This window comes from Phoenix dactylifera, unplaced genomic scaffold (assembly GCF_009389715.1).
Source record: "Phoenix dactylifera cultivar Barhee BC4 unplaced genomic scaffold, palm_55x_up_171113_PBpolish2nd_filt_p 001019F, whole genome shotgun sequence".
NCBI lineage: Eukaryota > Viridiplantae > Streptophyta > Magnoliopsida > Arecales > Arecaceae > Phoenix > Phoenix dactylifera.
This window is the reverse complement of record NW_024068372.1, coordinates 207-144,385: the sequence shown is the minus strand read 5'-3', so window position 1 is coordinate 144,385 and position 144,179 is coordinate 207. Positions and strand designations below refer to the sequence as shown.

The following is a 144,179-nucleotide window of genomic DNA, read 5'->3' as shown; positions in this document are numbered from 1 at the left end:
ATCACTCCTTGTGTTTTTTTGCTGCCTTTTAGTCCTTGTCGAAGCTGGCCAAATTTTTTAAGTCTAGTTGAATTAATCTTGACCTCTTTTCCTCTACGTTTTGACTTCTTGGAGGATTTGAAGTATCCTTTTCCTATTGATGGCCCTGCACTTGCTTTATGCTTCCTCTCTACTAGGTTTTGAAGTTGTTTCCTTGGTTTGCAATACTAGCTAAGTTTGTTGGATTCTTTAAGTTATTTGCTTTTAGCTTGTAAAAATGATTACTTGTGCATCTACAAGTCTAACCCAACTCTTGAGGGCCTGTTTCTTTTTCTGTCTATAAATGCCCTATGGGTTCTTATTACCAACATATTTCACGGGATCCATATCTTCATACTGTTGTCTAAGTGCTTTATCATCCAATGTATGATTTAATTAGGTAAAAACCGTAAAATCTTTGATTTATGTCTTGTTATTGTATAATGCATTTTGCAAGTCTAGTGTTTGGCTCTTTTTTGTGTCTTGTTACTTTTTTCCCCTCAAGGTTCAACCAGCCTTGGCTTTCAAGCTTCCAATCTCAGCCCTTGTTTTTGATGATGCCCCACTTTGGATTTTTCTTTGCTAAACTAGTTTCTACATATAATCAGAGCATGTAGTCTCTGTGCAAACCAGGAGGGTTGATGGATGGCTTGACAAACTGAGTTTACCAGAGAATAATCTGGCCTCACCCTGTGATTACCTCCAAGGATCTAGGATGCTTAATTATGGATTTTCTGTTACAATGCATCTTTTTGCATTATGAGAAAGGGCAATTTTTTTTTTTTAAATGAGCAATGACAGGATATATTCACAGATGATATGTTTCTGCGATCTTACGTGTTCTATTTATTATTCAAAGAACAACATGTTGCGTGATTTCTTGGTCTTCGAAGTTACTTGCACAGTTCCAAGAATATTTGTGTTCTTGGTTGTTGCTCTATAATTTACTTTTTCCTCCACAGAGCCAGGTTATTATGAAGATGGAAACTTCGGTATCAGATTAGAGAATGTTCTTATAGTTAAAGAAGCCCACACAAAGTTTAATTTCGGTGAAAAGGGCTACTTAGCATTTGAGCACATAACGTGGGTAAGTTGCCGTATCATTTTCTTTTCTTTTTTAGTATTATAAACTAATTGATTGCTTTCCTGCATTCGAATATTTCTGTTATATTCATTCTGGTCTCTAATTCAATTAATGCTTGGTTCTTTGTCATTTTAATTGGGAAAACTAATAATTAGAGAAAACATGAAAGTTAATCATGTTTTTGCACTGGTGAACTGAAACAGGTTTGGAACCCACCATTTTACCATAAAGAAAAAAAGTAAAAAAAGAAAATGCCATTATTCAGCATTTCCTTTTTTCTTTTTCTTGAGAAACCTCTGGCCTTTTGGTTCTCCAAGATATCTTTGATCTTCATTTCTGAAACTGCTACAAAGACCGAGCTATTTTTATATCAGAGTCCATTATTAATCATTGTACATAGCACCTATTTGTCTTCCATTACTCTTTTCTTCTATAGCTGAATATCTTCTAAAGGTTAAGTGTGTAGATGTTTTCCATGTTTTATGCATCCATAGCATATGCATTTTTAAAAAAATTGTCGTCATGTGACTGGTTATTTTGATGCAGACTTGCACAATAATGTGGCATTCCATCCTCTGCTAAATCTCTGTAAATCAGTCAGAAATCAAAGGATTTTAAGATCCAGTTTTCTTTTTTGTTTAAACTTTGAATTACTCCCTCTAATATAAGCAACCAAGACTCAAATTTAAAAATCTTGATTGCATCCTCAAAATCTCATGTCATGTGATTGGCCATTTTAGCAAGATGCTGCATGATGGTCTTTTAAGCATTCTCTACCCCATCCTCCACTAACATTCTATACGTAATCAGAAATATAAGGATTTTAAGATGCGATTCTGATTTTTGTTGAAGTTTCTGCCTTTCTTACTTGTTGACCAAGAATGGTTTGGTGTTTGGATCACATCTTAATTTTCTTTTCCTCATGAAGAGTTCAGAAAGCTTTTGCTACTCAGCGCTTTTTGTTGAATCTTTGGATGATCTTTTAGTTGTTCTGCTATAAATTGTCGCCAACATCCTACCCTTTATGCAGGCACCGTACCAGAAAAAACTGATGGATTTGACCTTGCTGACGCCAGAAGAGATTGAATGGATAAATGCTTACCATGCTGACTGCAGAAAAGCTTTGGCACCATATCTCAGTGAGCAGGAGATGGAATGGCTGAAGAAGGCTACTGAACCCATCCACGTAAGCGCGTGAACTACTGCTCGAGGCTTTCATCTGCTTACTTCTCCATGTGTGCCCAATCCCGTCAAATTATCTGGAGGAATTCTCCTCAAATAGCTCTGAACTGTTGTCTTTAGACAATATATGCTGTAAACTATCTGCAGCCTTGCTTGCATAGATGGATTCGTATGACATATTATATCCATCGGTGGAAATCTGACACACACTTTGGAGTTACTCTTCTCTTATAATCATTGAAAGAAGGGTTGGGGGGGATTATCCCTTCTTCGAAAAGGGTGTTAAGAACAAAGGAATTCTCTTGCATCAATTTTTTGCAACAATAAATATTGATATGAATATCTTAATATCCATTCTTCCGAACTGATATTTCTGAAGGTTGTGCTACTTATCCTTCTCCCAAGTGGCATTTTGGAGACTCACCTTCCATTTGTTAGCAATCCGAGAAGGTGACTTGTAGAAGATCATCCTTGCTCAATAGCTTTCAGCAATCCATCGTTGAGCTCCCTGACCTTCTTCCTTATCCCCGTCCCTTCATCTCCTTCCATCAGCAACCTCACCAGTCTCGCAATTTCCTCCCTGACAGAATTCTTTTCTGGGACAACCTAGACTGTCACTTTAAGCTCCTACAGCAGTGAAGAATTCATCCTCTGATCTGCGAGGGCCATGCAATCGTTGGCACTCCATGAGCAGTATTGAGTTCCGCCAGTGTGTTACAAGCCCTCTGATTTACCTGTGTGCTACAGTACTAGTATTTTTATTTGCAGCGCCCGCGATAAGAGAACCACAGCAAAGGAGCCTCTGCTTGCTCTGCTCTAGGCCCCAGAGTCAGCTCCATTGTTTGCTTGTGGGAGGTATCCTGCTGCTGCTGCTGCTGCTGCACGTCACGAATAGGACTGATGTTGGGGCTTGCAAGGCCATCCTTGTCATGCTCTGTGGCTGCCTCCTGGGGACTGTTCCATTGATTTGATAAGTGGTCCGGTCCAATCAGATAGACCAGCGGGGTCGGAATTTGGCGAACATATTCCCATGCTCTTAGAAGGCTGTGACCCAGGTTCGCGGTTTCGGTAATATCTATATCAGTATCTTGCTGATAAAACATTGGTAAAGATTGGTTGAGGGTATCGAGACCAGTACCTCTCTACTGAGTATGGATTTGATTCTGGTACGGCCTCTCTATTGAGTATAGATTTGATTCTAGTATGGTACAGCATATCTAGTACTAAGAAGGACACGCCGATGTGGTGTCTATCATTGGTTCTAGGCTGCTGCAAGTGTTCACAAGGTTTCCGTAAGCCATGGGGTATTGGCTTGCATTGGGGCAGATCAGCAATCAGGACCGGTGTGCGTCCGGGGACTTGGAGGGTTCTTTGAAAGACGGTCAGGCGCAGGCAAGCGCATCGAGAGGGCAAGCAGTGCAGCAGATGATGATGACATGTAGAGGTACTTGGGTATTCAGATGATGCATCTGCAATATCAAATGTCCTTGTGCAAAAGTGGTCAGCAACGTGGAAATATTGGCTGCTTCAGTGAAGCACTTCTGAGACTCTCGGATGGCAATGGGACTAGTTAGCGTGGACTGTGGCATTGGTAGGGACTGAACTAGGAACATCGACGGGCAGGATTTCTACAATTTGGAAGTGGCTGGAGGCAGTGGTAGTGGATTGGAAAGAACATTTGCAGAGGCTTCGATCATGGTGAAGAAAGATGGTGACATGGAAACCATGGATTGTGACAAGGCAATTGTGCTCGAGAAGGCAGCGACATGGCTGATGCCGGGGCTTGGGAGCATTGCAATGTAGGGAATTGGATTCTCCATTATCTTGCAGCTTGGATTTGGTGGCTGGGAGGTGAGATGGAGAGGTGTGGCAATGGATTCAAGGAGGCTTAGCATGAGACAACGGCTATAAGCCTATAACCGCAAACCGTCCCATTGGTTTGGCAGGGTGGGGGTGGGTGGAGTTGATACCCAAAAAGAAAGCGCTATGAAAGCTATTCCTAAGTGATGTTTGAGTTGCACAAGTACAATCAAGTGCTTTGTCTTGATCTCGAGCGCATGAAAATTTAATCTGGAGGGCAAGATATTGTCAATCATGCAGCTCGCGTGGTTTTATTACTGTTGCAAATCAATATATGATGAAAGATAAGGCTGAAACTTTGACAGGTCATGTTGAAGGCGAACCCTGACCCAGCTCTACCTCTATATCTCTCAACTCTGATTCAACCCAACCGAGTACCAAACCTGCTCTATTTTAAGCAAAATCCCGGTTAAGTGAGGTTAGTCATGCCGGACTGGATACATTTTATCTTCCTTAATTGTGGGATTTTCACTTGTAATCATAATATGGTCCGGTTATAACGATCTCTTACCCTTCAAGAAATTTCTTAATATGAATACTAGGGGTGCTATTGCATTGGGTCAGGTCAAAATTTACTAAACTCATAATCATACCTATTAAGATCCGAAGTCTAACTTTTGTTTCAATAGGTTTGATTTTGATTTGATTCTATATCTAAGTTATTTATCATCGAGTTCGGGTTGGCTCTGAGTAGAGGTCAAGCCAGGTTTTGGCAGGGTATGGAGTTTGTTGGGATGGCCCTCAACTGAATTTAATTTAATCATGTCGGCTCAAACATAGATTATTATGATTGGAGGACTGGAACTCTCTTCTAGTTTAAACCGCACATTTTTTTCTTTTTTTTTTCATCCAAAAAAAAAGCTTAAACAGCTCTTTAGAAAAAAACAAAACAGAAGAAAAAACTCTTAGTCGGCACTCGGTTGGTCGTTACTAACACCACCTTACCGTAAGCTCCGGGTGGTCCCATTTCAAATGTGGAATGTAGCCGTTACGCTCGCACCAATTACCCTGTGTGAGTCCTCCACAAAGCACTAACTTGTATCATCTATCTCTTCCTCCTTTCCCCACTCCTATTGTCCGCCAATCACGGCCATCTGATAGATCAACCGTCTATTCATAGCCCATGCATCAAGGGTCCATTCATCAGACGGTGCAGATTTGTCAGCCGGCGTAGCCTATACAAATTCACTCATATGTACTAGACTCGCATGTAATCATTGTATCGATGGTGCTTCGTAACGATTTGGAACTTCGAAGCCAAGCTACGTTCCTAACCGTTCACCGGCACGCAAATGCGACGGCTAGCCTACCACCTTAAAATGACACTTTCACCCCTACTGCGCTTTATAATTACTCCAGCGGCTATGTCACGGTAACTATATTTGGTGGATAACCAGAGACTACAATACCTTTCAGATAGTACATATGGACGGTGTTCAGAATAATACTTTAAAAAGGTTCACCGGACACATTACAAGGTTTCTTTTTTACAATTATGTCAGATTGTCGCCTTTGATTTTATTAGCTGCATTTATATTAGGGTAGGATGAGTAGAAAAAAAAAACAAAAAACAAAAAACAAAAAACAAAACAAACAAACAGCAGCAGCCTTCCATGCTATTCAAGCAAATCCTGGTGGTTTCGGGGTCGTGTCCAGATTTCTCACCGTTTAAAATTAGGGACTCGAGGGGAACCGACAAGTCAGCATTTCCACCGGGAATAACCGGTCGCCGGAAAGACGTCGGTTGCCCCCGTTTAGGCCTCGGAAGCCCGTCCTCCTTTTTCCAATCCTCTCTCTCTTCTCTGCTCTCCTCGTCCTCTGCTTCGTCTCTGTTGTTCTTTGAAACCGTAGCGACCTTCTAGGGTTTTGCAAAAAGATTCCCTTTTTGCCCAAAATATCTTCTTTCCAAGAAGAAATCCGTGGTTTTGGAGAGTTTTTCGAGGTACATTTGAAGCCATTTGGCTGAAATCTTCTTCTTCTCTGAGATCAAATCGGCTCTGTTTCTGATTCTGGAGCAATGGACGTGAAGTCTGGGACGAAGCACAGTTCTGAGCTCCAGGAAGTTGGTAGAAAGGCGAGTGTTTCGAGCTCGCGGCCTTCCGGCAGGAAGAAGGAGTTTGCGAAGATTATGCGGAGGCCCGTTCCTCGGGTGTCGGAGTCTAGTGATGTCTCCGAAGATGGCTCGTGCTCTTCGGATTCTTCTTGCGGCCGCCGGACTTTGGTGAAAGGTGGCGGTTCGCAGGGCAGGAAGAAGAATACTGGAGTGAGGTCAGTGAAGGTCGTTCCTGAGGGCATTGATGCTGCTGCCGTGGTGTTGATGTTTCCCGTGTCGAAGCTGGCGGTGGGGAAGAGGAGGTGTGCTTGGATCACACCGAACTCCGGTGAGTTGCTAATTTTATGTCATTTTAGTAAAGAACGTGCTTATGTGTATAAATCTTCAATGTTTAATCTGCTTCTCGATTTGTGCATGCGTGCGTTGTAGCCTGTAGGACATTTGTTTTATATTTAATTTCTTTGATTATCTATGGTTTTCTTTGGATTATTACAACGTATATTTGTTTTCTTCTCTATTATGTCTTGTTAAAACAGAGTGGCTCCTGAAAAGATTTAACTATGAGTTCTGGGATTTGGTTGCATTTAACAGCTATGGAACTGAACTTCTTTATTGTCTGTCTGTATGTGTTCATGCAAAGTCTTACCATGGGATGAAATCTCTAGGTAGCAGATGGATGAGTGAAAAACAATATATTTTTTTATTTTTATTTCTTTCTTCTGAACAGTGAACCATGAGGCACACAGTCCAGATTGAATTTCTTTAGGATCTCAATTCATAACCATATTGCATGTTTATGAGACTTAGATGAGATACAAATATACATCCTCTCAATCCTTCAGTGCGAACTGACTCTTTTCAAAGATTTCGAACAGACTGAACACTAAGTCCAAGAAACTTTTGAAGTTCACTGTTGCTTCCTTTAGAAGTGAGGATACTTTCGGTGTTGAACTTATTTCTGAACCATACTGGCCTTCTTCCTTGCTCCTGGCCCTTGTGCGAATCTGAACTGCTAGCGACATGAAACTTTAACATTTCCGCATTGGCTGCCATTCAGGTTCCTTGTCCTATTCATGCTCTTAGGTTTTAAGGATGTAGAAAACTGTGAGAAATATTCAGTTCTTTTTTTCCTGGATGGGTTATTTTTCTTGTTGGATTTTGGAGTGTTGAGCTTCCGGATGTTGCGCAAGATGTAAAATTGTATGGCACTATGAAAGTGAGTGTCCTGCTTATGCTAACTTAGGGTCAGCGCTTGGCGTAAAATTGCATTGTTCTGTTAGCACACTGTATTAAACTAATGATTCTTTCCAGTTTCCACTTTCAACAATTCCAAGTGCCAAACAAAATTGATCCAAATTTCCTGGACACTTATAGCAAAGTATTACAACTTAACCTTCTATTTGTCCAGTACAAATTTAGCATAATACAGGATGCCTAATTACTTTATATTGAATGGTAGTATCCCTGGGGCTTTCAGAGGTCAAAACATCAACTGTTTGGATATGTTGGTGCTTGGGACCATGGTATGTACCTACCGATTCAGCCCGCACCGGACCGGTTCGGTATAATCGTGGAAAATGGTTCCCACCCCTTAGGGGAGCCGGAACCGAGCGGTTCCAGCTTCGTACCGGTGCGAACTGGACCGATACATCCTTATACCGGTGCGAACCAAATAGTTTGCTTTTTTTTTTAAAGGCCGCGCGATGTGGTCTTTTTGACCACAGCGCACGACGCTTTTTGAAGTTGGCCGACAGTGCATGCGCTGTCCTATCAAATGCCGAATTCGTTCGGCTATAAAAACCGAGTGGCAGTCCAGGCATCCAGTAGAGAAAGGGAAGACATATCGAATAGGGATCCAGCAAAGGCGGCATAAAAAAAAATTAAGAAGGTGAGAGAGCGTTGTTCTCCTTCTAAAAAAATCTAGCAAAAGTTAATTAAGGTATGGTTTATTTCTTTTATCTTTTTTATTTAATATTTTTTTTAAGGTGCTTAGAAAAAATAAGTCAAATATTGCAAAATAAGAGGAGATCATATTCAATTTTTCGATTTGGGCTTGATTTTTTATATGTTGCAGATATGTGCATGGTGACATAAGTTTTTTATCGAAATATATATAATTTATATTTCCATTAAAAATAAAAAGTTTAAAAATTAATTTTTAATAAAATAATAAAAAATGAAAAAATAGTCGTACATTCTACATAATTCAGAAGTCATTTTGGAGGCAGAAATCTTCTTTTTCTAAATTTACAATAATTAAAAAATTAAAAATAAATTTAGTTTATAAAAAAAAATTATCATCAGTCAGGAAGGGCGTCATCAGAGGACGTGGTCGGATTGGATCTATTCTGGATAGTTTTGGTACTCAAAAAAAGTCATTCAGAGAGATTCCACAAGGAGCGTCAATTCATGATGTAGATCCGCATACCTTTTCCAGCAAAGATTCAAAGCAACAGAGGGTAGACTCAATATTGAAGAAGGATAAGAAGAAGGATATGTGGCGAGCTATTGGATTCCTGGTTCCACTTCAGCCACATTCCGATTCTGGTTCCACTTCAGCCATATTACACGGAATGTGGCAGATAATATATACTATAGATTTGCCATTTCCGTCATACAGGCTGCGGGACCTGGTGTAGATCCTCCAGGCCTGAAGAACATCTGCAGTGAGCTTCTTGACAATGATAAGGAGGAGCTAAAGAAATGGATTGTCTTCTACAAGAGCAAGTGGCCTATATATGGACTTACTATGATATATGATGGTTGGACCGATCCGACAAGGCGGAGTAGACAATCGAGAGATACTCAGACAAGAACGCTACGGTACCCAGTCGACTCGATCAAGAGGGCGTGGTAGCTAGGTAGAGAGGGGCATGAAGGGTAAGAAGGCACCTGCCCAGCAAATGAAAAAAGAAAAACAAAGGGCTCCAATGAAAAGTGTCGAGAAGGAGATCTGGAGCAGCAACGATGAAGGTTCTGGTGGTGATGGATCTGCTAGGCATGGAGGGAAGTGGAGGACAGTATGGTACTACTTATGAGACACAGCTGGAGGCTAGTCTTCAATACACTAGTGAATCCCAGTTTTTACGCATGCTATACAGGATAGGGATCACGGTAGGCCATCTGATAGAGCCCGCGAGGATACCATTGCATATAGAAGACGAGCTCTTCGAGGTCATTCAGGAGGACAGGATGCAGCTGTAGATAACCTCATGCAGGATGTGGAGTAGGATCCATAGATGTATCAAGTTTCAAGTCGTATATTGGATCCTATTATCCGCAGTCTCAGACAGCCTATGATCCATACGGATACAGATATAGATATGGTGCGTCGAAGGCATCTTCCGGTGGTTACTACCCTACGTAGCCCGGAGCATCACACGGGTCGAATTTTGCTGCCGCCATATTCAGATGGACCCCTATACAGTCAGAAGACACCTCTCAGACCTAGAGCGTGAGCAAAAGATCCAACAATTTTTATAACCCGACGCGCGTTCCTTCTTGTTGGCTTGATCTGCCTCCTTCTAACTATACTTATGATCCGGATATCTACGAGGGTCATCACCACTCGATCTGATTTTAGATATTTAAGAGTGTTTTAAACGTATGTAACTGATTGTATCTTAATTTGAAGATATTTTATGTTCTTTATTTTATGATTTGTATCATTTGGAAGTAATAAGATACATCATTTAGTTTAGACCTTAAACCTAAACATAGAAACATCAAAACCGAACCACCCGAACCGGTTCGATACTAGTTTGATACCGCCCAAACCGGTATCGAACCGGTTTGGGTCTCCACCGGTACGTCGACCGGTACCGGTTCGGCGTACGGTACCGGTTTGGCGTACCTTGCTTGGTACTCATGCCAAGTGACTAGCTCCTTGAGGTAGCACTTATTGGACTATTATACTTTTCATCCTCTTAAAGTAGCTTAGGGCTCGTTTGGTTCGCAGGAAAATGAGGGGGGAAAGTGTGGTCAACGGGAAAGTAATAAAATGCCTCTTGTTTGGTTGGAGTTTTCAAAGGAGAGAGATGGGAAAGTTGTATTCCCATGGGAATATGATTCCCACATTTCATGGGAAAGTCTTTCCCATGAGAAACATGGGAAAGTTACTTTCCCATGAGGTGGGAATCACTCCTTTTTTATTTTTTCCCAAAAAGACCCTTCAGCAGCATTAAAGAAGCATTAAAGAGGCATTAAAGACCTAATTTTTATTAAGGGCATAATAGGAATTATACGTAACTTTCCTAGGAAAGTGGATGGTCAACCAAACATAAGCACTTTGGAAATTAGTCACTTTCCCATGGTTAACCAAACATGTCAAAAGTACTTTCCTAGGTATCCTCTTCCTAGGAATCTGATTCCCAGGAATCATATTCCTAGGAGGGAAAATACTTCCCGCGAACCAAACGAGCCCTTAGTTATTGAAGTTAGGTGTTTCTTCATAGCTTCATGATTTTGTCATAGAAATAGGTACAAGTGATTCATGAAGTAAGCTTCCAAGTTGCTCAATTGAATGATACTAGCAATGGCCAAATTATGAGTGCTCTCATGGCGGACCTCATAAAATCATACTTTAGGACTACAAAGAGATTTTGGCTCATTAAGCTATAAGATATAGAAATGGAGTTTGATTAAGACAAAATTAAGCTAGGTAGAGCTGAGCTCTCTTCTTTAATGCAAATGAACATGTGTTCCCTTACTCATGCACTTCTCTACCCACAACTGTCTTGGATAGCTAAAAGCTGTGGTATGGATGGATCTCTAGGAGTCCATGATGTGGTAGCATGTGCAAATAGTGTCTTGGATATAATTAATTCAGCAAGCGTTTTCATACTTCATTCATGAACAATGCATTATAATTAACTCAGAATAAGATGCAACCATATAAAATGTCTCAAACCCTTATGCCTAATCTTGCATATGTTGGGGTCTTCCAGCCTGCTTGTTGAACTTGTTATAGCCTAGATGACTCGAGTTCATAAGAAAAAGCTTAATTAGCTATTCCATGCATGGCCAATGAAGTCTTGCACCGCAAATGTGAGATGCTTATCTGCTCACGATTTCATGACATAGAGGACTCTGATCAGTCATGCTGACTTGGTCTTAGTTAATTCTTAATTAGGTCCAAATTAAACTTGAATATCACCTATTTGCACTACATTCCAAAGTTTAAACCATGGTCAAACACTAGCTAGCCTCGCCCAAGACACTGTTTTCTCCATGGTGTCTACTACATGGCCACAGGTTCTGTTCTAAGGTGCACATTCTGGTGCACTTTGGAAAGTCACCTTGTTGTAGCTTTCGGTATAAACCCACCATCTTTAGATGATTTTGACAGATTAACTTAAAAAATGATATGATATTACATATTTAAGAGCAAGGAGATGTGATGTGTGTAGCAACCATAAAACAAGGACCTTCAAGAGGACAAGGGAAAATAGGAAGATGGAAGGGAAAGTAGAGAAAATAAAGAATGCCTTGGAAAAGGTTATTAAGATTTGCTGTCATAGCATCTATTGTGGAAAGAGAGAAGAAACACCATGTTAAGCTTAAACTTGAGAGAAGTATAATTGAGAAAAAATGTTGGGTCATAGGAAGGATATTGACAAAGTTCTTCATAGCAAGGATAACTGGAGCAGATGCCTTGCACTAGTCAATAAGGTCAACAGTTTGAACACTAACTTCAATAATGAACATCTTTCAATTGACAATTACTCAAATTTTCAACTCTTTTACATGAGAGCAATAAAGTTGCCATTATAATGAACATTATTATATGATACATATTTACTATATAAGGAAGGTATTGTTACACCCAATGGCGAAAATCATAGCTCAATTACACCAAAGTAGGCGGCACAACATTTTTCCTTGGTGAAAATGCAGTAAATGCTGCTCATTATTCTAAGGTTTGATGTTCACTCCTTTACAAGTTTGTAGAAAGATGATGTCCATACTAATGGTTTAAGGATTTGTTGGCCTTAATGTCATGTGCTGACATTAATTTGTTGGCGTTAATGTCATGTGTTGACATTAATTCATTGGCCTTAATGTCATGTGTTGACAAGGAGCTTATGAGTGCATACATTTAGTAAGGCTCATTGTTAACTAACTAGTTGACCCAAAAGCTTAAGCTGTTAGGGAATGAATCAACAATATATCTCAAGCTTAACAACCCGTCTCCCTCACATAAAATCTGGATTACACATGGATACTCAAACAGAGGCAAGATGATACCAAGGTTAATTGAATTAATAACTAGCATGGAGGAGATGAAATGACTCTAGCATACTTGAGCTCTAATACCATACTAACTAGCCAATTGACCCTAAAAGCATCAGCTTAACATATTAATTTTGAACAAATGCTAGACTAAATCATCTTGGAACATATACAATGAACTGATGAAGCATCCTTTATCCTCATATATATACTATAATCCAATGATTTCTACAGCAAGCATATGATAAAACAAAAATAGGTAAACCCCTCAATGACCTGCCTTCTGATCCTAATTTTGTTATCCCAAAAATTGTGTTAGATTATCCTGATTGGAATAGAACTAAGCTTTCAACAATTTTAATAACTCTCTTTTGTGCACTTGATGTGCTAATCCTTGACTTATGCTTTTTCTGGATCAATAGTGCAACTAGACAAAGTTATGTCCTAAACTCGACTTAATAGTGGTACTATATTAAAGTGGTAATGAAAATTGTAGCTTGTCTCTAGCATTCTTTTTTCAAGGAACTCTTTAAGGCCTAGAAATTTACCAAAGCACCCAAATTCATACTGTTATCATCTTATCTCAACGATTGAAGTTACGATATCATATATATATAAGACTTTCTCCAGTCAGAAAATAAGGAGATGGAATGAAAGTTGATAGGGTTTAAAGAGATATGTATGCTAGTGGTAAGAAGGATTCCATCAATGAATTGGTGGATCACACCTTTGGAGATAGGGACATGGACATGCTTGATTATTTTGCAAGCAGACCAAGTGTTGAAAGAGTGCAGAGTGGACACAATAGTAAATGTAAGTCCAATGCGAGGACCCTTTCATTGATGATGCATTTTGCTGTCAACAAATGGTGGTCAAGAAGACCATTTTTTCCTTAACTATTTTGGAGAATGAGGAGGACAAAAACTTGTTGGGTAATCTTCTCCTGAGAGTATAGCGCTTGACAAGGGGAATAGGGAGAGGGACTAGGTTCATGGACAAGGAAAAAGGACCAGGTCACGTTGTATATGGAGAAAGAGAGTGAGAGAGCTGTATGATAAAGAAGTTGTGGTACAATGCTGAAGTGAACAATTGGAGAGAGGCTCAAAAGAGGGCAACTAAATGTGAGAGGATGGTTGGTAGGGTTGCACATGGGTCAGGTTAGTTCAGGTGAAGGCTTACCTGAAACCAACCCAATCATCAGCTCAATTTATGGAACTGAAATTGAACCAATCAATGTTGGAACCAACCCCTCAAAATTGTATTGCTTATGGTTTGTTCTTGAGTTATCACCCTTTTTTAAAAGTAAATTATTGATTTATTCGAGAACAATAAAATATCTTGAGCCTCAACAAGTATAAAAATGAAGCTATCATAGAAGATGTTTCATAAAAATAAAAAAATAAAATCTAACAACAATAACCTAATACTTTATTAAAGAAATAGTAAATATAAAGTTATAAGCTTTGTCTAATACTAATTACAACCTAATAAAGTCAAATTTGGTGTCCATTTATATAAATCACAAAATTATTTTATATAAATCACAAAGTTGATAGAGAGAAAAAAGAAAAGGGGGAGAGAATTATAGATGGTACCAAGATTATTCAAATGTTAAAGACAAGTATAAGAAAATGTTAACCAAATCTATCCATTCAAAATAGAAAGTAAAGACTAAGGATAATGAAGGGAGATCTCTAATTTCACAAGCCCCAATCCAACAAATAGTATGTATATGTGTATGCATTAGGTCGAGGTGTTTCCGAGTTACCCAAACTCTTAATCTAGAACAGACCAAATCCAATTGGATTTTGAAAAATAGGAACTTGAACCAACCCAATTCTATCTAAAACCTGAGCCAAGGTTTGCCCAGTCAGTATCGTACCGTACTGGGTATACTATACCATACCAGTACTACCGCATTATGTGTACCATACCGTAGGGGTACTAAACCGGTATGCTGTCTTGTACCGTACCGCAACTAACACTGTAATAGAATGGTACCGATACGAGATCTGGTACCAACGACAAGCCTTGACCCGAACAAAACCAACCCAACAAGATTGGTTCAGTGCGGTTTGGTTCTCAGGTTGAGCCAAGCCCATGTGTCTTGTAATAGTTGGAATTGTAAAATTTCTACATTGAGGAACCAAAGAAGGATATTTGTTGTAGTATGGAAATTATTCGGAAAGAGGTACTGAGGTAGGTATAGTTTTATAGCTTTTCTCTTCAGCTTAAATGGTATATTGATTAATAAGATATAATTAATATTTTTCAAAAAAATAAGTAGTTCAATTAGAAAGAGAAAATGATGAAAAAGAATGAACACTAATCTCACTTAGTAAAGTTTGTCCTCTAGAAAAATACCATTATTTAGAAAGGGGTAATTGTCATGTTGTCTCCATCCCAACTATAGACCTAGCGAAACAAAAATCCACTGCAAACTCCATAATTTGGATCTCATTATGGTTTTTGATTTGGAGATCAATTCAAGGAGTTGAGGAGGTGGATAGGACTAGATCCATGAGTAAAACTTGGCAAGGATTTGTTGTTCATGAATTTCAAGAAGTGGAAGAATTTATGGAATTATTGGGTATGAAGTTATTAAATTTCAATGAATATGTTATTGTGGGTAGAGGTCAAAGGAGATTTTTGCTAGCTTGAAGGAGGGGGGAGGAAGATAAAAAAAAGAGGGAGAGGAGAGAGTGCCCTCATTGTTGCTGTTGGTGGTGGAGGGGTCGTCAGGTGGTGGCAGGGAATTGAGTAGTTAGCTCTCCTTAACATGGCTTGCCGTACTGATTGGTACTGATGCATACCGATCATACCTGTTGTAATAGTACCGAACTGGTACATAGTACGGGAGGTGTACTGAGTATCGGTATGCTGAACTAATCTCAGTACCAAGCAGATCGATACAGTGACAGGATGGTACTGGTATGGGGTTCAATATCGAGATGGCAAACATTGCTTCTCGATCCTTGTCAAATAAGGCGAAAGCAAGGGGAATCATAGAGCTAAAAGTGAGAGTCTAACCAAATGGGTTTCCAATTCCCTTCTTCCTTTATGACAACAGCATGTTATCCATTGTTAGATCTCTATTTAACTTTCATGTTTATCATAATTTTAATATTATAGAGCATATAAATATGTTTCGTATTTGAGATGGGTCGTTATTAGTTTGGATTGACCCTCACCTAAAGCTATCTGCTTATTACTTCGGCAAGCATATTACTTCATTATTCAGATATGAAATTGGAAGTTTTTACCGAGTTTGGCTCATCAAATCCATTGACAATCCTAATCCTACCAAACTTTTTTATTGGTTTAGTTTGGTGCTGGCGTCTGATTCCACCTAAGTTTTTTTTCCCCTTGATGCTTTTTACTCCTGTCAAATTAGCTTGTGCATGTTATTCATTCTTTTTGAATGTTAGTGTTTTATAATGGTGGTCCATTGCAATCTTGAAAGAATACAAGATTGAGTCCAGGATTCAGAAAGTCATATCATATGAGTATGGTACAAGATCAAATGAACTACTAATCAGTTTGAAGTGTTTATTGGTCAGAAATTGGGAAATACTGTTATTTCTCAAGAAAGGAGATAATCGGTGTATTTGTTGGAAAGAGATAAGAACTCTCAAGGTTGTTTACATATTCTTATTTTGAGTCTGTATTTAGTGTTCGTTTTGTCTAAATGAGTAGATATCTGCTTATTTAAGTTATCATGTGACTTTTTGGGGTTCTCGTGTGACATTTTAGTTGGTCATACAAATCTTGTGATTTCTGGTTTATTCATGAGACTAGGATTGTTTTTTAGCAGAAAATTTCTAGAAGATCTGGTTTTTTTCGCAGAAAATTGCTAATATTGTTCAATTAGGATTAAGTTTAGGTTCGCTTTGAAGTCTTGGAATAAATATTAGTGGTCTTCATTTCCTTTTTTTTTCTTCTCAATCTATTATGTATAGCTAGAAAATGATGTTGTTTTCTGCCTCCTATTGATGACAACACTGTGAAATAGCTGACTTTCTACAACCAATGGTGATGGTGACGCCTGCTGTCATGCTTTTGTTGGAATTGTTGCTATCATTGCTTCTTTGGGTTGTCAAACCTCCCCAGGAAAGGTATATTCTGTATATTGTATCATAACCTTAGAAAACCTCTTGACCTCCATTAGTAACCTGAAGACCATATGAGCATGGATCTAAACATTAACCCAGAGGTGCTATGTTAACAAGTTACTTACTTGTCATCTCATCTTTCATGCTCAGTTCTCCTTTTGTTTATGAATGGCCCTTATCCCCCTTACTGAGCCTTTCTATACGTATTTGCTTTTCCTTTGCACTTTGACCTTACTGCCTCCTAAGACAAATTGACTGTAAATACTTGGTTCAACAAATCTTGTGGCATATTATAGAGTATGTGGCATTATTGAACTGTATGTTTAGTGGACTTAGTTCTTTTAGAGGACATCTTCTTTTATTTGTAATTTAGGGCTAGTTGCTCTACCACTAATGGGATTTAGCTACTATATTTTCCATGAAGAGTGTGTATTTATCATGATGCTCTTAGCTACACACAATTGTAATTTGGCCATGATTTTGTTCTCGGATTTTTGGCAGAATGGGCCCTCCTTCTACCACATTAATCTGGCTCATGAGTAATCAAATGAGATTTGTATTACTGAATTTCAGAAGTCTCATCTGCAGAAATACTGGTTAATGGTGCTGTCACCTTTTGTGTGGGTTCAAGTTGTTATATGCTGGCTCCTTTAAGTTGGGCTTCTCTTTCTTTTTATCTCTTGCTAATATTGGTGATACTTCTACCTTCTTCTAGAGCTTAGATTCTTCTTTGAGTGTTAATCAATTGAAGCAGATTTTCCCAAAGCATCTCCATCATGCCTATCCTTTGGTCCTTTACCACCCTTACCTTGGCTACTACATTTGTCATGTTTCCTATCTGGATGCACCTTCATTTGTTAAAGATTTCTTAATTCAAGTGCAAGCATGCAACTAATCATGACTGAAGATGTCTTCATCTTAGTGCTTCTTGTACCATGATCAAGTTTATGTTAGATTTTTGTGGATGGTGTGATATGTATGCTCAATTGAATAACATGAAGTTAGCTCGTCTGTCATTAAGCTTCGTCTAAAAAAGCCTAAAGTTAGTGCAAGGCTACTTGATTGACTTGCTGCCATTGGCCCACTGGGGAGCATGATTTTTTTGCCCACTGGGAGCATGGTTTTCTTGATTTCTCCTGGTTAAACTTTGTTACTGTCAACGTGGTGAATTAGATTTTTGTTGATTTCCACAATGCTCACCATGTTTGGACATCTCAGATATCACTACATCAAGATATGATCGACATGGCTCTCTTCTTAACCTCTTATTCTCTGCAGCTTCTGACACTGTATTGATTGGGACAGTGATGAGAACTGCTAATCACTATTGGTGGTATTTTTGTTGACTTGCATATTTGTTATAGCATAGGATTGCACCTACACCGACACTTGTTTTTAAATTGTTTTGACATTAACATATTCTCACTGACCCATTAAAGAATATCAACTCAATATAAATTGGAGTATTATCCATGTCTTTAAGCTTGTATAGATTTACAGCCTTTATTAATAGTCATCATTTTCCAGAGGATTTCATCCACTCTGAAAGTTGCCAACTTCTTTCTATACAAAGTCCCACATACGGTCAGATTATTCTCCTCAGCAATATTTTTGCTCATCGGCTAACTCTCTTGTTACCACCATGACAATCACATGAGGTATTATGAGCCTTGAGCCTTTCCTGGAATCATGTGTCAGGCCTTGTATGTGGATTTCCATATTCATTTTCCTTTGTCCTTTTTTCTGTTGCTAAAATTTCTCTTTAAGAATTATGGCCATTCTAATGTCTTCAGAAGATAACAGTACTTAATTTATCCAACCTTTTACGGATGATCTGATGGGTCAGATATTGCAACAAAAAAGGAACAACTGAACAAGCGTTGGAAAAGCCATAAGATTCATTAAGCGGTTGATTTGGGGCAGTACATGAAATTGAAATGATATAGATCCAAACCCATAATTTAAAAAAAAAAAGAAAAAAATGTGGCATGTACAGCTAATAATAGATTGGATGAAAGAAGTTGGTTTCCTGCTAAATTCCAATCCTGCATGGAGAGACATATCTTTGTAATACTATTCTCGACTTCCCCTGTCTCAGACTTAAATCTCCAAAAAAAATTGCTATATTGATATAACCACTATAGAGAAGCACAAATAGAGGTGAAACCAAATTACGGTGTTCCAATGAATAAGTATAAATAAGGGAGGAATGAAGTATAAAAACAAGAGATGAAGAATGAGAGTTTGAGCTCTTATTGCTTTGGGAGGTTTGACTGCCTACGCAAGCATCTGATAAATCATGCCATAGCTAGTTACATAAATCTTTGCATGGTAAGAAATGAACAGATACATGTTAAGATCTTGGATGATCTTCAATAATCTAAAGGCATTTATAGGGGAACAATGAATTATACCCAGGGGAATTGCTTTCAAGTTGTCACATTTAAAATGTTATACAAATACTGAAGACAACTGAAAGCCATACTCCATTATGGTTTTAACGACTTCTGAAGGAATCGAAGCATTGTATATTACTACTACAAGTGTTACATAAATGGTGAAAGATTACTGGTCTGCATATCAGTTGAAATTGATATCTCATGGACAACTCAATTTACATGTATTTCTTGGCTTGTATTTCTTTCCAGAACCAGTTTATGTTTCTTTCCATGATGAAGAATGGGGAGTCCCCATTCATGATGACAGAAAGCTGTTTGAGCTGCTTGTGTTGTCTGAAGCATTAGCTGAATTCAGCTGGCCAGCTATTCTGAGCAAGCGAGACTTGTTAAGGTTTGCCATATTATCTTGGTTTCATTTAGGACAAATGGAGCTTCCGTCTTTTCTGTGCTTGACACTTCAATTATCATTCCTTTTGTCAGGAAGTTGTTCAACGATTTTGACCCATGTTCTGTCGCTCAATTCGCTGAAAAAAAGATTCCTTCACTCAAATCAAGTGGCAGCACTTTGTTATCAGAACAGAAGATGCGGGCAGTTGTAGAGAATGCAAGGCAAATGCTTAAGGTAATTTATCATCTCAATACTCAATCTGCAGCTCCTTGTTTTAGAAATTTAACTGTCCACTGTCCACTGTCCACAATATTTAGCTAGTTTCAGAAGTCCTGGGGTCATCTTTATTGGAGTATCATTTGAAATAGACATCATGTTTACAAATTATTATACAATATTTATTATCTCCTTCTCAATAGTTACTAGTGAATGTTCAATCAAAACAACGAGTGGATCATTTATAACTTCCCCACCTTTATTTTCATCCAAAATGATTTCAAAATGCTTCATTTCTGGAAAGGCCTTTCCCTTTAAGGCGTCAACAAAGGCTGAGATCCAGCTCACATGGGGGATGTGTGATTTTAGGGGGCAGAAGTCCTATCTATACACCTATTTGGAGGGATGCATTTTGTCATCATCCTTTTGAGAGACATGGATTCTTATCATCTTCACTTTTCAAATAGGCCAAAGCAATTGTGTTTATTTTCTACCTTCATTGCTGCAAAGTGAGTAAGCTGCAAGAACAAACAAGTGCGATTCCAGACCTAATCATATTCTGTACAGAAATAAATGAGAAGGAAAAGTTTACTAAGACGATTTCAAGTAGATCAGGCTAGTGTGAAAACTTTTGGCTTGGCACACATCTTCTGACATTGCTGGAATGTCTCAAAATAGGTCCAAGTATCATACATTATGTAACGTCTTTGCTTTGAGCTTAGATTTCTTCTCTGCAAATGAAGCACCCTGCTGTTAAGTTTTTAACCTTAAAAGGAAGAAAATGCTGGATGCCTGAAGTTGATTTAGTTGTCTGATCTGAACTCTTTGGTGCTTATGTAGCTGCTGCTAGATTGCATTGAGTAACTAATTTGGCCTAGTATGCATTTGTTGGAAGATGCAGTCCGCTGCATAAGACATTATATGACGGACCATTACATTACTTACTACACAGTATGATGCTATAAAGGGGATGCTGCATTTGCTATTACTATGGTATGAACACTAAAACGGAGATAAAGATTTGCAGTCCAATTGACTGGACTGCTTTGATGATGTAAATTCAAAATAATGTTGTCGGGCTGCACATTATGTGATTGGCATCAGTTTGTAGACGTCTTTACTGAAGGTTCATGAAGATCGAAGATCATGAATTTATAATTAAGCTACACCATAGTCGGTATATATACTGAAAAAGATGAACAAAATTTGAAAGCGTGGAGTTGTTTTCACCCCTCTAATCAACTCTTCATCCACAGGTGATTGAGGTATTCGGTTCTTTTAACAACTATTGCTGGAGTTTTGTGAACCACAAGCCGATCATAAATGGATTCCGCTACGCCCGTCAAGTGCCTGTCAAGACTCCCAAAGCCGAAGCCATGAGCAAGGACCTGATGCAAAGGGGCTTCCGCTGTGTTGGACCAACTGTGATCTATTCTTTTATGCAAGCAGCAGGCATAGTTAATGACCATCTTTCTAGCTGCTTCAGATTTGAAGAATGCATCGGTTCATGCTCTAAAGAATCCAGGACGAACACTGAATCGATGACATTGGGAAAAGGCTTGACCAAGAAATGCTCATTACAGGATTAAGCGAGCATTTATCAAGCAGACTGCACTTAACAAGTTCAGTTCAGCAGGTATCTGTTTTTGGCTGTATCATCTCAGCTGTTTTTGTATCACTAAGGTGTTAACAAACACTTCACTCTAAGCTAACAAACTTCCAGAATTTGTAATACAAGCTAATCTGATTAAATCCAAACCTTCTGTTTTCTGAATATATCCTTCTGTGTCATCATAGATCCTTATCAGATCCGCCATCCTTTTCATGGATTATCATGATTATCTTGGACCACAAGAAGGTGATAATATCTATTTTCTTATCACTTCATATTAATATCATGATGGATATCATTTTACACTGATTTATAAAGTTTTCTCCATTTTCAATATTTTGGTGTCATGTTTTCGTTATCATTGCACCATTTGCAAAGCTGGCCACATGTGGATCCCTGTGATTGTTTACTTGGGCATGGTAGATTTTCTTTGGGGTGCCCCTTCATTCATTTGTTCCTACAAAGATGCTGACCATGGCATCCATGGCACTTTTAGTTGATGTGGCCCTTTCAAGTGGGTCCATCTATAATTTTGGGGAAGTGGGGGGTTTCTGCTGCGTTCGGTAGACGAGCGCATCATACAGTGAAGGGTCAGCAAACTACAGCACGCCTACCACACACACCTCACATGGAGAGGGGCCCTTGAAATTTTTCTGGTGCCCTTTTGACCCAACAAGGCATCCTCCACAAACCTCATCACCTTTGAATGAGAACCAAACCCAACCCTTAATCATTTAATGGAATTTGAGGTCTGCCCCAGCAACTATTTCAACCTTGTCACCAAAATCTAACAAAAACACTACTTCTCTGACTAATCTCCACAATTCAAAAATATATTGCATACTGTCTTAATCACAAGAAAACACAACATACAATGTCCTGTCAGAAGGCCTTCTTGTTAAGATAAGGTTGGCAGCTCTGACATATATATCTTGGTAGAAATTGGAAGATTTTCCTGGACCTTTTACCCACAGGGTGAAGCAAGTCATGCCATCTTCCATCTAAAAGCTTCACTTCACATTAGTTCCTCCCAAGGACAGGCACAGAAATCTACTCATTTTAGTGGAAAATTAGGTTATGCAGAGCCAGACACCTACTCACATAAAAGCCATGGCCACTCCCACTGGTAGCTACAAAGAGCCTACTAATATTAACATTGGAATGCACTCATGTAATCACCCAAGGATGACATAAACCTTCATGATCTTAGAGTGCTGATGAGACACACACCTCAAACGTCTAGGTTAGCAGACAGAAAATTTTCATGTTCTCAAAATCACTCGAGGTATTTACAGCCTTTGGAAACTAGAGGTTCGCATGAACTTCTTCCACCTGCAATCGCTGTGCCTGAAGCAAATGTCCACAACATCCCACATGGATTGTACTGATAAGAAAGAAGAAAGAACGATCTAATTACCCATGGGTTTTTAGCATTTACAGCGACAGCAGCAACACCATCAACTACAGCCATGAAATTTACTCATCAGCTATTGCCACCAAAACCAGTAGCTCATAAAACAATTTGAGCTTAGAAGTAATGAAAGAACAAATCTTTCTGCGTTCATGACCATGTTACTGGAAGCCAACAAAAGAAAAAAATGAGGCAAGAAAACCACCGGGAAAAAAAAACACTCAGAAGAGAACCAAACACCAGCAGCCCAGCAGATACAGCTTTTGATGCAGCAACATGAACTGGAATATGCAATGTTCGCAGCAGCTAAGTCTCAAGCTCTTTCACTTGGATCCACTGCTTCCCACTCCTAATGTGAGCTCAAGATCCTCCACCCCAACCTCGTGAATTCTCTCCCCCACCCAAGGCTTCACCCTCCCGTTCCCGAATTCAAACTCCACACCACCTCGTCCCCTATCAGACATTCCTCCTCCTCCAGGGCCCACTACGGTCTCTGGCATTTGGGCGACCGGGTTAACAAGGTTGAAGGTCGGCGATGCCGGGGCTGTCATTTGGAAGCTGACCCACCGTCCAGAATCAACAGTGGAAGCATCAGACTCGTCGCACTCCGGTATGGTGGCAGGGTGCCCATGGTGGCGACCCCGTGTGGGGCTAGCAGGGGCAGAAGCAGCAAACAAAGGATGGCGGAATGCAGCATAGTCCCAGTCCGGTTTCCTGATTTTCGGAGGGCGGGAGGCAGTCGGCGAGGAGAGCGGCGGGGTAACAGGGGCGCTGTTGGAGATACGAAGAGGCGGGAGGGTGGAGAGGTTCCGGAGGAAGGGAAGGAGATAGGAGGGGTTGACACCAGGGTTGGAATTCTCGATACGGGTGGGGCTCGGGAAGGAGGACGATGATGGGCTGGCATGGTAGGAAGGGACAGGGCTAGGGAAGGAGGAGGAGGGTGGGCTCAGATGATGGGATGAGGAGCAGGGGCTTATGTTTGTCGACTGACCCCCGGCAGCCGCCTCCGGAGGCGATGGCAGTGGTTTGCATCCCTGTCAAATTAGACAGAGTTCAGCAGCTAAATAGATGCAACAAGAGAAAGCCCACATAGAGTGAAGGGAGAAGTGCAATTCCAGCAAGTGAAGTGATTACTGTTCAGTCTGTTGCTTTTCTGATGGCAAGGTTGTCCATCAACTTAGGTGAACAAAGGGTTTTCTCTTTTCTTTGTGAGCCACAGCCCACAGGAGAGAGGGGGAGAGAGAGAGAGGATTTTGTTTTCCTTATGTGATATAACAAATGCAATCAGAACAGCAACGGCCTAAAATAAATTCAGACATGCTTTGCTTTTTTGCCTCATAACTCTTTGATTTGTTTGGATATTTGGGTAACATAGTTTGTCTTGAGGGTGTTACACTTTAGATGGGGATACTTTCCTGTTTTCCTGTTACCCTTTTTCTTCTTTTAAAAGAAGAAATAGGATGGAGAAAGAACAGAAGCCAACATAAAATCAAGTATTCTTCATGAATGAGAACAAAAGGAAAGGAACAAAGTGAAGAAAGTTTGCCAGGAAAGGCACAGATCTCCACAATCCAATCAAAAGAAAAGCATCATCATCTTGGGTGAGATGAGAAAATGCACACACAGAAGACTGGCCCTAAAAAGCAGCAGTCAAAAGAGAAAAGAGAAGCCAAAATTCAGTTTTTTTTTTCTTTTTAAAGTCCAAGATCAGAACTTTCAGAAAGAAAACAAAACAAATACTAATAAAAAATTACTAAGGGATTCCAAATTTCTTCAACAAAATCCACATCAAATCTGGTAGAATACTCCATCAAAGACCTCAAAACAAAGCAATCGAAGCAAAGGAAGAAGACTTATCTAAAAGAAACCTACAAACTGTTTTATGTTCTCAAAGGAAAAAAGAAGAATCTAGCTTAAAAAAAAAAGGAGAATAAAGGCTATCAACCAAAGATCTCAAAAAAATAAGACCAACTACAGCAGTTCAACTGGTTCACATCACTGCTAAAAGATCTAAATAAAAACATATCCCTTTTAAAAGAAAATAAACAAAATCAGCCCAAAAAATGAATTTTAAATGAGGTATACTACCAATAAAAGCATCAAGAAAACATCCTTCTTCCCATTCTCAACACAAATAAACAAAAAAATCTAAATTAAGATCCTTTTTTTTTTAAAAAAAAAAAAGAGAGGAAGCTTTAAGAACTTATTAAACATCATCAGAATCCATGTTCGTATATTTGATGCAGGTTGACCTCCTTGCTTCTCTCATGGTACAACCCTCTTCGAATTAGTTCGAGTCGCAAACTCCTAATAAAATCTTTTATTTTCATAATAAACTCCTTATCAGATTAGAGAGATAGAAAGAAATAAGGATGGGAGAAGAATAATAAAATCCATTAATAAAGTGAGATCTATTTGGCATCAAAACCAAAACTTTACTGCGATCCACTAAGCACCAAGTGCTGTAACAGCCATCTCCAATCTCTTCGAATCGCAACAAACATGAAAGTCAAGGAGGGAAATAAAGGAAAATTAGAGGAAAGGATGAGATCTAACATCTAAGAGATAGAGATAGAGATAGATAGATAGATAGAGAGAGAGAGAGAGAGAGAGAGAGAGAGAGAGAGAGAGAGCTAAAATTAAACTAAAGGTGGGATCTTTTTAGTAGCATACCTTTCGGTAGGTGGTGCCGTCGTCCTCCACGACCCAGCCGGCCTCGGAGCAGAGGGCCTTGAGGACCTCGTTGTTGTCGCAGTGCTTGGGGAGTTTGTAGTTCCCGAGCGTCCGCAGTCCCGAGAATATCTTCGCCGCGATCGCCCGCCGCCGCCGCTCCCTCCTCTTGTTGTTCTCCCTCTCCCTCCACGTCGGCAACCTCCCCCCTCCCGACGTCATCCCTCCCTCCCTCTCTCTCTCTGTTTTTCCTCTGTTTTCTTACTCCTTTGGCTTTGTTTTCGGATGGATGAGATAGAGATGGAGGTGCAGAGGAAGAGAAGAAAAGAGAGAAGCTTGGTCCGCCAGTTTTCTACCCTCTTGGCCCCGCTTTTGCTTCCTTTCCTCTCTCTCTGTTTTTATTTTTTTTTTTCTTTTGGGCAGAGGAGTCTGAGATAGCTCACGAGGAGAGTACGTTTTCTTTATTGCAAGTAGATTGGATAGATTCTCTTGTGACAGGAGACACCCTCTTTTCTGTTCTCTCTCACTCTCTCCTTTTGAGGAGGGAGGGTGTTGGGCGCCCAGCGTGGGCCTCGTTAATAGAGAGAGAAAGTTGGTGCGAGCGAGAATGACATGTATATCCTCAATGTTCTACTGCTAACGTTAGCTTTGAAAAAAATAGTGGATTCCTCCGTCATTTTCCGAGTGCAAACAGGAACGCAGAAAGCAACAGAGGGTTTTCTTCTTCTTTTTTTTTTTTTTATATCTCTATCTATGGGGTGGGAGGAGAGTCTTCGAGCCTGTGGTTTGACTGTACGTTACGGGAGGGGAGGAGGAAGAGAACAAACAGAGGAGGTTGGGATGCTTACACTTGATGTCGGGTGGTCTTCTTCCTCGCTCATGGCATATGGTCCCATGCATGGTGTTACCTGCATTTCATCGAGTGCCCTCCTCTGTGTGTGGGGTTCGGCTGGATTGAGGGATTGCGTCTGGTTTGTAGCAAAGTTGGATTAGACCCAAAATATTTTGATTTGATTACAAATAATGCTACCTTGGATATAATCTCTTGCCACCAAAAAAACAAAAAAAGAGTTGTTCCATTGATGTAAGCTTTTCATTGCTCTAAGGATCTGATTTGTGTTCCTAGTGAAATTCTGAATTATTAAATTAATTTTAGTTTGATTGTTGTATTAATCCAAGCGATTCGACATGAAGAGCACTTGGATATGATAGCAATGCTAAAATTGCTAAACTTTTGAGTCTAATGATTTAATGCAGAGAATTGGTGATCTATTGGACCATCATTTGCTATAGAAAATTGTTATTTACATCTCTATTGTTGAATCGATATTATTTGATTGTAATAATTATTATAGTGAGTAGTACTGCTATTGAGTTCCTCTTTAAACATAATTGTTTATGTTTGTTAATATTATGCTTTGATTTCTTAAGTTATAATATATATATATATATAGGATACTTTATGTTTTTGTTTGTGGTAATGTGAGTTAAATCATGTCTGTCACTATTCCACTTGGATTGAGTAGCATATGAGTGGTTAAAAACTTTCAAGTTTGCCCATTGATTGAATGGTAGATTGCATTTTGATGATACTTTTACGAAACCAAGTGCCCATTTTTACATACCTTGTTATTTATTCTACCATATTATACATAAATTAGAATCTCGATGCAAGTTCTAGCTTCAATATTTGTATCTTTCTGTCTATTATATTAAATTGTTGAAATTTTGTAAATGTTCTTGTTGGAAAAGTAAAGAATTTACATAGTAAATTATGTCATCAACATGGTATATAAATATATAAAAACCATGACCACCCTAAGTCTCAAGGCAGGACTAAAATCAGAGGGAAAATTATATTAGATAGCTAAAAAGTAGATATGTAAGGATTTTCTTCTTTAACTTTGTAAGTAAGGGTAACCTACATTAGGGGATCTGTTTATCTTATTTGTTATACACCATATGTCAAGAACATGTGCTTAATTCTTCATTTGGATTTCATATTGAGAATAGTAACTATTTAAAATCTACAGTTTTAAATATTTTGTTTTGATATCTTGTCAAGATATGTTGAATGATACATATACTGATAAGAAATTGGAAATAGCGAACCAAGTCTCATATTTAAAAAGTAGATTCTTGATGTTAAAGTCCTATCTAAAAATTCAGGTTTTTAGATAAATGGGCCCAAGTGTATATAAGTATCATCAAGATTCTTAACCTATCCCAATGTGGAACTATTATTTCTCAATACTGTCTCTCACATGTAGAGCTTGAGGAACGAAATCAGGAATGAAAGGCAATATGTCGACTAGTAAGTAGGAGTGTGAAGGTTTCAGTAGACACGAAAAATCAATGGGCTCCGATACCATGTTAAGGATCAATGGGCTCTAATAGCCCCATATCGGATAAGTTAACGACTATCGTGGTGCTTATATACTTTTGGGACTATCTAAAAAGCTCGGAATTTTAGATAAGATCTTAACTTAGTATCAGAGCATTTTTGCCTACTAAAATCTTCACATTCCCACTTACTAATCTATGTGTTTCTCTTCATTGTGGATTTTGTCCCTCGGTCTCTACACATGAGAGGAGGTATTAAGTAATAATAGTCCTACATCAAATGTGAGGCCCAATAGTCCCACATCGGAAAAACTCGTTTCAGAGCCTGAGCATATGAGGCGGATATCTCCAAATTCTGCAGACGCGTTTTGGAAGAAAAACAAAACTGGAGAGGGGTGAAAGACGCTTGCGTGAAGCCACAGAACCGGACAATATCTGGCAGGAGAGCCCCATGTTTTCCCCCTTATGTGGCCCCCACGTGGGCACTGGGTGCCTCACGTGCCCTGCGGAGACAGGGGCGTGACATTTAGTATCAGAGCCGAGGACGGCTTTTGTCCGATAGTGGGAAGGTGTGAGGCCCAATGGTCCCACGTTGGAAAGACTCGTTCCAGAGCCTGGGCGTATGAGGCGGGTGTTTCCAAATCCTGCAAACGCGTTTTGGGAGAAAAACAAAATCAGGAAAGGATCAAGAATGTTTGCGTGAAGCCCCGGAACCGCAGGGGAGCTCCGTGTTTCCCCCCTCATGTGGCCCCCACATGGGCACTGGGTGCCTCATATGCCCCACGGAGGCGGGGGCGTGACATCAAATAGATTATTGACTCTTGGGGTGCTTATATGCTCTTGGACTCATCGAGCTAAATATTCGGATTTTTAAATAGAATCTTAACTCTTGAAATATTTACTGATATGATATATTTTTATGCCATTTTATAAAGCTCGTTATATGTAGTTGTCATTTATCAAGTGCATCTAAGAACTAATGACTCTTATAAACAATGAAAAATAAGTAATTGTGGTGGGGGCAATAGTAATAAATATCAAATTTTGTCAAGATGAATAATTTGATGTATTTCACTTTTGTTTTCAAAATTTTAAAAAGTTAAGACACCCTAAATCCCATAACTAACCAAATCATTTTCCAAAGTTCAAGAAATCAACTAGGATTTTATTTTCAAAAAGTCATAAAACACTAAAAATTGCACCTTCATATTTGTAGCACTACATATTTCAATACACCATCTAAGATGAAAGTGGATCCAACCAAATGTTAAAACAAATAAAAAAATTACTTAATGATCTAAAAAAATTAAATATTAATGAAGTGGAAGATGTAGATAATTTCTTTGTATATCGAAGCTGACACTTATCTCTTGAAGACTTTATTTAACTTGTGTTTAGAGTTGTGTATGGTATCTTAAAATAACTGTATTGTAGCATCATTTGGTGCAAGTACAATTATCTCAAGCATAAGATGCAGTGCTAGAAACTCCAAATAAATTTATTTTCATTAGAAAAGGAAGGACAATAATTTTTGAAGATAATTTTTGAGACCAGTGGTAGATTTGAAGTTGTAGTCCTTGATATTGGTGGTTGTCACAGTTACTTAAAGATCAGGTTTTGTTGTTACAAAAAATATATAAGATATTTTTTAGTTATATATATTATTTACTTGATCCAGCATCTCTTTTCAATTGATTGCAAAAAAAAGCCACATGTATCTTCATGTATCTTATTATAGAGTTACATGAAATGCAGAAAAAGAAAAACAATGCAAGCGGACTTTGGAAGCTTATATTCTCTCTGGTCATTGAAATATGTGATGAAGTCCAAGGATTGTCAACTAGTTAAGCTAAAGTAAGCTAATTGATACCATGATCAACCTCAATTTGTTTTATGATTATATAGAGCATGAACCAACACACTTGTTTGTGAGCCAAACATAAGTTGGCAGCTTGTGAGGCTCCTTAATCCCACATCGGCTAGAGAGTCCTTTGAGCCTGGGCTTATGAGGCGGATGTCCCAAATCTTGTAGACGCATTCTAGAAAAAAGCAAAATCTAGAAGGAGTTTAACTCGGTGCGTGCACGCGCGCGTGTAGACTCCAAAACTGAACAATATCTAGCAGAAGAGCCCCGTGTTCTCCCCTCATGTGGCGCTACGTGGTGGCGCGCTCGATGGCCACATATCCTGTGCAAGCGGGTCATGACATTTGGTATCAGAGCCGAGGACGACTCTAATCTGATTGTGGGTGGAATGTGAGGCTCCTTAATCCCACATCGGCTAGAGTTCTTTGAGTTTGGGTATATGAGGTGGATATCTTTAAATTCTGTAGACGTGTTTTGGTGTTCTTCTCTTATATGGCGCCATGTAGCGGCACGCTCGATGGCCACATATCTTGTGCAGGTAAGTCATGACACAGCTTGTTTAAACCATTGAGAGAGGAGAGATCACTAAGTATTTTTTAGCTACTGTGATTAACCTTAAATTTATACTTTCAATACATTATTTTTTAGGTAAACAATGTTAGATTTTTTTTTTTAGCACTACGATGATGTGGAAGTCTAGCCAAATATATGAAACAATCAAAGTTGATTATATTAAGAAGTTGCACAATATATAATTTTCTACCTCATGAAATATATATTTTAATATAGTTATAAAAATATATTTATTACTTGTTTATTTAGAATTCATCTTTTTAATTGAGCCAAACATGACACTACCTTTCTCGCATACGGTGGGCACACAAGCCTTAATTCTATAAGGATTAAAGATTTTTAAGAGATCACTAAAAGGACTACTTATCAGACGACCAGGATGGATTCAACTTTTTGGACCGCCAATAGCGAGAAGCTCATAATTGCTGTGGACCGCAAAATCGTCGTGGTCCGCAGCCGTCGATATCAGAAGAGATCTCCGTCGCCACAGCGGCGCGGCCGGGCGCTACGCACGTGCGAGGCGGGACCCACTCCGGCCACGCGTCGGCTCCGCGCCGGCGGGACCACAGACATCACACGTGCCGATGAGCACTCGAGTTGGAGGAAAGTAACGGAACTCGGAGGGCTCCCGTTATGCCGACATTGGCCTTCAGCAAAGAACAGAATGACTTCCATGTCCTCCGCAAAACTGCCCTCAAGATATTTATATGATCGCTTACATGAGTTCTTAGTATTTTTGTTTGTAGACCACAATCCTTATTAAAATGGTAATTTAATAATCCCAAATATTAATTTGGTAATTTAATAACCAACCAACATCCCATGTATCTACAACTTACACTAATCTCTTCCATCACCGTAAAAATATCGTTCTATTTATGCTCTCTGTATATTTTTTTGGGTTTTCTCTGCCTTTTAAAAAAGAAAAAAAATAATCTCCTCATCTGCAAGTGATAGATGATTGATAGAACTTATTGCTATCCATCCAATTTAAGCATTCATAGCTTAAATAGAGGGCTATAATTTAAGCACAAACTAAAAAACTTTCGGCCATTAAAGATGATTGATAGAACTTATTGCTACCCATCCTATTTAAGCATTCATGGCTTAAATAGAGGGCTATAATTTAAGCATAAACTAAAAAACTTTCGGCCATTAAATCTAGGGTTTATATTTTATAGCGACCGCATTGCATTATGTTAAGAAAATTAATTTATACTATAACTACTAATGGCATATCGGGAGTTGGAATGGGATCGAGAGCCAATATAAATCCAATCATTTATATGTGAACATACATGATTATATAAAATTTATCGTGAATAAAAATTTTTGACCCATGGCTTCGATCGACGATAAACTATATTAATTGTGATATAAAGTGTTTGATTACCGTGGCAACATCTTGTAGCACGTTACACTCAATTAGTTGTGACATCGCTGGTGAATTAATTAATTAAATTAAACTATACGAGAATAAATATATTTATGAGAGTCGGCAAAATTTTATAGAAATGTTCATGCATGCATATCGGGAGGTGGCTCCGATATGGCCACCTTGTCTCGCCACAAATCTGAAGCCGCTCGATCATAATCGGACAGCTAGGATCTTACCGACAGAGGGCCGGCGGATGCGGGAGGTAGCACACGTGTGGGTCCACCGAAGCCGAGAGCGACGTGAGCGAGATGCCTCGCCATCATGCACATGGGAACGCGTGTCGGGAAGCGAGCGGATTCATTTGGGGAGGCGTGCTTTGTTCAGGCTTCGCAGCGACCTAAATATAAGTCGTTGAAGCAGTTGCCGAGTCGTTTGTTTGACACCAGCAAAAGCGATGGATTGTTTTCTTAATGGTTTAAGAAATGTTTGGTTACTATATGGTGATGATGATGATGATGATGATGATGATGGAACTTTGGAGGATTATACATTAAATTATTAATGAGAGGATAACAACGAAATCCACCGTCTGGTTTGGGAGAGGCAAAATGCATGGTATAGTCTGATGAGTAACCATGGATAGAATATGGAGATGTCATGATGTGGATTGGTCTACTAGCAAATCTAGATATGCTTCTGTTTTGGATCTTTTGGTTTTGGAAGTGCCAAAATAGTAGCAACCAAGTTGTAACCACTTTTTTTTTTATCAATGATTGGATTTGTGGGGGAAAAATATAAACCTGATCCATAGTCATCAGAAGCAAGTGTAGGTACCAAAGCAAATTATAAGTATAGGAAAGTGAATTTTTTTAATAAGAAGGGAGATTATCTCTCTGAAACAACTATGTAATTGGAGTGATATATGTGGATTTTAATTACTCGGCAGGTTGCATCCAACAGTATAATTTAAAATATGCTCGACCATATTGAATCTGCATGACTTTATCCCATGATTTGGTATTGATATCTCTCTGGTTTGAGGAGGTATATTGTCTTTTTATATGCTAAGGTGACAACCTAAAACACAAGCAACTTGAGACTCATATATTTTTTTCTAAAAAAAAAAATACTTAGATATGTTTTCAACTTAGGGCCACTTTATTTAGTACCTCTCAAGTTTAAATAGTTTCAAAATAGTCATTGAAGTTAGTTAAATGGTTTAATATGATTTTGACATTCATTTTTGCTTATTTGGGCTCACTAGATTCCATTATTTAATGGCCATATAAAACTTTTAGGACTGAAATACCTTTATTTCGGTGGCACTTTCTAATGGTGTTATAGATAAAGATGGTGAAATCAAAGCCAGTGTGGTCCTTGATCTTTATGTAGAACATAACCATAGGGATAGAGCAAAAAAAGCAGAGAATGACAACAATGAAAGCGAGCATTTTAGAGGATGTTGAAATTGAAGGCAGCAGTAGAGCAGTGAAGGTGACAGTAGATAAGAGGAGCTTGGTGATGGGGAAAATGAGGGGGTGGGGGGAGAGACAATGAGGCGAAGGTCGATGGAGAGGAGATGAGACGGTGGCAGAGTTTAAATAGGAGGAGAATGAGGTGTTGGAAGAGGAGGATGTAGGTGGGAGTAGGTGGGGCTCGAAACCAAGTTAGATGAAAAGGATGAATGATGTCCTTGGCAGAGTTTAGATTAGAAGGGAAGGAGGTGGTGAGAGTTTTTGGAGCTCGGGTGGGACCGAGTTAGATAGAGAGGAGACATGGAGAGGAGAAATGAGGACGACGACAAGATTTAGAGAGATGGATGAGATGGTGGTGGGAGTGAGGTGGAATAAGAGAAAAGAGAAGAGATGATATTGTTTAATAAATGCACATTTCAATGAGGATAAAATTGTCATTTATGATGGTATTTTAACGATATTGGATGCTAGATGAGACTCGGGATCATTTTGAATCACTTAACTAACTTCCAAAACTATTTTGAAACTTTTAAACATACGCTAAGTTAAACTAGTGCTAAGTTAAGGGAGTATCCAAGTAATTTTTTTTTCAAGTAAAACCACCTGACATATAGTTGACAGTTGATGCTTAATAGAAGTACAAGCTTCCACAAATACTTAAGAAATTTTATGGTGTATGATGCATGTTCAACTTTAATTACATGCAACTTTTTTTTTTGAGAATAAAGTTAGTTGTTAAGCAGTAGAGAGGGACCACTCAACTTCATGAAGTGTCAAGCAGAAAATGGACTTTTTTGCCTTTTCTTTCAAAAAAATATATCTTTTTTAGTGCATTGCAAGCTGGTTGTAAAGAACTCTATTTGTATACTATTTTGTGAGAAGATGTCCAACACAAAAAAAAAAAAAAATGTATAGAATGACAAGAAGAAAATAATAGTAAAAAAATAGAAGAAAAAATAAATTTATTCAAAAAATAAAAGCTGAAGAGTTTGACTTTTCTTACAAAAATGCTTTGTTGAAGAGGCTCCACATACAAAAAAATTCTTTCCACCTCTTCATGTAATTATTTCCCTTATGTATAACCAAACTCTATCTCCCACTACAAATACTATCCCACTTCAACTAGAAAACAAACTCAAATATATTAAGCTCAAGGCTCAACCTAACTAAAATAAGCAAATACTAAAAGAGAACGAGAAATAGAATCCTGCCATAAATAGGACAGGCAATAGATTCTCAACACTCTCCCTCGTTACGAAGTTTATGTCGATAACATTGGACTTGTCGATAATAACGTTTGTCATTATCATTGTAGTAACAGCAATATGTAACAATCTATCGAAACGTACAATTGAATAGCAAAACTCCTTTATTTGCTCGAACAATAATTCCTTCATTAGCTTATACTCTTCGATGCATATCTTAAAGTCGATGATATCCTGCAACACTTTTTCTTAGTATTGCCTCTATAGTCACTATACCACTATTTCATAGAACATCTAGCTTATCCAACAAACATCAAGTTGCAACTGTTGCTCACTATAGTACGAGTCTTTGCTTGTACACAAGTAAAATCAAGAGCAAAACTTTGGCTATTGAATAGCTTCATGTAACTGCATATCGTTTGCTCTTAAATAAGAAATCAAATTGTCATGCATAAAGTCTTCTAACTGTTCAAACTTTAGAGTAGCTCCAAAACTAACTGATGCGTAATGTTTGTAAGAAGAGCTAAACTCTTCGGCTTTTTTTTTTTGAATAAATTTAAATCATATCCTCGCTAAAGAGGCTCCATGTATAAAAGAATTTTCTCCACCGCTTTACGTAATTCTCTCCCCTATTTATAAAACCAAACTCTCTCCCACTACATGATAAAGCACCACCATCTTTCATTAGATGATGAAAAATATCACTACCTCACTTCAACTAAAAAATAAACTCCAATATATATTTAACTTAAGACTCAAGCTAACTAAAATGGGCCATTACTGAAAACAAACTATCCCAACTAGAATTGAAATAGGAAATTAGGATAAACTAGGAAAAGAATCCTAGTATAAATAGGACAAGCAATAGAATCCCAAGAGAGGGGGGGTTGAAATTTTGTTTTAATTACATTTGGCTTACTGGGGCAAACTATCATCAATGAAATATGACAAAAGTAATTCCTGAATATTGAACTCTACTCACTATTAAGGTATGTTATGGATATGTACCAGATATTTGGCAAAGTAAAAATATGTGCTTTTCTTCAGTTTTGAGACCAACAAATTTAGCATATGCATGTCTCCAACCAAGCATCATATGCATGCATGCAGTCCTTTGCAATTTAGGAAGCCCATCTCCTTTCACTCCTTTATGAAAGAAACTCTAGATGCTGATTATCCAAATCCTTGTGTATTTGGATAGGAGAAAAATGCAAACAATCATAACTTTAATATCTAAAATGTAATCCTTATTATTCTTAGAAATTGAGAATCCCAATTTTTTTTAAAAAAAAATCTCCAGATATGTTGCAATTCATCACAATCATGGATCACTTACAAAATGCAACTACTTTTACGAATCTTTTGAGACAAGAATCCTGAATAAAGTTACAAAAATTTGATCAATGCTTGCGGTCTAGATAAAATGCCTGAATTAATTAGCTTTGATCTGTGACTTACATCTTAGCTTACTTGCAAATGGCGGGTCTCATGGATTGTTTTTTGAAACAAAAACAATGGCATTTCCATATAGCAATGCTGAGGGTGTTACATATTATATAAAGTAGATGGATGGTTGCCCTCAACTTGATGTCCCATCTTGGAGGAATCAATTTTTGGATGTTCTTATAAGGAGGGCTATTTGGTGCAAATGAAAACTAAGATGTTCACTGTGGATTAGCTAATTAGGTTGCAACATCGGTCTTGTTTTTAAAGTTTTACTTACATATGAATTTAGAATAGGAGAATGTTGAAGAGTGTAAAATAGATGGTATGTCTTGTGTAAAAAAATTCATTGTGCTTATTCATATTAAGGCGTTTCTGCTCTTAAAGTTTCCACTAATGCCATGTCAAGTGTAATATGGAATTAGAGAGAGATATCAACTCAAAATTAAGAGAACAAAAACCTAGAATATATAATATGGCTCATATTTTTCCAATGCTTGATGACACAGCCCACAGGGGTCTGCAAACAAACTAATTTACGTATATGGAGCGAATAAAATATTAACAAAGTAGGTTCCTTAATTTTTGTCCTATAAATGAGGGGGACTCGTATTTTCTTGGGTAAATAACTCGACATGGAATGGTTGCATGTAGAATCTTGTAAATCGGTGGAAAATTGATACACTAGCCTTGTCGCAGCTACAATTGCTAAACAATTAAGCTGCTATCAAGCTAGCTCATGTTTGTGTCCTATTTGGCTTATCCAATTTGTGAACAAGTTGAACTACCATTAGATTTGGTTGGTTTGAGCCAGGCTAGATTAAATTCAAAATACAATTATAGAAATAAATTAAATATATTATTTATTTATTTTATTTTTTTATAAAAAAAGGTTATAAAGATCGAAATTCATTCAACTCTTAAGAATAATTACATCCACTAGGTAATGCCAAACTAAAAACTCGAGGCATTGAAAGCTTTCGGAGTAAGAATATGAGCACTGTGATTTTCAAATCAAGGTATATGTTTCACCTTGTCAAGATTTTTGAAGAAGGCTTTTGCAATATGAAATGATATGAAAGATGCACCAAGGATGAGCAAGATCCATTTACTAACAAAAGCCTTGCGAATTATATTTGCATCATGCTCCAAATTATTAGCATTTGAGATACTAGTTTTTTCTAATGCTAATAATCCTTTTGTGAGAGCATATGCTTCTACTTCTTTTCTTTTTTCGGTACAAATATGCTTCTACTTCTTTAGATGGACATAATAACAAAAGAATGGACATGCTAAGATTTCATTTGACATTACTTTCATTTTTTCCATTTTTGAAAAAAATAAAAAATTTTATTTCGATTTTTTAGTAATTTGTAAAAAGTATAAATATGTTTCATGTAGTCAATTATTTTTTAAAATAAATTTATTGATGGTGATGGATATGAAAATAGTTGCAGCAAAGGTAATGGAGATGGTGATGTTGTTGGTAGTAGGAGATGGTTATTTATTTAATCAAGACTTCTGTCAGCATGTAAAAGTGTGCTAGCTTTCCAACCAATAGTCTTTATTGAATTCTTCAATAATAAAATGAAAACCTTTTTCTGTTTAGAAAGGCATGAAAAAGAGGCTCTCCCAAAAAAAATTTCTCTTTGTCCATTTGTCTCACTCCAAGTCAAATAAAGAAATACAATCTATAAAAAAAAAAAAGTAGATAATTTTTTCAAAACATATGTATGAAAGCCTTTGATGAATCTTACTCTCACCGAATCTTCTAAACAAGTTGTTCATGACCAGCTAGAGCTTGATTTGAAATTCGAAAAACTTCGCTTGAACATGGTTTAATTAAAAAGAAACCTAATCTTAAGCTAGATCTAGCTCACTCGATCTTGGCTTGTAGACAAAGCAGCTGCTTGTCCATTCAAAGAAGAACATTGCAATCGAGAAAGAGAGAGAAGAAACATTGCTAAATTGATGGTCTAAGACCTTCCATATATGATTTAGTGGGTCAAGAAAGAAATCATTAGCTAATGCACCCATTGTGCCCTAAGTTTTAGCACCATTATACTTACCTGCGGATAATGTATCGTAGGTCAGTGCTATCGTAGGTCAGACGTTATCATGAGAGGCCCAAATTTGTCTTCAATTCGACCCATCTAAAGCCATCCTGTGTGCACATCAAGACAAATAATGATCCATTTCTCATCATGTCTCCTTTTGACCAGAAATTATTTGAAAATTATAGCAAAGGATTGATCCGGACAATGCAGGGCTTCCAGTGCATGCATCCAAAATTTTTCCCTGCCATGGCTTTTCTTGGATATGCTTCATTTGATGGAGGACTTGGTTTATCCCTTTCTCCCGATGGGATGGCTTTTGCTAAGATGTTGCAGAAAAAGCCAAGTGCTAATTATTGAAAGAGATGTTAGAGTTTGTAAAATTTGTGGGAGAATAGTTTCACAAGACATTTAGGCTATGGTCAGTGATGAGATAGCTTTGCAGGCAAAAAACGTATATCGTGAGACCAAAACAACAGATTAGATAGTCTCATATGTGGCTAACTATTCTGGAAAGATCCTATAATCAGAAAAGAGGATATTATATGATGCATCCGGAGACTTGTTATTTTTTGACTTTTTTGGATGTATTCGTACACGACATATATGATACATCCGCTTCAGTAAAAAAAAAAAATACCATCTAGCAAAAAAATTCAAAAAAAAAGAAAATAATTTGAATAAACTAAAATTTGAAGAGAAAAAAATAATAATATATGAATAGAGGTGGCATGAATTATGAGGGCATCAACAAGCTACAATTTATCAATATAAGTTTTTTTTTTCTGAAATACTTAAAAAATATATTTTTCTAAGAAATAATTTTATAAATATTTTATAAAATTGATGAATAATTCAGTATTTCTAGAGCAATGATTATTCAAGATTAGAATTATTTGATCACAAAAAAGTAATTACAAAAGCAATTCAAGATTTTTGTTTCAGTAATTTGGAACGTACTGCTAATTTGACTCAGCCTTGGTCATTGGGTTTTCCAGGGAAAAGTGAGACTTCACGTGGGGTGGCCGGTCCACTTGCTAACACTACTCCGAGATTTGGGGCTCCACGTTATCGAATTGCTTTCCTAGGAAACAAAAAAAATATTCTTCCATGATGCTCCTCTTTTTTTTCTTCTATATTTTATTCACTTCAGGATCAGATGGAGCCATGGAAGGAATGGTGTTGGTTTGTTCATTTATCCGTGGGCTTCTCTAATGATGAAACCGTGTTTGGATTTCTCTAATTTTTCTAGTTTGGAGGAGCGTGAATGATGGCGTTTGGAGTTTTGGGTTGGCTTGATTGCAGTCTAACAATTGGCAACTTGGATGGGCTAGATAGACCCATTTTGCAAGCTTACGTGATCTTCTATTAGGTCGAATCTCGATGGTTCGAGCCAAATCGCAACATCTTAGACCTAAATGGAGTGGTCGCATTAGTTATGGTGGAGATTTTAAATTGCTTCCAATTTTGTTCCATCTATATGCTATCTAGTACTGTTTCTTCCTAATATGAATGGAAGATGATGTATAATTGAGAAGGAAGAATGTCCATACATGGTATATTAAAATAATTGAGAAAACGTATGCTAGAATATTCACAAGTGTTGGGATTTGCTGCAGTCCAATAAGTATTTTTCCAATTGCTTATATCAAGGATAGGCACTAAACCTCTATCTATTTGTATTAATTATGGATGAACTTACATCAAGCTATATGCTATTTGTGAACGATATAGTATTGATTGATGGAAAGAACTACATTAACTATTTAATTGAAATTATAGAGGAAAATTTCAAAAGTCCAAAGTTTTGGGCTACGATGCATGTGAAACTTGATTTAATCATTGCAAGAGAAATACTTTTATGAGGGAAATTTTATAGAAGAAATTTATGGATGATAATTAACTTTTTTATTGTTTCCTAAACTTTACAAATTGTATGGTGGCCACTATAAAAGGAGCTAATAAGAGAGTAGAACATCAAGAATGAAACATTTTTTTGTGAGAGATTTATGTCAACAATGTTCTAATCACTAATATAGGATTCTATATGGTAGTTGATTTATTATAGTATACATATTCCAAGGACATAGCTGCAAACTTTTTAGGTTATGATCATCTTATGTTAAAGAAGATGGTTCCATGCTTAGACACGGTGACATGATATACAAGGACAAATGCTTGAACTTGGGATTTCAAATATTCTTTGTCAGCAAATCAGATGATTAAGTTACTACAAAAAATAAAAAAAATAAAAAAATATGAGAGGCTTCAGTAAGTGGATATGCCTCCATTGTAATCTCATCTAAAAAAATATTATACAATTGATAGTAATATTTAAATTTGACCTCACCTTCACCCTAATCCTAATTTATGATCTCATTGAATACTGAAAGAGAAGTAATTAGAAAGTCACATACTGGTTGAGCAATTATTTATTACATTAGTATTACTCTTAGTTGCAGAGTGAATGTGAAGTATAGTTGAAGGAGTGTACAGAAAGAAAGAAAAAAAGGATATAAGGATTTGGGATAAGTAAATCCCCCCCGCCCCCCACAAAATCACCCAAAATAAATAATAATAATAATAATAATAATAATAATAAATGGGATAATTTTCTCTATAGGGTAGAGAAGAAAAGAAATAAATGGGGTTGAGAGAGCTTGAGCATTCCTCTTATAGGATAAGTAAATCCCCTTTCAAATTTATTTATCTTACATCTAAAGTTCAAGATTTGAAATACGAGACAAACATTTCCTCAATCCTCGTATTTCTTTTCTGAGTAATGCTACACTGCTTCTCTTTAATGTATATGACAGGTCTGTTTAGATGTCGGAAAATTATGTTGTTCTAATAAGATTTTTCGGTAAGTATCTTACATTATGCAAAGATACATTTGAAGCAATAAAAAAGAAAAGGAGAGGAATGGGAGGGATTAAGCAATCTAGTGGAATTCTACTTATTCTGATCTTTGTGCTAAATTAGATCATCCTTCAATCTTAAATGGCTAAAATAAATGTGATTATGTAGACCACTTTAGAAAAATTATTTTTATGAAATTAAATAATTTTCTAAATAATACACCTCCTTAAGCTGTTAAGCATCGAAGAAAAAGGGCACTTACCGCCACTACTACTAGTAATACCATTCTCATTGTCGTCGTCGTATTTAAATTTGCAGTTGCACCAATTCATTCCTGATAAAACTATTAGCATATCGTGGCTAAGAGGATACATAATTTCTTGTGCAAGAAAAGGTTAAGTTCATAGCAATTATTGAATCCTGCATCATTGTTATGAGTCACTTATTAACACATCCTTAAAACACCTCCTTTAGCATTGGCAATAGTGGGCAAATATTTAGTCTATAGCTACCTCTAGCTCCAACTGCCCGATCATTTGTCCTTACCAAATTTGCTCTAATTAGAGCCCTACTCCCATCACCTTTCTATGGTTGAGTCTAGGCTTGGTTGATCTTATGCTCGAATCCAAGAAAACTAGTATACATTAGACTTAAACGTTCCATAAAAGTTTGAATCTAGGCGAAGAATATATGTACACTTGACCAAGTGACTTAGATTATGATGAATGGGGAAAAAATATTATTATTCAAATCTCTTTAGGGTTAAAAAAGCACGTAAAAAATTTGTAGCATGAATACTTGTCTATAGCCCCAACAAATGTGATGTCCCATGATGCAATAAGCTCACCAAGAAAAAATCTAACAGCTATTAAGTTGCCCACTTACTACCACGGAAGTGATCACTCCATAATGGAGATCCCAAATCATGTCATGATGCACTAAAAGCTTATGCAACTGATGACTGTACTTAGGATTTAACTTTAGCCATCAATCTATTATATTTTCTTTTATTTCAGATTATTTATAGCATTTAGTAAGCTATATTGAATTAAGGGAACTATTCATGGCAAAGTTCATGCTACATTAACTTGAACAAGCATATATTATGAAGGGTATTTTAAGGAGTTGAAAAATCCTTAGGGCTTTCCTTTTCCTCAGGAAAATTGAGTTATGTTGTGAGGTTCTTTGGTGTCACTCAAAGTAAATATATTTTGATAATCCTTATTTACATTTCTCCTTCCTCTTCTACTTCATTGTGCTCTCACTTGATATCCTTGATTCCATATAAATGTTTGCCAAATCTGAATATCTACATCTCCATTCATTCAGAGGCCTTAGGACTTTTCTGCTGTTAACTACATTATTCCTGAAGAGTACAAACTGCACGTATTCGCTTCCTATATTCCTGTGCCAACAAGTTTCACTACTACGAGTAAACTTGGGCACTGTACATAGGAAACTAGCAACCGACCAACCAAATGCTAATCATTTACAGCAAACATGGAAATCAATTGCTCAGATCTCTCAATGCCTGCCATCCATTCATTCAGTCATAAAATATGGCAAAATCACTAGGGCAAGCATTCTCTGTGCTGTGCATTAAAATATAGGCAGAATAACTTCATTTTGGTGAAGCTGCCGGCCTGAAATGATGATAAGATTTCAAAGATATCTTGTCTATCATTCCTAAATGTGGCAGGCATGGGCCAGTATTGAGCTTGGCATTGTTAATGACACACTATTTGTAGCAGCCTAGTTTTTTTTTGGGCTTGTGGGCCGGCCCGAGGAGGCTAGCCCAAGCTCGTCATGCCCTGTGGCACGATGAAGCGGAGTTTCGGAGTCTTCTTCCTCCTCCGCTTCCGGCGGAAAACGGGGACTCCGAGTTCAACTAGAACTCGGAGACTTCCCCTTATTAATCCCCATCCTCCTCCTTAGATCTCCGCTATCGGAATCGTCAAGAGTAGCTGCTGATTTCAAGCCCTCTTTCCAGGCTTTCTTCCTCGATTCCTCGCCAGGAAAGGTCGTCGGAGAGCCTCGCCGGACCTAGGTACGAGATTGTCATCATCTCCTCTTCCTTCCTTTGTAATTTGGGCTTTAGATTCCATGGTTTGAGCCGGAAATCGCCGGAGTTTCTTCCGAAACAGAGCACTTCTGTTTCGATTATTCCCACCGGGTTTTGGCCGCCGGTTTGGCTGGGGCTGTGGCCGCTTGTGACTGCTGACCAGTGGGGACCGGACCGCCATGGCTGCCCACTTGGACTTGCGGGGTAAAGGCGGGAAGGAAGGAAAGAAAGGGAGGACGAGCCTCCCTGTTCGTAAACAGAGGGAGAGAAGGTTTCTCTCTCTTCTCCCCTCTTCTCTCTCTCTCTCTCTCTCTTCCCCCTACTTCTCTCTCTACTTACTCTCTATTCTCTCCACTTCCTCTTTCTCCATGGGTGCCTAGGGTCGCATACTGAACCGATCACTCGGCCTTGTCAAGATCCATAGAACCCATTGATGATGAACTATCTTGGCCCTGATCGAGTTTATACCTATAATTTGTTGACCAAATCACTCAGGCCTCACTCATCCGAAATCGTCGAATGCTCGTCCCTATTTCTTGTTACTTTAATTCGATTAAAATTATCAAATAAAAAGTAATTATATTTTTATTATTTTTATAGGATTAACTGAATTGCCTAGTAAAGTTTGACGATTTAAGACGAAAGAGGTAAGTAGATCTTACAGTTCTTATTATTTTTAAATAATTATATTTTTCGTGCATAAAATTTACTTGTGGAAATATCATGCTATTCTTAAAATTATGGATTAGTATATGTATTATGAAAATCATGTTCTATTATAAAAAATAGTTTTATGAATATGTTGATAAAAATAGCTTTGTTATAAAATATCAATCTGATCATGTCATTTAATGATTTTCACCATTTATATGTATATTTTAAGAAAAAGATATAAGTTTTCAAAACTCTTAGATTGCTATGACCGCATTTAGATATAGGGGTCAACGACACCCTGGAGCTAGCATCCAATGAAAACAGCTCTCTGCAAATGGGTTAAAGTTGGTAACGAATATGAATTATGAAATTTCGTCGATTACAAAACCGGCCTATCACGAGTTATAGTAACCATAGCACGAATAACTATAAGCAATCTTCTGATCCATGATAGGATTACATGACATGAAGAACGATTTACGAATTTGATTTCAAACTTGGCACTATATTTATGAAAGATGGATGATTTGTTCATGCATGATTTGCCTTATGATTTATTTTTAATTTCCTTTCAGTAAGCGGTTTAGGGCAGTCCAGTTCCGTTCAAGCGCTCCTTCAAGCGAGAAGCTAGCTCTAAAGTCAACAGGTGCAGGCTGACTGGGAGAGGCAGACGACTGGGCGAACTGTTCTATCGCAGGAATATGTAGAATGCTCGGGTCCCCACGGGAGTACGTCTGCAACGGAGCTGATGGTCTGGCGGCATCGACAGAGGGATCTATGGCATCTGAGACGGCTGATGGCAAGGTAGGCGGGGCAGCCTCTGATGCTGATGAGTCGTTCTTTTACCATCAATCATGCGAAAGTTTACCAACTTCTTGGTCAATTGTTTTTGCTCACCATCCAAGTCCCCCATATAGCTGAGAATTTTCGAGCAATTGGAAGCCGCTTTCGATGACGGGGCCGAAAAATGGATATTACGCAAGTATAGACTCATGGCATATTTTTTTTGTCTTTGATTAATGAAGTATAGACTCGACTTTGGGCTTCATACGATTTTCTTCATACGATGTATTATGAAACGCTTATTTTGGAATATTTGTTATTTTCTTCATACGATGTATTGACATGAAAAACTTATGTTTTATCCAGTAAGGTAGTGAAAAGTTTACTTACTGAGCTGTGTCGCTCATATACTTCTATTTTTATTTTTCTCTCTTCAAGCAAATAGGATTAGTAGGGATGAAGGTTGATCCAGTTTGCGCTAGTAAGCTTGGCGATATTTTTTAGAAGAATTTTATTATTGACTATAAATTTGTAGCTAATGATCTTTTGAATATTGAGGGCGATGGGTTTGGTATTGATGTTAGATTTAGACGCTCTGAACCAATTATGGTTTTATATAATAAATAATAAAATTAGATATTTAATTATTATATTTTGTTGTGATGGAATTTGAAAGCTAAAAATAATATTCGCTTCATGTTTTCTTGGGTTGTACCTAGACTTGGGCACTGGGCCGGGCCGCCCACGGCCCGGCACGGCCCGGCACGAAGCGGGCCGTGCCTGGCACGGCCCGCTAGCTACAGTACCGGGCCGTGCCTGGCACGGCCCATTCAAGGGGGCCGTGCTGGGTCACGGGTTTCTGGCCCGCGGGCCGAGCCCGGCACGGCCCGCTTCGGGCCTGGGCCGGCACGGCCCGCTCTTGGCCCGCGGGCCAAGCACGGCACGGCCCGCGGGCCAGCCCGGCACGGCCCATAAGGGCCTGGGCCGGGCTGGCCCGCGGGCCTGGGCCGGGCCAGGCACGGCCCGTCTCCATAAAAATTAATGCTTCATAAATTTTTTTTAATAAATTAATAAATATTGAAAACTAAGGATTTATTAATATAAAGCCACCTTAATGGTGGGGGGTTTGGCATAGACCCCTACCAGTTTATTAATTTAAATCAAAATGGTACATGAAGGGAGGTTTGTACCTTGGTCTGACCTCCAGAATACAATAAAAAAGGAGAAAAAATAGAGATGACTCACTTTAACAATTAAAAAAATAAAAATGTACAATTATAAAAAATTAAGAAATCTTACTAATCATCAGTGATTCAGTGAATCAGTATTCACTCTTCAGTAGTGTTTGTATCATTATCATCAGAGGATGTTGTATTATGTCCACCTTTATCTTGAAGTCTTGCCTCAGCATCCAACCAATCTTTGAAGCAGAGAAGCATCTCAACCGTTTCGCCCGTCATCCTACTTCTCTTTTCGTCAAGAACACGCCGACCTGCACTAAAAGCGGATTCCGATGCTACCGTGGACATTGGCACAGCTAAAATATCGCGTGCAATTGCAGACATAACAGGATATTGATTTTTAACACTCTTCCACCAAGATAATACATCTAGATTCTCTATTTGATTTTCATCATATGCAGACTGAAGATCATTTCGTAAATAAAATTCTAGTTCACTACTTAAAGATGAAGAAGATGAAGATAAACTTGAAGCATGTGTGTGTTTTCTCTGTGCAATGAATGAAAAAATAGATGACGAACGAGAACTACTAGAAGAAGAAATAGAGCTTTGTACGGAAAATCTAGATCCACGAATTTTTTCATCATATATAGCATAAATATCATAAAGAAGTTGTTTTACCTCATTTTTAGCAGGTTCAGGATCTTTAATCATATTTTCACAGTATGCATCAAGTAAAATTAGCACGCCATTCAATTTAACTCTTGGATCAAATACAGCAGCTAAGTTATGCATAGGACATATCTTGTCCCAATACTCATTCCATTTAGATTCCATTTGGTCAATAATAGGCATTAAAACATCATTATATCTATGTTCTGCAAATTTTTGACTAATTATATATGCTTGTTGTAAAAATGAACATGAAGTTGGATAATAAATACCAGAAAGAACATTGGTAGCATTATAAAAACTAAGCAAAAAATCTTCCAAAATTTTTCTTTATTCCAATCAGTTTCAGTCAATGTAAAGCCTAATCCACGATCATTAATATATGCACTTAATAAGTTTTTATATGGGTATGCATCATGTATCATGCTATATGTTGAGTTCCAACGAGTAATTACATCAAGTTTAAATTTTTTAAAACGTTTACCATGATTTATACATAGTTCCTTAAATTCTTGAAGTCTTGATCTTGAAGTATGAATAAAAGAAACTGCATTTCTAATTTTTAAAATCACATCTTGAATCATGCCCATGCCAGCTTGAACAGAAAGATTTAAGATATGACATGCACATCTAATATGCAATAAATTTCCATCTAACATGGGATGCAATGAGTCTTTTAATAATGTAACAGCAGAATTATTATTAGATGCATTATCAAAAGTAATAGATATAATTTTATCATTAATATTATATGAACATGCAGTTTGATAAATGACATTTGAAATTTGTTGCCCAGAATGTGGAAAATCAAAAGCACGAAAAGCAAGAATACGTTTATTTAATTGCCAATCATTATCAATATAATGAGCAGTAATGGCAATAAAACAATTACTACCTACAGATGCTGACCAAATATCAGAAGTTAATGAAATTTTTACATTTAAAGTAGAAAGTGTTTCAATTAAACTTTGTCTCATTGCTAAAAAGTTAGTCATAGCTACTCTTCTAAATGTACGCCTACTAGTTCTTTTGTAAGCAGGTTGTAGGTTTAATTGAACATATTCTTCAAAATTAAAAGATTCACATAAACTAAAAGGTAATTCATCCTTAACTATCCATTTTACAAGTGCTTTTCTTTGATTTTCTTGATTATATGCAAAATTACCTACAAGTAATCCCCCTGTATATTAATGGTACTTTGAGTTTGAGCATGAGAATCATGCATCCTATGACTCTCTTGATGTCTTTTCAAATGCCCTGTTCCCCCACTACTACTACAACTATAAAGTTTGGCACATTTTTTACATTTAGCTTTCCAGACTCCATCAACCATAACTCTATCAAATTCATTCCATACAGCACTAGTCCTCTTACGAGAAGAGGTTTGATCTTCACTCGGTTCACTAGTTCTAGAGAAACTAGAAACATGGGGTTGGGGATTAGTTTCTTCTCCCTCAGAAACAGGAGGAATGCCAAAATGACTTTCCTCAAAAGATGACATATCTAAATTGATGAATTCAAAAAATAAAAACTAACCACAAGGAGGAATTGAGTAGAGGGTCGGAGGGCAGAGGCAGAGCCGAGATTCTGAGCTTCCTCTTGTGCTCTCAACAGGAGTGACCTTCTCTTCTCAACAAGAACCTCCTCTTGTGTAGCACTTGAACACTTGCTAAATGCAAACTAAAAATTAAATTGCTAGAAGAGCACTTTAGAAGAGAGAAATAATAGTAGTAGAGAAGGAGAGAATAGTTGGTTTGGTGTGGTGAGAATGAGGGAGGAAGGGCTATTTATAGAAGCCCAAAAAAAATTTTTTCCCAAAATACCCCTCAATTTAGCCGTTTTTGGACTGTTGGAAGGGGCATTTTTGGAAATTTCCGAAAATAGCCGTTGGAAACGGCTATTTTTCTCCCTCCCTCTCCAGACGGGCCGTGCCTGGCACGGCCCGTTTGCGCCCGAGACGGGTGGCACGGCCCGTCTCGTGCCGTGCCGGGCCCGGCCCGCCAATAGACGGGCCTGGGGCCGGGCCGGGCTTCCGTTCTCTGCTGAGCGGGCCGTGCCCGGCACGGCCCGTTTAGCCCTCTGGCCCGGTGGGCCTGGGCCGGGCCGGCCCGGCACGGCCCGATGCCCGAGTCTAGTTGTACCCCTTGGTAACACGGTCATATCATGTTCCGGATTTGGGGCATAATACTATTAAAATTCTTATCTAGTATCAATCCCAGGATCAACATCCCACAGCAAAATTTTTACCTCCGAAGAGAATTAAACATTACCCTTATTGCACACTCACCTAGTCTCACCACCATTGAACACAACTTATTCATCAAGAAATAAACTACCAACTACTGTTGCCGCAGAGTAACAGAACCTTTGGACATCAAAAGGAATGAATTTAGATTTAAGAATTTAGAATCACAACAGAGGAATGCTGCAGAGTACACTTTAATCAGCAATTGCAGACACATGCAAATGAGCAAAGAGTAACTTGATATGGATGTTGGATTCCAATACTGGTGGTAATCTCAGCATGCTAATCACTATGGAACATGTATAAATTATCAAACTCAAAATCATCTCATAAAGAAGGTGACGAGTGATAGATATGAAGTTAAAAGAACAACGGCGCATCGACCTGTAACCGAGAGGAGCAAGAGGACGAGGTAGCTTCCGACTTCTGCGACTCCCAACCATCTATCACTGCTTTCGAAAACTCTAACTCTGCCGGTGGGCAATGTAATCGGCCAGATGAAGCAAAGGCGCCACCTTTACGGGATCAAACTGTGAAAGCGATTCTTTTGCATCCTTGAGAAGCTCCCGGGCGTAATCCCTCGACTCCTTCAGCCCCATGAGCTTTGGATATGTGGTCTTATCGCTGACCAGATCCTTCCCGGCCGTCTTCCCCAGCTCCTCCGACGACTGGGTCACGTCGAGGATGTCGTCCACCACTTGGAACAGCAAACCGATACGCCTAGAAAATCGCCGGAGCAGCTCGATCTGGTCGTCGGAGCCCCCGCCGACAATCGCTCCCATGACCGCCGAGGCCTCCAGAAGGAAGGCGGTCTTGTGGAGGTGGATGAATTCGAGCCGGTCGAGGCCAACCGGGACTGCCAGCCCCGTGGACACGATGTCGACCACCTGGCCAGCGACCAACCCCACGGGCCCGATGGAGCGGGAGAGCTTGCTGACGGCGCGGATGATGCGGGCGGGGGCGACGGGGTCGTCGGCCGGGTAGGAGGCGGGATCGGCGAGGTGGCCGAAGGCGAGGGCGAGGAGGGCGTCGCCGGCGAGGACGGCGATGGGCTCGCCAAAGACGCGGTGGTTGGAGGGCTTGCCCCGGCGAAGGTCGTCGTTGTCCATGCAGGGGAGGTCGTCGTGCATGAGGGACATGGTTTGGACCATCTCGACGGCGACGGCAGAGGGCATGGCGTGGCTCTCGCGGCCGCCGACGAGCTCGCAGGCTGCGAGGCAGAGGATGGGGCGGACGCGCTTGCCGCCGACGAGGAGGGAGTAGCGCATCGCCTCGTGGATGCGCTCAGGGTGAGCGAGGGGGACGGCGGCGTCCATGGCCCGGTGCACGGCGTCCGCCTTCCGGAGCATGTACTCCTTGAAGTCGAACTCCACCGCCACGGCGGCGGCGGCGGCGGAGGCGTCGTTCTTCATTGCCGCCCGGGGCGGGCAGGCGAGGTGGCCCCGGGGGATGGCGGAGGCGGAGGAGAGCGGGGGCGGGAAGGAACGAGAAGGGAAGGAGGAGGAGCGGGTGGAGGGATGGGCCGAAAAGCTCACCACCGAGCCGCAGAGGAGAGGAGCAATGGAAGCCATTTTGCTGCTCTGCTGCGTTCTTCTCCTCTGTTTTTTTTTTCTTATTCTTTTCCTATTCGTAATAGGGGAAGAGTAACAGAGAAATGGGATTACATTAATACGGGGCGGAATAACAGAGGAATGGGAATTATAAAGGAATGAATTGAAAGGTTGATTGGGAAGGAGTAACGTCGGAAATTTTGGGTATTAATTATGGGATAAAAAATGGGGTCTATGGATGCAGTAACTTAAATAAAAAATCATCTAAAATATCATTAAGATTTTAAAAATAAAAGTTTTTAAATATGATACATTTACTTAAATATGTTACAATTACTTCAATATGTTGAACATATTTATATATGTTAAATTTATCTAAATATGTTAGAAGTTCTCTTTGTTAACCAAACTTTTTTTATATCAGTTGTCTAAATCTATTATACCTAATTCTATTATATTATAAATTGGAGAAGTTGATCAATCTCATTTCCATCAACAATTTTTTTTAAAAAAAAAATATTTGCAAACTCCAAAATTGAATAACAATTTGATATGTTTGTACAAAAAAATAATTTAATATGATCCAAATTTTTAAGATATGAAATCACTGCAACAAATAAAGTTGCAAGGTTACTAAAAAGTTAAAACTCCAGCAATCTCGAAAGACGCTAATAACAAACAACCATAAAAAAAAAAAAATCCTATAATAACAAGAGAAAATGGCTACAAAGAAAATAACTATTAAAAATTGCATAAAATTATCCTGGTCTCTTCACTTTCTTCAAATTTTAAGTTAATCCTTATGTTTTCTTTTATTATCATAGAAACTTTGACAAAATGAATTTGGTCTACTAATAGCCAAATGCTGCAAAATAAGAAATATTTTATTACTATATAATCTTAAAAATCAAGATCGCTTTCTATTCTAAAATACATACAACTTCATACGAACATATATAATTTAATTATGATGCAAACATTATTTCTTATTAAAATTTTTACTTTTTATTAAGTAGGAAAGATTAGGAAAAACTCCAAGAAAATAAGAGAAAAATCAACCCACCTCCGGAGACCATATAATCCATGATTATATGCCATAATTTGGCCACATCATCTCAAGATTATTTGTTTTTAAAATTGACTTTCTGACCAATTATTTTGTTTGACCTGGACTCTGCCTACAGGCTTTCTATAAAAATAAATGTTTACGAAGAAACTTATCATTAAGGCCATGTTTGTACAAGTTCCTTAAAGGTTCATTTGGTTATGGTATGTTAAATTATGGGTAATTTGACAATTCTTAGAAATTATTTATCTAGAAAATTAATTACAATTAAAAATCAAATATACCATATTTGGTTGATAGAAAATTATTCTCGAAAATAGTACTAGAAAAAGATTAGTATCTTTGGTTGGAGATAATCTTATATAGAAATATTATCAAATTTCTAATAATTTTCTTGAATAAATAAATTAAATAATGATATTATTTTTATTTAGTGCATTTATTGGCCATTTATGACCCACTTACATGTAGACTGTCAATATGGACCATTTTGAATATTGAAATATATTTACATGGTTTAGTAAATATTTTTAATAAATTATTCATATACCAAAATATATTTTTATTATAAATCAATATATTTTTGGTATATTAATAAATCCCATGTCAAATTTATTAAAAATAATAAATATTTATTAATTAATTAATTATGAAGAATTACTATTCATTACTAAATATATTAATATGTGAATTATATTATTATTTATAAATAATAATCTTAATAATTTAATATATTAATTAGAATAAATGAATTTAATATATTAATTAGAATAAATGAATTTATTATATTACTTAGAATAAATAATTAATATCATAATAATGAAAAATTAATATATAATTAATACGTTTATTGATATATTATAATTAATATATATATATATATAAAAATTATAAATACAAATAATTAATATAAATAGATAAGTATAATATTTAATTATATATGATAAATATAAATTATATTAATATAAATAATATATTAAATACTAAATACATATTAATATTTAGTATAATCAATGTACAATAAAGAATTAATATAATATAAGAATATATTTACATTATCTTAAGATAATATTAATATAATATAACTAATATAATATTAATATAATTAATATACTATTAATATAATATATTAATATAATAATATAATATTAATATAATATTAATATAATATAAATAGGGGTATTTATATGAAGCAATGATAATTTCAGAATATCTCCACTTGGTAATCTTGCATGAGAAAAAAGTATTCTTTGGTGGTATTTATTTTACTTTCTCTCTCAATAAAATAGGCATAAATTTCATCATTTATTTTACCATCTCTCTCATTCTATTTTCATATGAAATATAATAATCTGATATGGGATTTATTTTTTCATGCCAATTATCTCTAACCAAACGAACCAAATAGCTTTTTTTTAGCATGAAAATTCCTCAGCAACTAATTTTTCCCAAACATTCTTAAAATTGATGTGGGCTCATCCAAACCAATTATTTTGTTTGACCATGACTCTCCCTATAGGGTTCTTTTAGAAGAAAGAAATATTTGTGAAAAGTCTAATATTAAAGTTGTGCTCTACGAGAGAATGATCATACCAGCACTAATGCACCGGATTCCATCAGAAGGCTACTTTCTACTCATTCGTTAATAGCTGGCTTTCCCTTAAATTGTGAAACAATTCCATGTTCTCCATGTTGTTAACCACTAGATTGTATGGTAGTTCAAACATTATTGTAGTCCATATTGTAAAACAATTCCGTGTTCTCCATATTGTTAACCACTTCCACTCAAAAAAAACTAAATCAATCTATTAAGATTGAGGCCTACTATTTAGTAAGAAATGGAAAGAAATTGCTAAGAAAATTTATGTGAAAATAGCTAAGTCCGATTATTTTTGCAGGTATAGATGTTGGGATTATATTTAAAATATTTTAGTATATGATGATTATCTGCATGGACTCTAGCTACCGATATATTTTTTTCCAAAAATCAATTACAAAGAACCTGCTATTTAATTCACCTTCTCCGCATCCTTAACTAATGGATTTTATTTAAATTCAATGTAACTTGGTCTCTTCAAAAAGAAAAGTAAAGGGTTCAAGATAAGTTTGATATGAACCGTCGGATGTAAGCCAATCTTCCTTGGAGTGATTTAAGCTCTTTTAGGTTTTTTGGAGGCGGCATCTCCTGAGTTAAATTCCTTAATAGTCACTTTTATTATATAATCATTACTTGAACTCTTCCTAGCCCATGATTAATGGATGAAAAATGGAAAAGGAAATCCATAACAACTAGCTCTTCTTAAAATCCTAAGCCCTTTAAGAATCACTTATGGCAGATCTATTAAGGATCTTAACAATCTATAGATGTTGGAGCCAAAATGATCAATAATTATTAAATACATTCCACTCATAATTTATTTTTTATTTTATTTTTGAAGAATTTATTTGTTCTTCTAATATATAAATTTATATTTAAATTTTTATCAGGGTATCATTCTCATACTATACCTATTAAACAGAAAGGAGAGAGAAAGTTAGACCCTTCTTCAAAAATTTCAGAAAAAATGGAAAGAAACTTGTAGAAAATCAGAAAAAAAAAAAAGAAGAGTCCTCTTAAAAAAAAAATTAAAAGAAAGGTGTCCAAGAAGCTGCAATTTTATTTGGACTCTTCAAATATCCATTAGCAAGGAGTTAGAATTTTTTCTTTAATTATTTCTGTTATTTTTTTATACAATTATTTTAATTAAGTATTAACTTCTACCGGGGATAAGAAGGGTGACGGGAAGGGGGCTAATATTCTGAGAGAGATAACAATGACTTTATGGCTATTTAGGTTTCTGTGAGAGACGATGGGTATGAATGAGCATGTGATGGTGTTACTCTTGGTATGATATAAATTTATTAAATGTATAGATTTATTTTGTGCTAGAATAGTTTTATTGTGCATTAAAATAGAATTATTTGGATGCCGAATAATATACATGTATATTATTCTCTTTAAGATTTTTCATTAATTGAATTTATAAATTTATTTATTTATTTAGATGATATATTGCCAACACATCTTATACGAAGAAGTAGCTTGCAGGGGTAATTGCTCTAATTCTGTCTTCAGATTTCTTAAACAATATGTCTATGGATCTGAGCAAGTCGGGGAGATCAATTTTTCGAGTGAAATTCGATGGAAACTTATGGTCCATATCATTCTGAGATGCCACATTGCTCGCCTCGGTGCCATCCTGGACTCCCACAGAATAGCTCCCCTCCGCAACCTATGGTGAAGCCGAAGTCATATGCCCCCACCTCAAACCGGAGTCAGCTGCTGCTCATGGTTTGGATAAAATTATTTGACAGAACAATTTAATAGCACAGGCATTACAAAATTCGAAATTAGGTGTAAATATAAAATGAAGATCCAAAGCCTAATAGAATGATACATGCTGCCATTCAAAATCCGATCTGACAGGCGAACGAGCTGACCGGCAAGCTACTTTGCTCAATTGAGTTGGAGAAGCATGGCACGATGTTTGAACTGATCTTCTACTACAAAAAAGATCAAGAAATCGTCGGAACGTGTTCGACTAGGAACCCTGCACAGTTAGGATCGCATGATTCGCAAACAAGTAGTTGAGCATTTTTCGGATGTACCATAATCGTACACTTTTCTTACCTGCCGATTAGGTCAGCAACCAATCACGCTGATTGTTCAAAGATTTAATAGGCCATTGATTTCGCTGGACATACGTCGTCATCTGATTAGCGAACTAAGTTATTGGGCGAGATTTTAGAAACGGTTAACCCGAGCCACATCAATACACATCAAGATTGCGTCCAATAGTATATCCACTCTAATTAAAACTCCCTCTTATGTACTCCATATGCTAATTGTAACTTGAAAAAAAAGAAGAGCTAGTCACTGATACATGGTCCCAGACCTGAAATATTGGTTACGTAGGAATATTTTGATAAAAAAAAGGAGAGGGAAACGGGACCAAAGCCTCTACCTTTCTTCGGGATTAGTCGATAGATGTTGCGGCAAATGAAAAATTATACTAGAAGATGCCATCAGTCCGCACATATTTGCATCTGCAGGTTAATATTAACATCATATATAATAGTTGAGCCACAGAAAAACATGAGATATGATACTAATCAGATTTAAAATGCATATTCCAACATCCAAGAATCCCCCAAAATTTCTATTTTTCTCCTCTCTTTTAACCCAAACAACCCCAAACTTCAAGCTAAAGAACCACCACACTAACAGGTCTCCAACTGCAACAAATTCGAGTTCCAAACACAACAGATTTATTGCTCCTGCTTGCACAAGGCAAAACATGTCTACATTTTTAAATCAAACCTCCAAACAGGAAATTCCCCCTTCTATTTTAGAATTTCCTTTCCTGTATACGGGATCATTATGTTGAAGAACATTAATCTATCATGCATTAGACCTCATCATTTTCTCTGTTCCACCAACCAGCCATTTAGGTTTCATTGCATCCCCTCTTGCCTGGAGTTGCTCATTCAGGCAGGGCTCCAGGAAAGAATTGACAGAAGCTGGTTATGACTATCTTCTTCTTCCATGTAGTCTTCTTAAGAGTTGTATTTTGATGGAAAAAGCCATTGATTATCATGACAGTTCATCTCCAGAAAGTTTTCATGTTCTCATACAGCAACAGACTACATTCTTCAGATCCTCATCTGCAGAACAAAAACCACATCTTATTGCATCATAGGAAATCCAAGTATGCAATCAAATTCCAGCAGAATCAGTATTGCAACTTGCAAGGAAAAGGAACTTTACTGGGTGATTTGGGGAAGCCTCCAAATCATGTAAAGAATGAAAAATAGTTCTTTCCTCTATCTTAGATCAGTTGTCCAAATGAAAAAGGGCAATAAATTCCATCACCTCAGATCATCTTTCTTGTCTTTCCATAAAGTATCTCGAGTCTTGAAAGTGAAGCGGTTCGTTGCCCCAACATGACCAACCAGCCACCAATTCTCTAGCAAAAAGCTCAATACATTTCACAGGTTTGGTGCCTGGTATATGATCCCATAGTAGTTCTTAAGATGGTTAAGGTTTGACACAAGAAAGCAATGGAGCACACTAGATTATGTGAAGAACATAGTAACATGATATATGCTGTCTCAGATACTTCGTATGAAAAACAAAATCCACCAGCTAAATAAAGGATAGACAAATTAACATTTTTGAAGTAGATATGCTAAATAACAAGATGAAGAGTTTTTGCAAGAGAATCAGGGGGAATTTCTATATCAACTGCTATAGATGAGCAAACAGCTACTAATGGGCATTCCAAAAGCATGATTAGCTGATGGAGAATAATATTGAATCTTTCTTTTGATAATACACTCCCTTTATGATAATAAATGTGAATTCTAACAGCATGATTAACTGGTGGGAATTGATTATGTACTTCCCTCTGTGTTGGTTCCTGCGCTGCCTAAATGTGAGGAATTAATGAGTTAAATTAATAAATATTGTCAGTAAGCATGATAGAAAAACCACCTTCACATGCAATGTATGTGGAATTCATAGACAAGCTTAGGTTGCTCAAACATAGCAAGGGATTTCGTGTAGTAAATGGTGTCTTTAAGTGGTTCAAAATTAAACACATCTTCCAGCAGATTTAGAAGACCATATAGTTATACGTAACATTCGGAAATTTTGGCCAGTTACAGGCATGGATACTTCCTAAAGGGGGCTTCCTTGAGTGGACACCTGGAATGCTGATAATAACATGAGCATCTTCCAAATTAACTGCTGGTGTGCACTCTGAATTAATATTCTGCAATACATCACAAAATTTAAGCAAAATGTCTCTTTACATCCATGAAATGGAACATAGAAGTAGTAACCGCCATGAATACTCATAAGTGTACAGAAAAAAACCTCCATATTAATGTAGCCGAGTAGAAGGTATTCATATGGTCTATGATGAAATAAGTCCAATTCACCAATCAAGGACCCATCTGGTTTCACCTAAATCATGTTTCAGCATTAAATCAACTTCTCAGCCACCAGAGCAGAAATATAAATGTTGTAATCTGACAGAATGAACTGCTAATTCATATCCAGAAAGCAGAAAATATCTCAATGTGTACCACTTGTAGTATAGATCAAAAAAATAACCAGCATGATAGGGGATACACCAGTACGATAAATTTACCTTCAGCCAGTAACAGAGTGTGACATTGCTTACTCCCCAAGCAGGAAACAGATCTTTCTCAACAAACATACGCAGCTTCTCCCGGTTAGTCATCCATAAAGCCACAAGGGCACCTTCAGCATGAGCAAGTTCTTTAACAGGAAGGTACAGAAAGTATCGGTTGGGTAATGTAGGAAACCTACAACAAAAAGATCTATCACAGTCTCATCTCAATACCATTTAGCCTGGATGTGAGATACTGTACCAATATGACCAAAAATTATGGCAGGAAAATATTCTTTGTAGTTAAGTAGAACAAATAATTGATGGTCCTATCAAGCTTCGCAGAACAATAGTCCCATGGTTGGCGAAGTTTACATTCCACTTCAACTCTTCCAAATAAGAATCCCCAAGATAAAGCAATCAATATCTATGTATGGTAACTGTACAAAAAGATTTAAACTCAAAAATAATACTTAATAAGTGTATCGAAAGAGGTGCAACATAATTTAAAAAGTATATATATGCACATAATATTGAAAATTCAGGGTTAGACACATTAGGACATATAGCATACACTAAAGTACATTTTAATAATTATTCAAATTCCTGTTCCATCAATAAGTTATTATAAAGAAAGATATTTTGACCAACAATTAACAGGTTCCAAATATCATAAGCTGCTTGAGATTCTCTTCCTAGGAGATAGTGAACCAGGGGTTCATATCTCCATCCTGCTCTGTAGTTATCTGTGATGAAGCAGGATAATCTTAAAGAAGAAAAGAAAAACTGTATATTTAATGGTAGAAAACCTTGAATTAGATAACATGTCTTCATTGAGAACAAGAACATGTGATCAAATGATATAATCACATAAACAAGCTAGCGAACTAGAAAGATCGAAGCTTATCCATGTTAATCTGAAGATTCTGTTTTACATTTTGAAACACTTTATACTGGCTTTTATAAAATTAATGTTCTTCTTTTTTTCTTATTTATACTTTTTTTTTTGCTTCTGATATATGAAACAATCAAAAAATGTTCTTTAGGATTTCAAACAAGTTAAAATTTGCATGATGCAGCACGCAGGCTACTTTTGGCACAAGTATGCAAGTACATGATGGTATTTGATTCATCTAGCATGCACCAAAGAAATCTCGCATCTATTTTCGAAAATTAATCATAAAATTTATGAGCTTTTCGGTTCCTTAGAGATGTGTTCATACATAAAGATACATGCCTCAAGCATTAATAATCCTTTGGCAACGTAAAAGAAAACCAGAAAACAGTTCGACCAAATACATGTCATAATCTGCATGCAGAACATAAATACAAAACCATCAAGAAGGAAATGAGGGAAAATACACTGCTTTCTGGCGAACACTTCCGTTTTCCCATGGCGGATCAATGACAATGAGGTTAAAGCCCTGATCAGACTTAGCTGCATAAAAGATACGTATCCAGCATGTTATAAGGAAGTGGGGAAAAACAAGTTTGCTTTTGGTAGCGAGGAATCAAAAATATTAGAAAGCTGCAAAAGCGAATTCACTTTTAGTAGAAATACATTTGATTTACAGGCAAGACTCTGATTCATGAAAATTACCCGGGATGAGGTTGCGAATTTGTCTCAAGTCGGACTGCATGCCATTATACCATCAAAATTAACATGGATACACACGAAAATGTATAAATGAAAATGAAAATTAAGACAATACAGACTTGACAATAAAAAAACACAACTCACATCCCAACTATTTGGGGTTTATTTTGTGGATCCCGCTAAGGTAAGAATAAAACTAGAAAAGAACTTAAAACTTCACTTTAATCAATAATCAAAAAATGAATGACAACGCCAACTTCATACCATGTAGAAGCAGCTTCTTCCAGGTAATATGTACTGGCTGTTGTTGAATTCAGCCTCCACCTCATCATTTGTTTCATTGCTAATTAAGTTATTAAATAATGGAACCACTGTCCTCCCAACATGGTTGCCAAGCCATGAATCTGATAATTTACAAGGATAAAAAGTGTTATGGAATACTATAATATTTGGTAAAATGTCAATGTAACATGCACTCAAGGTCAGGAGTTTGAAAAGAAAACATCACTATATATGGAAAACAGAACATATCCAAGTATCATATGATAAGATTTACAAGGATATGCATTCACAAATTATAGTTATTTTCAGGGGCTCATACTCTAGATTCAAGTTACCCTAAAGCTGGAATTGAAGCCAGTGCTATATCTGCTCAACAAAAGGCTTATTCCAACTAATTGGGTGCTGAAGTGTTACTCCAGCTTTGCTATTCCACTTATAATTGGAAAGTCAAGAATGAAAGAACAAATAAATTGATCAATCACATTCAATTTATTAGGTGCCTATTGCACATGTATTATATGAAATGAAGAAGTTCACACCTATATGAATAGGTAAGCTAAGACAGGATTAGCAGATTATATAGTTTCTCATCCCTAGAAAGTGAAGCACATTTTGCAAAGAACAAAAATGGGAACAAAGACGATATCGAGATGGTCAGAGCAATCTTTTTTGATGATATCAGTTGGTTACTCATCTGAAGGAATATATGCAGTATGAAGACAATAAGGTTCCACTTTTTTACATCTATCAAAAAGCAAAAAAAAAGTGGACCAGCTGAATGTATATGATATATGCATATGAAATGTAATTGTGAGCATGTTAGCATGCCTAAACTCTGCAATGGAGCTTCCGGCAAAATTCAGCTTACAAGTTGGATGTTGTGGCTGCTATAGCAATTTCGGCCAAAACAGCTATGCTTATTCTAGTGGCGCTATATAGCACTTGGATATGAAGCAGCTGATATGGTGGAAAAAACTTCTATACCAGGGAGCAAGCAATTTATTCCATAGAGGGCTGGATTAATACCCAATTGGATCGGTCCAAGGAGTTTAAAGCATGGGCTGCTCTAGTTATTTCAGGCACTAGCCAAATGAAGAATGTGAGAGAGAAGGAGAAACAGAAGTGAGGAAGATGGCGGCCCTCTTCAACCCCTTCCCCCTTTGGCGCTCCCTTGCCAATGCATTGTAGCTGGCAGACCACCATGGACACCAAAGCAGGCTTGACCTAAAAATGCTGGATCTGTTTCATCTTCACACAGAAGGAAACCAAAGAATCACAGCAAAACATTGATGAGATTGAATCAGCGGAATTAGGCAAGGAGGAGGAGAACAAGGAGGCATATGATGAGATGGATGACTTGGACACCTCTAGTTCTAAAGCTCAAGGAGTAGACCACTCAGTACTAGCAGATGATGACTGATCATTAAGATAGTCAAATTTGACATTTAACTTTTTTGTCTAGATCTTAGAGAAGTCTATTATCTATTGATGATAATGTTTTGCTTGGTGAATTTGTAATATGATTCTGGAGATTTTCTTCTATAGTTGATATTATGTGATTGCAGATATTTTTATCTTATGAATGATGTTACTATGTTTAGTGGATGATGATATCTGTCATTAGATTATGGACCTTAAGTTATATGGATGTTAACATAATATTATGGTGTTAAGTGTACGATGTCTTATAGCTTTGACCTTGGTTTTTTTTTTTGAATTATCTTTCGCATGAAGTTGATGTAAAATATTGTCTTTGATACTAAGCAAGAATAGTATTCATTGAATAGTATTCATATGTTTTAGCAGTCCATTTACATATCACTTGCTATCCACTATGAAACCCCTTGACTACTATGTGCCCGCTATCCACTTTTTGATACATTGATTAGGACTTGAATTGATGCGAGACTATCCAGAGGCATAAAATGTAACTAGCTAAAGCATGTTACTTCAGCATAAGTGGTCTGCTTCGACATTGAATTAAGCGGTTGTTCTTTGCTTTCGAAGGATCCATGAAATGAGATGATGGACAAGAAGGTTGTAATGTCTGCTCTTAGATCCTAAAGTCAACATTGGATCAAGCGGTTGTTCTTTGCTTTCAAAGTGCCCATAAATGAGATGATAGGCAAGAAAGATGTAATGTCAGCTCTTAGATCCTAGAGTCGCTAGATCACCATTTGAATTAGCATCAATAAGATTAACAATGGAAAATTTTATCAAGTGTCAGCAAAAAGAGGGTGGCATGGGAACAACATTAAAATCACCCCCTCTCATTGATGGAGTTGTAACATCAAAAACACCTCAACACATTATGGGAACTACCTCTTCATCCTACACCTAGCTCCTCTCATATCAAATCTCTATATATGAATCATTAAGGTCCCATAGCATTATCAAGTCTGAAAAATCACTTTTTTAGTACATCAAGACAAGAACAATAGAGAGTTCCACTCTCCACTAGTTTTCAAATACATTGTGGTGCATGGAAACCTTTTATTCAACTACCCACTAGCAATCAAATCTTCCAATTTTCGTCTTTCAACTTAGTTTCAAACTTATACATATTCCATGTCAATCCCTTCAGCGCATGAACTGTCAAGATTGTTTTCTTGATTAGTTATCTCACTGTCTTTTCCTTCATATAACAAACTCATGATAGTCCACAAAAGGACAAAGCTTTGGCAAACAAATGTTTAGAATTTCTGCTGGGAGAAGAAAGATCTTTGTAATGACCATGACTCATGGTCATCTTGTAGGTTCAGAGGAAAAAAAAGTCATCTTTAGCATTTTTAACATACTTTTATTTAATAAACTATATTATGCTTGGGCATTTGAAGTGTCAATTTAGTTGTTTTAGTTAAAAGAATTTTTAACATGTTTCAGCTTTTTCTGACTAAAATATATTATTTAATGAGTGTGAGTTGGCAAGGAGTAGGAGGCCCACATGAATGCTTTTAAGTTTTAATTTTTGCATTTTCACACTTTCTGCATCACAGTTGAGACTTTCTCTTTGGAAGGAAACTCCAAGATAATGGAATCCTACCTCTCAAGTTCCCATATCAGGAAGGAAATATCCTTGGAGCATCCAAATACCGGCAAGAGTGGACTTGCGCACCGATCATACCTGGGAGAGGGGTGAGAAAGTCTTTTAAACACATTGATGGATGCACCAAGATTTTAATTCTTTTAAATACATCTATGGATGCACCATGATAGACAGTGAGTCACAGGTCATGATCACAAGAACCCATTTGAACTTCTATATTTTCAAACAAATACATTATGATTGATAATTTTAGTTGTTATTTATTCATTCTTTAACATTCATCCATAACAATTATGATGATTATTTTCTTTTGATACTTTTAAACTGCAGGAGCGTAACTGCTTTATAGCAGTTTTAGACACTAATTTTCTGGTTTGTCATGATTGTCTCCGATACAGTTAGCTGAGCAGATACTCTTAGAACATTGGATCTATCTAAACTTAGACTGTTGAAAAAGTAACCTTATTTACTAGTTCCTTTCAAATATCTAAGGACCCTGAGTAACACAGTCCATTTGAACCAATCTTGTTGACTAACATATCCATCAAGTCTTCCTACAGGATCAGAAATGTAAGACCCAGTATGCTTTCCTAAATATCTCAAGCAAAAGCAATGTAAGAGTAGTTCAGTTGAGATGCACCTCCTTTATTGTTCTTTACAAGTTTTACAGCAGGATCATGTGTGTCTAACCAATTCACACTTGAATTGATCAGGCTGTTCAAGAACCTTTTCTATGCAATGAAACTGGGTTCTGTCAAGTCCTAAAGGAGGTTCACAAATTTCAACTCCTAAGTCCTCCATAACACAGTTACTAGGAAGAAACTACATAACTTCACTTAATATGTTGGTGTTGGTTCCAAGGATCAATATATCATCTACATAAAGAAAGATTGCATCATTGTCATTTTGTAATTTCTAATAGAGACATTTCTCATTTCAAATACCATAAACCCATTGGAAAGTACGATTTGGCCGACCTTTCTTTAGGTTTAAGGCCATTAAAAGATTTTATCATAATCATTAACTAGTCTAATGCTTCGTTGCTCTAATGCTTCAAATAAAAAACATGTTCTGACACTACCATCGTAACATCTGAAATAATTCGATCCCCAAATTTTAGACAGCAACAAGCTAAAATTTTTGCTTCATCTAAAACTTCTTTTATAAACCTCATGCTTCACAAACAATCAGAAAAACATAGCCAAATGCTTCAATGAGAAAAGAAGTCCAAGCCTTTCCACTCAAACATTAATCACCCGGACAAGCTTATGCAACTCTCTTAACATTTCAATCGGAAACCCTGACCTTCTCCTTCATGTGACTTGGGAAAACAAAGAGCAATCTCATAGAGTGGCGCTTGCCAATGGCTTCCAAGCTCAATAAAATTCTTTTCTTCAGTTTCACCATCATGTGTAAATTCCTCGCACTTGACTAATTTCGGAAGAAACGCTTGAAGCCCGGCAACTTCAAGAAAAGCTCTGTGTGCTTTGAGTAACAAAGATTTCGCTTCCTGCTAGGAATCAGAACTAAAATGAAAACTTTTCAAAAGAAATGGGAAAAAAATACAGAGAGAAAGAGGGAAAGGCGGAGGAGGAGAGACGCTTCCTGGTAAAAATCAAAATTAAAAATGAAAACTTTACCAAAAAAATGCGACGAGAAACACAGACACACACATAACACAGAGAGAGAGAGGAGGCGGATTACTTGATGGCGTTTCTCCGCGGACTTTTCTCTCTCGTTTAGATCGCGAGGCCTCTTCTTTCGCTTCCTCTTCTTCTTCGAAATCGAGGGGGCATTATCTTCTTCTTCTACTCTTTCTCGATCCGTAGATTGGAAGGAACGGGAGTAGTAGGCGGAGGGAGAAACCCCAAAGCGGGAGTAGGAATCGTTGAGGAGGCGAACGGGATCTACGAAGACCACCTTCGATCCATCCAGGCGGTAGATACCAGAATCCAAGAAGGATTTGAACTCCTCAGAGATACTTTCCTCCATTTCCTTTTTCCCTCCTTTGGAAGCTGAAAGTTTCGGGGGACGCCCAAAGGAGGGTTTAAAGGTGGGAAGAACAAGAAGAAGACCGGAAGCTCAGGTTCAAACAAAGACCAGGAAGGAGGGTTTCGGTCGGATCAAACCGTCCGGGCTTGGATGCGGTCACATCCAAATTTGGGTCCAATTTGGATATTCTGAAAATCCGCAGTATCAAAATTAATATTTGGTAGTTTGATGATGTATCCAATGATTCCTCCAGATAAGAGGAAAAAAACTTCAAGTGTTTGACAGGAGACATGTTCAAGTTTTTGGATGTAAACATGACTCTTTTTTCAGGAATTTTTTTTTGTCACACTTACAAATAACATTTATATGTTATTTTTTTGGTTAACTATATTTTTTAATGTTTAATTGAAAAATAAAAAGTAATAATATGTTTGAATATGCTTAGGTACTTGTACTTAACTTTAATTATGGCGCATCTTTTGATTTTAGGATCTCTTTTTGTTATATACTTAACCATCAAATACGGGATATACATGCAAAACAAGTATTTTTTAAGGATATACATACAAAATTAATTTTGGAAGGATATTCATGAAAATTTCAATATTTAGAAGGATATGTACGCAAAAAAATTTTAATTTTTATGTAATGTATTAGATGTTTATAAATTTTTCAAAGCATGAATTGTTTAACTTGATAAACTCTTTACAATATTTAATAGCCAGTGATTCCTAGACTTACCCCATCTGAGGCGAACTTAATACTTGTATTTAGTACTCAAATTTGGATCTAAGTTTTTACTAAGATTTGGATTTAGTAAAACTAGGAATTTGACTTAACTCAATAGCACTTATATATATGGCTAGATATGAAAACACAAAATAGTTAGACTACATACTTTAAGTTAACTCTCTGTAAAAAGAGTTAATATATTTGGAATCAATAATGGGCCAATCAAATTGAAGATTCAAATTATTGAACATAAATTCATACAAAAAATTCTAAAACTAAAAAAGTATCTGACCTTCGCATCAAATCGGTAAAAAATTAAATTGTATCTATTACACAAGTATGATAAAATACATGATATGATATATAAATTGAAAATCCACTTTATCGGTCATGATCTGCACATCCTAAAATATAGATAAATTAAAAATTCATTAGATTTTATGATTAAAATATATAAAGCAAAATGCCATGCTATTAAAACAGTCCATTTTGATGCATATTTGATAATTAAGTTAGCAACAACCAAAATGAGGATGATAGTGGTATTTTGATGATTAATACAATAATCAAGAGTATGTTACAAGTTAATTTGATACATCATTTATAAGTCTGTTACTCTCAGTACATTAGTATAATAAGATAAAGATGCATTTCATTGTTTATATGGATGAATCTAACCTTAAGTTGCAGCAAAGTGTGGATTGAGTCGACCCCAAAGTTGATTGAGTCGACCCCGGCACATCAAGAAACCATCTGGCACACTTCTGCAAAAAACAGTTCTCTGGAAACCCTGAGAGGGTCGACCCAAGCAAGGAATGAGTCGACCCAAACCTCAAGCCTCAAGAAAACAGTTCTCTGGAAACCCTGAGAGGGTCGACCCAAATGAAACTTGAGTCGACCCAAACTTGAGTCGACCCCAAGTTAACATGAGTCGACCCAAAGGCAATGACATTCAAAAATAGGTTCTCTGGAAACCCTGAGAGGGTCGACCCAAGTGGAAGTTGAGTCGACCCAACTGAATCTTGAGTCGACCCAAAAAGATGTTGAGTCGACCCAAGTGAAGGAAGGCTGAAATGCAAGGTTCTGTGGTTCTGAGAGGGTCGACCCTAGTAAAGGTTGAGTCGACCCAAGTGAAAGTTGGGTCGACCCCAGTAAAAGTTGAGTCGACCCAAGCACGGGCAGAAGCATAACGGCTAGTTCTGCAGAAGTACTTTTTGACCTTCCAACAGTGAGTAACGGCTAGTTTTTGAATTCTAACCATTGGGGCTTGTCCAATGGATGAAGGAAACTATTTAAAGTGACACTATTCATCAGAGGAAACATCCTTTTGCAAAATATCAAAGATTACACAAGAAAGACAAGTGCCCTAATCTTCTTCATCCAAGTGCTTCATTCAAGAGTCAAAAGAAAGTGGTTGAGCAGATTCCAAGAGATATTAAGAGCTCCATCCACCCTTGAAGAGTGAAGCATTCTTGACAAAGAAGAGAGAAGTCTCATCAAGCGATAACTATTCTCTAAACTCTTCTTTGTAGATTATAATTGTTATATTTGCTCATCTAGGAGCTTCAACTTTCTTCCTTCTTTTATTAATCACCTTGTAAAAGTTTGTTGGTGAGTCCGTAAAACCAACGGTGTAGGTTTATTGGTGAACCCGTAAAACCAATTGTAAAGGTTCGTTGGTGAGCCCGTAAAACCAACATAGGTTCGTTGGTGAGCCCGTAAAACCAACATAGGTTTTTGGTGATCCCGGAAAACCAAAGTGTAAAGGTTTTTGGATTGTGAGCCCGGAAAACAATCCAACTGTAATCCGCAGGATTATAGTGAATTCCCAAGGGGTCGCTTGGGGAGTGGACGTAGGTGCTTAGGAGAGCACCGAACCACTATACTTCTTGTGTGTTTGTATTGTGCTTTGTTATATTTCACTAACTCATCAATTGACATAAGTAAGATAGTAAAAATTAAGAGAAACCAATTCATCCCCCCCCCCCCTCTTGGCTTGTCACCTTGGGCAACAAGTGGTATCAGAGCAAGGTGCTCCTATAGTATTTGTTGATCTAACAATCAAGAGTCAAAGATCATGACAACCCAAGTGGGATGTTCTATGAGTGAGGGTCAATCCACAAATAGACCTCCTCTATTTAATGGCACAAATTACACATACTGGAAAGCTAGGATGAGGATATTCATTCAAGCTCTAGACTATGAATTGTGGTATATTATAACTAGAGGACCTCACACACCCACAATTAGTATAGAGGGCACTATCATACCCAAACCAGAAATGGATTGGAATGAAAGTGATAGAAGACTAGCACAATTAAATGCTAAAGCGATTAATGTACTTTACTGTTTACTAGATGTAAGTGAATTCAATAGAATATCTACATGCATCTCTGCAAAAGAAATTTGGGATAAACTTGAGGTCACACATGAAGAAACTAATCAAGTTAAGGAGTCAAAAATAAACATATTAGTACATAATTATGAATTGTTTAAAATGGAATCCACTGAGTCCATAACTGAAATGTTTACTCGTTTTACTGAAATCATAAATGGGCTAAAGAGTTTAGGAAAGTCTTATACTAACTCTGAATTGGTGCGAAAAATTCTCAGGTCTCTACCAAGAGTTTGGGAGGCCAAGATAACAGCAATTCAGAAAGCAAAGGACCTCAATACACTGCAATTGGAGGAACTTCTAGGATCACTCATGACCCATGAGTTGACCATGAGGCAAAATTCAGAAGATGAGGTCAAGAGAAGAAAGACCATTGCCCTAAAGTCTACCACTCCAAAACAAGAAACTGAGTCGGAAGAATCTGATGATGATGATGAATTTGATGAAGAAGGAATGGCTATGCTTGGAAGAAAATTCGGAAAATTTATGAGAGGTAAGAAGAGATTTCATAAAAAGAAACCCTTCTTCAAAGGTAGCTCAAGCAAAGAAAAGGGTAAGGATAAAGAAAAGGAAAAGGAAACACCTATTTGTTATGAGTGTAACAAGCCCGGGCATTATAAGATAGATTGCCTGAAATTAAAGTGGATGGCAAGAAAACTTAAAAAGAAGAACTTTATGGCTGAGTGGAGTGAAAGTGAGGAGTCAAGTTCGGAAGAGGAAGATCATCAAGAGACGGCCCAAATATGCCATATGGCCAATGACGATGAGGTAGATTCTGAACTTGAATGTGATTTTACTGTTGATGAATTACATGATGCATTTTTAGAACTCATGGAAGAATACAAAAAACTAATCAATAAAAATAAAGTTCTAAAAGAAGAAAATCAATCTCTTATCAAAGATAAGCTGAAACTATCTCATAACTATGAAATATTAAGTAGGAGACTCACAAATGAAACCAAGAATTTAATTGCTGAAAATGTCAAGTTAAAAGAAGATGCTGAAAAATATAAATCCTTAGTAGACAAGTTTACACTTAGCTCAACCAAATTAAATATGATTCTTGATAGTCAAAAAGCTGTATATGATAAGGCTGGATTAGGATATAAAACAAATAGAAAACAAAAATACTTAAAGAACATATTTGTAAAAGCTAAAAATAAAAATATTACTTGTCATTGTTGCAATAAATTAGGACATAAAGCATATGAATGTAACTATAGAAAGTCTAGCCAAAACAAATTGAGTAATAATTATAAGCTTAAATTCAAGAAAGTTTGGGTTCCAAAAGAAACATCAAGTACTAACCCTAAAGGACCCAACATAGTTTGGGTACCTAAAGCTCATTCTTGATCTTGATTGCAGGGGTGTCTTGCAGCTAATAAGGTGGATAAATGATGGTATCGAGATAGCGGCTGTTCAAGACACATGACCGGTGACGTAGACCAATTTGTCACCTTGGAGTCTAAGAAGGGTGGAGTAGTAACCTATGGAGACAATGGAAAAGGGTATATCATTGGAAAGGGTAAAATTTTCATTACTCCATCTACCTTCATAGAAAATGTCTTATTAGTTAATGGTTTGAAACATAACCTACTTAGCATAAGTCAATTTTGTGATAAAGGGTTTAAAGTCACATTTGAAGCATCAGTATGCATAATCACAAATCCTAAAGATAATAGCATTGTACTTATAGGACAAAGGCAAAGAAATATTTACATGGTAGATCTTCATGAATTAGGCAAGAAAAATGGATTATGTTTAATTACTAATGAAGAAAAGAAAAATGAAACAAGTTGGCTTTGGCATCGTAGACTAGGACATGCTAGTATGGAATTAATATCAAAACTAGTCAAGAAGGAATTAATAAAAGATGTGCCAAAATTGATCTTTGAAAAGGACAAAATTTGTGGACCATGCTCATTAGGAAAACAAACAAAATCATCCTTCAAATCAAAGAATATAGTATCAATAACTAGGCCTTTTGAACTCATACATATGGATCTATTTGGACCCACTAGAACTGCGAGTCTAGGAGGGAAGAAGTATGGACTAGTTATAGTATATGATTTTTCAAGATATACATGGGTTTCATTTTTGGCACATAAGAATGAAGCATTTTCAGCATTCTTGAAATATTATAATTATATCATAAATGAAAAGAAGCTCATCTTAATAGCAATTCGAAGTGATCATGGAACTGAATTTGAAAATCAACACTTTGAAGAATTTTGTAATGAAAATGGTATCTCAAATCAATTTTCAGCACCTAGAACGCCTCAACAAAATGGGGTTGTTGAAAGAAAAAATAGGACCTTGGCAGAAATGGCACGCACGATGTTGTGCGAGTCAAATCTTCCAAAGTACTTTTGGGCTGAAGCTATAAGCACTGCTTGCCATATTCTAAATCGGGTTTTAATACGACCTATAACCAAGAAAACTCCTTATGAACTTTGGAAGAATAAGAAACCAACCGCTAAATATCTTAGAGTATTTGGATGTAGATGTTTCATTTTAAACAATGGCAAGGAGGATCTAAGTAAATTTGATGCCAAGTCAGATGAAGGTATCTTCTTAGGATACTCCACATCTAGTAGGGCATACAGAGTGTTCAATAAAAGAACTCTTGTAGTCGAAGAGTCAGTTAATATCATATTTGATGAGTCTGATAGTGAGTCTGCTAGGAAAGAAAATATTCTTGATGATGATGCAGGAATTATTAACTTTGAAAAATTAAATCTTGATGACGTGTCAATTCAAGATAAGGAAAATGATCACGTGCCACCACAATCTCAAGACTTGCCAAAGGAATGGAGGTATGCATATGGACACCCTAAAGACTTAATCATTGGTGATCCATCTCAAGGGGTAAGAACTCGATCCTCTCTTAGAAATTTAAATGATTATCTTGCTTTTGTTTCACATAGAACCTAAGACTTATGAAGAAGCTGAAAAAGATACCAATTGGATAAATGCTATGCAAGAAGAATTAAATCAATTCAAAAGAAGTAATGTATGGATATTAACTGAGAGACCAAAGCATAACTCTGTAATTGGAACAAAATGGATCTTTAGAAATAAATTAGATGAAAATGGGGTAGTTATAAGAAATAAAGCTAGACTTGTAGCTAAGGGATACAATCAAGAAGAAGGGATAGATTTTGATGAAACATTTGCTCCCGTAGCTAGATTAGAGGCTATTAGATTACTTCTAGCTTTTGCATGTTTCATGGATTTCAAATTGTATCAAATGGATGTAAAAAGTGCATTCTTAAACGGTTTTATAGAGGAAGAAGTATATGTAGAGCAACCTCCTGGTTTTGAGAATCATGAATTGCCAAATCATGTGTTTAGACTACATAAGGCATTATATGGATTGAAGCAAGCACCTAGGGCTTGGTATGATCGATTAAGCAAATTTCTACTAAATAATGACTTCAGTAGAGGAAATGTAGATAAAACACTTTTTCTCAAAAGAAAAGACGAAAATCTGCTAGTGGTACAAATATATGTAGATGACATAATCTTTGGTGCCACAAATGATAATCTTTGCAAAGAGTTTGCTAATTTAATGCACGGAGAATTCGAGATGAGTTTGATGGGAGAACTAAGTTTCTTTCTCGGATTACAAATCAAACAAACTAAAGAAGGTATCCTCATTCATCAAACTAAGTATACAAAGGAAATACTAAAGAAGTTTGGGAATGAAAATCACAAGGGAGTAGGCACTCCAATGAATCCTACTAGTAAGCTAGACAAAGATGAGAAAGGAAAGAGTATTGATATTAAGCTTTATAGAGGATTAATTGGATCCTTGCTCTACCTTACTGCTAGTAGACCAGACATCGTGTTTAGTGTAGGAATATGTGCTAGATACCAATCAGATCCTAAGGAGTCACATTTAAGTGCTGTTAAAAGAATCCTTAGATATTTAAGAGGAACTACAAACATAGGATTATGGTACTCGAGAGACTCCTGTCTAGATTTGCTTGCCTACTCAGATGCTGATTTTGCTGGATGCAAATTAGATAGGAAGAGCACTAGTGGAACATGTCAATTTTTAGGAAATAACTTAGTATCATGGTTTAGCAAAAAGCAGAATTCAGTAGCACTGTCGACGGCTGAAGCTGAATATATAGCTGCCGGCAGTTGTTGTGCTCAAGTACTATGGCTTAAGCAACAACTAGAGGACTATGGAGTTAAACTAGATAACATTCCTATAAATTGTGATAATACTAGTGCCATCAACCTTACTAAAAATCCGGTTCAGCACTCTAAAGCCAAACACATTGAAATAAGATATCATTTTATTAGAGATCATGTGCAAAATAGAAACATATGTATTGAGCATGTATATACTGAGAAACAATTAGCTGACATATTCACAAAACCTTTGAGTGAAGATAGATTTTGCACGCTTAGGAGGGAATTAGGCATATGTGATCCTTTTTATTGAGGAGATATAAAAAGGAGCAAGCAGTCTCATGATACACTCCTCCCATTTCTAAAAACCCATGAAACATTAGTCAAACTAGTCATCTATAGATTCCTTACTCATGTATCATTGTCCCAGCAAGAATTTGTAAGGATTGGAAGAAAGAAAAATTTTTAAAAGGGAAAAGGAAGAGAAAGAAAAATTTCTGAACTAGGGTCGACCCAACCCAGAATAGGGTCGACCCAACATTGAGTCGACCCAAGAAAAATCTAGGGTCGACCCAACGACGGGACCCCACTGTTAAAAGGGGGACCCGTGAGCAATCTAGGGCACTGTTTTCACTTTGTCCTCTTCCGAAAACCCTATTCCCCACTCTCAAAACTCCTCCAATCATCTCCAAACAGTAGATTACATCAAGATCTTGAAGAAATGGGACCTAAGAGAGCCGTAGCCAAGCGATCCGGGAGGGTTTCACGGATCACCCGTGCGGATAAGGCTGCTACAGAGCCTTCTACAGTGTCTCCACAAGGTGAGACACGTGTAGAGCCTCCTCCTCCTCCCTCCCCTTCAGTCCAACTTGCGAAATTTGCGAGGAGACCGGTTACCACGGGGAGAAGGATCCACTCGGAGTTTTTGGATCAAGAAGGGTTCCGTTTGGGGAAATGGATCCGAAGGCAAGGATGGGAGTATCTTTGCTCCCTAGATGTGGTGATCTACCCAGGATTAGTCCGTGAGTTCCATGCCTTCCTTAAAACTGGAATGGGAGGGCTTATATCTGAAGTTCGAGGAGTAAGGGTTAGAGTTTCCGAAGAGAGTTTGAGTGAGTTACTTCATCTCCCCTGCGAAGGAGCAACTCCAGAAAAGCCCGAAAACAAATTGAGAGCCTTGCAGTTGATTCTTGAGAATGAAGACTTCGATTATTCTGAAAATATAATAGCAAGCTCTCTTTCAGCTGAAATGAGGTTGTTGCACAACTTCATAGGTCGGATTTTATTTCCGAAGAGCGGGAGATTTGATCTCATTTCTGAGCGAGATCTGGTTGTCATGGAGCACATTATTCAGGGCATTCCCCTGAATCTCCCGGCTATGATACTCAGGCAGATGAGAAAGGTTATATGCAACTCCAGAGTCTCCCTGCCTTATGGTATGATACTCACCCTGATCTTCCGACAGCATGATATATCTGTAGAGGGAGAGATCTCCAGGCATCTACTATTCACTGACACATACACTGCACGATCCCTTATTCGCATGGGTTATGAGAAGGTGAACGGGCAGTGGGTACGTGCTGGAGCTGGGATTCAGGGTGATGCACCAGAGGGTGATGCACCAGAGATTGGAGACCCCATCCCTAAGGATGAGGAGCCTACGGATCATCCTACAGCACCTTCAGAGGCTGGACCTTCGTCATCTGTTCCTGCGGGAGACACAGATGAGTTTTGGAGTAGGATGACTGAGCTTATGTCAGCTCAGGCGAGGACTATCACTGATGGACTGACGAGCAGACTGGATATTATGACTGCTGAGATCAGCGATCTTAGAGAGCAGATAGGAGCTCTACGGAGAGAGAGAGAGAGGTTCATAGACCATCTGTGCCTCAGGCAGCTGAGTCAGAGATTTCGGCACAGAGTCATCCAGCTCACCGAGCTCCACGCCAGACTTAGTCCCATCAGGCTCGACCTCCCCTCGCCACTTATACTAGAAGGATGAAGACTAGATCACAGCCATTAGATACCCCCTAGGCTGATATTAGCATTCTGATTAGAGCCTAGGATATGTATCTAGTTCTCATATGTATTTTGTGTTGATCATGTACTTTGTACTTTGATTGAGGAACATTGTATTTGTTTTGTTTTGGCATTATTGTACTACAATGTTCCATTTTGATCAATGAAACTGAAATGTTTGTTAATTATTGTGTCTATTCCCATGCACCTATTTGATGATAACAAAAAGGGGGAGAAGCAAGGAAAGAGAAATAAGTTGAGCAAGGAAAGAGAAATAAGTTGACAAACAAGTTGAAAATTATAATAGGAAAGCATATACATTTAAGGGGGAGCAATTTGTAACAATGAAAATGTTAAAGTCTAAAATTTAAATCGAATTTCAAAATTTGGCACATAGAATTTCAAAATTTGGCACATACCTTTCACACCTCGATACATAATCTGAAACTCATGCTTTATCTCAAATTTTTGAAGTTTCATCTTTAATGAAATATAAAAGAAAGGAGGAGTAATTCAAAAGGTCAAATTGGAAACATTTGGATGAAATAGGGGGAGACTTCACTCTCAAATTTGAAAAGCTAAAAATTCAGCAACTTGAGCCCTTTTAAAACTAATTTTAAGATAAGTATCAATAGGCTCATACTCTATATTTTGTAATCATCAAAAAGGGGGAGATTGAGGATGATAGTGGTATTTTGATGATTAATACAATAATCAAGAGTATGTTACAAGTTAATTCGATACATCATTTATAAGTCTGTTACTCTCAGTACATTAGTATAATAAGATAAAGATGCATTTCATTGTTTATATGGATGAATCTAACCTTAAGTTGCAGCAAAGTGTGGATTGAGTCGACCCCAAGGTTGATTGAGTCGACCCCGGCACATCAAGAAACCATCTGGCACACTTCTGCAAAAATGGCACGGATGAACAGTAGTTGGGTCGACCCAAACCTCAAGCCTCAAGAAAACAGTTCTCTGGAAACCCTGAGAGGGTCGACCCAAATGAAACTTGAGTCGACCCAAACTTGAGTCGACCCCAAGTTAACATGAGTCGACCCAAAGGCAATGACATTCAAAAATAGGTTCTCTGGAAACCCTGAGAGGGTCGACCCAAGTGGAAGTTGATTCGACCCAACTGAACCTTGAGTCGACCCAAGTGAAGGAAGGCTGAAATGCAAGGTTCTGTGGTTCTGAGAGGGTCGACCCTAGTAAAGGTTGAGTCGACCCAAGTGAAAGTTGGGTCGACCCCAGTAAAAGTTGAGTCGACCCAAGCACGGGCAGAAGCATAACGGCTAGTTCTACAGAAGTACTTTTTGACCTTCCAACAGTGAGTAACGGCTAGTTTTTGAATTCTAACCATTGGGGCTTGTCCAATGGATGAAGGAAACTATTTAAAGTGACACTATTCATCAGAGGAAACATCCTTTTGCAAAATATCAAAGATTACACAAGAAAGACAAGTGCCCTAATCTTCTTTATCCAAGTGCTTAATTCAAGAGTCAAAAGAAAGTGGTTGAGCAGATTCCAAGAGATATTAAGAGCTCCATCCACCCTTAAAGAGTGAAGCATTCTTGACAAAGAAGAGAGAAGTCTCATCAAGCGATAACTATTCTCTAAACTCTTCTTTGTAGATTATAATTGTTATATTTGCTCATCTAGGAGCTTCAACTTTCTTCCTTCTTTTATTAATCACCTTGTAAAGGTTTGTTGGTGAGCCCGTAAAACCAACGGTGTAGGTTTATTGGTGAACCCGTAAAACCAATTGTAAAGGTTCATTGGTGAGCCCGTAAAACCAACATAGGTTCGTTGGTGAGCCCGTAAAACCAACATAGGTTTTTGGTGATCCCGGAAAACCAAAGTGTAAAGGTTTTTGGATTGTGAACCCGGAAAACAATCCAACTGTAATCCGCGGGATTATAATGAATTCCCAAGGGGTCGCTTGGGGAGTGGACGTAGGTGCTTAGGAGAGCACCGAACTACTATACTTCTTGTGTGTTTGTATTGTGCTTTGTTATATTTCACTAACTCATCAATTGACATAAGTAAGATAGTAAAAATTAAGAGAAACCAATTCACCCCCCCCCCCTCTTGGCTTGTCACCTTGGGCAACACAAAAAATATATATTTGATTTCTATGTTATCTTGTAGCATATAGCATGTTCAATAGTTTGGATCCTTAATTTGAATAATCCATTATTAATTTTGAATTATTAACTCCTTTTGCAATGAGTTAATGTAAAATGGGTAGCCCCACTTAATTTTTTTCGTATTATAGCCCAAATTGCATACACAGATAATTCCCTCTCCTATTTCCTTTAAAGAATTTATATTTTAATGATAGAAAAATACAATTATTCATTGACAAATAGTGACCAACTAAATCAGTCCTTGGTTGAAAATCATGACCTACTTTGTTTTGTCAAAAATCATGATGCTAAATTTCCTTTTGCAAGAAGGATTGCTTTGGAATTGGGTGGGAAAAGGAGATCAATATCCTGCCATATTGTTGCTCCAAACCATATTGCATGAAATCTAAGTATTTTTTATCATCATGGTACCTGTTTCGCTGTTTGATCTCAGAACATATGGACAAAGTAATCTGATTTAATATCCATTGTTTGGGTCCTGGTCATTACCTGATGGCCTTAGGTTTAAGTTCCAGATGAGTTGTGCTTCAACATTTCCACTCTTCCAAATGCCAAATTTTGGTTCTTGATTGATAGAGCAATAAAGATATGCTGCCACCTGGAACATAAATTGCCCCAAAAATTTCAAACTAGCATAATAAGTGGGGTGCAAAAAGGGGAGCCTGGACCCAAAAACAGTATGATGTTCTATAATTTCCTAGCTTCTACATGAGGACACCATGCTGTCAACATGTTCCACAATTGAAAAACATGGTTGGGACTTCAGAACTTAAAAATTTCTAGCTGAAGTTACCAAATCATCACAGGGAAATCAACATCTGATTAAAAGGGAATACAAGAAATTTTATGAAAAATGAGTCTTCCTGGGGGGGAATTATCATTACAATGGGATCGACCCTTGTTGTCTGTATAATACAAATGAACACACTGATCCTGGATAAATTGGGTATGAAAGAAAAAGTTCCCGAAAACACAGTCAACCGGGAGCTTTGATGCAAGAAAAAGAATTAAATAATTAACAAGAATTGAATAATTAGCAACACTACACGGGGCAAAGAAGAACCAATTTGAGTAAACAATAATGAACAAATCAAAAAATGAATAAAAGAATCAACTCTTCGTCTGTGCGAGCTCTAGATCTGACTCAGGAAGACTGTTTACTTTCTCCTTTAGGAGACTTACATCCTCCTCATCCAATCCACTAGCACTTTTGATATGTGAAGACAATTTAGCCTGTTTTTCATGCTCCACAGCCCAACTGTAAACTATCATTCCCACCACAGCAAGCAACATTCCTAGCACCTTCTTGAGAGTGAGCGCTGAGTCAAACAGTATCCATCCTAGAATGAGCACACATACAGTTTTCATGTGACCCAAGACTTGGAAGGATGTTGCAGAAAACCGGCCAATGCAAAGGTATTGGCTAATGTTGCAGAAGACTGATAGGGAACAGGAGAGGAGTATGAACAACTGCAAGAGAGTGTAAAGGAAGAAATCTGATCATGGCTGGCCCAAAAAAACTTTAATAGGGCAGCTAAAAACAGAAACAAGCAAAAAGATGCATATTTACAAGTGTGTGCACGTGTGAAAGCAGGAGCCTTTCCTATGTGTAATTATATAAGTTACTAAAGAAAACCGTAATATAAATACAAGAAATTTCCATATAAACATATTCATGATATATAGCATCGGTTGGCCTATGCAAGCAACTAGAAATCCTGTTAAATTTTCTAAGGCACCCATTTTATCCCCTAACTTGATTGCCTAATCCCTCATACATGTCTCCATCGCTAAAACTGTGCCATCTCCTCACGAATGAATATTTCCTCTTTATGCACCTATATTTTCTGTCTATTATTCTTGGAGACAAGTCCCATATTATGCATGCTGTTTTAAGTTACTTTTACTGGTCGTCAGTTAGTGCATGCTGAGTATTAAAAATTGATGGCATAATTATATTTTGTGAAAAATTAAAGCATAAAGTATTTAACCAGCAGCAAAAACTATCTACTTTTGGGATACAATTTCATAGGAACTCAAGCGGTCCAATTCCAAGGGAAGATTTTAGAACTTACAGTTGCTCCTGTAGAGAAATGGTACTTCAACAGGGACTTCCCGTTCAGGTAGTAGTCTGCAAAAGGGCCAAATAAAAGAAGAGAGAGAGCCTGAATTGGTGCAGTTTGGCTCAGGAGCTCAAAAGAACCAATGTTGTACTTTTTCTGAAAAGACCCGATGGTCTAGAAAGATGAAAGTAGCATTAGATTATTTATTAACATAGTGACTTCCAAAGTATCATGGTATGCAAAATCTAACATAGGCAAGAGCATGGTATGCTGTATCGGTCGGTATCGGGTGTACCGTACCTATACTGATGGGTACCGGTATCGGTACGTCAATGTCGGTACGTCTGATGTACCGTATACCGTACCATACTGACACTCGGTACGCCATACTAGTGCGGCACCGGTACAGGGTTCAGTACCGATACGGCAAACCTTGGGCAAGAGTATATTAAATGTATTCCAGTATGTGATAAAGAAAACAAAGATTCAACAAAAACAATAAATAGATCATCCTCTAGGTTCTGAAAAACTAAGCAGTCAACATGAGCAATATTGACCACAATAATTAAAATTAGGGGAATAAATGAAGGAAACCAGCATAGCAGTTCCCAAGGACAGTGTAAAATACAGAAGTACAACATGAAAGTATATGAAAAGATAAAGCCTTGGCTAAGGGGGAGCCATGCAAGAAAAAGAAGAAGAAGAAAACTTGGTGCAACAGCGAAGATTTCAGCTCCAAGAAAGAAGAAAAACAAAAGGTAAACAACTTGTGCTTTATGGCACAAGAAGATGAGGTAAAACCTGGATCTCATTCTGATTTTACTTTAGATAAGTTGCAAGATGCTTTTGAAAATCTTCTTTTTGAATTAAAACAATTAGGAAAGAAAAATAAAGAACTTAGAAAAATAAACTATAAACTTTCCAAAGAAAAACAACTGTTTTCAAAAAAAAAGATCAATTGATTGTAGAAAATAATGATCTGAAATCAAAAGACTTAAATGCTAACCTGTCAAAATTCACACATATAGAGAAGAAATTAGATATAAAAATAATTAACTCTAATCACTCATTCATAAAATGTAATTACCGTAGAAGAAAGGGATACATGGCACATTCATGTTCACTTAAAAACAATACTGCTAATGGAAATAAGACAATCAGGGTTCCTAAAGGATCAATAACTACCGGTCAACAAGGATCTAAAAGAATTTAGATACCCTAATCTAAAACTTGATTTGATCAAACATAAATCAATACTAGGGTATTCTGATTTGAACTTGAAATTATTGTAAAAGCTGGAAATTAAATCATGCACATATGAAAGAAACAAAACCCTAAGATGGAAAAAAATGAATTCTGAAAAATGAATGAATGAATCTGAATTTGTAAATTAGGTAGAATGGATTGATTTTGATATACTTATTTGTGATGCCTAATATGCTTTAATTTATGATATTTGTACTTAATGCTTTGATACATGTTACTATACACTGATACTTGCTGAAACTTATCAATATTAGCTCGTTATTTGATTTTGGTTCTATATTTATATTTTTTAAATGAATATGATCTGATACTTTGCAATGTGTTTTCTATATCCCGATACTCAAAATCTTAATGACCTAAGATGAGCTGCAATGCAACGAAAACATATATCTCAAATAATTAATCTGAAAGTTTCTTAAAACTATGAAACTTTAAATGGAATGATTAATTAAGGGGGAGAAAGAAAACTTGGAGGAGAGATTATATGAAACTTAATAGTATAAGTTAAAAACTTTTACGAAAAAGGGAGAAAGAATGCTAAACAATGAAAAATAAAAAATGATTCTCTCCAATAAGCCTCTTTTGAAATTTAATTCTGAAATTTGCTCAAATACACCTTGAAGCTTGCTATTTGGTTGATATATCATGTGCTTAGATCTTAAACTAAATTGCAACTCTCATATTTGAATTTTTTTGCACCACTAAAATTGATCTTAAATAGCTCTAATTTAACGAAAAGGGGGGAGAGAGAAAGTTAGGTATTGTTAAATCCGAAATTCTATAGAAAATTTTCTCTTGAAGCCAAAGTGGTCCGATACATTAATTTCGAATGTCTAAAAGCTCTAAATCTGATCTTTGATGCTTGCATCTTCATTACCTTGAAAAATAATTGGGATAAACTTGAAGTTGCTATAATTTTTTTGGCATTTTCTACATTTTAGAATGCAACCTTTTGTTGCTGTCAAAAAGAGGGAGAGAGTAGGTTGAGTATATGCTTAATTGAATATATATTAGCTTGGGTTAATCTGAATATTTTATGAAGCATTCATGAAGTATGCTCTTAAGGCATATATTTATTTACTTCATATTTTACATAAATGAATTAATTATAAATAAATTCTAGAAACACAATATTCTTTACTTTGTATATACTCAAAATTTTGTCATCATCAAAAAGAGAGAGATTGTTGACCCAATAGATTGATTTGATGAGGACAAAACATTTGAGTATGATACTAATAATTTTGTATTTTTGGAGTGATTAATTTGTGGTGTAGAAAGCTCAACGAGTTTGAGAGGTCAGAGAAGCATGGAGAAGTTTTGTGAAGAATTTTTGAAAGTTTCTGCAGTGGACGGGTCGACCCCAGCATAAACGAGTCAACCCCTAAATGGCCACAAAAAGAAAATAGAAAGCAGTCAAAAACAGGCCTTTTACGAGTCAACTCTTGAAGATCACGAGTCGATCTCTGAGATCACAAGTCGACCTCTGAAGAATTCGAGTCGACCCGTTTGTGCCTAACAACGGTAATGGCTAGTTTTTCTGCAAAACTAGAACAACTATATTCACTCCCAATGGCTATTTTAGCCTCTCTAACAACTAGAAAGATCCTCCAACTAGTTTTTAAAGATATTAATGCATAGAAACACCCAAGAAAGACAAGAAAAAGAGGGATCAAAGAGAGTAAGTGGATGAGGCAAAGAAAAAGGAATACAAGTAAACACCACTTCTAAAGCATCAACTAGAGCATCAATTTGAGGAGTGACCATTCAAAGCCTCCTTTCACTTCAGAGTGAGCTTCCAAAGATCCATAAAAAGAGAGCTTCAACTGTCAATCATTGAATTCTATCACAAGATCAAGATCGAGCAAAAAAAGGAAAAGGAAACAAACTGAATTCTGTTCACCAAGATCCCAACTTTCAAAGCATTCAAACTTGAGCTTTAACGACATTAATCCAACCTTTGAAGAGGTTACTTTGTATGTATTTTCTATCTTTCTTTAGTGCATGAGATTAGAAAATCTAGTGTAGGATTTTTGGTATAGATGACACCGTGGAAAAACAACCGGCTTGTATGGTTTGGTTGTACCTGTGAAACAAATAGGTTGCGGTTGATTGCCCTAGAAAACCGACTAAGTCTTGTTGAACTTGAAAATCAGCAAGGAGTTCCTAAGTGTTGGAACTCGGATTTGGTTTTGGTTGATTACCAGAAAAATCAAATGGATTTGGTTGTAAACTCGAAAAGTAATGCATCTATAATCGATTTATAAATTATAGTAAAATTTTCAAGAAGAAAGTCTTGAAAAGTGGATATAGGTGCAGAGTTGGCACCAAACCACTATAAAATCTTAGTGTTTATTTTTTTGTGCTTATTCTTATCTTTTACATTTATTTATCATTCATGTTGTTGTGCAAACTTAAATTTCGTATTAGTTTTAATTAAAAAATATTTAAGTTTATAAAAAGATTTAAAAAACCCAATTCACCCCTCCCTCTTGGGTTCTCATTTTGGGCAACCAAAGGACCTGTCTTTTTTTTCTTCCTTCCTGAGGTGCTCAGGCTTCTTCCCCTACTGTCCCCACTTGTTCTCCCTACTCCCTCCCTCCCCCTACCTATCTCCGATTTGGAGTATTTGATTTTCATAGGATTATCCAAACAAGCTCTTAAATGATAGATAATTTGCAAGCACACCAATTGTCTCTCGATCAAAACACAATATGACGCCAGCATACTCGCATTTGAAATTCATGTTATTTTTTTAAAAAATGCGAGTAAACATTTTAGTAACAAATCAAAATAGGGAGGCCTATCTTCAGGTGCATTTGGATGGCACATGGATGTACTGTCATATTATTATTTTACATGTGTTTTTGAAATTGTGAGTTATGGTTTTAAAAATTTAGGTATGCATTTTCCCAACGGACATTTAGACATTTAGACATCTATGTGTTATACTATCATCAAATTATAATATGTGCATGTACATACAACCTTACAGGCATATGTATATACACACATATATAGTATTATTCTCAAATGATGTAAGCTTGTGATGTAATAGATGTTTTTTTATTTCCATATTACTAGTGAGCCTTGGTCCAATGGTAAGATTGCTCCATTGTGATATGGGTGTCACTGGTTCGAAACATAGAAGAGTCTCTTCACACATGGGAGTAAGGCTACATAGATCTGACCCTCTCCAGACCTCGTAGCGATAGGAGCTAAGCCTCCTACATGCGCAAACCAGAGAAGAAGATATCTATTGTTGACAGAGCATTCATTTTCAATAACGAAAAAGCCAGTTTCTGGACCAACCATTAGCATCTTATCTGGTCAATCAACTATTAGATAAAATAGACTGTATGAAGTTGTCTTCCCTCATTTTTCCTTAAAGGATAGGAAGCAAATTTTATATTGCAAAATGAAGTATACATCATATAAGCTATGGAATTGTTAAACGATTTAAAACAGAAGTTTCCTACATTCAATTGTGTTTAATTTTAAGTCCCCAGCATATGATACCAGCAGAAATAAATGAAAAGTGAAGTCATAATCATTTCTGATTAAATTTAAAGATATATGTTTAAAAAAGAAAGAATGCCAAGATGCTCACAATCTGCTGCAGCGATGTGCAAAACACAGCTACACATGCACAAAGAAAACCCTTGGCATTAATGTCCACATCAGTGACCGTGCAAACTCCAACACCAAAGGCTACCCCAACTACAGACATTATCACTCTCGAGGAGTAGTGTTTGCTGTTGAGTATCCATTCCATCATGCAAACCACTGGTATCATGCTCAATTTTGAGATCTGCATGTTTAACAGGAGAACGCAGGATAAGAAATATATTTCTCAAACACACAAAAAAATCATACATTTCTAGCCAACAGGCATAAAACAACAGACCTGGTAAAACCCCACCGAGTTCAGCATGAGACTAAGGTTCATCCCTGTAATTGATAGATTAGCAACAATGGAGAACCACAAGAGCTCCCAAAAAGGAACGTGCTTGGGCACAGATAAACCAGATGCATTTGAAAGGTAGCCGATAATGCCCGTCAGGGTAAAATGAAACCCTGTTAGCGTGGTAGCTGCAGAAATTCATGTACCCTCAGTAAAGTTCAATTATATTTAAGAAAACTAATAACAAAAACAAATCCAAAATGGTATAGAAAAGCGTGGCTTTTGTGAATCCTAATTAACTCATAATTTCCAGCAATTAAAAAAAGAGGTAATTTCGACATCACCAGAAATCACCCCATGCTGCGGTTTTTATGCTCCAAATAAAATTACATCCAAGCAGACTCATTCTAAAACCTTATCAACTAACCAAATTTAAGATTTCCAACAAAGGGTTCCAGCACCAAATCTTTTTGTGCCTCACAGGTCATTTAAAGTCAAGTGAATTCCGGTAAGTCAAAGATCTTGACAGACAGGTTTACAAATAGATCCGAGATCAGTTTAATTTATCAATCCATAATAGAAACTCACATTGAGATCTATATCATCGGAAACTCTTCAAAAGAATAACACCCAGATTAATCATCTTTTCAACGTAAAAGTTGAATCTTTATACATTAATTCTGCCCTAATATACCAAGATAGAAAGACATATAAAGAGAGAGAGAGAGAGACGAAAAGGATACCGAAGCTGAATCCATAGCCACCGGCAGACATGAGCTGCTTGTTGGCCATGATAAGCCCCACGGAACTGACCACATTCATCGCCCACGCCCCCATATCCGAGACGACGACCTTGTTCTCCATTTCCATCGCCTATTCGCCTTCTTCCAATCCCCTCTTCTCAACGAAAACCCAATCCCTGATCCCTTCTCCCACCGCCCAAATCCCCAGTCGGCTGCAAATGAATCCTCAAGGAGACGAAATTGGGAGGGCAAGAGGGAGAAGAAATCAGCTATTGGGAGTGAGACCGAGGGTTTTGAGAGAAGAATTATATAGAGAAGACGAGGAAAGACCGAAACTTTCCCCGCCTTGACGCTGGCGCCGAAGAATAAGCATTCACACCATAGGGAAGAAAATGGTGCTCGGAGAAAACTGGGGGAGGGAATTAATAGGTCTCCGAAGGTTCCGAGATGGAGGGAAAAGGGAAGAACGCGTGCACCGACGGACAGCGCGCGTTTTAGGCGAACCGCGTTGGATGCAGCTGGAATTGTTCCGAATCAGCCATTTAGGCTATCCGGGAATCGGACAAGCGGACCATTTGGTCGTGGTTGGTGGGAGGTACTGGTCTCATGGGATGATCCCTGGTCTCAAGGTTTATTTTTTTTAATTCAATTTGGTTGTGGTTTGGAAAGTCTTGAACCAAGAAATTTAATCAGCTTCGATTTAAATTTTCAGAAAACTGATCCGAACCAATCTGGACCGACCCAACCCCGCCCATATAGATATATATTCAAAACAATTTGATCCGATCCATATATATCTATATATAAAAATTTTAATTTTAATATATATATATATAATAGAATTTTTATGTTTAGATTTATTCCATCGCATTTGGTCCAATCCATTGGATGCCAATCCTATTTAAAATAGAATTTGGGATTTGTTCTATCCCTTGACACCTCCTTGACTCACGAGGCATTGTCTAGAGCACAGGTGATTTAGGGGGATGTGGCCCCAGAAACTGAGGATTTAGGGGTTAGAGTCCCTGACTAGTTTAACCAAAATGCCTTTCTTTTCTTTCTAAACTTCTTTTTTTATTCATGAAGTTAAGTGCAACCGCATTTCGGATTGCACGAACATCCCCCGCAAAAGCTTCTTTTTGATAATCATATGCCTTTTTCAAAATCAAAAGTATAAACATGTATGCTTTTAATATAATTCTTTTGTTATAAATAATGATTGATGACCTGGCGACAGAGGATCTAAATAACATGAGCACATGAACATTTTATTCTAACTTAATTTACATGCATATTCTTATAAAAAAGCAATGGTCATCCCTAATAATATTATTTTGGCAAAATGGTGATTCATTCACCAATAATTCATTAAGAAACGAAAGAAAAAATGTTCCCAAATTTAAGAAGCAGATTCCATGTTTTGGTTAAAAAAAATAAATTTTAAGATTTTGCAGAGGAATTTGTCCCGGTCATGCCCATGAGGAAGAAATGGCAGTGGTGTCGATGCTCCATCGGAAAATGGATGTTATCGATGATCATAAAGTTTTTTGTGGCAAATAATGGTTGTGATTTATATAATGTTGTATATTTAATAAATTAGAATTTGATTATAAACTATTCAGAAGCTGTAAAATTTGATGGCTTTAAGCCTAGTGAAGTAATGAATGCATGAGAGTTACTGATATGTTATGGAAGGATGCAAGGTAAATGCAGGATCATTGTTATACTGATGAGAGAAGACTCTTTTTGATCCTTGGGCACTAACTTCTTTTACAAATGACAATAACATGGCTAACTAGCTAAGAAAGGATATAAGATTTATGTGACTAGAATTTAATTTACAAAGTGTCAATTGAATTATGTATTGGTGTAACTTTCTTTGGTTTGTCCTTCTTTCCTGTTTGTCAAAACTCTGTAATTTGTCAAAGAAATTTCCTATGGCCTTTGTAAATGTAGAAAAAGAAAATAACTATTTTAGCAGTTTCAGGACTCCACTATTACATGTCTTCGCATAAAATAATTGTGATGTATATTCTATGATCATTGTGATGGCTCCTGTGTTACCTGAAGTTGGCCTTTGAGATATATGATTTAATAATTAGTAATTATTTCCTAATGTGCGATGCTTCTAATTTAATGTTATCACATGAAGATGTAACATGCTCATTGTGGGCCATGGTAACAGCTTATAAGAACCATCATAATGGCAATAATATATATCAAGTGAGTTTTTAGTGCTGGTTAAAAAGTCATTAATATTTTAGGACATCTGTAAAAATAATATTAGTTGTTTCTTTATTTAACAACAATTAATAATAGTTTCCAAAATTTTATTTATCACTCAAGACATATTGATAAGATAAATTATGGGAATAAGATAAAATTATAAGTCTCGATAAATTATGAAATAGTGCATAGAAAGATTGGTTGTCAAAATTAATAGCATAATAGAATTTTTTAACTACCTTGTTGAGAAAAAATAGTTTAGTTATTAAAAAATAGTTTAGCAGTATAAATAATTAATAGTCATGAACAAGTAATAACAAACTTTATTTTAAAAAAAACTCAAATAGAAATAACAGATTTAAGATAGCAAATGAAACCATAAAATATTTCAAACTTCGCATCCAAATCTTGAAAAGAATTGGGTTCCATTATTGTGAATAGCATCCGGAGTTGTATCTCTAACTTCATCCATTACTTCCTGGTGACTTGGTTGCACAGCTGCATCTAGATAAAGAATATCATCAGGAATTACTTCCTGACTTTCACAACATACTTTTCATCCTGAAATTGCTCAAACAGCTTATCATTCATGTCCTCTTAAATGATGTAGTTGTGGATAGTCATGGAAGCAACTTCAATAAACATTTGTTTCCCTTTGAAATTCATATGAAGCCATACAATGCAAGATTGGAAAATATGCTTCCAAGACAGTAAAACAAGCACAAAAAATTCTCTAGCAAGCTCTGCATGGTCAATCATATGGAGAGCATTGTCCAGATCACTGCATATGCAACAACACCAACCTAACTAAAAGCGAGTAGAAGTGGCATTTAAAATGGAGGAATAAAGAAAGCTAATGGACCCTCATCCATTAGTTCTAGGAAAAGAGAAAATGCAGTTATTTTTCCTCTTTTCTATCTCTCAACTTGGTCTCTCCCTGCTCTTCTTTGCCACCAAGCAACATAGCACCATCTTGTCATTAATGTCAAGATAGTGGATGGTGCCCAAAACCGATGTAATAGTTGTTATGTAACAACATAGAACCTTATCCAAAAAAGTTAGTCAAAAGATATTATTTGATTCCTTCATCTTGTATAAGTATCCAAGATCTACTAAGTGCATAGCTAATGTGAAACTAAACATACGCTTATACAGATCCTCACATACTTTTTCCACTTAAGTCATGGTATCCTCGCCGCTCTAAGAATTCAGATCTATTCAAATCTAATCATAAACATCATGATTGGCATGGTCAGCCTCAATAGGCATATGCTGCAGTGTCCTCTAGTCCACATAGGCTATAGATCAGTCCGCTCTGATACCATTTGTCAGAACACAGGACCTCGCCCAAAAAGGCTAGCCAAAAGGTATTATTTGGATTTTTTAGTCCTTTATAAATATCTAAGATCTACCCAGTGCATAGCCGATATGAGATTAAACACATGCCCAAATAGTTCCTCACACATTATTAATGTCATAGTAACTGTTATTTTATACCTTGATTGCACTTGTGCTAACAAGAAGTAGCCCTACATATCCCTCCCTTGAAATTCATTAAAATAATGAAAGGCCGACGTGGAAGAAAGAAAAAGAGAGAGAGAGAAGCACATCATTCCAACAACTAATAAGGCCTCAAAAAGAAAATTCAGGTAAAAAAGTACGAGGAACCCAAATGATCTGAATTTGAAATTTGAAATTAAAAGTTGAAATTCAACAGAGAGAATTTGAAGCTGCGATATACAGCAAAATACACGACTTCATGACTACCATCCAATCCCAATATCTTACCACCGCTGATATCACTTGTCATCAAGCTGAAGAGAAAGCAAGGAAGAAGAGAAGGGAAAGAGAGAGAGAAGGTGAGGAAGGAGGGGAGATACAAATGACATATGAAGTGAAAAGAATAAATGAATTTATTGACTATACTAGTAGTTTAACACCTCGTATTCAATTTAAGAACACACCATTCTGGTGTTAAATGGTTTCCCTACATTGACTGATATTTGGCATTCAATTCAGCTCTCAGATAATGAGTACAATCAATAAACTTTTTGTCACGCCCCGAGCCCGAGGCGCGGCAGACGCCGCACGCCCGCACGGCGGGCCGCGCAGGCGTGCAAGGCAACATATCATATCAAAGCAAATACAGATGTTCAAAACTGACATAATTATTTAAATTTATTCAAAAGCAGTCTTACAAAATTTCAAAATAACATTTGCTAACATAATTCAAATGTCCAAACTAATCTAACTGAAATGCCAATAACTGATGGAATCATCGGAACATCTAACGCACTCCCCAATCCCGTGCGATCAAGCCTCTGGATCTGAAAAACAGAGAAAATAAAATAATGAGCTACACTAGCCCAGTAAGCAACAAAATACCCCAAAGTGGGGTCGGAGCATATCAGGTCAAAATACAGGATAATGACTGGAATAAATCGTAAATAACATCGTTTTACTATTTTCAAAACTTATTATCATTTTTCCAAAAACTCTGATACCAGAATCTCAACATAATAGGCTACGGCCACGTAACCCAGTGGCATGGGTTGCACAAGGTGCCAAATCCACTATTTTTATCCACCGATGGCAGCCGGTGTTGCACAAAAGTGCCAAATCCACTATTTTTATCCACCGATGGCAGCCAGTGTTGCACAAAAGTGCCAAATCCACTATATTTACCCACCAATGGCAGCCGGTGTCGAAACCGGTTCCTCACAGATTATAAGTCGACAGGTCCAACGTATAATCCCCATTGGCGGGGCCAGAACAGATCAGATCATAGCCATGTTGAGAATGCATATATATAAAAACAGATTTCATAAATTGTACAATCATATTTTACGGATTTTAGAGCATATAACATGATTTTCAAAATTTAACATGTCAGACCCATTTTACTAAATACAAAACATATTTCAAAATTTAATCCAATAATAATTATTTTACCAAATAATTTAGAAAAAATGCACTTTGAAGCATTAAGTTACTTACCTCTTCTCGCTTAATTCCTACTTCAGATAGGCAGATCAGGTTCACCTGTTTAAATTTAATTAATTCTTTGTTAATATCAGAATTAAGCAAAAATCCAAAAATAATACTGTTGGACACGGCCCAACAGGGCCCAGAGTTGGCCCATAATGGGCATGGCCCGATAGGCCCATATTGGGCACGGCCCAATGGGCCCGCATAGACCCAGCTAAGTAGGGCCCCCAAGGTTGGCTTCTAATTAATTCATTTATACAATAAAATTTATTGCAGGGACTAATACTTAATTTACAGGGTACTATTTTATAAAGCTCGAGTGGGCTAAATAAAATATAGTTGGGGACTTTTATGTAATAAATCTTTTCTATAGGGATCAGATACAAATTACAGAAGGTCCTGAAATAACATAATGTCAAGGGCTTATCTGTAAAATTTCATTTATTGGCCAAATGGGTTCGGGTTTCGGGTTCCGGGTTTCGGATCCGGGTTCGGGTTCCGGGCTCGGATCTGAATAGGGCCCAAGTTGGGTTTCGGGTTTTCTTCTTCTCTCTCTCTCTCTTTTTTTTTTTTAAACTGGGCCCAAACTGGGCCTGCCGTGAACTGGGCTCAAGTCGGGCCCGCCGTGAACTGGGCCCAAGTCGGGCCTATAGAGGTTCAGCCCAACTGGGCCCATCCGGACTGGACTGGGCCCAAGTTGGGCCTGTAATGGATAGGGCCCAACGGGCCCAGCTTGGCCCGTGATGGGCCTCTTCCTTCCCCAAAACCCCCCCCCACGGACAGGGGGAGTAGGAGAGACGGAAGAGAGGGAGAGGGCCGGCGGGGTGGCCGGCCTGGGTGGCTGGAGGCCACCCCTCGGTCGATGGCTAGCCGACCGCCATGGCGGCCGGCGACTGTCGCCGTGGCCGACGGGAAGGAGAAGCAACCGAGATCATCTCGATTGCTTGGGTTGAAACAGAGGAGACCAAAACCCATGAAAGCAAGGAGGAGGGAGGCTTACCGGCGGTGGCAGAGGTAGTGGGAGGAAGATCTCGGCCGCCGGTGCTCGATTCGGTGGTCAAGCGGCGGTGGCGGCGCTCGAAATCTAGAGGATGAATCTCGGAACAGGTGGTGGCCGCGAGGGAGTCCGGGCGGCGCTCGGTCGGGAAGAGGACGCCGGTCACCAAGGAGAGGAGGAGGAGCGAAGGGGGGAAGAGGAGGAGGAGGAGGAGGAGGATGCGGAGGAGAGGAGGGCTTGGGGGTTTTTTATCACCCCTCACGGCGACTCTCCGCCGCGTGAATCGCGGCGGTCGAGAGGATTCCGCGGTCGGGATTGGCCGCGGATCGGTCGGAGGGAGGGCGCCGCGGGGATTGCCTGGTTTGTCCCCGGAAGAACCGGAGAGGATCGCAATCGCGATCCTCTGTTCCGGCCTTCCTAGAATGGGGACGGGGCTGAAGTCGGCTGGGGCTGCTGACTTCAGCCCCATATCTCACATTCTCTCCCCCTTAGAAAAATTTTGTCCTCGAAATTTAACATACCTTAGCTTGCAAAAAGGTTCGGATATTTCTCCTTCATCTCATCCTCCAGTTCCCATGTACCCTCACGTTCAGAGTGATTGTTCCACTGAATCTTAACATCCGCTTTTCATGACAGTTAATGGTAGCAAAGTGTGACGCTAACCAGTCCATACCGAGAATTATGTCAAAGTCATACATATCTATATCTATCAAATTAGCAGGCAAGTCTCTACCTACTATCTGAACTGGACAAGTCTTGCAGACCTGATTACAAATCCTCCCACTTTCGGCAGGGGTGTTAACATGCAAATCATACTCTAACGGCACGCAAGGTAGGTCATGTTTTCGCACAAATATCCATGACACAATGAATGTGTAACACTAGAATCGAACAGTATATAAGCATAAACAGAAGCAACCGGTAGTGTACCTGACACCACAGTATTGGATGCCTGAGCATCCTGCTGAGTCAGTGCATAAATACGACCCTGTGTGTGCGGTCTCCCTCCTATCTACTGCTTAGGAGAAGAAGGCTGAGCAACCTGAACCGGAGCAGGAGAACCTTGCACTTGCTGGGTCCTTGTAGCTTGAGGCCTCTGATTTGATTGTGATACTTGCCGATTGCGAGGGCACTCTGCTATCTTATGACCCTGTTGGCCACATCTAAAACATGCGCCAGATAATCGTCTACAGAGTTCTGTCTTATGGGCACCACCACATGCTTCACATTTAGACTGGTCTTGTTGAATAGTCTCTCCATAAGATCCTTGCTTTTCTGATTGCCCAGACCTATTACGAGATTTTGCTGTCCTACTAGAATTTTGTCCACTATGAGTATCATCATCTCTGCTCCTCTTCTTTTGTATTCTATCTTTTGAATCTTGTGTTTCCTTCCAGACAATTTCCATATTCTTGGCTCTATCTACCAGGTCATCATAGTTGGTTGAGTGCACTACGGCCAAACCCCGACGTAATTGAGGCTTCAATCCTTCTTCAAATCTCCTCATCCGGGACTCTGCATCTATGACGAGGGTGGGAGCAAACCGAGCTAACCTGTCAAACTCTGCCTCATACTCATCCACGGTCATAGTTCCTTGAGACAGATTTAGAAATTCTCTCTCTAGCTCCCTAAGGCGACTTGAAGGGAAATACTTGGAGTAGAAGGCTGTGCGAAACCTCTGCCAGGTAAGTGCCTCCTGCTCGGGTGCCAATGTGCGCTCCACAGACATCCACCAATGATGAGCTCGGTCCTGAAGCATATAGGTGGCAAATCTGACCTTCTCTTCATCGGTGTACTCCATTGCTCTGAAGACTTTCTCCATTTCCTCTATCCAGGCTTCGGCCTCTTGAGGACTAGTGGTGCCTTTAAAAACTGAAGGAGCCATTCTCTTGAATTCAGCTATACTCCTTCTTTGCTCCGGAGAATCAACGACTTGCTGGATTGGTTCCTGAGGTTGTTGCCTCTGTTGGCGTACTAACCCAACGACCTCCTCAATCAGTTCGAGCACCCGGGTTTGATTTCCGGCGGCAGTTTCTGGGGTTGATTGACCCCGGGGTCCTGAGCTATGCGATGCCTCGCCAGCTTGGTTGGTAGGGGCTCTTCCCCGAGAGCCCCTGACCATCCGATTCAGGCTACGGACACGACGAGGCGGCATTCTGATTCAGTAAAAATATATAGATGTTATAAAATCATCCAAACAGAATAATACGAAATAGTTAGCAAAAATAAATAAACTTTATCCTCTTATTTAGTTCCTACCCATCTCTCAACCTTTTCGACGAATCCTATAAATCCTAAAACTTAGGCTCAAAATATGACTGTTTCTCTTATGATCCCTAGTAATCTTAAACCTGAGCTCTGATACCACCAAATCTGTCACGCCCCGAGCCCGAGGCGCGGCAGACACCGCACGCCCGCACGGCGGGCCGCACAGGCGTGCTAGGCATCGGATCATATCAAAGCAAATACAGATGTTCAAAACTGATATAATTATTTAAATTTATTCAAAAGCAGTCTTACAAAATTTCAAATAACATATGCTGACGTAAGTCAAATACTCTAATCAATCTAACTGAAGGACCAATAACTGATGGAATCATCGAAACATCTAACGCACTCCCCAATCCTGTGCGATCAAGCCTCTGGATCTGAAAAACAGAGAAAATAAAATAATGAGCTACGCTAGCCCAGTAAGCAACAAAATACCCCAAAGTGGGGTCGGAGCATATCAGGTCAAAATACAGGATAATGACTGGAATAAATCGTAAATAACATCGTTTTACTATTTTCAAAACTTATTATCATTTTTCCAAAAACTCTGACACCAGAATCTCAACATAATAGGCTACGGCCACGTAACCCAGTGGCATGGGTTGCACAAGGTGCCAAATCCACTATTTTTATCCACCGATGGCAGCCGGTGTTGCACAAAAGTGCCAAATCCACTATTTTTATCCACCGATGGCAGCCGGTGTTGCACAAAAGTGCCAAATCCACTATATTTACCCACCGATGGCAGCCGGTGTCGAAACCGGTTCCTCACAGATTATAAGTCGACAGGTCCAACGTATAATCCCCATTGGCGGGGCCAGAACAGAACAGATCAGATCATAGCCATGTTGAGAATGCATATATATAAAAACAGATTTCATAAATTGTACAATCATATTTCACGGATTTTAGAGCATATAACATGATTTTCAAAATTTAACATGTCAGACCCATTTTACTAAATACAAAACATATTTCAAAATTTAATCCAATAATAATTATTTTACCAAATAATTTAGAAAAAATGCACTTTGAAGCATTAAGTTACTTACCTCTTCTCGCTTAATTCCTACTTCAGATAGGCAGATCAGGTTCACCTGTTTAAATTTAATTAATTCTTTGTTAATATCAGAATTAAGCAAAAATCCAAAAATAATACTATTGGACACGGCCCAACAGGGCCCAGAGTTGGCCCATAATGGGCATGGCCCGATAGGCCCATATTGGGCACGGCCCAATGGGCCCGCATAGACCCAGCTAAGTAGGGCCCCCAAGGTTGGCTTCTAATTAGTTCATTTATACAATAAAATTTATTGCAGGGACTAATACTTAATTTACAGGGTACTATTTTATAAAGCTCGAGTGGGCTAAATAAAATATAGTTGGGGACTTTTATGTAATAAATCTTTTCTATAGGGATCAGATACAAATTACAGAAGGTCCTGAAATAACATAATGTCAAGGGCTTATCTGTAAAATTTCATTTATTGGCCAAATGGGTTCGGGTTTCGGGTTCCGGGTTTCGGATCCGGGTTCGGGTTCCGGGCTCGGATCTGAATAGGGCCCAAGTTGGGTTTCGGGTTTTCTTCTTCTCTCTCTTTTTTTTTTTTAAACTGGGCCCAAACGGGGCCTGCCGTGAACTGGGCTCAAGTCGGGCCCGCCGTGAACTGGGCCCAAGTCGGGCCTATAGAGGTTCAGCCCAACTGGGCCCATTCGGACTGGACTGGGCCCAAGTTGGGCCTGCAATGGATAGGGCCCAACGGGCCCAGCTTGGCCCGTGATGGGCCTCTTCCTTCCCCAACCCCCCCCGGACAGGGGGAGTAGGAGAGACGGAAGAGAGGGAGAGGGCCGGCGGGGTGGCCGGCCTGGGTGGCCGGAGGCCACCCCTCGGTCGATGGCTAGCCGGCCGCCATGGCGGCCGGCGACTGTCGCCGTGGCCGACGGGAAGGAGAAGCAACCGAGATCATCTCGGTTGCTTGGGTTGAAACAGAGGAGACCAAAACCCATGAAAGCAAGGAGGAGGGAGGCTTACCGGCGGTGGCAGAGGTAGTGGGAGGAAGATCTCGGCCGCCGGTGCTCGATTCGGTGGTCAAGCGGCGGTGGCGGCGCTCGAAATCTAGAGGATGAATCTCGGAACAGGTGGTGGCCGCGAGGGAGTCCGGGCGGCGCTCGGTCGGGAAGAGGACGCCGGTCACCAAGGAGAGGAGGAGGAGCGAAGGGGGGAAGAGGAGGAGGAGGAGGAGGAGGATGCGGAGGAGAGGAGGGCTTGGGGGTTTTTTATCACCCCTCGCGGCGACTCTCCGCCGCGTGAATCGTGGCGGTCGAGAGGATTCCGCGGCCGGGATTGGCCGCGGATCGGTCGGAGGGAGGGCGCCGCGGGATCCCCGCGGCGCCCTCGCCTGGTTTGTCCCCGGAAGAACCGGAGAGGATCGCAATCGCGATTCTCTGTTCCGGCCTTCCTAGAATGGGGACGGGGCTGAAGTCGGCTGGGGCTGCTGACTTCAGCCCCATATCTCACACTTTTGACATCCACAACACCCCAAATAAAATGAAACTAGCATCAGAGCATGATCAGGTCGATGTGCAGATGCAATCACAAAGATTTCATATCAGAAAAGTCTGAATCTAGACCAACATTTTATCTTTATCACGCCATGGATCCACGGAAAGCCAGGGAAAGCAAATTACTGCCTACTGACATTACCAAGCCAGAACAGCAAACGGAGCTGAACGGCAGCCATGAAGAGAAGAAGATAATGATGCCTGGCAGAGTGTAAGCATAAATGTTTAAGCATATATATTCCTCTAGTTTGAGTGTAATCAGAACAAGCTGCATAATAGTAGCGACACACACACACACACACACACACACACACAAAACCCTAATCATGCAGGCTTGAAATCTTTGATGAAGTGTCCATAAATTTTCAAGGAAAGTGGACATCAAAGTGATTTTTTATAAAAAGTTCCCTTGGATTCAAATATGAGCAAATAATTCCCCAAAACTGAAATGTAGCTTATCGACGTCTTAAAGAAGTTTTCTAGTGCATATGAACACTAGAAAAGTTACACAAGTATTAGTTTTGGGAAGACTATCAAATCCTTTAGAATTTTAAAATTTATACTGCAAGTAGGGCTGGAAGAGGGCTCGGGCCGGCCCGAAACCCATCGGGCCGGGCCGCCTGCAGGCCGGGCTATGGGCTAGACCCAATAAATTTCAGGCCGGGCTCGGGCTGAAAACTTAAGCCCAATTCTATTTTGGGTCGGGCTTGGGTTTCCCATTGGCCCGGCCCGGGCCCGGCCTAAGCCCGAGCCCAATGCCAGCCCGAACCAGAATTGAAGACGGCCCGAAATAGAATTGGGTATTTGGGTAACTGGGTTACGGGATTTTTTGCGGTTGCCAGTTGAGGATTTTTTGCCGAATCGCGATTTGCAGAGGCGACTAGGCGAGATGCGGAGACGGTGGTCCGGTGGAGGCGTGGAGGCTCATCGTCGTCGGCTCGTCGAGTGCAGAGGCGAGATGAGAGTGGTGGAGGCTCGTCGGCGGCGGCTCGTCGAGTACTAGGGTTTCTCCGCTCGTCGACGGCGGCTCGTCGAGTGCAGCTTTCAGGTTAGGGTTTCTTGGACTGATTTTGATGTTTTCCTGAGATGATTAGCGGATTTGGTGCTTTACCTTGTCTATTCTCTCTTGATAGGAATCAACGGTCCTTCTCGGATCGTCGTCGTCGCCGAGTGCCAATCATCTCGGATCGTCGCCCTCGTCTCCCTTCTCCTCCAGCCTCAAATATGTAAGTTCAAAAATTCTTCTTTTCCCCCTTAACGAAGAATCCGAGTCATAATAAAAGAAGGGATTTTTCGACGTAGCCTCCCCTTTTCTCGCCCCTCACCGACGCCCAACCTCCCACCTCTTGCTCTGGCGTGCACTCTTCTTTCCCGCCAACGCCTCATACACCCCCTTTCCCCCCACCCCCACTCTCTCTCTCTTTCTCTCTTCTCTCTCTCTCCCTCTCACCCGGCTCTATTTGTTGGTGACATACCTATTTTTTTCAGGTAACCCGATCACCTCTGTACTTTGGGCCAGCAAAAAGCTTTCTTCTGGTCAACAAAAATGTCTGTGTTATTTGATTTGTCACTGTATTTTTTTCTTCTCTTTCTTGAATGTAGAATTCTAACGTGTAGTGTGTTGCCTTTCATCTATTTGGAGAAATGCCTAGCTCTCTTTTCCCATAGATATATACACTTATGCATGTAACTATTAAGGAAACGATTCCTCATTATATTGTTTCATAGTAATACTTCAAAAGCGCAATTGAAAGATGTTATTGTATCCGTGAATTGGATACCACATCTTTCTTCAGCAGTATTAGATAAATCAGAAAACAGTGATTCGTATTTCAGAAATAACATAACAAGAATCTCTCCTTTAAATCTTACATGTTTTAAGTAAAAAAGAAGTATAATTTGGTCTCCATTTATCTTTGTTTTAGATGGCATAGGGTTTTGTATACAAGGGTTCTTATTTCTTAAAAGGATTAATTTTAGGGTTTATATGTTGATTTTTAAATTTTCGTACATATCTGATGCTATAGGTTAAATTTGTGATATTTATTTTGTTATTTGGGCAGATTATTTTTACTAATGTCTCATTCTAAAATGGGTAAAAATGAGACTGTTGAAGATTTAAGGGATGAGGATGATAGAAATAAAGATACTATTGAAAATGTTTGTGACAATTCTTCTAGAAAAAGATCTTAGGTATGGAATCACTTTATCGAGAAAAAAATTCTGAAGGGTCAATAGCTAAGTGCAAATATTGTGAAAAAGTTTTAAGTGGGAGCACTAAAGAAGGAGCGAGTCATCTAAAACGCCATCTTGAAAATGTTTGCAAGAAGTATCAAAAGAATCCGACTAATCAGTTGCTCTTACTACCAAGTTCAAAAGATTCGATAAAGTCTTTCAAATTCAACCAAGAAGAGAGTAGAAAAATTCTTGCAAAATTTATCATATATGCTGAGCTTCCATTTCGTATTGTTGACCACACTGTTTTTTTGGATTTTATGAGATCTCTTTAGCCATTATTCAAAATTATCGGTCGTAAGACTGTAAAACATGATTGTATGGCTTTGTATCAGGAAGAGAGGAAAAAATTGCATGATGTATTCAAGAACCTAAGTTCTTGGGTTAGTTTCACTACTGATATTTGGACATCAAATCAGAAAATTGGTTATATTTCTTTCACAGCACATTATATTGATTCTGATTTTATTCTGCATAAGAAGATTATTAGTTTCAAGAAACTCCCATACCCTCACACCAGCTTTGCAATTGAAGATGCTATAAAAAAATGTCTTGTTGAATGGAAATTAGATTGTAAAATAACGCTGTAATGAGAAGGCTCCGAGATCACTTTTGTTATGCAATGTTGTTTAGTGGGGAGTACAGTCATATTAGATCTTGTGCACATATATTAAATATTATGGTTCAGGATGGAATGAAAATCATTCATGAAGCTATTGAATGTATAAAGAAATTGTTAGATATGTCTCTGCATCCCCATCTCGAATGCAAGCATTTAATAAAATTGTACAACATATAAGACTTTCTGCTAGAAAAGGACTCACTTTGGATGTTTCTACAACGTGGAATTCTATTTATGAAATGTTGCATGATGCACTTGATTATAAAGATGCTCTTATTAGATATGCAACTGAGCATTCATGTGTACGCCCCACCAATGACGAATGAAAAAAGGCTTCTATAATTCTTAAATTCTTAGAAGCCTTTCTTGATGCCACTAAAGTATTTTCTGGTTGTAAGTATCCCACATCCAATTTATACCTAAAAGAAGTTTGGGAAATTAGGACTTTATTGATGATGAAAGTATTAATACTGATGAAACAGTGAAGCAATTAACAAATGAGATGCTAAAGAAGTTTAACAAATATTGGTCTCAGTGTAATAATTTGTTGGTAATTGCTTCTATTTTGGATCCCAGATCAAAATTGATATTTGTAGAGTTTTGTTATCAAAAGGCATTTGAGTTAGAGGAGTGCAAGAAAAAGATTGATGATATTCGTACTTGTCTTTTTAAATTGTATAATGAGTATGTAGATGCAACAAAATTGCATAATTAATCAGCAGTACACAGGCTATGCAGGTTAAATGTTGGATAATTTGTCCATCCCCCTGGCAAGAACGAGTTGGGCATCAGCGGTCTGCTGGTGGATGGATTACAAAATATGCCCTCTACGAGTTCAAGTGAGCGAACAATTAATTTTGGTGGACAAGGTGATATAAGTTCCGTTTCTTCCAAAAAGAAATTTGGTATGGATTTTGCTCAATTTAGAAGTCAGAGTTCTTCAAAACGCCCAAAGAGATCCGAGCTAGATAGTTATTTGGATGATGATGTGCTTCCTGATTTGGAGAATAAGGAGTTTGACATCTTGGCTTGGTGGAAGAGCAATGCAGCAGTCTATCCTATACTATCAAGAATGGCTCAAGATGTTCTAGCTATTCCAGTCTCCACTGTTTCATCTGAGTCGGCATTCAGTACTGGTGGTAGAGTTGTGGATCAGTATCGAAGCTCTTTGAGTCCATCTACCGTAGAAGCCTTAGTTTGTACCCAAGATTGGCTTCGTGAACAATATGATGAAGGTATATAAATCTTTTAAATTTATCTAATATTTTTTATTTGCTTATTGTACTTATAATTTAAACATTTATGATTGATTTGTGTGTTAACAGTTGCAAATTGCTCGAGTTCTGTAATGTTGAATGTAAATGACGACAGTTCTTTTTTCGAGGGGTTCTAATTGCTTCTTTTCGAGGGGGTACCTTTTCCTTTCAAGTATTATCGTTTGTCATATAATGTGATTTGAATAATTGGTTCGATTCTGAGAAGCAAGATGTGATCAGAGCGATGATTTTTTTTAACCTCCTGTTTTTGATGGAATCCTTTTGTTTGGTTGCAGACTTGCAGTTGTATTGTTGAAGTGTCAAATTGCGCTGATCCTTTTACCTGATCGGAGCTATCATATACTGGTTTGATAGAATGATAAATTCCATTTCCTTTGCATGTCGTCACGTCACATGTCAAGCATTGTGGCAACATTATATTTCTACCGAGGCTTCTCAGAATCTACTCTTCTTGCTGCTTATTTGGTTGTTACTTGGATCTCATATAGGATTTCCTGTTGCATTAGTAAACTGGGGGTTCTCTCATTTGTTTGACCAGCACTGTGAGTTCTGAATATGCTATTGTTGGCTGGCTGCATTGGGGTATATTTGTTTTTTCATGAGGGGTTACCACTTACCTCCCTTTGATTATTGAATTGATCGTACTATTTTTTTTCCACTTATGCTTTTAGTTCATGTCTTTCTTAGTTTGTTATTTGGAGTGTAATGCTAAGATTTTTTTTAAATGAATAGAATTTCTAATCCGTGTTCGTGGAGTTCATTATGCTACTTTTTTTGTGCAGTAGCTCAGCTAAGAAAAAACTAATCACTGTTGCATTCTGTAGCTCTTCATGTGATCGGGCTGGCCCATTCGGGCTCGGGCTGATTTTCAATAATACTATTCGGGCCTAGGCTCGGCCCGAAGCCCGGAAAATAAATTCGGGCCGGGCTTGGGTAGGGGTGTGGCCTGGCCCGGCCTGGCCCACTTCCAGCCCTAACTGCAAGCCAACAGTCTCATTACATTTCTCATGAACATGATGAAACTGAACATCAAAGGTCAGAAATTGTATGAAAAGATAAAGGGAGAATGTTCGGTTCATAGTTGGTTTAAGCACAACCAACAAATTACTCGGTGTACTCTTTATAAGAATGTTCTATTCATGTTTAGAAGAAGAATCTCCTTCTAAGGCAAAGGCTTTTAGGCTACTATGATTCTCCACATCTAGTTGCAGAGAATGTGTCATAGCAAAAATCATTTTGGGCTTCACACACCAGCCTGCCCTAATTCCCACTAAAACTTGCGCCAAAGCGTAGTAAAAGAAATGATGAAATTGCTGCTGCCCATTTAACTACAATTTTGTTAGCTTTGATCTGGAAACAATATCTGTTTAACTACACAAAGACATTTGGCCATTAGACATTTATTGTCACCCCAATTTTGGCTGAATATTAAATCAGTGGGTTTTTTTTTTTTTTTGGTACATCAGTGGCTCACACCCAATAGATGAGAATGTAACTCAAAAAATCAGAAAAAAAAATCAGAAAATACAAAAAAGATGGTATAGAATATGTCTCTTCCAAAAAACATCTATCAAGTAATGGACCGCATAAGAAGCCATCCAATCTGCAGCATTATTAGATTCTCTATCCACGGCAGAGTGCCTGGGATTCGGAATCAGTGGGCACGCAATATTTACATGGAAACATCAATTCCCATGCGGGTGAAATGCGGTCGCACGCAAGCATGTAGCTGTCCTGTAGATAACTCCAGCGGCCGTACATATGAAGTTCCCCTTTCCCACCTGCCCCTGGGGGCGAATCCATGCCCACTTGCTCCTCAGAGAAGTTCCCAGTGTTCTTCTCCTCTCCTTTTCCTCCACGTACATAGCCGCTGAGCTCCAGGATTCAAATTAAAAAGCCCATCCATTCCATGGAAGCCTCTCGCTGTCATCTCCATCTCCTCCCGTCATACACTCCCCTTCTCCACAGAACCATTTCCAAAGCCAAACTGCCACCCCTCCTAAACCCTAGGACTCGTCTCGTGGTTCCCTCGGCAATGCGCTCGCGGATATGCGATTCTAGGGTTTACAGTAGCCGGAGCTGGCTGTTACCCAAATCTTCGAGGAGACCACTGGTATTTCCTCCGACTCAAGCTTCTGACAGGCAGGCAGAGCTTGCCGATGGCTTCGACGGCCGGATTTTGGTTGGATCGGGGGTCACTGTTCTCTTCGCCGTCTTGAATCGGGTTCTATATAAACTGGCCCTCGTTCCCATGAAGAATTATCCCTTCTTTCTGGCCCAAGTCACCACCTTTGGGTAAGCTTCTTTGGTAATTAGAAGACTGTACCCGTCGCTGCTTCTGTGGGCCTCGTTGTGTGATTTGATTGAAGTTGAAAGGCACGATCTTGTTCGAGTAGTGCAGAATGTTTTCCCTTGTCCCACTGTTCGTTTCAGTTGGTTTTGCACAACAATATCTAGTGATTTTTCTAACACGACCTCGTTTATGGGTTTTTGAGTTGAGTTGATATCTTTTCTGATTTGAAATGTCTCCATACACTTCATATTGGTTGGTGATTTTTATGGAATTACTCTGCTAATGGGCTTTTGAGTACATATATGTCATGCTCTTGATATCTTTGGTATCAATCTGTCAATTTTCTGGCACCACTGTTGATGGATTTTGGGTGGACGTATGTTCTTATTACTGATATTGATTGGTGACCTGCTGTGTTTTATGTACTGGTTGTTGATCAGCTTGATGCAAATGGGCATGCTTATTTTGTTTGTCTGATGTTTACTGCATGCTTTTCTTTATTACCAGATGACGGATGAAATTTATGTGGCTAATGTTCTTCACTTGGAACTTTCCTTGTCTTTCTCCCAAAGATAATGATAGTAGTTTCAAGATTTAGCATTTAAAATGTCTTCTATAGCAGGTGATTGGCTGTTAGAGAAAAAGAGAGAATCATATGATATCACGGGGTAGAAAACTTCTACTCAAAATAAAATTATTGATTCATTGCATTAGGGTGAATTTATGTAACAAGAAACCTATTTGTGTATCTATGAGACCCATGTGAGCATGTGTTTAGTCCTACATCGGTTATTCGCCGGAAAGATTTTGGATACTTATACATGACTAAGAAATTTAAAAAATACCTTTTGGTTAGCTATTTTAGGTGAGGTCCTGTGTTGTTACAAATAGTATCAGAACAGATCCAGCCCATGGCTTATATGGACTAGGAGACATTGCAACATGGACTTATTGAGGCTGACCATGAGCCGATCGTGGTGTTTGTGATTAGATTTGAATGGATTTAGATCTCTATCATGATGTGGACTTCAAGTCTTAAACGGGGGCAGTATGTGAGGACCCATGCGAGCGTGTATTTAGTCTCACATCGATTATTCGCTGGAAGGATCTTGGGCACTTATACAGGACTAAGGAATCCAAAAAATACCTTTTGGCTAGCCATTTTGAGTGATGTCCTGGATTGTTATAGTTGTAGCCATCAAATTCAGGAGAATATGCAAAATTACAAAGTATAACGTTTTGCACGGTATACAATGGCATCCAGATGATGAATTTATGCATTATATTTGTCGATGTAATTTGTTGATTATATATTTTTAAATTTATTTTTGTCAAGAAATTAACATATTGCTTGTTGCAGCTTCTTATTATATATTGCGAATACGGGCAAATATGTTATGAATAATTGGGGGGTTTTCCATTTCTTTTTCACATGATATCTTTACTTCATTAAGCAGTTCTTCATCTATGAATTAGCAAGTTTATATTTGTATAATATGCCAGAATTAACATAGTTTATCACAGATATGTGGCGGTATATTTCTCTATTCTCTACATCAGATACCGTGCTGGGACTGTGACTAAGGAAATGCTGGCCATCCCAAAATCTCGTTTTATAGCAATTGGTTTCCTGGAAGCCCTTGGCGTTGCTTCAGGGATGTCTGCTGGAGGTAACTGTAGATTTTATCCTTTTTCCTTTTAAAATGTTTTAATTTTCTCTTTAGTTTTTCTTTTGATGCTGGATATAACCATTGATTTTTCAGTTTGCTTAATGTTAAAATTGATGCCTTTTGTATTCTTTTAGAGAATGTTAGCAGAAGGTTAACTCACGGTAGTGAATGTGTGCAAAAATAAAGTTAATCAAAGATAAGGTTCTTTAGTTTTTGAATGTATAATCTTCTTTTTGTAATCATTACTGCTATTTGTTTTTGATTGATCTCTTTGTACATGGACGTTAGCAAAAGAAGATGAAATTGCTCTATTATATTGTAGACTGTATTTACAAATAAGACCTTCTTTCATATTCCATGCAGCTATGCTTCCTGGACCTGCCATTCCTATATTGTCTCAGGTAATGCTGGTCTTGAGTGAGCTAATTATTTCAAAAATGATAGTTTCTTTTTCCTCAATTTTCATCTGCTTGGCATATTATTTCTTGAGCTATTTGTTTTATATTTATCTACATTAATAGACTTAGCTATCATCATATATCTGGACATGTTTACAGAAAAGTTTGCATCTCAGTTATCACTCTTGAGGATACCCTTAAAAGCATTTTGCTCTGTTCTTTTTTTGGCTCAAAATAGCCCCTTGTGTTTGTAAACCCTAGGCATGAGTCAAGGACAGAATCTCCATGAGCAGTGATTTCTTGTCTTACAGAAAGAGGCATAGTATCACTCATCATCTCTAATTATTCTGCAAGACTTTTTTTTGATAAAAACTGGGTGAACAGTTTATCAAAAATTGGGTTTTATTACATGTCATTAATGACACAAAAAATGTGTTGCCTTTGTATAATTGAACGTTTTGGCTTCTGCCAAAGGACTTTCCAGCGAGCAGTTACATCTTGCTGAAGTTAGTACTTTTGCTTAAAGTTACAAATTCTATTACTTGCTAAAATTCTGTAGGCAATCCAACTTAATACACCCCAATTATTATCTGGTAAGTAAAATCTACTTCCACCAGGAAAATCTTTTGTCCTGAGATGTCTCCTCAACCTACTGCATGAATTTCTACTTCAGGAGAATGAATTAAAACAATTTCTCCGATCTTGATAATGATGATCGGTTATCTTTTAGCACCGTCTTTTTTGGAACTCAAAAAAAATGAAGGAAAGAGAAAGAAAAAGAAAAAAAATAGAGACCTTATTGATGTTTAATTGATGGGATGGCATTGTTCCAAATAGCCTTTTCTTCTTTCCACCCAGTTATTTATAAAAAACTATAAATAAACTATAAATACATTCTACAGTAAACACCCTTTAATGCAGAATTTTTAATACAAGTTTCCAAATTTGTTTTACCTTTTAGGGCTGGTGTGGCATTTAATTTCTAATCGCAATAAAGGACAAATTAAATATCTTATGAATTAAGTTGATGAAAGTCTAAACACATACAAATAGAGAACTCCTTGATCTTCGGGTTGCTAGACTGCAATGTTAATAGATAGCATTCAAAATTAAAAGAAAGCACCCGTATGCAACGTTCACCAAATCGATACCGGAGGGTGTATCAGCCAGCGACTGGTTTGGCATGATCAAGGTATGTACCATGCCATTCGGGGCGTATTAAAATAGGGAGAGCCAGAGAGGAAGGGGGAGAGGAAAACGAGGTGAGGGAAAGAGAGGAATAGAGAGAGAGAGGAGGGAGAGGACAGACAAGCCGAGAGGTTTCGAACAACCCTCCACATTGTCGTCAAGGGGGGAAAGAGAAGGAGGGGAAGAGAGAGGGGTCGAGAGAGAGAGAGAGAGGCATAGTATCACTCATCATCTCTAATTATTCTGCAAGACTTTTTTTTGATAAAAAATGGGTGAACAATTTATCAAAAACTAGGTTTTATTACATGTCATTAATGACACAAAAAATGTGTTGCATTTATATAATTGAATGTTTTGGCTTCTGCCAAAGGACTTTCCAGCGAGCAGTTACATCCTGCTGAAGTTAGTACTTCTGCTTAAAGTTACAAATTCTATTACTTGCTAAAATTCTGTAGGCAATCCAACTTAATACACCCCAATTATTATCTGGTAAGTAAAATCTACTTCCACCAGGAAAATCTTTTGTCCTGAGATGTCTCCTCAACCTACTACATGAATTTCTACTTCAGGAGAATGAACTAAAACAATTTCTCCGATCTTGATAATGATGATCGGTTATCTTTTAGCACTGTCTTTTCTGGAACTCAAAAAAAAAGAAGGAAAGAGAAAGAGAAAGAAAAAAAATGGAGACCTTATTGATGTTTAATTGATGGGATGGCATTGTTCCAAATAGCCTTTTCTTCTTTCCACCCAGTTATTTTTAAAAAACTTTAAATAAACTATAAATACATTCTACAGTAAACACCCTTTAATGCAAAATTTTTAATACAAGTATCCAAATTTGTTTTACCTTTTAGGGCTGGTGTGGCATTTAATTTCTAATCGCAATAAAGGACAAATTAAATGTCTTATGAATTAAGTTGATGAAAGTCTAAACACATACAAATAGATAACTCCTTGATCTTCGGGTTGCTAGACTGCAATGTTAATGGATAGCATTCAAAATTAAAAGAAAGCACCCGTATACAATGTTCACCAAATCGATACCGGAGGGTGTATCAGCCAGCGATTGGTTTGGCATGATCAAGGTATGTACCATGCCATTCAGGGCGTATTAAAATAGGGAGAGCCAGAGAGGAAGGGGGAGAGGAAAACGAGGAGAGGGAAAGAGAGGAAAAGAGAGAGAGAGAGGAGCGAGAGGGAGACAGACAAGCTGAGAGGTTTCGAACAACCCTCCTCATTATCGTCAAGGGGGAGAGAGAGGGAGGGGAAGAGAGAGAGGTCGAGAGAGAGAGAGAGGGGGGCTTAGGGGGAGGGGGAGAGAGAGGGAGAGGGAGAAGAGGGAGACTTACTTGGTTGGTCAAGGATGATGATAGAGAACATTCTCAAAGCGGGCAGCAAATGGGGATGATGGGGGTATTAGGGTTTTGAAGGGTGAGGAGTGAATAAAGCGAGCAATGGACAGTTTCAACCCTTGAAGGAAGTAGTGAGCCAGCTAAGCCCTCAATCCTTTTATGCCCCAAATCAAACCCTCGAACCATACCAGTAATCGACTGGTCCAATTTGCACGGTTCGACAAACTATGCTTATATGGCTTTAAGTTTGAAGGATAAGAGACCAGTCTAGGAGGATTAGATTGAAGAAAAGCTTGACTATATGATGTTACTTGGAGGATAAATTTAAATAACTATCATGCAGTTAATTTGGAGGAAAAAAAAAGAAAAAGGAGTAATATTCATGACAAAGGATGAAGGATAATTCTTTATGCATATTACGCTAACGTCGATGGTAACAACTCATAAAAAGATAGTTTTGCAGACCCTAAACAAAAAGATAATCTAAATAAATAGATAACTTAAAGATCTTATGATTTAAGTTGAAGAAAATCTAAACAAATACAAATAGATAAAACTTATCATCTTCAGGTTGCTAGACTGCAATGTTAATGGCTTTAAGTTTGAAGGATAAAGGACCAGTCTAAGAGCATTAGATTGAAGAGAGGACTCCGGTTTATGATGTTACTTTAAGGATAAATTTAGATAAATATCACACAATTAATTTGGAAAAAAAAGAAAAATGAGTAACATTCATGACAGAGGATGAAGAATAATTCTGTATGCATATTATGCTAAGGTTGATGTAACAACTCACAGAAGATACTTTTGCAGATCTTGAAGTTATATACAGGAAAAGAGAAGACAAACTCACAGAATTCTTCCCGCTGTAACATAAGCTTTAAAATTGGATAAACAGTACTTTCTTTACCATAAATAAGCCTGAAATCAGTACCAACAACTTCAATATAGAAGTACACCATAAATGGGAGAAGCAGTTATATGGAACTCTCATATTTAGGTTGAGAAGATAAATACAAGAGAGACCAGCCCATAATTTCATTACGTGGGCAGTGACATCTTAGTATCACCTATTATTTAACTAATTATTGTAAATAATAGGTAGAGAATGAATAAAGCATTTATAGGACCCTCAGCTAAGCGAATAACTATAAATATGTTGAGCAAAGTTGGGTTAAATTTGACTTCTAGCTCAAGATTATATGATAGATCTTCAAGTGCTAACTGGTTGGATAAATCAGATTCTATGAATCTAAGATAGGTTTTGGTCAGGCTAGTTGTGATGTAGTTAGATATGATTTGTTCGATTTTGAACGGTCTTCTTTTGTTTGTGGGTGCTTTTTTTTTTTTTTTGGATTGTGTAGATTTGTTTTTGATGGATGAATTACATTTGGTCATATTTGCAACCCAGTTATGATTGATCTGAAATGGTTGGATCAAGTGACCATTGCTAACATTTTTATTTTAGTCATGGGTTACTCCTGTCCATGTGCCTATTTATCTGTTAAAGTGGGTTCTCAGTTTAAACTCTATTACAAGCACTGTATGGTTATCTTTCAAAAATCATTACCTCATAGTCCTATTGCAAAAGATATGGTGAGATAGACTTGACCCATCTCTATGAAGCTGGTTTTTGTAAACCCCCATAGGATCAACTAAAATTTGGGAACACTCTGTGACCAACGTGTGACCTAACATCAGTCCTCTATACATCAATATCAAATTCATGGGCATTATATTGATGCACGATAGAAGTTGCCTTCGAATGCAGAAGGCATAGCTGGTAAAGAAACCTGCCATATCAATTGTGTAGTCTAAGCTCAAATGAATCAACCAAGAAGCAATGTACTTCAAGGTTACTCTAGACTTAGAAATGTCTAGCGAATAAGGAGGAAGACAAGGAGTATCAGGGAAATGCGTGTGCTTTATTGTAGCCCCAAAAACCAGGTTATGATGCTACCCCTTTGAATTCATGGACCCAACCCATTGGTAAAACGTCACATGATAACTTGATCTCATGTTTGACCTGTCTAAAAGATTATCTTGAGATGAATTGAAAACAATTTAAACTTAATAGGATGAAACATCTGAACTACCTATAGATACTACACCTCAACAGAGCCCCATAACTCTTCCCTTGCAGCTGCACCTTACTTGCTGACTGAGACCCCGATAGAACTATGTTCCTCTTCTTCCACTTTCTTTTCCTGTGCTGTGGACAAACTTTTTCTCAGGCTTCTTTCATCTTCTTTTCAATTCATTTGCACAACAACCACCCTTGTTCCTGTTCTACATGTACTAGCTTGGTGTGTCCAGCTAAAACCTTGATAAGGTCGCCATTGGATTTCTTTACATATAGTTTCTGGTATTTGACAGCAGTTATGAAAGGCAACTATAGCATATTTAACGATGACAAATAATGCAAACCATATTGATATGATTTCTTGGACAATGCTATATAAAATCCATACTCTTACCGATTGTCGTGATGCTATCTATTTTTTACCAATTGTCATAATGTTATCCATTTTCTAGAGAAACAAATTGCTAAAGTTGAATGCATACAAGATAACACCTGATTCTAGTGCTAAGGAAGTATTTCCATGTTTTTCTGTTGATGAATGCCTCAACTAATATTTGCATTCCTCAATTGATGCTGGATGCCCAAATCTGAGGTTTGGATATTTACCATAAAATGTTGTAACGCTGCCATGAAAGCTATTATACTTACCGTTGGTTGCTTGCAGCAATTGGTGGCATGTATAGCATGCTGAAAGGTTAAAGGATATTATTTTTCCCTCCTCTTTTTCTCTTTACTGCAGATGTTTTTTCAAAAATCGTGGTATTTGTTCTCTAGCATCAGTATAAATGATGAGCTTTAAAAGTTTTGACTCTTGTTTTCCTTTGTTTTTCCATCTTTAAATGCCTTCTGTTTCGCAGTAAGTTCCTGATGTTGTCTTTGGACCCCTTCTTTTTTTCACTATTTCTTTATATACCTTTTTGTCGTTTTATGGCTTTCTACAGCATCTAGTTAATGTATGGGAATCTAAATAGGTTGCACGCTCTGATTAAGTAGGACAAGATGAAGTTCTTTTTCCTATAGATTTTTCCCAAAGAAAGAATGCCACCTTCATGGTTGAGTGTAGCTGTTACCTTTTTTACCTAATTCTCTTACTGTGTAGTTTACAGTCTTTCCAGTATAGTTACAACATGCTGTCTTCATAAATGAACAGGATTTTTTTATGGAGTTAGCAAGCAATTCTATGTATACTTATTCAAAGAGTGGAGCGCTTTATTTATTTATTTTTTGTTCTAATGTTTTGTTATATCTCCATCTTCTATTTTGCATGTTGCAGTCATTCTTGGTGTGGCAGCTTATCTTATCTGTCATAATTTTGGGAAGAAAATATTCATTCAACCAAATCTTTGGTTGCCTACTTGTAACTGTAGGAGTGGTTCTAGCAGTAGCAAGGTATGTTATTAGGGGAATTTGAGATCAAGCCTGATACTTATCATCTTTATTTCATTTGGTTATTCTTTATTTGCAAAGTTTAGTGCTCAATTCATTTTATTGATAAAAAACATTGTTGTAAAGACTATGATTGTATTGAATTTTTTTTCTTTTTTTTCGCTAATTGCTTGGGTGTTCACTTGAAGTTAATATTGGTCAGGCAATTTTCTTGATATGGTTTTTTTATGCAAATTATTGAGCTTTCATATAATGAGCTCATTATTCTCCCATAAGTTAGAGGGGAAGGTTTTAAGGCACTAGTTTATTCTCTTTCCTAGCAGGGTTATATACGTAAAGATAAGATTTTTTTTAATAGACCAAGGCTTTTTTCTAATTAAAATAAAAATAATCGAAGCCTTTATCTAGGTTCATCTCTTTGCTCTTCAAATATCTTTTAAAGCACAACTGTACCTGCTCTCATGTGAGTTGTGGACTAGAAAGTGCTATAGCTCTTCTTTTTTTTTTTCAATTACATAGATGGCTTAAACCCATCTATAGCTCTTTAAGATGTACTTTTCAATGCTCATGTTGCCTTGTCACCTTAATAAGCTAACTGAAGTGTGGACCCCAGCATACCCATAGTGCACCTAGGAACTAGTTTGAGGCTTAGGATTTGACCATGAACTCAACGCAGTCTAGCCTTTGTGTGCGCTCTATTGCATCATGGGCATGAGATTATATTGCATGCATTTTGCACAATTAGTTACTAAGTACTGACTTGACACAAATTGCATGGGCTAGCATGGGGCACTGGTGTCGTGTGCTTGTTGGAGTAAAGCTTTCCTTGCTAGACTTATGCATAGGTGAGACAAAGGATTTAGGTCCCTTTGAGATGGGATCCCATCGTTGGTACCGGATAGTTCCATAGGAAACCAAGACATGGACACCTACAAGACACTGGTCTTTTAATAGGCTGGGACATCTTGCTTATCTTAACTGAAATCTGCTGGTACCATCTAGTATCAAAGCCTTCTTGGCCAACACCAGGATTGATCCGACCAATTTGCTTAATTTTGAAATAAAAATGAGAACGAGAGAAGTGGGGGGGGGCACATTCTCTTTCTCTTTGGCTAAGTCAAAGAAGGGAAGTGCAGATAGAGACCACACTTGTGTGTGTGTGTGTGTGTGAGAGAGAGAGAGAGAGGGAGGGAGGATAAAGAAGGGGAAGAAGGGCAAATCTGCCCTGCCCTCACACCTATTTGGCCTTCTCGACACCAAAAACTCATAGAAAGCATATCAATATTCACTTTAATACTCATTTAGGAGAAGAAAGTTTAATGAATGCATAAATATATAGAGTAAAAAATATAAAGCAAAAGATTTGGCATCCCAATATGCTATTAGGATGCAGACAATCCTAAAAGTCGATGGTGGCTCCTGATACTATCCAGACCTAGGACAAAAGCAGTACGGAGCTCGTTATTAGTATTTTAAACCTTGGGTGAGATATTCTTTTTCTTCCTTTTTAAAGTTTATTCAAAGGGTAGGGAAAACCAAGTAATTTTTTAGAAAAAATATCAAGGATATCCTAGTGCGCGCCACTGCAAGGTCCAGGGAGGGTCAGATCTATGTAGCCTTACCCCCACATGCAAGAGACTATATCCATATTTCGAACATGTGACTCCGAGATCACCATGGAACAACCTTGCTGTTGCACCAAGGCATACTAGAAAAATATCAAAATTCAAAAATAAAGAGAAGAGAGGGGGAAGAAATATGAAAGCTAGAGAACACTCAAGTACTGTGGCAACTAATCTTTCTCCAGAGATATGTGACACTTGTTAGTCTCTTCTTGTTGCAGAGATTCAACCAGGCCGTTAAAAGCTTCACAGCCTTTCAAGCTAAAGCAGAAAGAGAGCTCAATTTACTGTGGAAATTTCTTCCATTCCATTTTTCCCTGTGTACTCCTGCAGATGGTAATCACCTACTGATCGAAGTTAATCTTATAATGCGATTCTCTTGTTTCAACAAACTCTCAATAGTGAAGTGAGAGATGAAGGTCTACCTTGAATGACTATAACTCGAAGATAGATGTTGGATACTTGTTGAGTAAAAGAACAGAAAATAAACAAACGATTGCCATTTCCTCACAATGTCCACAAAGTTCAATGTCCTGTGCTTAATCATTTCTGATGCAGGTTCTTTTGTTGTCAATATTATCTTAAAGTGCCAGCCATGTGAAGATTTTAGTCCTGTTTGAGGCACTTGATTTTGGAGAGTGTTGAATAAAGGGCAATCAGTCCACCATCATTCAGAAATTTATAACAATCTCTAACGTAAATGTTCAATTTTTATTCCTCTCCATGATAGCTTTATCCATGTCGCTGTTGGGCCTAATATTTGTTAGTAAACAAGAAAGACGAGTCCATCTTTCATTTTCTCTTTAGAGTTTGAAGATCTGTTCAATTTGATGTTTGAATTTCTAGTTCTTCTGTTAAACTATGAAGCTACAGTCACATCTCTCCTACTGGCTGAAGGAAAAGATTTGGAAAGAGGGAACAGGGAGGAATGCCAGCTGACATAGTGAGATAGTTGTCTTGGTTAGCTTTCGCATGTATTGGCTTACTTCATGCTTGACCGACCTTACTCTCTTCCTAGGTCTAGTAAGAAAGAAGCCCCATCCATGTTATTTTTTTCATTGCATAAACATTCCTTACATGAGAAGTCCAACATACTTAATGAACCTCTGTTATGTTCTCATCCTTCTGAATCTAAGAAAGAGCTTTTATCCAGAGATTTTTCTTACAATAATTGTTTTAAACTTTAAATCTCCTATCTCTTCTCAACTACCAGGTTGATCTATTGTGCTGGAGTATTGTATTTTTTTTTTGTGCTATTGACACTAGACCAATGTCGGACCGTACTGTTTCTCTGGCAGAACGAGTCGGTACGGGCCTATGCCGTGCCGGACCCGTACCGACACAGTAGAAGAGGCGGGGGAGAGGGAGAACAAGAGAGAAAAAGAGAGAGCGAGGGGGGAGGGTGGCGGCCTCCCTCACTCTCCCTATCCCACCCTTCCCCGCTTGCTCCCTCTTTTTCTCTCTTTCCTTCTTCGGTTCTGGCAATGGTTTTCGTTTTCGTTGCCGGAACCATACTGGTGGGCCACCGGTACGGCTCGGAATGGCCGGAACCATCCGGTTCGGGATGATTTCGCCGACCCTGCACCAGAATATAATTAAAATCTAGCTTTATCTTCAACATTTTGACACTTGATAGCTCATAAAATAGAGTGTTGTTCCACCTCTTGAATAGAGATCTACTAAATTATGTGAAATCTTCCAATGTACCAGATTGGCGCATGGTGCCCTCATTTCATTTTTGCTTTCTCAGCATGTTTGAGTGCTGGTCCTGCTGGATTGAGCCATTTGTTATGCTTATCTAAGCTGTAGACTGGCATGTGCTGAATTTAGAGTGTTGACTCTGATTATTGTCCATGCTTAGATATCAAAGTGATTCATTTAAGTTTGCCTGCTCCTAGAAAGCATCTGCTAGGAGTCAGTGTTGGTGTAGGAAAGCTAGTGAAGGTTAAAGCATGTTGTTTACCATTACTTATGCAAGACATTGCATTATATCATTTAATTCTTAAAGAAGTTTTTGAACTGTTACCTATTAGTCTAGTTGGTCCTTTTCCTTAAAGGCCTAATGTTAATGTGAACTTCAAGAACTCGATCATTGATGTTTGGTCTCAGCATATCTCCATAGTGCGGAAGGTGGATACAGCTTTTCAGAAGCACTTGCTTATTGGTTCCATACATGGAAAGAGTATTTTTCTTGGCTAGTATCATGGAGCTAATTAGCCCAAAGCCCCAAACAAAGTGCACTGTGGGTCTGAAGTTTTGGAAACAGCATAGCTAGTGTGTCTCAACCGTCTACTCTGCAAATGTATCTTAGAAAATCAAGAGGTCTAGACTTGTTCTTTCTTTGGATTTTATGTTCAGAAATATAGCCCACATTGTTATCCTATGCTGACATTTTGGTATGCAAAGAAGCTTTATTTTTCCCCCTTAAATGGAACTAATGAAGACATTCCGATAACCCCATTACATCTGCTTTTTCTTGCTTTTCATGATTTTTGTTTTATCTGAAAAAATAACAATGAGATGGACAAAGTTTGGGGGTGATTCCCTTAGTGGCAAAGTAATCCAAAAATAATTCCATATTTTTGTATCTTCTTTAAAGAAACGATAAATGCATGCATCTTGAGATTGGAGTCTTTTGAAACCATATTTGACACTTATTGCTAATTTCACATATCTTTTCTGAAGAATTTTTAACTTCATCTGTATAAGTATAGTATTGAATGCAGCTAAAGATAACGTAGCATGATCATGGGCCTTGATGAAATGATATTTATTTGAAACCTGGAAGGAAGGTTCATCGTAACAGGGCACATACCGCCTCGTACTAGGAAATACCATACCCATACCAAACGAATACTCGGTATAGGGGCATGCTGAGTGTCTATACGCGAAACAACCCATATCGACACTGTACAAACATAGTACCAGTACAGGTACTGAAACTGGTATCACAAACCTTGCTTGGAAGTGACTTTCTTGAAAGAATTAAGCTTTGATGTGAATAACTTATTCTAGTACATGAACCAGTGAATGTTTTGGCTCCTTCATCGATCAGCTCTGAACAAAATGTCATAGATTAAAATGAGGACATTATCATTGATATGATGAATTCATATTCACAAATTTGCCAGAGACACTCCAATTTTCATGGTTGATGAATGATTCTGCACAATGACCATAGGCATTTGCAATTGAGGATGTTCTTCTATGCTGCAGAAACTAAATTAGTTAATTATATCATAACTAAACTAATCTGGACAGATAATGTAACATGAAAAGGGAGGAAAAAAGCTAACAATGTCTAGTGATATCACAATTTACAATCTTAAAATCCTAAATTGGTTGGTACTAATTTACTAGTCAAAATTGTTTGACATACGGCCGGGCATGATATAGGAAAGTTCAAAGTTTGGGAGCAAGTCAAATCTCTTAAAAAAACTAAGCAACAATATAAACAAAAGGAAACTCATCAATTAGACCAAAAAAGAAGTGTCGGACGATCTTTATATAGTTTATCATATTGATCCTGGCTGTGCCCATGGACTCTGAAATTTGATTGCAATTATGTGTATAAGTTATCATACAGTTTATGTTATTATTGGACCTTTATTTAAGTATAAGGTCTGTTGCTGGCATCTTTTTTTCTTTCTTTTTTTTCTTTCATGATAAAGATTATAAAGACTTCAACTTCTTGTTGCTGATTGACTGCAGTGGGGCAAATGGGGGTCAATTTCTATGTGAAGTTGAATTTCGCTGGCCAGCGCTGATGGTGGCCTCATCTGCATTTCAATCTGCCGCATCCATTCTCAAGGTTTAAGCCTCTGCTAGTTATTAGGTTTACATTAGTATTTCATATTGAAAAAACTCTAAACCACATATAATGGCAGGAGTTTGTTTTCATTGACAGTGCAAAGCGCCTTCAGGTAATTTTTGCTTGTAATTTCTTCAATTAAATATGTCATTTATTGCATATAAGACCATAGGTGAAGTGATGAACTAGTGTGGAATGGAATGTCGTCGTATTTTTTTTTTTCATTTATAATTCTTTACAACCTTAAGCTAATCTTTATGCAGGGAAAGCCTCTTGACATATTCGTTGTCAATTCTTTTGGATCTGCGTTCCAGGTGAGTTTAAACCTGTATGGTTATTGTTCCCCCTTTTCTGTATTTATTTGTTTCTCAAAAACTGTAGCAAATGCAGCTGGTGTGCCTACCTGCATTTTAGTTATATCAAGTTTTGCCAAAATGCAAGGTTTGAATTTGCAGTGTTCATGTTTGTTTTCCTTCGAATATCTTATGAGCTCAATTTTAAGAGGAGGTTTAAGTTGAGGTTCCTGATCCTTTGCCTATGCAGGCTCTTTTTGTGTTTCTTCTTCTTCCTTTTCTTTCAAACATGAGAGGAATTCCTTTTCCTGAACTTCCCTCATACATAAAAAGTGGAGCTGCATGTTTTTTGAATTTAGGAGGCAATATGACAGGCAAGTTTTCTTAGTACAGAAATAACTCTGCAGTTAACCTTTGCTTATGTCTATTTCTTTAATATGTTCAAGATACAGTTGAGATATGCAGGAAATGAATAAATATTTATTAATATGTTTAAACATCAGTATCCCTGTATAGGTTGTTTAGAAAATAAACTTTCTATACCATTCCCCTCCTGATCCAAATCCTTTACTGTTTTTAATTGTATTGAATGTAAAACCTCAAACTTGCTAGTTAATATTATCCATACGCTAGTTATCAGATGGTTTGCACTGAAAGTTTATGAAGAACAAAGTAAAATGCAACCCAAAACAAACAGAAATATCAGGAAAAGAAATGTTGATGCAGAATGATTATGAAGTCAATCAGCCTTTTTTCCTTTTTGTTTGAACTTTTACCATCATGAAATCGACAGCAAAGATTCCGTGTATAAGTGCTCATGTGATGTGCATAATGATTTTAAAGAAACACTGGTGACATGACACTAGCGTTATAATATGGTTTTCATGCAATAAAGAATATGTTGAGCTACAAGACAGAAGTGTAATTTGAACTGATGCAAGCGAAACTCATTATCTCATTTATCACATTTTCATTTATAACTGCTAAATTTTTTGTTGCATTGCATGTCTTCTACAAATTTGACTGTATGACTAGTTTTGGTTCAAGAGAATAGAGGAAGAAAAATCAAACTCTTTGCTATTCATGTATGTAAAGAATTGATAGTGTTATGATCAAGGTTCACAATCTCGGTATCAGGTACTGTATCGCTATCTTGTTGGTTTGGTACAGTACGGAATGACTCTGTGCCGAAATAGCTTTATAACCATTTTTCTTAATTTTTATTTCGGTACGCCTTGGTATGGACCGGTATGCCTTGGTACGGACTGATATGCATCTTGGTACGGGGTGGTACGCCTCGATATGGTTAGTACGGGGCTTATACCGACTTGAAGGTGTTTCGTATCGGTTTTCTTCCAATATGGTACAATATGCCCTGCACCGCTCGGTATGGGGCGGTACGGCAGACCTTGGTTGTGATACTTTCCTTTCAAGATCCTTCATTGCATCAAGACTAGCCATTTGTAGAATCCCATAAAGATGGTTGACCACATGTTATGGGATGTTGATTGTTTAAAGTTTATTTTACAACACATCAGTTTATCTAGCAACTTAATTGAATATAATCTTATATTACCGATAATCATTATATTAAACTTAAGGATGATTAACAATCATAGGCAAAATTCAAGGTTTCTCATCTACACTAGGAATTATAGTCTCACCCATCATAAGCATTTGTATTAGAAAATTAGTATAAGGTAAGGTATGCTATATGGGCCGGTTCAGCACGTATCGGTACCGGGGCCAACCAGTACGGTTTAACGGTGGAAAACGGTTCTGCTGCGTACCAGTGCGAACCAGCACCAGTACCACCTGGTGCTGGCGCGGGGAAGAAGAAAGAAGAAGAACAGGAAAGACGAGGAAGAAAGAGGAAGAAAGAAGAGGAAGAAGAAGAGAAAGAGGAGAAGAAGAAGAGGAAGAAGAAGAGAAAGAGGAGACTTACTGGTACCGGGCCTCGTTAAGGCGATCCTTGTTGGCGCTTACTCGCGGGAGAAGAGCGGAGGAGAGAGGAGAAGAGTGGAAGAGAGAGAGGAGAAAAAACGAGAAGGCTCGGGAAGAAGGAAATCCCGTGCGAGAAACGCGTCCACCAGGGAAATGCGTTGCGCGGTTGCGGTTTTAAGCGGGAAAACGAGGGAAACGCGCGGAATGCGTTTCGCGTGCGGTGGGCGGCTCACCTGCGCGCCCGCGCGCTTTTGCGCGTGCTGTCCCCGAACCGGGTCGGTACGACCCAGTTCAGTTTGGTACATTACTGGTATAGGTGCCTACCGGTACGTCGGTATGGTCGGTATAGCGGACCTTAACTATAAGGCAAAAACAAAAGTCATCTTTAATAAAACAGATGCCATGTTTGATTAATCTAAGGTTATCATCTACATGTGTATCTGTTTTTCTTTTTAAGAACTTTATGAAAATCCATCACCAAATGAGGTAAATCTTTTAAAGTCTTACAAATTGGTCTTCATCTCGTAGAAATCTGTGATTAATGCAAGGAATGGTGAAAACTCATCATCATATCTGCTAATCGCATATTGTGCTTTTATTGCTAAATAACAAATATGCATAGCTGTTGGGTACTGCCAGAAAAATACATACTCAAGAGTCAAGACCTTTGCATAGTTGCTACATTTTCACTTGGAACCTCTAGTCTGATCAAGAATATTAAATTCTTTCTTTAGATGCTGTCGTATGTTTTAAACGTTAAAACAGTTATGAATCTCATGAACATAACTCAAGCTAGCAAACTGGTGGACATGGATGCTATTACTAATGTACATGACTGAAACTTGCATTCTACACCAACCCCCAAGCAACACAAATATGACACTACCACTGATATTTTCTTTAATAGGAGAACAGTTTTTAGATAGTCTGACTCTGACAAATTTCTTTTTTTTTTCTTTTCCTTTCTTTTACTGGTTGGTATATATAGTTTTGCAGAATTTGTTAGGGTGTGAGACCACAACATTATCGATAGATATAGGTCTAACCTCATGATCTGTCTTCAATCTATGAAAGAGAGCGCTATGGTATTGAACTTGTCAAAAAAGAGTGGCTAAAGGGCTATGAAGAGGAAGAGATGTGCAAGAGAAGGGAAGAAGAAAGGGGAAAGATGAGGTTGAAGAGATAAGGGAAGATGTTATGGTCACTCTTCTTAATATATTATTGCTTCTATTAACTACTGCCCAGATAATATAAATATATTTATTGTTAGATCACATAGAATGGGTCCAAAATCCACATGAAAAGAAAGCTCTATACAAAATTGAACCAAAGGTGCCGAAACACCATTACCACCTCTTAACTCCAGATCTCTCCTTCAATCATAACCTCTAAGTTCAGACCTTCAATCATGCTTTCAACTCCGTTCCCCTCCTGATGACAGGGGTGACATGCCCCAAATTTTGGAGTAAATGACCTTTGTATTAGCCTTCACAGGGGTGAAAACACTTGCATTGAAGTTGATTTCACTTAATATTCTACTTGCACCGCCACATATATTTAAAGATCATGTGCTCTCTTTCTTATAGGAAAACCTACTCTGTCAAAGATGTGGATGCAGTTAAAGTTAATATCTTTTGCTTGTCAGCAGATTTATATGAATCAGTCTGTTAACCCTGTTTTTCAGGTTGTGAAGGAGCTCCATTATTACCTCTACTTTTTATAACAATGAATATGGCTTTCAACATATCTTTGCTTGGTCTGGTGAAAATTTCATCTGCATTAGTTGCTTCTCTTGCAGCAACACTAGCAGGTTTTCTCTCTCTCTCTCTCTCTCTCTCTCTCTCTCTCTCACTCACTCACTCACACACACACACACACACACACACAGCACACATGGACACATGCATGCATGCGAACAGGCACACATACCCAAGTGCATGCATGGCCCATCTGCAAAGCCAATTTACCAAATCAAAAGACTTAAGATATGTGTTTGTGCATGCATGTGCTACCCAAAGGCACGAACTGCATCACCTGCGAAATAGTGAAATTTCTTGAATCAAACAAGTATTCTCATATGGCATTTGCTTGCTGCATGTGCAAATTTCAGATGTGTCGCTCTACAATTGGCTTATTAGGCATAATATGCTATCGTAAAATGAGTTATTTTTCTTGGACTAAAAGGTTGTTTTTCATGTTGTTTTAGTGCCCATTTCCATCTATATTCTCTCGCTGCCATTACCTTACATCCCTCAAGGCACAAGCTTGAACACATACTTCATCATTGGTGCTGCAATTGTGGTGCTGGGACTGATACTATACAATCTCCCTCAATCAGCAAATTGTTCCCATAAAATCGACTAACTTTATGCTCGAAGCAATGCTCTGAAGATCCCTGCTATTGAGTAGAATGGCATTCATGCTGCAACTAACTCTATTGACAGGCACGGTATTTATCTATTGGGAACTGTGCTTGTCCCTGCACCACATATTTTACTGCTCTGCATGAGTTGCGACCAGTCTGAGGTGCAGATGGACAGGTTAAAGCCTCATCATCAGGTGTATACATGGACTGAGGCCGGATCATATCATAGACTGTTGAACTTGCCAGCCAGGAATGGTTATGCATGCAAGTAACTCCGCAGTCTTCAGTAATATTGTTACAGCTCCAAACTGTCAATTGCTAATTTGTTGCAAATCGCAATGTAGCAAGGACTTATCATCATCCACGATCTCACAATGAAATTTATGTTGCAATATAATTAATTAATTATGAATGCTTATATTAGAAGTTGGAGCAGAACCAAGGCTTTCATAACACCAATATTCTGATATTGACTGTTGTAACACGTATAATGCCTGATATTTGTCGCTTAATGTATGTTTTTTAAGCTTTTTAGTATTAATAATCTGTTATAATGACAATTGTAACTGTGATATAAAGCAAAACAATGATGTTGTGCTTCAAATCCCTGTTTACATAAAAGAATATCATTCCTTCTTATATGGTAACTCTTTTAATCTCTGAAATAAAAAAAATGTGTTGCAAGGTGCCTGCCTCTCCCTAGAGTCCCAAGTACCAACATCCAATTATACCATACAAGACCAGAGCATCTATAACTGGGAGAGGTTTGGTGTTAAAAATTGTTACAACGGTTGTTGCACTGTTGTAACGGTCGTCATCATAAATCTTGAACAAAAGCGGGGCGGTTTCATGTGGCGTACGGAAAGCTAAAAGAACCCGACAGAATCTCCAGGTGGATGGGGTTCCCCCGCGCACCGCCGCCCGCCGACTTGGATGGCAAGCAACGCGTAAAAGCCGTGAAATGGTCTAAAGCAGGTGTGAACAGACGAGGGCAGAAAAGTTGGGACGTCCCTTTGTCTTCGTCTACTTTATCTTAATTGTTTATCCATGTTTCTGTCTGCATGCAATGGAGGAATGGATCAGCTCGCACTGTTATTCTCATTTGCTATGCTCTCTCTCTCTCTCTCTCTCTCTCTCTCTCTCTCTCTCTTCTGTTTTGTGTGTGTGGCTGTCCTCTATCACTTTTAATTCTCTGATCAGCTTCTCTGTCACTCTTTCTGATGGCCTTTTCTCCATCAATGTCAAGTCTGATCTCTCTCTCACACACTCTCTGGTAGCCTTCTCTCTATCACTTTCAAGACACTATCTCTCTCTCTCTCTCTCTCTCTCTCTCTCTCTCTCTCTCTCTCTCTCTCTCTCTCTCTTCAACTTTTCTGTTCAACCACCTTCACTCAAGGTATTGTTCATCAGAAATTATGGTCATTATTTAGACAATTAATTCTGAATGAATTGTTTAGAAATTAAATATTGGCAATTGTTAATGATATAAGTGTCATCATATGTGATTGTAATTCTTTAAAAGAAAGAACAATAATTATTATTATGTAAACTTTTAAATGATTATTATGGATAATGTTGTGAGGGGCTTGTGAAACTACTGCAAGGCCTGTCCTCCACTGCGGTGGTAGGGCCCTGGGCAGATCAAGTCATTGCTTACGGAATCCGGATGCTAGTGGAGAGTCAAAATGAAAAGCTAAGCTTATCTAGAATTGGACACCATCTTTCATTCAGGGCAAGAAGCAATACCATCCAATATAATTAGACTCGATCATATAAAATAAGATTCACCATGTTGGTACCGAATTTTTTATGATGCCATACTAACACAGTATTAGTACGGCATACTATAAAAATTCTTGACATACCAAGTATCGATATGTCATTCATACTGAATATCATCACCAAACTGATATGATACAATATTTCTGTAGCGTCCAATGCGGATTGCACGGTGTATCATGATGCAAAGTGTTTGGTTTAAAATAATAAAAAACTATCCATGATGTATCATTTGGAAGAATCTTTCTGCTTAATAGTAATTATAAAATTGAGAAGCTTTTAAGTTTCCATAGACTCGATCAATGGGCAGATGAGAGGATCCTGATTGTCCGCTAGTGGAAGACTCTAGAAGCGATGAAAGAGTAAAGTTAATGTCACCAAGTTGAATTCGACCCGGATCACCTAACCTCTCCAAGTCGATTACCTCTTGGGGCGTCCTTTGGGTCTTCGAGTGGGTGATTCTATTTTATTTGTTTAAAGTAACACCATTGCTTATTTTATTTGTTTAAGGTAAGCCTGCCATGACACCATTATCTTCGTTCGATGGTCAAAGTCGCGTCCGGTCGGTGCAGTGGCCTAGAAGAAAAGAAGAGTACAAGAACTAGTGTATTTTATTTCATTATTTGATGGGAGCCACTAATTTTAAATAGATCAAACAAATTGGAATAACAACCTCCTAGCTTTACATTTAGAATAATATGTTATATTAATTTAAACTATTAACTATCAAAAGGAATTAAATAATCTTGTAACAAAAGATAGTTCATGTTGCTAAGAATGACAATATATCAAGCTCTATGACAAGCAACAAGCTTGTTGGTATATTATATACATATTTCTAGTAATGCATCTTGCAAAGTCGTAAAATTACCAACTAGTACTTTTTTTTAATATCATTAATACACTGCAACTTAAACTATTTTAGTAACCACAATATGTATGCAAATTACAAAACTCATGTGAGATATTTATCTCGCCAAAGTTAAGTATCAAAAATACAATTAGACATGGTTGGATAAGAAATTTTGTTGTGGCACTTGCTATATGCCATTTGTTGCCCAGATAGACAACCCAAGAGGGGGGGGGTGAATTGGGTTTTAAAACAATTTGGATAATTTAAAAACTATGCCAAGTTATTTAATTAATTACTATGTGCTGTGAGCAATATGAAATGAGAAGAGGAAGAGACAATCAATCACAAACACAAGTTTTATAGTGGTTCGGAGCTATCCCTTGCTCCTACGTCCACTCCCCAAGTTTCTCTTGGGAATACACTATAACCCCCTTGGATTACAGCCGGTTGTTTTGCAAGCTCACAACCAAACTTGTTGTTTTACGAGCTAACAACGAACTCGGTCGGTTTTCCCAGGCTCACCGACTAGAACCAACCCCGATTGTTTTCCCGGGCTCACAATCAAACCCTTTCACACGTTGGTTTTAAAACTGGCTCACCAACTAACCTTTATCCCCTTGATTCAATCCCCCGATTGAACCAAGTAAATACACGTAGTAGAAAGAAAACAGAAAATAAGCTTCTCAAAAGCAGGTATGAAACAATATATTCAAGGATGAGTTTAGAAGCCCTCAAACGCTTTTAAGCTTAAGTAGAGGAATGGCTTCTTGACTCTGGTCTCCTCTTGGATGAGTGATCGACTTGAATGTAGGAGGAGGAAGCTTTGAATGCTGGGGAGAAGTTGGTGGCGCAGTAAATGCTGATCTCCCCTTTTTCTCGTTGAAGAGCACTTGCAAAGCTTGAAGACTTGAATGCTTGGAGTGGAATGTATGTTCTCTATTTTGCTACAGTCTTCTGTGGCTATTTAAGCCAACCCCCACGGAAACTAGCCGTTACTCCACTTTTTCTGGCCGTTCTGCACACTCTGCGCAGCCTGACAATGTGACCGTTGGTGGGTTGGAGTCGACTCGCGCGATCAGGAGTCGACTCGGCTGTAGCGGGAGTCGACTCAAGCTTTTCAGGAGTCGACTCGGCAACTGTTCCAAGTTTGAATTAAAGTTGCCGTCACGACTGGGAGTCGACTCGTCTTGGCCCGGAGTCGACTCGCCAACTTCTGGCGCTGACCTGGCAATTTTGGAGTCGGCTTTTCCTCTGTAGACCGTGGATACAAATTTGAATTTTGCCCTCTCGAGTCGACTCGACTGTCCTGGGAGTCGACTCGAATCTCAGAGCCCGAACTCCCGATTCTCTGTCTTTTGGCTCATCCAGTCTTGGAGTCGACTCGAACTTCCTTGGAGTCGACTCGGCTCTCAGTTTCCGAAAGTTGGTCTTCTGCCTTTTGACGTGAAGCTTGTCTTGGTGTCGACTCGAGCTGTCTGGGAGTCGACTCGAATCTCAGTGGCAGTAACATGGTTTTCTCTGTTGATGGTCGCACAATCTTGGAGTCGACTCGCGTAATGCGGGAGTCGACTCGAATCTCAGAGTCCATAAAACACTCTCTGACTTTTTCTTTGTGCACCGCTGGGAGTCGACTCGCGTTCCACTGGAGTCGACTCGAATCTCAGAGTCCATAAAACACTCTCTGACTTTTTCTTTGTGCACCGCTGGGAGTCGACTCGCGTTCCACTGGAGTCGACTCGAATCTCAGATCTGAAAGACTGCTCTTCTATCCTTCTGTCTGTTTTCAGTCGGAGTCGACTCATACTGATTAGGAGTCGACTCGAGCTCGTGCCAGTGACCTTGATACGCTTGGAGTCGACTCGTGAAACTCGGGAGTCGACTCGAGTCTCAGACATTGGTTCAGCAGACTTCTTAACTTATCCAAAATACTGTAAACCATGTCTAGAAACACTTGAGCAGGATTTTCACTGAAACACTCAATTGAATTCATTAGTAATCACACGATATACTCAAATGCTTTGAGCTCATCAAAATCAAACGGGGTTTTAATCAATCACTCCACAATCTCCCCCTTTTTGATGATGACAAAACTTTGAGTATACGTAAAATGAATTGCTCAATAAATAATGAAATAAAATTCATAAGTGAATTCAAATGTCTGAAAATTTAATTTATCCAAGTTTGAAAGGTGTGAAACATTTAAATTTCGGAGTTAAAGCTCCCCCTTTCATTTGGAATTATATAAGCCTCCATATTATGCAATCAATTGTTTGGCTTATATGTTATCAATGATTTATCTTGATTAAAATTCAGATTCTCCCCCTCAACATATGCATTCAACTAGTTTTAGTTTTCTGAATTTCCTTTTAATGCTTTGAAATTTTTGAACTGAATTTTTTGTTTTTAGAGGGAAAATCTGTCAATTTGTTCTTGAGTACGATTAAGCTAATCTCCGAATATCCCTTGAATAGATTCTGGAGATTACTCCATTAGGAGCCCCAAAAGAGAGATAATGAGCCTCGAGGTACCGAATCCACTTAGAACAAATTTGTGTGTGTTTTTAAGAGTTCTTTTACATATTTTAACCATATTTCTCCCCTTATTACATATTTTATACATATTTCTCCCCCTTTTTGTCATCATATCAAAAAGGAGGTAATCACACACACAATCAATGGCACAAATGGCACAATCAAACATCAAATGGCACAGTCAATTGGCACAGAAATAAAGATAAGATGTCTACTCATTGTATTGATATGAAGGTGAATACATTTGAGCATACTATAAGTAAGGCAAAAACAATACAAAAGAAGATAAAACACAACTCAAAATCATCTATGTCCTCCTCGAGGATGTAGCTCCCCCTCTCGAGGATGTAGCTCCTCCTCTCGAGGATGCGTCTCCTCCTCTGGAGGATGTGGCTCCTCCTCCCAATCTGCTCCGCTCCATGAGGAGGGCGACTGCCTCTGTGACATGGCTAAGCTGTGTGATGATAGACGAGGTGGCTCTGCTGTGCATAGTGGAGAGCTCAGTCACCGACGTCTGAAGCCCAGTCACTGAGGTCTGAAGTGCGTCCAGCTTGCCGACAATCACATTCGACAAGCGCTCGGCCCCCTCGGTAGTGGTGTGCATGTCACGGCCTATCTCCTCTCGAAACTGTCGAGTGGTGCTCTTGATCTCCCTCATGTTGCGGAACTGGGCCTGCATCAAATCCCTGATATTATATATCTCTTCCCGCACTTTAGCCGTCATGTCTGTCACGGCTGTCAAGGATGGCACCAATGCGGAGGATGGAGTGGGTGCAGGAGTGGGTGCAGGAGTGGCAGCTGGCACGGAATCTCGGAGCTCCCGGAGCAGCTCGTCCCTCAAATCTCGGACGATCTCCTGCCGCAGCTCTCGGAGCTGCTCTGGATCAATACGGACCTCCATAGATGGTGGAGCTGAGGAGGAAGGTCCGGCAGAGGTGGTAGGAGCAGGAGGAGTGGATGGAAGGTCTGGATGATGTGGAGAGTCTGGGTAATCAGAGTCTGGCTCAGGACTGGGTGATGGTCTGGTGGTCTGAGCAGTGAGAGTGGACTTCCTAACCCAGATCCCGTCTTTCTTCCGAAATTCCATCCTGTGCATGGTCCCCGTACCCAAGCGATCAGTCCATCGCAAGGCACGAGAGGGTTCCCTCTCAGGAATGGAAATTTCGTACTGCCTAAACAGGAGAGTGAATACCATCCCGTATGGGAGGGAGAGCCTAGGTCTATCTAAAGGCTCGCACATATACCTATAAATCAGCTTGGGGAAGTTGACCGGGGTGTCCTGAAGAATGTAAGACATAATAGCTAGGTCCCTCTCATTCACAAAATCAAATCTTCCTGTCTTAGGGAAGATGGACCTGGATAGAATGCTCAAGAGGATTCTCACTTCAATAGGAAGTGAGCTAGCAGATACCTCATCTAGGGGGGACTGAGGTGGCTGCCCTAAGACGATCGTAAGGGCCTCAAATCTATCCTCAGGATGTGCAGGAGCTACCCCTACCAGTGGAAGGTGGAGGATATGGGCAACGAGATCCTCCGTGACACGTAATGGGACACCTAATACCGTGCCCTCAATACCTCCATCTCCCCGATGGACGGTACTATAGAACTCTTGAACTAGGCCAGGATAGGTGGGAAGGTCCAAGGTGAGGAAGTACTCTAGACCCTGGGCTCTAAGCCTATCGCCTATGGTGAACCCTTCCCGGGAGAGGAAGTCAAAATCGACATACCTCCCGGTGGAGACGGCCTTCCCGGCCAATGGCCTAACATGAACCTCCCTAGGCGGGGAACGATCCGGAGGTGGTTGCCTCGCGGGATCATGCCGCGCCTTGGAGCGCCGCTCGGGAACGGCCGCGGGACGGGACCTCTTCCTAACGACGGCCTTACGAGGCATCTTGACCTAAACGGGAATAAAAATACCTTGAGGACGATGAAGGACGGACAGAGGAAGCTCGGGACGGACCGGAAATGACCTAGGAACGGATGGAAACTCAATGTCCGGCGAAGAATCGACGGGAAAAAGGCTTGGAGACGATCGGGGATGACCTAGGAGTCGGCTCTAGGGCTTTGTGAACAGTGGCGGCTTGAGGAAAAGTGTTTGCGAAACGACAAACCTAGGGTTAAAAAGTCGGATCCCGACTGCGAGTCGACTCCCCTGAGTCGCGAGTCGACTCGACCTCGAGTCGACTCCAGAATATGCGCGAGTCGACTCCCCTTTTGCTGCCAGCTTTGCGAGTCGACTCCCGCAAATGCGCGAGTCGACTCCCCCTTAGGAGCCGGCTCTGAAACTTACTCGAGTCGTCTCTAACCTTGGCACGCACTTAAAACTCTTGCTATAATCGCGCCAAATGAGGGAAAATCACCTAATTAAGGACTGATATGATGATCATTGAATAGAAACTCTCTTTTAACCTCATTCTCATCATTAAAATCAATTAATCTAGTGGTAACTCCCACTAGGATGGATCAATCACTCCTAATCCCCTTCTAAGCACACTAAATCTCTCTTCACTTAGGGGTTTTGTGAAAATATCTGCTAATTGATTATCAGTACACACAAAGTGGAGTGACACATCACCATTCAATACATGATCTCTTATGAAGTGATGTCTTATCTCAATGTGTTTAGTTCTTGAGTGTTGAATTGGATTTTTAGTTAGATTTATGGCACTTGTGTTATCACAATTAATGGGGATTTCATCTTGTTTAATGCCATAATCTTCTAATTGTTGTTTAATCCATAAGATTTGAGCACAACAACTCCCGGCTGCAACATATTCAGCTTCTGCAGTGGATAATGCAACCGAGTTTTGTTTCTTGCTAAACCATGAGATTAGGTTTTCTCCTAGAAATTGACAAGACCCGCTGGTACTTTTTCTATCAAGTTTACATCCAGCGAAGTCTGAATCTGTGTACCCTATTAAGTTTAGGCTAGATTCTTTAGAGTACCACAGTCCTATGTTCTTAGTTCCTATTAAGTATTTAAAGATTCTTTTAACTGCAGCTAGGTGTGATTCTTTAGGATTAGCCTGATATCTAGCACACATGCACACACTAAACATAATATCAGGTCTACTTGCAGTAAGATACAGTAAAGAACCTATCATACCTCTATAAAGTTTTTGATCGACGGATTTACCTGATTCATCTTGGTCTAACTTACATGATGAGCTCATGGGGGTGCTGATTGATTTGTTTCCCTCCATATCAAACTTCTTGAGCATCTCCTTGATATATTTTGCTTGATTGATGAAGATGCCTTCTTCAGATTGTTTGATTTGAAGCCCGAGGAAGTAGTTCAGTTCTCCCATCATGCTCATTTCAAACTCACTCTGCATCAAATCAGCAAATTCTTCGCAGAGGCGATTGTTAGTGGCACCGAAAATGATATCATCAACATAAATCTGTACTAACAACATATCCTTATTTTGTCTTTTCAGAAATAATGTTGTGTCTACATTTCCCCTAGAGAATTCATGTTCTAATAGGAATTTACTAAGTCTCTCATACCATGCTCTAGGTGCTTGTTTTAACCCATAAAGTGCTTTGTTTAGTTTATACACATGATTAGGGTATTGATGATTTTCGAAACCAGGAGGTTGTTCTACATACACCTCCTCATTAATATACCCATTTAAAAATGCACTCTTTACATCCATTTGAAATAGTTTGAAATCTTTAGAGCATGCATATGCTAATAATAGTCTAATAGCCTCAAGTCTAGCTACGGGAGCAAAGGTTTCATCAAAGTCTATACCTTCTTCTTGATTATAACCCTTTGCTACTAGTCTAGCCTTATTCCGTATAACAATTCCATTTTCATCTAGCTTATTTTTATATATCCATTTTGTACCAATAATTGGATATTCAGAAGGTCTCTCTACTAGATCCCACACTTTGTTTCTAGTAAATTGGTTTAGTTCTTCTTGCATTGCATTTATCCAATTTACATCATTTTCGGCTTCTTCTATATGTTTGGGCTCAAAGTGTGAAACAAAGGCTAGATGATTATTCATATTCCTAAGGGATGCTCTAGTCCTAACCGGTTGTGATGGATCATCTAGAATTAGTTCCTTAGGATGCCCGTGAGCATACCTCCAAGCTTTAGTTAGCCCATGATCCACTATAGGCTCTTGGTTTGATGATTCTCCTTCAATCAACTTTTGATTATCATCTCGTAATCCCATCTCATCTATCTTTTCTTCAAGTATTTCAATATCATCATCAAAATTAACCTTCTTACTAGATGAGATGTCACTAGAGTCATCAAAAACAACATGTATGGATTCTTCTATAACTAGAGTTCTTTTATTAAAGATTCTATAGGCTTTACTAGTTGTAGAATAACCTAGGAATATTCCTTCATCAGATTTAGGGTCAAATTTCCCTAGATTATCTTTCCCATTATTATGTACAAAACACCTACATCCAAAAACATGAAAATAGTTAACCTTTGGTTTTCTGTTTTTCCACAGTTCATATGGTGTTTTCTTTATGATGGATCTTAATAGAACTCTATTTAATATATGGCAAGAAGTATTAATGGCTTCTCCCCAAAAATACTTAGGGAGGTTACTTTCACATAACATCGTTCTAGCCATTTCCTCTAGTGTTCTATTTTTCCTTTCAACAACTCCATTTTGCTGTGGTGTCCTAGGTGCTGAGAAATTATGGGTTATCCCCTTTTTGCTACAAAATTCATCAAATAATTGATTTTCGAATTCGGTACCATGGTCACTTCTAATAGCTATAACTGAGGATTCTCTAGCATTTGTTACTTCCTTGTGGAACTTCTTAAACATAGAAAATGCTTGATCCTTATGCGCTAGAAACATGACCCATGTGTACCTAGAGTAATCATCTACTATAACTAGACCATATTTATTTCCACCTAGGCTTGTTGTTCTAGTAGGACCAAATAAGTCCATATGTAATAATTCTAGAGGCCTAGAGGTAGAGACACATTTTATGGATTTAAAAGAATTCCTAGATTGTTTGCCAAATTGACATGCTTCACAGATTTTGTTCTTTTCAAATTTTAATTTTGGCAAACCTATCACGGAGTCTCTTTTAACTAGTTTAGTTATTGTGTCCATGCTTGCATGACCTAACTTACGGTGCCATAACCAACTAGCATCATTTTCTTTGGTTTCATTTACAACTAGACATTGGTTATGTTTTGCAAGATCTTCTAGGTCTACAACATATACATTTCCACGTCTAATCCCTTTAAAGACCAAACTATTATCATTAGGATTTGTTATAATACATAGTGATGGTTTAAACATAACATCATATCCTTTATCACATAATTGACTAATGCTTAACAAGTTATGTTTAAGACCATCAACATATCTAATATTATCTATAAAAGTAGAAGGGGTGATTTGAACTTTACCAATGCCAATGATGTGACCTTGGTTGTTGTCTCCAAACGTCACAACACCTCCCTTCTTAGCTTCAAGGGTGAAAAATTGGTCTTTATCACCCGTCATGTGCCTTGAGCAGCCACTATCCAAATACCAGCAATTTTTGTTGACCTTGGCTGCAAGACACTCCTACACAAGCAAATCATGTCATCTTAGGTACCCAAGTTTTCTTGGGTCCTTCATGGTTAGTCAAGTTGGTTCCTTTTGGAACCCATACCCTTTTAATTTTTCTTTTAGTTTTCCTTTTCCTATAGTCACATGTATTTGCTTTATGTCCTATATTTCCACAACAGAAACAGGTGATTTTCTTAGTTTTTGTTTCCCCAGCTTTAACAAAGAAATTACTAAGAAGTTTTTGCTTATTCCTTGGTTTGTACCCTAAGCCTGCTTTATTAAATACTGCACGTTGACTATTTAGTATCATGTTTAACTTTTCTGAACTATATGTAAATTTTTCAACTAAGGGTTTGTATTTGTTAAGTTCTTTAGTTAATGTTTGATTTTCTGTTTTTAAATCATTTAGTTCTTTTGTTAGATCCTTGTTTAAGACTTGTTTATGGTTTGAAAGTTCCTTAGTTAGTTTTTCATTATCTTTAGTTAAGGTGTTAGTCTTCTTAATTAAAAGTTGATTGCTTGTCTTAAGTTCTAGATTTTCTTTGGTAAGATTATCTTTATCCTTAATTAATGAATCATGCTTATGAATATAAGTTTGATTAGTTACTTTTAGTTCTCTGTTTTTAACATTTATATTCTTATACTCAATCATTAATTCATTGAACGCATCATAAAGTTCATCAAAAGAAAAATCAGGATGCGTATCGGAAGTTACCTCGTCTTCGTTGGCCATGAAGCAGAAATTGGCCTTTTCTTCTTGTTCCTCGTCAGAAGAGGAGGATGATGAGTCGGAGTCGGATAGTGTAGTGACAAGAGCTTTCTTCTTCTTGTACTTACTCCCCTTCTTCAGTAAGGGGCATTCAGCTCTTATGTGACCCGGCTTCTTGCACTCGTAACATCCAATCCCCTCGTTTTCTCTTTCCTTACCTTTGTCCTTCCGGTAGAAATTTGAGGGCCCTCTCCTTTGATGATAGGACTTCTTGTGGTTGATGAATTTCTTGAATTTGCGCACAAGAAGAGCCTCACCACCATCTTCCTCATCTTCTTCTTCTTCACTGCTGCTGCTGCAAGATAAGTCCTTGTTAGAAGAAGTAGATTTTAAAGCTATTACCTTTTTCTTATGGGAAGACTCTTCCTCGTGTTGTTTCATGGTGAGTTCGTGAGTCATCAGGGATCCAAGGAGCTCCTCAAGTGGAAGCTTGTTCAAGTCTTTAGCTTCTTGGATCGCTGTCACTTTAGCTTCCCACAACCTCGGTAGACATCGAAGGATTTTCCTGACAAGCTCACTGTTAGTATAGTTCTTGCCAAGGCTTTTTAGGCCATTGACAATATCAGTAAACCTAGTGAACATGGATGTGATAGTTTCATTTGAATCCATTTTAAATAGTTCATATTTATGAACCAAGATGTTTATTTTGGATTCCTTGACTTGATTCGTGCCCTCATGGGTCACTTCAAGTCTGTCCCAAATTTCTTTTGCTGAATTACAAGTTGAAATCCTATTGAATTCATTACGGTCTAAGGCACAATAGAAGACATTCATTGCTTTAGAGTTTAATTGTGCCTTCCTCATGTCATGTTCATCCCAATCCGTTTCTAGTTTGGGTACCTTGACACCATCTATATATATGGATGGGATGTATGGGCCATTTACAACAATGGTCCACATCTCATAGTCTTGGGCTTGGATGAATATTTTCATCCTAGCCTTCCAGTATGAGTAGTCGGATCCATTGAAGAAAGGGGGTCTTTGGGTGGACTGACCCTCAATGTGAGAAGATCCAAATGGGGTTGTCATTTTGATCTTTTAACTCTTGAGTGGAAGAGTTTTTGGCTCTGATACCACTTGTTGCCCAGATAGACAACCCAAGAGGGGGGGGGGTGAATTGGGTTTTAAAACAATTTGGATAATTTAAAAACTATGCCAAGTTATTTAATTAATTACTATGTGCTGTGAGCAATATGAAATGAGAAGAGGAAGAGACAATCAATCACAAACACAAGTTTTATAGTGGTTCGGAGCTATCCCTTGCTCCTACGTCCACTCCCCAAGTTTCTCTTGGGAATACACTATAACCCCCTTGGATTACAGCCGGTTGTTTTGCAAGCTCACAACCAAACTTGTTGTTTTACGAGCTAACAACGAACTCGGTCGGTTTTCCCAGGCTCACCGACTAGAACCAACCCCGATTGTTTTCCCGGGCTCACAATCAAACCCTTTCACACGTTGGTTTTAAAACTGGCTCACCAACTAACCTTTATCCCCTTGATTCAATCCCCCGATTGAACCAAGTAAATACACGTAGTAGAAAGAAAACAGAAAATAAGCTTCTCAAAAGCAGGTATGAAACAATATATTCAAGGATGAGTTTAGAAGCCCTCAAACGCTTTTAAGCTTAAGTAGAGGAATGGCTTCTTGACTCTGGTCTCCTCTTGGATGAGTGATCGACTTGAATGTAGGAGGAGGAAGCTTTGAATGCTGGGGAGAAGTTGGTGGCGCAGTAAATGCTGATCTCCCCTTTTTCTCGTTGAAGAGCACTTGCAAAGCTTGAAGACTTGAATGCTTGGAGTGGAATGTATGTTCTCTATTTTGCTACAGTCTTCTGTGGCTATTTAAGCCAACCCCCACGGAAACTAGCCGTTACTCCACTTTTTCTGGCCGTTCTGCACACTCTGCGCAGCCTGACAATGTGACCGTTGGTGGGTTGGAGTCGACTCGCGCGATCAGGAGTCGACTCGGCTGTAGCGGGAGTCGACTCAAGCTTTTCAGGAGTCGACTCGGCAACTGTTCCAAGTTTGAATTAAAGTTGCCGTCACGACTGGGAGTCGACTCGTCTTGGCCCGGAGTCGACTCGCCAACTTCTGGCGCTGACCTGGCAATTTTGGAGTCGGCTTTTCCTCTGTAGACCGTGGATACAAATTTGAATTTTGCCCTCTCGAGTCGACTCGACTGTCCTGGGAGTCGACTCGAATCTCAGAGCCCGAACTCCCGATTCTCTGTCTTTTGGCTCATCCAGTCTTGGAGTCGACTCGAACTTCCTTGGAGTCGACTCGGCTCTCAGTTTCCGAAAGTTGGTCTTCTGCCTTTTGACGTGAAGCTTGTCTTGGTGTCGACTCGAGCTGTCTGGGAGTCGACTCGAATCTCAGTGGCAGTAACATGGTTTTCTCTGTTGATGGTCGCACAATCTTGGAGTCGACTCGCGTAATGCGGGAGTCGACTCGAATCTCAGAGTCCATAAAACACTCTCTGACTTTTTCTTTGTGCACCGCTGGGAGTCGACTCGCGTTCCACTGGAGTCGACTCGAATCTCAGAGTCCATAAAACACTCTCTGACTTTTTCTTTGTGCACCGCTGGGAGTCGACTCGCGTTCCACTGGAGTCGACTCGAATCTCAGATCTGAAAGACTGCTCTTCTATCCTTCTGTCTGTTTTCAGTCGGAGTCGACTCATACTGATTAGGAGTCGACTCGAGCTCGTGCCAGTGACCTTGATACGCTTGGAGTCGACTCGTGAAACTCGGGAGTCGACTCGAGTCTCAGACATTGGTTCAGCAGACTTCTTAACTTATCCAAAATACTGTAAACCATGTCTAGAAACACTTGAGCAGGATTTTCACTGAAACACTCAATTGAATTCATTAGTAATCACACGATATACTCAAATGCTTTGAGCTCATCAAAATCAAACGGGGTTTTAATCAATCACTCCACACCATTTTTTTCCACTTATATACCATATCATCATCATATATTGCATCATCAAAATAAAAATTTTCATCCATTATATCACTCATTATCTATATATACCATATCATCATCATATATTGGTGTCAGCAAAAAAAAAATGTTATATTTGTGTCATGTGCAACTTTTTATTATTGAAAATGGTCCAAAAATGGTTGGAAGGATGACATTATAACACCAATAAAATTCTTTAGTCATTTTAAAAAAAATGCGACCTAATTTTGAAGCACTGGAAACATAATTTATCTTAAAATTTGACATCCTAATTGATGTCCATAAATAGAACAAGTATTCTTAACATTGCTAATTATTAGTTATTATCAAAATTTATGCTCCAAGATTCCATCCATGGAATGCGAATAATATGATAACAACCGTAAGGACAGCCGTTACACTTTACGGGGAATGCTGATGTATAAAACGGAGGGCGAGGTTGACGTCATGGGGCGGCGGCGGTAAAATGGGCGAAATTTTAGGGGGAGTAGGCAGCGGATTGCATTAACTGTGTTCTGGCTTTGGTACGAACCGTGGTTAAGAGCCAGAGTTAGTGACTTAGTACCGGCTCCTCGCTCCATAAATACCTCGTTCACTCACTTTTTCCGTCTCGTCATTTCGGCCCCGGCGAAGCCATGGAGTGAGTCTTCCAAGCTGCGGCGGGGGAGTAGGAGTAAGAAGAGAGAGAGGAGTCGGAGGTCGCCCATTGTCGACCGATCAGCTTTGAGGTTAGATTAGAGAAAAATTGTCGAATTTCTTCGGTTTCGATTCTTTGTTTGAGATAATTCGACGGGAGGAATCCGGGAATCGTTCTCGAATATGCTCTCTCTCTTATTCTGTTTTTCGGATTTATTTGATTTTTTTTGGGTGTTGATATGGGAAAGGGGATTCGGGGTTCTTTGATTGTTTGGGATTCTCGAAGTGGATCTTTTTCTTTTGGTTGATGGGGATATTGCTTTGAATCATCGAAGTGCTGCGACAGAAAGATTCGGGCCCGAACTTGTCGTTTGTTTGCACATAATGGAGAGTTTTATAGCGAATCGTGGCAGCATATTCAAAAGTTTTGAGGAATTGATTCTTGAATCGAGCTATTTATTTGGTTTCGGGTGAATAAATTGGATGGAACCATGTCGATTTTTCTAATTCTTTTGAAAGAAATGTAGAATTTTCTTTTTTTATGTCGTGTCTTTTTTGTTTTTTGGCATAGCTTTTGAGAAGAAAAAAGTCATGATTTTGTACCCATCTACGATCATGGAATTGATTCTAATTGTAGAATTTTTTTTAAAAATTTCTCGGTTTATCTCCCTTTTCATCTTCTGGTCTTATATTAGAATTTTACTATTTAGGGCAATTGATATAACTAATGCGATAAAAAAATAATCAACTTGGGAATTGTATTATATCTAACAATGTTTAAGCAAAGAAACTTTGGATTTGCTTTTTTCGTCTTTCCTCTTTCCATGAACCTACTGATTAGATAAATTGGGGACGTACTAAATATACGACCTGTGGCTGCCCTTTATTGGGTTTCTTGTTCCAAATCAGGGTTGCCATGTGTCCTTCGGCGCCTGTCTCTGTACCACTGGATATCAATATATTTTCAACTGATGAAGAACTCGTACTGCTCTTGGGAGAAAGGAAGGTTGGGGATCCTGTCCCAGCCAACGTGATCACTGAAGTGAATCCTTTCAGCATCGAACCATGGAATTCTCCTGGTTAGCATTGGATCATACTTAAGAGTTGCCTCTTTATTTCCGTATCCTACTTTGCATTTATAGTGAAGGTACTTCAAACTTAAATAGATTGATCTATGCGCTTAGTTTTTCCTTCGTGCTGGTATTTGGTTTTGATATTGGTAGTATTTAGATCACTGTATCATTAAGGGATCATGGTTTTCGCTGTTAGAGGAGTGGGGGGGGGGGGGGGGGGAACTAAGATGTTCTTCTATTGTCTTGTGTAAATGATAGGATTTCTGGGCCTACAGGAAATCTAGAAGATGTATGGAAACAAGGTTTCTTTACAAGTGATTAAGGAGAGTTTCATCTTTCTGGTTTAATGCTTGTACTTGTTTCGTTCCTATGCTGCCAATAAATTTCTGTTATAAGAACTAAATTTGCAACTGTCTTTTAGATACTTAGGATAGTGATTGTGATCGAGGACCATCCATTAATGAGGAAATTAGGTGCACTTTTCTTAGGCGGCAATGTAGAAATTAGGAAATTATATTTTTTATGTGGATTTCAGAACTAGAATTTTGTGGGCTCTAGAATTAGAATTTTATATGGACTCTAGTTATTTATTTTTATATGGACTCTTGTTAAGGTTTTGGGTATATAAACCATTGCTATGTAAACTGAGAATACATATTAAATTATTGGTTACAGAATATTGAGATATCCCTTTTGTCTCTTCCTCTGCCTTTGTCTCTCTTCTTCGCTTTCTCCTTCTTCTTCTCTTCTTTTCCCTCTTCTTCTTCTGCTTTCTCTGTCCTGCATCAGATTGTCAGTATATAGACTAGTTAAGGGAAATATATGAGATTCTGTGTTAGCTTAGTCATCAACTAGTAGATCTGATTGGAATGAAGTGCAAAAGGATGGAGGATCTTATGTGTTCTTCATGCATGGAGCACAATGCCTATATGCACTAGCTGTGTAATTATGTATCTGAAGTCTTTAAGGGTTTTGTGGATGCATGAATCTTGAATATGAAACTGGAATAGTTTCTTTCAAAACATTTATGGCCTTTTTTCCCCTGTGTTCAGACAGAGAAATCTTTTTCACTAATTTAATAAGCAATGATGACAGAGTCAGGTAAAGACAACGTCTATTGTAGGCTTGAAGCTTGTACCATTAAATAATTTAGATTGCTGATTTTATATTTCGTTCTTCAATTATTGGAAGGGTATCAGTTGAGAAGATTCTTTTTATAATAAAATGAAATTTCTGGTAGACAAAATTGTGGTGCATCTTAAATCAGCATCAAAGAGTTCCTTTTCTTGAGATAAAATGTCAGAATTTTGAGGAGAAATATCTTTCTTTGTTGTTTGTAGTTGCATTTTTAAATCCTCTTAATAATTGCTTTGGGATGCCAACATGTTTGGGGTCCATTGGTTGCTACCCCCCTCTCCTCATGGTTGCATTGGGGACAGTCCAGGGTTTGAACCTGCTTGACTAAGTTTAATACATCCTTGATGATCACATTATCAAACACAGCCTGAACAGTAGATGACATTGAAAACTAAAAAGAACTGACGAGATACGTCTGGAGGGTGGACAGCTTCCTTCTTCTTGTGGGTGTGTATATAGTTCATTCTTAGATATTCTATTCATTTTTTTTTTCGTTCATGCACCTTCGATGCAACTTTTCCTCTTAAGGCGTGATTTTTTCATGATTGCTATGTTTGTGATCTATTGGCATCAGGACATTTGCATTCACTTCAGTTTTCTGCATACTACAATTTAGGAATCAAATTCAGCGGTTGTCGAAATTGGGGACAATTCGTGTATTTGCAGATGATATCTGCTAATTTCATAGCATTTCTAACTTAATTGTGGTAACCTTGCTTGGGATAATTTAGTGAATTTTCATGGAGTTTAAGTCTTGGGACTCTCTTCACCTCCCAAAGGACAACCTGGGGTTGATCTTAGATCGTTTATATTACATGCTTGTATCGATCTTCCTTGGGCAGATAAATAGTGCTTCGAGACTATTTCTATGATGCTCCCTCTATGATTGAAAGAGTATATGTTGTAGTTGTAAAAATTGGTCCGGACTGACTGGTCAGATCGAAAAACGATGAACCAGACCCCTGGCTGGCCCCTTTTCAACCAAGGACTGGAAATGCAGTTCAACCAGTTCAGAAACGTGGTTGAAACGCTAACCTGACTGATTTTCAGGAAATCGGGTGAAACTCAAGTGAATTGGCCCACTTCTACAGCGCTGCAAAAAGTTTTTAGCGTGTTTGGGTAGAGATTCAAACCATGGTCCAAGGGTTTGATTAGCTATATCTCAACCACTAGGACAACTTTTAGCTCATAAAAACTTGTCAAGGGACAATATCTATGTTATGTTATTCAAAAGATGTTATTTTCTCAATATTTTAATAATTAATTTTTTCAATAAATCTAATCATTTTTTTCTTCTTTGGTGCAAAAGTAAAGTTATAACCAGTAAAGTTATTAAAATATACAGTTCATTTTATGCATTTGGATACTTTTATAACTTTACTGGTTAAAAAATAAAAAGATAATACCTTTATATGTTTTGCCACAGTATATACGACTTTGCTTACACTTTTTAAAATTGAACGAATCATTTTTTTCCATTTATGTTGCAGCTAAAGTTTAGTATTGAATGCAGATCAATGTATTTTAAAGAATAGTATTTTTATACCAAAAACAGAGTGATATTTGGAGTGAAAAATTATAAATAATTATCATAGAAAAAATACAAATAGACAGACATATTTTTTACATGCTATCTGTTTTTTATATTTTATTTTTTTAATATTTTTTAACTATAACCCTCAGTCCGATTGATTGACCTGGTGGTTGGACAGACACCCCAGTGACCCTGAGCCCTTGGTCGGGTTGGCCAGCCGTCCGGCTTTTGTAACTATTATTTATATTCATCCTCTTATGCTTGTCATCTTTTATCACACAGGGTTCAGGCTGATAAAATGTAGATGACTTTCCTCACTAGGTGCATATTGGCTGCATCATATATTGATCTGCAACTCATATCTGAGCTGTTTCTATATGTGGAGCAAAGGACAATCATTTATAGTGAGCCTTGATCTCCTAAAACTTTAAAAATTCCTGAAATCCAATGCTACCTGATCGAAATGGCTAGATATAATGCCATTTCTAACTATCATCAGGATTGCACAATTCATAGAAAAAGAGGATAAATTTTAATATTGTCACTGGCCATCTCGCTAGTAAAATCCTGGCTGTACATGAAATCCTAAAAATAAATTCTTTTTGCATAAGTCCTTTATCATGGTGAAACATATAAGCTTTAACCTCTGCTGAAATTAGAATTTTCCTCAGTTTACCTTACATTTACTAATAATAAATTATAATTAAAATAGAAATTAGCTGACTGTCAGAACTTGTTGTGCAGAAGATATATGGTACTTGTACAATCTCGAGGATCCACAATCTTTGAATGGTGAAGGAGAATTTAAAGTGACAAGAATTGGGTACTGGAAATCCATGGATGATCTCAGAATATTCACAAGTACTCCTACTGTGGTCAGAAAAACAACAAGGGAATTTTATATAGGGAAGCCTCCTTATGGAAATAGAACTGGGTGGATGATGCATGAATATCAAGCAGAACAGAAGACAATCAATGGAATTAATAAAGAACAGGTATTATATATTTAGCAACCTATACTCGGTTTTGAGTTGATTCTTTTATTGTTTGGACCTTCTCACTACCTTCTGATGGACTATTGATCTGCTTTCATGATTTTTACAGGATTATAGGTCTCTGTGTAGAGTCTTCTTGCAAATTGATGAAAGGCCAAATCATGAGGAACAACATAATTCTGTGATTGCAGATGGTGTTGATGGTCATTACCTAGAATGTGCATTGCTGAACATTCTAGAACAAGAAGAAAACAATTTATCTTCAAGCGATGCTGCAAACAGATCCCAGGTAGAACTCATTTCTTTTTTTCTTGTTGATGGGCCTTTGTCTGCATTACTTGATTTTCTTATGGTGCTTTGTTCATGTACCGAATACCAATACACTTTTGAATCCTGTCAATTTTCATTCTACCTTCTTGCTTATTTTTAGGCATAGTTTTTAGTTGGTATCTCATAATTTCTATTTTGATCGTTATTAGCATGTCAAAGTAAGATTAGAAACTTTGTTTTGTTTGGAACATACGCATGCATGATTTGTTTTTTGCCCTTTTGTCATTCTGTTTGCTCATTGTCCTATGTGGGCATTCACTTTTTGGATGATTATTAGCTTACATTGCACCATTTTAGAAGAAGGCACTGAGGCTTTTATTTTTGTCCAATCGTATGAGAGCAATGCTTGGTCAATTTCATTTTCTATATATTCACTTGGGGTTCTATATTATTTCTGTGTAGATGGTTGCTGGTGATGTGCAGGGGCAATCAGTATTATCTGGAACAAGTGTCACTGTTCCAGTAACTGATAATTGTTTTGAGGAAATGTATGCAACTTGTGATTTTTCTAAGGAAGACTACTTGGAATTGAATGACCTATATAGTCCAGAGACATCTTCATCCTGTTCTGACAACTCCAGCCTCATGTCAGTAAATTCCGATGAATACTTTGATGCTGATGCCTTGTTGATGGATCTTAAGAATGAGCATAACCCGAGGGTGGAAGAAGGGCATGTAGATTGCAGGTACAATGTATCTGCATCCATCAAAGCAAATCGAGTGGTTATCATGCCACCAACACCAGGTATGCTTGTCCTGTTATGTAGTCACATGATTCAAATAACTATGCATTTATCTAAGAGAATTATCTATCTAAACATAGGCATGACAAGAGGCTACTGGCCTAACATGCTTTTCTATTCTGTCTGGTCGTATATACTTCTTTGACTGTTTTATTTTGACCTCGCTTGGTATCTCTAGTATCCTAGCACATGATAATTTATGTAATTTTAGCAAGCAAACCTCATCTGTGCCTTTTAGAGTCACTTTTGCAAATACATATAGTTATTTCTTTATATATAATGACAGCACATGGGGTTATGACTTCAACCCTTAGCGTGACTCCACTTTCGGTGTTTTCCAAAATGTCCATTCTCAAAAGTCAAGACTCTGTTACTTTTTCACTGCTATCTGAACCAGCTTTTACATGCATTGCATGTGTCAAACTCTGAACCACCTAATGCTAACGGAAAAGATTGTTAGCTGCTATTAGATATTCTAAACGGTACTTCCACCATGTCTCCCATTTACATATCCTAGGGCCTCCCTTTCTCTTTCATAATGCTTCAATGTAAATCCAACCCCTCTCCTTACATGCCATCTCCCCAGATCCTTTGTTGCAAATACCCTATCCAGTACAGCTTTTTCTTTATCAGCAGCCTTGATAGGTGCAACTTCGACCTTTCCTCTATGATACTCATTGTCTATCCCATCCACCAGAAGTTCTCACCTTTGCCATGCTTATCGTATTTTTTTAGATGTGTTTTGTCTCACAGATATATTTTTTTAACTGAAGACATGCCAATTACATATCACCTTGAACATATGCCTCTACTTCATTCAGCTCTATTAATTTCATTTCATATCCATTTATCTTTTTTCTTTTCTTTGACAGAGTTTTGTATCCAAAACAACATTAGTGACCCCTCAATTGTATACCTTCACCATCAATCATGACTGAGGGGATCCATTTTTGGTACTAAAACTGCATCCTGTTTATACTTTATTTTCTTATTCATAGTAGACCCTAACTTGTGAAGGTTTTCCCTGACGAATTTCAATATTCTATCTTATCCAGTCTCTTCAACTAATATCGTCCAAAAATAAGATTATACCAAGTCGCCTCCTAGTTTTGAGCAATCTACTTTATGAAAAAGTGTAACTTTTGTATACACTTGAAATATTTTCATCGTGCCTCATCTTCTGCTAATTCTCATTATTAGCTTGGTCATGTCTTTCACAATTGTAGTATGCTATATATAATCTATATGAAACACCTAGTTTCTAATTATACCAAAGTATGTACTGGATCCTATTATTTTCCCTAATTCAAAAAATACATACATACATTCTCTTCTGCTAATTCTCGTTGTGATTTTCTAGTCATTTCATATCCATTAAATGATATCACAGTACTTCAATCAGTTCTCGCATCCCTATCTTCAATATCTCATTGAAACACTTTAAGTTTACCTGATCTATATCATTAGTTGGTCTCTTTCTTATATTAAGCTAATTTATATTCCTGTTTGATTTCCTTCTTCTTAACCAAGGCCAACCTATATCAAGATAAGCTAATCTTGTGGATTCCCTTCTTGTTTTCGCTAAGCCAATGCGTCACAAACCAAGTCTGTCTTCATTTGCTGATTTGAATATTGTCAAGGTCTTTATTTGTTCCTTTTCATTTGCTTGTTACTTCTTTTTCTTGATTGCCTTGAGATCTGTATCTTTTTTTCGGTACAAGAGATCTATATATTTTAACTGTCTAGTTTCTTTCTATCTATGGTGCTAATCTTTAGATTCTTATTACACTTGTTTGGCACTGCCTCTTGAGCCTGCTACAACCTTAGTTTGGCATGGACAGTTTAAGAAAGACTGGAATTAAATTTTGTTCATTTCTTTGTGGTTCAGTCTGCAGTAACAGTAGCAGTAATCCCGTGGTTGAAGGGGGCACATCTGCCAATCCAATGCCTGAAGAAGCGCGGGCTTCAGACCCTTCCTCTTCCGCTGATGAGCTATCTCGTAATGGAAAGGCTGCTAATTCTGGCAAATCTCCAGACTGTCTTTCAGATCAATCTTCTTCCGATGGTTCACATGGTAGCAGAACTTCCAAAGGGCAGGGATCAAAATCTGCTGGCAGGATTAAAAAGTTGGGGAAGAAGTATTATTGCTGTTTTGGATCATTTTAGCCTGACCTTCATTCTTATTTTATATTTAGTTTAGTAGATCATAGTTGCGAGTATGAAAGGTGCAAGCAAGCATCTTCAACTTGCTGTTGGTACCAAACCAAAAACCTGGAAACCAACTGCTAACAAGAACTGAGAGGATATCAGTAATGTACACTTCATCTTCTATTGGGTGTAGAATCAAGGACATACTTCTGCGCTGAAGCACTTCAAAGTTAGCTCAACAGTTATGCAGAACAAAATAGTGGTGACAAGTGCAGTCTCTACTTCCTAGGGCAGCTGCTGGGGGAATAATTGCTGCTTGGTGACTTGGATTTTTCCACCTTAATCATATTGCCATCCATCTTATTTACAGTAATCAAATCCCGGGGATTGGACAGAGACTGCAAACATAAGAAAATTTACAGTTTCTTTCTGTTTGTATTTGCTGCAGCCTATGTAATTAAAGTATATATTATGTAAGTGATTTTACAGTTTCTTTCTGTTTGTATTTGCTGCAGCCTATGTAATTAAAGTATATATTATGTAAGTGAGTGTTCTCCTCCCTCCCCCTGCCCTCCTACAAAATATATGCTCAAAATAGATGGTTTGATTTCCTGATGTTTTTTTTTTAATTTCTATGTCTATTTATTTATTTAGGGTGGGCACTGGATTTCAAGTTGTTGTTGTTGTTGTTGTTCCTTTGTGATAAAAGGGAAAACGGCCATGTATTGGCCAAGGGTACAAGTCCATGGATTGCTCGTGCTGCCTCGATCTCACTGGGACCATGGTGATAGAGTAATACTACCAGGCGAGAGGGTACAAGCAATGGAGGTATTTCACCAATGTAAAGGTTTTTCACCTAAAAAAAAAAAGAAGAAGAGAGAAATGTGAGGGTGTAAGCATGGGGGTGGTGTTGTTTTCTCTCTTTCGAGTATAGAAGAGGTCCTTGACGATTCTTCTCCATGCTTTCCAATAATAAAAAAAAAATTACATGAAAGCTGTTCCTTGGGGAGGGGGATACTTCCGCTACCTATTACCTCACAAGAAAAGGGGTGTTCCCATGTTTGTATGAGTCTTCCAAGTAGAAATTTGATGACTGCAGTGGCTTTCCTGGTCCATGACGGTCCAGTAACCATCTGTTTGAAGAATTCAAACAACAATTGTCTATATTTCTTTGCTCTACACTAGCCTAAGGTCTCATGTAACAAAATGCTAATGCCAAGCTAGACAAGCGGAAAAAAAAAAAGAAGAGAGAGTAACCTTTTCATCATAGGGTAGATTTGATTGGGAAAAAAAAGGAAGTGGGTGGGTGAGAGAGGTTTTTTCCTCCAAAGACTCCATGTCTTCGTGATATTCAGCTTTGGCGATCTCTTGCATAACATATGGCACACTTTGTTTGATGCAGTAGTCCATCTGCCAGTTGTTTTGATTGATAGGGTTGAAAAGCTAGTTAGAAACTATTGTTTAGTTTTGTTGGTCTTGTATAAGTACCCAAGATATATCTAATGCATAACTGATATGAGACTATACACACACCTGCTTGAGTTCTCACATAATTTTTCCTTTAAGTCCTGATGTCCTCGCCTGCAAAGGATCCAAATCTATTCAAATTTAATCACCATGATCAGTTCATGGTTAACAGGTCTATGTTGTTGTGTTCCCTAATCCACATAGACCACGAGTCAGATTTGCTCAGATACCATATATAACAATGCAGGGTCTCACCTAAAAAGACTAGTTAAAAGGTCTTATTTGGATTTATTGGCCCTGTTAAGTACCTAAGGCCTATCCAGTGTATCACTGATATGGATTCTCACGAGTCCTCACTATTTTGGGGGGAGAATTCTAAGTGTAGAAAGAGAGGGTGAGAGTGGATGCTCGTCAAAGGGTCGTCAGAGAAGTATTTCATTGGAGTGGAGGGTGGTTGGAGAAAGATCCCGCCGGAGTGGAGGGTCATCAAGGTTGATAACAGGTATTGGTATCTTGGTCACTTCATAGGGCATAATAAAGAGAGTTTGGATTTACCCTAATTCCTAATTTTCCTAACTAGCCCTTATATGGGGAGGGGTCGGTCATTTTGAGTATATCGTTAATGGCAAGGATTATGTTAACAAAAACCTCAAAAGTTAAGGTGCCTAATTGAAACCTTTAATGTCGAGGGGTTGTACATGCAAGAAAGTCAAAATCAAGGAGATGTAAGTGCAATTTTTCTGAAAAATATGTTGAGAAAGATCAATGAAACAACTTAAAGTTTTGAGGTCAGAGGAAGAGGTATTTGCTACAAAGCATGAAATCTGGTTGCTTTCTTGAGGAGACACAAGTGAGCCCGCTCAAGCTTGTGTTGTTTTCTAAGTAAGTTGGTGATCATTTCAACTTTTAGCCATATGGAAAGACGTGATGATGTGA

General features: G+C 38.1%; 8 protein-coding genes and 2 long non-coding RNA genes across 11 annotated transcripts in view; 6 read left to right on the top strand and 4 right to left on the bottom strand.

The window, feature by feature from the left end:
• Nucleotides 1-2,638, top strand: part of LOC103711310 (aminopeptidase P1) — a 23,330-nt gene extending 20,692 nt beyond the window's left edge. Inside the window, exons 9-10 of the mRNA XM_039121243.1 lie at nt 981-1,105; nt 2,133-2,638. Coding sequence (XP_038977171.1) covers nt 981-1,105; nt 2,133-2,300 — 293 coding nt within the window. The 3' untranslated portion in view covers nt 2,301-2,638. The remainder of the gene's footprint in view (nt 1-980; nt 1,106-2,132) is intronic.
• Nucleotides 2,639-5,895: 3,257 nt separating this feature from the next.
• LOC103711338 (DNA-3-methyladenine glycosylase 1) lies at nt 5,896-22,774 on the top strand. The gene is made up of 4 exons (XM_008797448.4): nt 5,896-6,525; nt 19,189-19,330; nt 19,420-19,561; nt 20,800-22,774. The coding sequence occupies exons 1-4, from the start codon at nt 6,162-6,164 to the stop codon at nt 21,130-21,132; spliced, it is 981 nt and encodes a 326-aa protein (XP_008795670.2). The 5' UTR covers nt 5,896-6,161; the 3' UTR covers nt 21,133-22,774.
• Nucleotides 22,544-25,768, bottom strand: LOC120107791 (protein BZR1 homolog 1-like). The gene is made up of 2 exons (XM_039121246.1): nt 25,240-25,768; nt 22,544-23,600 (listed from the first exon to the last, which is right to left on the bottom strand). Exons 1-2 carry the CDS (start codon nt 25,456-25,458, stop codon nt 22,890-22,892), a joined length of 930 nt encoding a protein of 309 aa, XP_038977174.1. The 5' UTR covers nt 25,459-25,768; the 3' UTR covers nt 22,544-22,889.
• A 16,531-nt stretch (nt 25,769-42,299) lies between these two features.
• On the top strand, nt 42,300-44,101 carry LOC120107788. Its single transcript, XR_005509430.1, has 2 exons — nt 42,300-42,477; nt 43,722-44,101. It is a non-coding gene; the product is annotated as an uncharacterized LOC120107788 (long non-coding RNA).
• A 4,104-nt stretch (nt 44,102-48,205) lies between these two features.
• Nucleotides 48,206-49,643, bottom strand: LOC120107786 (geranylgeranyl pyrophosphate synthase, chloroplastic/chromoplastic-like). The gene has a single exon (XM_039121241.1). The coding sequence runs from the start codon at nt 49,596-49,598 to the stop codon at nt 48,492-48,494; it is 1,107 nt and encodes a 368-aa protein (XP_038977169.1). The 5' UTR covers nt 49,599-49,643; the 3' UTR covers nt 48,206-48,491.
• Nucleotides 49,644-54,730: 5,087 nt separating this feature from the next.
• LOC120107785 (methyltransferase-like protein 2) lies at nt 54,731-63,806 on the bottom strand. The gene is made up of 10 exons (XM_039121240.1): nt 63,449-63,806; nt 63,050-63,254; nt 58,681-58,820; nt 58,420-58,453; nt 58,182-58,257; nt 56,838-57,015; nt 56,561-56,650; nt 56,360-56,456; nt 55,556-55,710; nt 54,731-55,347 (listed from the first exon to the last, which is right to left on the bottom strand). The coding sequence occupies exons 1-9, from the start codon at nt 63,734-63,736 to the stop codon at nt 55,562-55,564; spliced, it is 1,257 nt and encodes a 418-aa protein (XP_038977168.1). The 5' UTR covers nt 63,737-63,806; the 3' UTR covers nt 54,731-55,347; nt 55,556-55,561.
• Nucleotides 63,807-75,977: 12,171 nt separating this feature from the next.
• On the bottom strand, nt 75,978-83,629 carry LOC120107784 (UDP-rhamnose/UDP-galactose transporter 3-like). Its single transcript, XM_039121239.1, has 5 exons — nt 83,154-83,629; nt 82,414-82,598; nt 82,117-82,317; nt 77,253-77,414; nt 75,978-76,647 (listed from the first exon to the last, which is right to left on the bottom strand). The coding sequence occupies exons 1-5, from the start codon at nt 83,278-83,280 to the stop codon at nt 76,288-76,290; spliced, it is 1,035 nt and encodes a 344-aa protein (XP_038977167.1). The 5' UTR covers nt 83,281-83,629; the 3' UTR covers nt 75,978-76,287.
• An 11,408-nt stretch (nt 83,630-95,037) lies between these two features.
• On the top strand, nt 95,038-98,372 carry LOC120107790. Its single transcript, XR_005509431.1, has 3 exons — nt 95,038-95,245; nt 95,331-95,423; nt 97,784-98,372. It is a non-coding gene; the product is annotated as an uncharacterized LOC120107790 (long non-coding RNA).
• Nucleotides 98,373-99,799: 1,427 nt separating this feature from the next.
• Nucleotides 99,800-119,343, top strand: LOC120107789 (protein CLT2, chloroplastic-like). 2 transcript variants are annotated; one of them, XM_039121245.1, is made up of 10 exons: nt 99,800-100,626; nt 102,149-102,294; nt 102,658-102,695; nt 108,592-108,707; nt 114,038-114,137; nt 114,214-114,249; nt 114,401-114,451; nt 114,681-114,804; nt 118,068-118,184; nt 118,581-119,343. In XM_039121245.1, the coding sequence occupies exons 1-10, from the start codon at nt 100,241-100,243 to the stop codon at nt 118,736-118,738; spliced, it is 1,272 nt and encodes a 423-aa protein (XP_038977173.1). In that variant the 5' UTR covers nt 99,800-100,240; the 3' UTR covers nt 118,739-119,343. The 2 variants fall into 2 exon arrangements, with proteins under 2 accessions (XP_038977173.1, XP_038977172.1); XM_039121244.1 differs by having other exon boundaries at nt 99,803-100,626; nt 118,059-118,184.
• Nucleotides 119,344-133,711: 14,368 nt separating this feature from the next.
• Nucleotides 133,712-142,386, top strand: LOC120107787 (NAC domain-containing protein JA2-like). The gene is made up of 6 exons (XM_039121242.1): nt 133,712-133,908; nt 134,726-134,895; nt 138,305-138,555; nt 138,665-138,844; nt 139,288-139,630; nt 141,517-142,386. Exons 2-6 carry the CDS (start codon nt 134,733-134,735, stop codon nt 141,792-141,794), a joined length of 1,215 nt encoding a protein of 404 aa, XP_038977170.1. The 5' UTR covers nt 133,712-133,908; nt 134,726-134,732; the 3' UTR covers nt 141,795-142,386.
• Nucleotides 142,387-144,179: the final 1,793 nt, after the last annotated feature.

Bases quoted from the DNA above. Each gene is read 5' to 3' on its own strand.
- LOC103711338 (XM_008797448.4), top strand. From the start codon at position 6,162: ATGGACGTGAAGTCTGGGACGAAGCACAGTTCTGAGCTCCAGGAAGTT. The intron at 19,331-19,419 runs GTTTGCCATATT...TCCTTTTGTCAG, and splicing joins AGCAAGCGAGACTTGTTAAG to GAAGTTGTTCAACGATTTTG. The intron at 19,562-20,799 runs GTAATTTATCAT...CTTCATCCACAG, and splicing joins ATGCAAGGCAAATGCTTAAG to GTGATTGAGGTATTCGGTTC.
- LOC120107791 (XM_039121246.1), bottom strand. From the start codon at position 25,458: ATGACGTCGGGAGGGGGGAGGTTGCCGACGTGGAGGGAGAGGGAGAAC. The intron at 23,601-25,239 runs GTATGCTACTAA...CTAATTTGACAG, and splicing joins ACGGCACCACCTACCGAAAG to GGATGCAAACCACTGCCATC.
- LOC120107786 (XM_039121241.1), bottom strand. From the start codon at position 49,598: ATGGCTTCCATTGCTCCTCTCCTCTGCGGCTCGGTGGTGAGCTTTTCG.
- LOC120107785 (XM_039121240.1), bottom strand. From the start codon at position 63,736: ATGGAGGAAAGTATCTCTGAGGAGTTCAAATCCTTCTTGGATTCTGGT. The intron at 58,258-58,419 runs GTAATTTTCATG...TCTTTTATGCAG, and splicing joins AATTCGCAACCTCATCCCGG to CTAAGTCTGATCAGGGCTTT. The intron at 55,711-56,359 runs GTATCCATGCCT...AACCATCTTAAG, and splicing joins AAGGAAGCCCCCTTTAGGAA to AACTACTATGGGATCATATA.
- LOC120107784 (XM_039121239.1), bottom strand. From the start codon at position 83,280: ATGGAAATGGAGAACAAGGTCGTCGTCTCGGATATGGGGGCGTGGGCG. The intron at 82,599-83,153 runs GTATCCTTTTCG...GAATTTCTGCAG, and splicing joins TGGCTATGGATTCAGCTTCG to CTACCACGCTAACAGGGTTT. The intron at 77,415-82,116 runs GTGAGCATCTTG...TCATCTTTCTAG, and splicing joins GCACATCGCTGCAGCAGATT to ACCATCGGGTCTTTTCAGAA.
- LOC120107789 (XM_039121244.1), top strand. From the start codon at position 100,241: ATGGAAGCCTCTCGCTGTCATCTCCATCTCCTCCCGTCATACACTCCC. The intron at 114,805-118,058 runs GCAAGTTTTCTT...CCTGTTTTTCAG, and splicing joins TTTAGGAGGCAATATGACAG to GTTGTGAAGGAGCTCCATTA. The intron at 118,185-118,580 runs GTTTTCTCTCTC...ATGTTGTTTTAG, and splicing joins TCTTGCAGCAACACTAGCAG to TGCCCATTTCCATCTATATT.
- LOC120107787 (XM_039121242.1), top strand. From the start codon at position 134,733: ATGTGTCCTTCGGCGCCTGTCTCTGTACCACTGGATATCAATATATTT. The intron at 138,845-139,287 runs GTAGAACTCATT...ATTTCTGTGTAG, and splicing joins ATGCTGCAAACAGATCCCAG to ATGGTTGCTGGTGATGTGCA. The intron at 139,631-141,516 runs GTATGCTTGTCC...TTTGTGGTTCAG, and splicing joins TATCATGCCACCAACACCAG to TCTGCAGTAACAGTAGCAGT.